At 38.0% G+C, this 117,789-nt stretch overlaps 9 protein-coding genes across 12 annotated transcripts in view; 7 read left to right on the top strand and 2 right to left on the bottom strand.

Moving 5' to 3' along the window:
- The window catches only part of LOC131320193 (tRNA (guanine(37)-N1)-methyltransferase 2), an 8,710-nt gene extending 5,068 nt beyond the window's left edge, over positions 1 to 3,642 (top strand). Inside the window, exons 6-11 of the mRNA XM_058350808.1 lie at positions 1 to 33; positions 497 to 613; positions 740 to 862; positions 2,283 to 2,389; positions 3,043 to 3,117; positions 3,264 to 3,642. The exon at positions 1 to 33 is cut by the window's left edge and continues 493 nt beyond it. Coding sequence (XP_058206791.1) covers positions 1 to 33; positions 497 to 613; positions 740 to 862; positions 2,283 to 2,389; positions 3,043 to 3,117; positions 3,264 to 3,368 — 560 coding nt within the window. The 3' untranslated portion in view covers positions 3,369 to 3,642. The remainder of the gene's footprint in view (positions 34 to 496; positions 614 to 739; positions 863 to 2,282; positions 2,390 to 3,042; positions 3,118 to 3,263) is intronic.
- A 2,103-nt stretch (positions 3,643 to 5,745) lies between these two features.
- Positions 5,746 to 12,271, top strand: LOC131320192 (glucan endo-1,3-beta-glucosidase 8-like). Its single transcript, XM_058350807.1, has 4 exons — positions 5,746 to 6,363; positions 8,692 to 9,063; positions 9,816 to 10,078; positions 11,526 to 12,271. The coding sequence occupies exons 1-4, from the start codon at positions 6,002 to 6,004 to the stop codon at positions 12,008 to 12,010; spliced, it is 1,482 nt and encodes a 493-aa protein (XP_058206790.1). The 5' UTR covers positions 5,746 to 6,001; the 3' UTR covers positions 12,011 to 12,271.
- A 742-nt stretch (positions 12,272 to 13,013) lies between these two features.
- LOC131320191 (uncharacterized) lies at positions 13,014 to 27,847 on the bottom strand. The gene is made up of 15 exons (XM_058350806.1): positions 27,597 to 27,847; positions 26,358 to 26,588; positions 25,006 to 25,320; positions 24,363 to 24,470; positions 21,981 to 22,170; positions 21,173 to 21,435; positions 20,687 to 20,816; positions 19,854 to 19,921; positions 19,117 to 19,371; positions 18,932 to 19,008; positions 16,950 to 17,041; positions 14,964 to 15,046; positions 14,438 to 14,509; positions 13,443 to 13,568; positions 13,014 to 13,233 (listed from the first exon to the last, which is right to left on the bottom strand). Exons 1-15 carry the CDS (start codon positions 27,729 to 27,731, stop codon positions 13,201 to 13,203), a joined length of 2,178 nt encoding a protein of 725 aa, XP_058206789.1. The 5' UTR covers positions 27,732 to 27,847; the 3' UTR covers positions 13,014 to 13,200.
- A 3,310-nt stretch (positions 27,848 to 31,157) lies between these two features.
- LOC131320194 (uncharacterized) lies at positions 31,158 to 36,837 on the top strand. Its single transcript, XM_058350809.1, has 3 exons — positions 31,158 to 31,956; positions 35,351 to 35,609; positions 36,178 to 36,837. Exons 1-3 carry the CDS (start codon positions 31,612 to 31,614, stop codon positions 36,564 to 36,566), a joined length of 993 nt encoding a protein of 330 aa, XP_058206792.1. The 5' UTR covers positions 31,158 to 31,611; the 3' UTR covers positions 36,567 to 36,837.
- A 541-nt stretch (positions 36,838 to 37,378) lies between these two features.
- LOC131320195 (omega-hydroxypalmitate O-feruloyl transferase) lies at positions 37,379 to 39,122 on the top strand. Its single transcript, XM_058350811.1, has one exon. It carries the CDS (start codon positions 37,755 to 37,757, stop codon positions 39,120 to 39,122), a length of 1,368 nt encoding a protein of 455 aa, XP_058206794.1. The 5' UTR covers positions 37,379 to 37,754.
- A 2,401-nt stretch (positions 39,123 to 41,523) lies between these two features.
- Positions 41,524 to 63,666, top strand: LOC131320196 (dnaJ homolog subfamily C GRV2). 2 transcript variants are annotated; one of them, XM_058350812.1, is made up of 22 exons: positions 41,524 to 42,696; positions 43,945 to 44,178; positions 44,392 to 44,479; positions 44,594 to 44,802; positions 44,978 to 45,079; positions 45,159 to 45,221; positions 45,400 to 47,637; positions 48,141 to 48,503; positions 48,996 to 49,136; positions 51,796 to 52,188; positions 52,297 to 52,791; positions 52,947 to 53,170; positions 53,296 to 53,640; positions 53,934 to 54,228; positions 55,437 to 55,889; positions 56,001 to 56,346; positions 56,441 to 56,784; positions 57,064 to 57,531; positions 58,091 to 58,215; positions 61,451 to 61,574; positions 62,386 to 62,454; positions 63,110 to 63,666. In XM_058350812.1, exons 1-22 carry the CDS (start codon positions 42,211 to 42,213, stop codon positions 63,314 to 63,316), a joined length of 7,812 nt encoding a protein of 2,603 aa, XP_058206795.1. In that variant the 5' UTR covers positions 41,524 to 42,210; the 3' UTR covers positions 63,317 to 63,666. The 2 variants fall into 2 exon arrangements, with proteins under 2 accessions (XP_058206795.1, XP_058206796.1); XM_058350813.1 differs by lacking the exons at positions 41,524 to 42,696; positions 43,945 to 44,178; positions 44,392 to 44,479; positions 44,594 to 44,802; positions 44,978 to 45,079 and having other exon boundaries at positions 45,159 to 45,225.
- A 754-nt stretch (positions 63,667 to 64,420) lies between these two features.
- Positions 64,421 to 68,886, bottom strand: LOC131320197 (E3 ubiquitin-protein ligase At1g63170-like). Of its 3 annotated transcripts, XM_058350815.1 has the most exons (6): positions 68,678 to 68,876; positions 68,268 to 68,385; positions 67,043 to 67,783; positions 66,200 to 66,325; positions 65,811 to 66,102; positions 64,421 to 64,898 (listed from the first exon to the last, which is right to left on the bottom strand). In XM_058350815.1, the coding sequence occupies exons 3-6, from the start codon at positions 67,720 to 67,722 to the stop codon at positions 64,707 to 64,709; spliced, it is 1,290 nt and encodes a 429-aa protein (XP_058206798.1). In that variant the 5' UTR covers positions 67,723 to 67,783; positions 68,268 to 68,385; positions 68,678 to 68,876; the 3' UTR covers positions 64,421 to 64,706. The 3 variants fall into 3 exon arrangements, with proteins under 3 accessions (XP_058206798.1, XP_058206797.1, XP_058206799.1); XM_058350814.1 differs by lacking the exon at positions 68,268 to 68,385 and having other exon boundaries at positions 68,678 to 68,886; XM_058350816.1 differs by lacking the exon at positions 68,268 to 68,385 and having other exon boundaries at positions 67,043 to 67,850.
- A 9,438-nt stretch (positions 68,887 to 78,324) lies between these two features.
- Positions 78,325 to 84,995, top strand: LOC131320198 (palmitoyl-acyl carrier protein thioesterase, chloroplastic). Its single transcript, XM_058350817.1, has 7 exons — positions 78,325 to 78,581; positions 79,737 to 80,240; positions 80,461 to 80,594; positions 82,338 to 82,451; positions 82,835 to 83,006; positions 83,117 to 83,185; positions 84,388 to 84,995. Exons 2-7 carry the CDS (start codon positions 79,746 to 79,748, stop codon positions 84,679 to 84,681), a joined length of 1,278 nt encoding a protein of 425 aa, XP_058206800.1. The 5' UTR covers positions 78,325 to 78,581; positions 79,737 to 79,745; the 3' UTR covers positions 84,682 to 84,995.
- A 14,625-nt stretch (positions 84,996 to 99,620) lies between these two features.
- Positions 99,621 to 110,878, top strand: LOC131320199 (ABC transporter G family member 32-like). The gene is made up of 24 exons (XM_058350818.1): positions 99,621 to 100,015; positions 101,781 to 101,901; positions 101,994 to 102,082; positions 102,163 to 102,247; positions 102,655 to 102,814; positions 102,898 to 102,974; positions 103,070 to 103,123; positions 103,258 to 103,348; positions 103,795 to 104,096; positions 104,171 to 104,452; positions 104,744 to 105,060; positions 105,140 to 105,300; positions 105,379 to 105,482; positions 105,739 to 105,898; positions 106,036 to 106,158; positions 106,247 to 106,338; positions 106,420 to 106,752; positions 106,826 to 107,116; positions 107,673 to 107,756; positions 107,886 to 108,019; positions 108,110 to 108,337; positions 108,958 to 109,129; positions 109,503 to 109,757; positions 110,309 to 110,878. The coding sequence occupies exons 1-24, from the start codon at positions 99,738 to 99,740 to the stop codon at positions 110,579 to 110,581; spliced, it is 4,266 nt and encodes a 1,421-aa protein (XP_058206801.1). The 5' UTR covers positions 99,621 to 99,737; the 3' UTR covers positions 110,582 to 110,878.
- The last annotated feature ends 6,911 nt before the right edge of the window (positions 110,879 to 117,789 follow it).

Below are 117,789 nucleotides of genomic sequence, written 5' to 3' on the forward strand. Positions count from 1 at the left end.
GAGAAACAATGTCTCAAGACATGAAGTTGGCAGGTAGTACAGTTGACTAGTAAAAATCTGTTCCTGTAAACATGACAGTGGCCACTACTTGTTGAGGGAAATGCTGCAATAGGACTAACAATCAGTAAATGGAAACAAGAGAAAATAAAGTTATATTGTATAGTTCCTTACTTCCTTGAACTTATCCCCACATCTAAATCCATGTTTACATCAACTTATTTTATACTTTGATGCAAAGGACAACGAAGTATGAACATCGCTTGTGATATTTTGGAGAGTCATGCCCCCCTTGAGAATCATTCCTTCCCTCACCACCCCCTCTTTTTATCACTTATCAGCAATCTTCCACTTGGTGGATGCTGTTTATTAGGGGCTTCTTCATCAGGATATCAATGATTTTATTGTAACCACATTGCTTAGTTTGTGCAACAACTGCTGTGACGTACTCATAGTGATTGGTACAGTGGGTCCCACATGAATTTTGGTGTCCCTTCAGGTGAACTGGAAGAAGTACGAGGTAACAAGTCGACCAACAGGGAGGGTGTAGATCGGTCATGTATGAATCAAGATGCAAGTGTTGCTGCAATTAAACGACCTTCTGGAAGTCAAGAAGGTATGGTGCGGTCACCACGAGGCATCATGTGTAATTACAATTGCCCTTGGTTGAGCTAGCTATGACCTTTGCATCTATTGTTTCTTTTTCAGAACTTTTAAGTGCTCATTGTTTGGTATTTTTCAGATGATAAGTTAAAACAATCTGCAAGTAAGCGAATGAGAGGCTCAGATTCATTCCACCCCAAGCCCTGGGAGCATGTTGACCACGTGATAATGAATTTACCTGCTTCTGCTCTACAATTTCTTGGTAAATGGTCTTCCTTCTCTATATATCTATTCTCCCTTTTATAGTTCCAGGATTGCTAATGCTTTGAGGTTGATAAGATCTTGTTGACCTATCGGGGTGAAATTTTTCCTAGAAGACCGAAGACTTGAAAATCTTGTTCTATTTGTGAGAATAGATTAACCAATTCAAATAATTCTCAGACCCTTTTTTTTAAGAGTCGTGCTAAAGCCACGGCAACATTTGTTAAAGCCACGACTGTGTCTCTTGTTTTACCCTTTTTACCCTTTCATCTTAACACACTTCCCCCTCTCTACTTCATCTTCTTCTCTTCGTTTTTTTTTAACTAATCCCAGATTCACATAGTCACACGAAATCACACCACGCCCAAACCTACTTCTCTCATCTTTTGCATTTTTCTCAAATGCTACTCGAAGTTCAGAACAATGATTTAAGTGGGAGGTCATGACGGTGGGTTGCTGTTAGTCTCTTCCAAGGTTTGGATTGCGCAGTCGGGTCCAATAGTGGCTCGACTGGTTGTTCCTCGGTTACCAAAAAAAAAAGTGTTCAGAACAATGACAGCAGTTAAAAATCATCAAAAAAAAAAAAATGGTAATCATCTGTGGAGTTCAATATCTTTGTTTTGATTTCGTAACAATGGCAGTGATCCAAATTGTAATGCAAAATTGGTACTCATCGGTGGAACTCACTGAGTCACGGTTTCTCTGTCAAATGGTATGAGACTGGGCAATTTGGGTCTACTGTTAATCTGAAGACCATAGATTGAAGTGGGGTAATCTGGAGGAGGGTTTCGGCCATTCTCCAAATGGTATAGGAAGAGGGGTTGGGTGAGTTTCCAAGTTTCCAGTTCCAGTACGAATGTATGGTAGATGTATAGTTCTAGTGAGAGAAGAAATGAGAGGAGATTGAAGGAAGGTGGTGTTTTGATTTTGCAATTGAGGGAGGAGAGAGAAAGAGGACAAGTGTGGGTTTGCAATGAAAAGGGAAAATAGGTTTTACACAACCGACTAAGAAAAATCGGGTAAGAGGGTAAATATGTGAAATGATGTGAAGTTTCGTGGCTGCAACAAAATCACTCGTGGCATTAACGCCACCCTTTTTTAATGGGTGAACTGAAGTTCCCCATTTTTTTCTTCTCTGTATGTGCATTCTATGTTTATGATAATTTGCTTTATTCATCCATTGGGGGGTCATATAGAGAACAACTCTAATTTGACTTGGAGAATCAAATCTCAGCATTTGCTGAAAGCTTGTTTTTTAGGTTGTACTCTCATTATCTAGTTTTCTGATAGCCGCTAATATCATTTCTTTGGTCTCTGTAGAAATTAGTGATTCAGCGAATCGGCATGTCTAGAGGTTTACTTTGCTTGGCCAAAAAGAATTGAAATGTAAGAAATTAAGAATTGTTTGAATTTCTCTTCAGATGCATTTCGGGGCCTTATCCATAGGAGATACTGGAAAGGATCGTTACCTTGGGTTCACTGCTATTGCTTCATGCGGTCAAATGAGACAGAAGAAGTGATAATTTCAGTGAGTATCTTCTGCAGAAATGTGGTTTTTGTTTTCCGCCATTCTTTGATATGTTATTCATGGCTATGTAATTTCTGCTGACATCTTTTCGATGCCGAACTTCTTGCGGGGTTTATGCGAGTATATCGTAGGGGCTGATAGGTGATATAGTTTTTCTAGGTGAGTTCCAGGCTAAAACTTCCGAGTCCGTACATTTATCTAAGATTAGTTTCATGAACCCAAATTTTCAGGTGTACTCATAGCATTTCGAAATCGCCTGTATAACCGAGTGACCCCCAGTTTCTGGTTAATCCTGATATTCTGTTTATTAGCTGCACCTTGTTACCTTTTTAAGCTAATGCTGTGCCATGCATAAAAGCCATACTAAAAAAAATACTTTGAAAGACTCGCTAGTTTAAAACTTAGAATTTAACAATACCAATTGCCATACTAAGACCAGTGTATGAATGCTGTATATATTGAGAACAAACTCTAACCTCAACTCCGTGTGAACTTGACTGCAATTGCCCGTGGGCATCTGGGTTCGCTTGCTCCCTGCTTTGGTAGAATTCCCATCTAAGTAGACTGCAATTTCCTCAATTATTCACTGTAAGTACTGTTTACTTGGACATTAATACATCGTAACGTCAACTCCGTTGTGAACTGTTTTGCAGGAGGCAGAGAGTGCCTTGAATGCTCGTATACGAGATCCAATATTCCATAGGGTTAGAGATGTTGCTCCAAACAAGGTACAATCTAGTATCAGGACCTTTTTTTTTACAATCTAGTATCAGGACTTTTTTTTTTCCCTCGACCTTGTAATGCTATTACATGTTTTCCATCCTACATTTACCTCTATCACTCCTGTTTTTTGAAAATCTGCTTGATCATGCAGGCAATGTTCTGTTTAAGCTTTAGGTTGCCAGAGGAAGCATGCTTCGATGAAGAAGTCACTAAAAATGTCCATTCTGTTGGCAGGGAGTCAAAAGAAGAACTATAGAATTTGAGTCCTTGGCGTCATGGTTGATCCTACGGTGGGGATTGTGTAATTCTTCTACCTAACTTAACGCCTAAGCGAGGATTGAAAAGGTAAACGGAAAAGACATAGGAGCGTAGGTTAGAAGAGAAACACTGATCTAATTTATCGTTTAAATTCTCCTTCTCTAGTATTGGACTGGAAGTGTATTCTACCCTCACCAGATGTGTAGTTTTGGACTGGAATTTTGGTTGTAGTGCTTGATATTAGAACAGTTGCTTAGTTCCGCGTTTGACGTTGCAGATTGCACCTTTAATCGTGTTTTGAAGTGGATATTTGGTTTTTATGAAGTGGAAGGTTGAAATTGATTTTTTGACAAAGTTGATGGATGACATCATTGTAATCCGTTAGGTTTCTCACGGTGGGTTAACAGATGGGGTTATATTTTAACGGAATCATAAAGCTAACGGAGCGGGTTGTAATTTCTAGGACCCTCAGGGGTCTTAGTGGCTTAGTCAAGAACCTCAGGGGACCGGGAGGTTGGTGTAATTTACCCTACCTAATAGAAAATCATGATTTATTTTTGTTGCAACTTACCTTACCTAATAGAACAAAACAAATAAACATGAAAATTCTGGTGGAGGTAGGATTTTCTGTGCCGAAAATTGATATCTCTGTACCGAGGGGTATTTTAGTCGTTGAATTTAAAACATCTAAAAAAATCACACAATCTAATGACCGAAAAACCTCTCGGTACAAGGATTTTCGGAATAAAGAAAATCGGAATGACCCCTCCTGAAATGCATATCCTTACTAGGAATTGCATTACAGCTCTAAACTAACTTTGTCTTTTCTTTGCAACCATGACACCTTTTTTTGGTTGTTGATCGGATCCACGACATTGATGACAGATATAAAAAGCTACAACTTCCACACGAAAAAGGCAAAATTAAAGAAAGAAAGAAAAAGTGCATGAGAATGAAACACGTATATTCATGCTGGAAAGTCTTGAATTCAAGAAGAATCTTATCTTATTGTCAAAAAAAAACAAGAAGAATCTTATCTATCTCCTCTCTCAAAAAGCAAATCAATGGCTGGTCTGCAATTTTTCTGGGGTCCACCCCTTTGTCCTCCCACTTACGTTTTTGGATTGGATCATCAAGTGGCAGGGGTTTTGTAAAGAGAGTGAAAAAGAAAATATATTTCACCATCAAAAAGTCTAGGAACACAATTTTCGGATATAACTTCGGGTACAATTGTGTCCAAAATCGTCCGATATGCATGGAATCAAGTGCATCGAATGACTTCAGAAGCAATTTTATTCAAAGTATTCTTTTAAAGTTGTGCTCTTAACACTGCTCGTCCGCCGTTAGTTCACATCATTTGGCAAGATTTTAAATGTCTCTTGTGAGTTTCATTTCCATCAGAATTAAGCCTAGCACTTGATTTCCTTTTCCCCCGATTATCTTACATTGTTATTCTAAGCGGAGCGGATATAATATACGTGGAAAACTAGAAATATCAAAATGGGAGACGGTTGAAATATAGAGATCACTCGTGTAATGTTGTGAAAAGCCAGATGTGACTTCTAGCCCATCTGGCATGTATCCCTTGACTTTCAAGGAGGAGGTCCGGTGTTCTATGTCTAGGTTCGAGTATATGGAGAGACATCGAATCCCATTTAACTATTAACATACTAACTTTCCACTAACCCCAAGGTCCCCAACTATCTACTCCATACAATATTGGCAGAAAAAAATGTTGTGAAATGAATCATGTAGCGATACATATAATTTTCTCCGTTTGTAATTCTAGCAAAAGATGAGTACATTGCAAGTTGCATCCAGTCCAAATGGGCTAAAAAAAATGGATAGCATTTAGGAATTACCATATACTTTATAGACTTATAGTTCAAGTACTTGTAGATATAAGGACAGACTTACAATTTTGTGGCACAAAATTACATGTTTATGATAAGGAACCGTTCTACTCACACATACTACTTTTACACATACATTGCATAGATTTTTTTGGGGCCCATTATGGGGTCCCACAAAATGATTCGAGCCGTTCATTAATTTTAAAATATTTTTTAAGGAACTTCGTAAAAAATCAGCTCAATCGGATACATGTAAATGCTTGAACCAATCTTACATGTATCCAATTGAGCTGATTTTTTACGAGATTCCTTAGAAAATATTTTAAAATTAATGAACGGCTCGAATCATTTTGTGGGACCCCATAGTGGGCCCCACAAAAAATCTGTGCAATCTATGTGTAGAAATAGTCTGTGTTGGAAGTGTTTTCCTATGATAAGTACGTAACTGAATAACTGCTGCATTAAGAAAGGAATCTTCCATTCTTTTAATTTCCCCACTATCCCCTGTCCAATCCCTTTCCACATTTTTTCACCTCCCTCCTTAGCTTTCTTTCCCTTTCTCAAAAGCCAAGCATCAAAATTCCGAGAGAGAGAGAGATCTCGTTCTTCTTTGTGTGTGTATATATACCCACTACAAACAACAAGAAAATTCCCCTTTCCTTCCTTTTCTTCCACCCCCCAACTGTCTCAAATCAATCCTTATTGATTCATTCAACAAAGATTGAATCAAGAAAGATTCAAAGTCACCCCCATTGAAATACCCAATAAAGGAAAAGAAATGGTGGACTCAAAATCCCAGTACAGCAGCTATGATCAATTGCCACTGATCTTTTGGGTCATTTTCTTGACAGAATTAGTAGGGAGTGGGTATGGAGTGGGAGTGAACTGGGGAACCATGGCAACCAACCAGCTGCCGCCGGAGAAGGTGGTGGAGATGATGAAGGCAAATGGGTTTGACAAGGTGAAATTGTTCGAGGCAGATGGGAGGATTATGCAGGCATTGATTGGGAGTGAAATTGAAGTGATGGTGGCAGTGCCTAATTACATGTTGCAGAAGATGAGTGAGGACCCTGGTTTTGCAGCTGCTTGGGTTGAAGCCAATGTCACTAGTTATTCCTACTCTGGTGGTGTCAATATCAAGTAAAAATAAGTTTTAATTTTATCCCAAATCTATATATATCTAATTTTTATTTACAACTCATTTGTTCAGGCTAGCTTACGAGCACCTCAACTAATTTTGGGAGCCCAATTCCACCACCCACTTTTTTTTAATCGGCAATTCACCGCCCACTTGCAGGGAGCCTAATTAAAGCCAGAGCTTATGGGTTGATGATTGTTTTACCCCAATCCATGTTTTTTCTGGTTCCTTAAACCCATTCTTGTCCTAAATTGACTTTGGGTGGAGTTTTGGTTTCTTTCATACAATTGTCTATCTTCTTCCTTCCTTCCTTCCTTCCTTCTTTATTTACATTCTTTGTTGTTCAGATTTTTATCTGTTGAATTCATGCTTTTCGCGCTTCGTTTGGATCTTCAACTTTCTCTTTAGGTTTCCGATTCCCGTCGATTTCTTTTCTTTCAATTCTTTCTTTGAGTTATTCCTATGTTTAATTTTCATTTTACCAACTTTATGCTTATGTAATTTTGATCATCACTTTCTTTGATATGTGCTGTCCATGTACGTACTATTAAGTTTTGATAAGTACCTGATGTATTTTCCAACTTTATGCAATTCTCATTCCATTTCTGACATATCATATGCTTATAGCTAGTTTGACTAGGTTTATCCAGTTTTCGCTACCTAATAAAGACTATAGTAGGGCAGCCGTTTTTATCAAAATCATATAACCCATTATCTGTGGTTTGAGCAGCTTGCCTTTTCCCATACCCACTAGATCGATTTTTCTATTTTTTTGAAAGTAAAAACAAATATAGGTCTAAAAGCCCTCTAAGGTTGAATGAAAACTGAAAATACCCACAGACCAATAAAATTGTTATTTCTTATCCTTTCAGATTCGACTTTTATCTCCATTTTGGTCCGGCCCGCCCTTAGTTAATTGATCAATCACAACCTCAATTTAAATTTAGAAGAGAAAAGATGGAAGAAGAAAACCTTTATATCAAGTTAAATTTTGTCTACCATCAGTCTGTTGAAAGAAAAAAAAACTCTTTATAGAGAGGGTCAAATTAATAGTGGGGCAGATACCATTTGTACTGTAGACCTACAAACAATTAATATCCATCAAAACTGTTACGGTGAAATGGAATGGAAAAAAGGCAGATGAAAAAATAAAATACTTTCCCTTATTAAAGACAAACCAGACAAGACTGTTTGAACCCAGTTTTACTCGATCAATGAGCTATGCAAGACCAAAGTGAAACTCCACAAGTTTTATAATATCTATCCAAGTTTTATATGGTTAATTTAAAATAAGTCTTATTAACCCATTTTAAGTCAAACATGAGTGAGTAAGAGCATCTCCAGCCTTGATCCAAATTTTTTCCCAATTTGGAGGTCAAAATTTGGGTAAAACCCCATTTTGAGTCAGGCTCATTCCAATGTCAAAACCCTATATTGACTCAATTCAATGGCATAGAGATAAATAAAAGAGAGGAGACAATCAGTTCGACAAATTCTGGTGAAGTTCAGCAGCTCTGACAAGGTAAAACTTCTTCTTCGTCTGTACTTTCGTATAGAACTTGGATCGCTGCACCTTCTTCTTCGCTGAACCTCGATCGCCATACCTTCTTCTTCGTCTGCAGTTTCTTCTTCTTCTCCGGCTAGGTACAACCTTCTTCTTCGTCTGCACTCTCTCTCTCTCTCTCTCTCTCTCTCAAGAACAGTTGGGAAAAAAATGGGTTTGAGCCTATCTTGTCCCAGAATTGGATAAAAAAAATAGGTAAAACCCAAATATGAGAAATGGTTTGGGGTCATGATTGGAGAGGACTGAGGAGTTTTTGAGAGTTTTGCCCAAATTTTGGATTTGGGTTTTGAAATGAGTCAAGAAGGTGAAGATGTTCTAAGCAACAATACTCGAGCGGTTAAATATGAAAATATATTATTCGAATTTAAAAAATTCAAATTTAAGTTTTTAGCTAGCGTCTTTTACACTTTGAATTGACTTATTTGATGAGATTAATAGTAAAAGAATATAATTTAATAGAATATATAATCTCATTAGACTAATACTAGTAATGAGATTAATAATATCGCATCCCTTTAACCTTTGGCATACCCTACCGATTTTAACAATTATATGTTCAAAACATATGAAATGATTACTGTATGTTTTAATAATTAACATAGTAGAACTGAGATGATTATTTGATCAAAAAAACAGATAATTTTGAATCTCCATGTAGAACTGAGATGATTATGTTTTGAATCTCTCTCTCTCTGTCTCTCTCTCTCTCTCTCTCTCTCTCTCTCTCTCTCTCTCTCTCTCTCTCTCTCATCAGTTTGTTTTGCAGGTACGTGGCCGTGGGCAACGAGCCCTTCCTCAAAACATACAACAACACCTACCTCCCCTACACCCTCCCCGCCCTAAAAAACATCCAGCAAGCCCTAACCCACTCCCACCTCTCCTCCACCGTAAAACCCACCGTCCCTCTCAACGCCGACGTCTACTTCTCCCCCGACTCCTCCCCCGTCCCCTCCTCTGGCGACTTCCGCCCCGACACCAAACCCGCCACCCTAGAAATCGTCAACTTCCTCCACTCCATCGACGCCCCATTCACCGTCAACATCTACCCCTTCCTATCCCTCTACCAGAACCCCAACTTCCCCCTCGACTTCGCCTTCTTCGACTCCCCATATAAGCGGCTGCGAGACGGGGAGAACGGGTATGATATTGTAGGACAAGAATATACTAAAGGGTTATAAATGGAAACTTTATTTTAGTATTAACTTGTAGGACAAGATATTGCGTAGGGCTGATAAACGAATCAAATTGTTCGTGTTTGCTTGTTTGAGATCTTTTTGTTATATCGACAAACCGAGTTTGAACATGTTTTTTAAGATTGTTAAGCTTTTGAACAAGGCGACTTCAGGATTTTTGTTCAGAGGTGACAAAAACATAAATTAGTTATTTGTTTAAAATACTATGTAATAAAATAAACGTATTTAGTTTGGTTGAAATTTGTTGAGCCTAGTTTTGTTTTGTTGAGGATTTAAGAATTTTAAATGAATTTTCATTTACTTTGACTGCGTATCAATAATTTTGTCTCGAAAATATTAAAAAAATAAAACTGCCTGTAAAGAATTCGAAATTATTGTGCAGCCAGTTGATTGGCTCGTTCGACTTATAATGTTTAAAAAATGTAAGTTACTCAGAGAATTCGATTAAAGTTCGTTTGAGATTAGTTCTTCTCATAATCAAACCAAGCAAGAACTCACATATATATTTTTTCTTCTCATAATCAAACCAAGCAAGAAGTCACATATATATTTTTAAAGCTCGTGAAGCTTTCAAACCAATCTTAAGCAATCAAAATCTAACTGTTCGGTTCGTTCGGTACATTCATCAGCCCTATATTATGGGTTTAGTTAATCTATTCAAACTGTAATTTTGTGCCACTTGTTTGACATCGAACAGGTACGCGAACGTGTTCGATGCGAATTTCGACACGTTGGTTTGGGCGTTGAGGAAGGCCGGGTATCCGGACATGAGGATCGTGGTGGGGGAAGTGGGGTGGCCGACTGACGGCGATGTGAATGCGAATATGGAGAACGCGAGGAGGTTTAATCAGGGGCTGGTTAGGCACGTTTTAAGCGGGAATGGGACTCCGGCCAGAAAAGGGGAGATTGAGGTTTATTTGTTCAGCTTGATTGATGAGAATGCCAAAAGCATTGCCCCAGGTATCTATATATTTCTTCTTTCCCACACCCTATATTGTTTTATTTTATTTTATTATAACTTAGAAATCCGGGCGAGTTTTTGTCGTATCAAATTTCTTGGACTAATAAGCATTAGTCTTGATGAACGGAATCTAAAAAGTATAAAAAAAACTATGATGTAAAGCCCCCGAAAACATTTTTTTAGAAAAAGACTATTTCACTGTCTTTTTGGTCGTTTTATCCTGGCTTTTTTCAATCTCAATTCATTTTTCAATCTTTTTTTTTTCATTTCTCTCATCTCGAATGATTAATCTCAGAAATTTTGGTGAAAAGCTATAAAAAAAAAAAAATCAATAGTAGTCACTGTTTTTTGAAAAAAAAAAAGTTAAGCGAAATTCAGCCTTAATGTTGTGATTAAATTATTATTTTCTTCGATCATTCTTAATTTTATAAAAGGTGTTCCCTTTAGCTTAATTAAAGTTTAAAGTACGTAGAGGTTTGATGGCTATTATTACTAGGCTCCCATAAGGTCTTAAGAATTTATGGAAAGAAGTGATCTCCAAAAAAGGGAGTGTAATTATTATGATGATAAAGGAGGGAAAAATCAGAATAAGATTCTCGCGGAATTTTATAATTTTGGAGAATTGATAAGAAAGTTAAAAGGATATGAATCTTACGAGTTTCCTACTAATTGAAAAGTTCGAGTACGTATGAAAGTTGAAATTATTGGCACTTCTATATTTCTTTTCTTTTTCTTGCCATGTGAGTGAGTCAGGGACGTTGGTCTAATTGATAACTTTAGGCGTTAAGATTTTTAGTATCATTCATTTGCATTTACACAACTTTATCCATCGCATAATGTTGGTCCTCTATTCCATCTTCAGATTCTCCAAAGTATTATTCCCTCCGTCTCAAAATGTTTGTCCGGTCCGTAAAATGGGGTGTTAAAAATAATACAATTTTTGCAAAAAAAAATCAAAAGTTTTTTAACAACTTACTAGATATCAATGAGTATTTTTAATTTGTGAAAAAAGTTTGAATTTTTTCTTGAAAAAATTGCATTATTTTTATCACTCCGTTTTGTGGACCGGACAATCATTTTGGGACGGAGGGAGTAGTTCTATTGGAAAATCAACCACAAAAGTGCGCGAATTTTCAAAATTTACACTTTATAAAGAATTAAAAACAACTTCATAAGTGGGATTCAAGGGATAGTACTGAAAATCAATGCTCATTTTGAAAGGAGACGTGAATTTTAAAATGTTAAAAATTCTCAAAAGGTAACAATATTGGGGATAGGAGGCACATATATATATTTAGTACTGTATATCAGTTGGAACTCCGGGAGACGACTTATGGTTTTATAAGACTACAATTTCCGTTAATTTTCGTGGTTTTCAAGTTCACAGTCTTCTTTGTTATGTAATTTGAACACATATATATGTGCCTAAAAACACTAACTCACCAGGCAACTTCGAAAGGCATTGGGGCATATTTGAGTACGATGGGAAGCCAAAGTATGACTTAGATTTAAAGGGTTTGGACGAGAACAAGGGGCTAGTCCCAGTGCAAGGAGTTGAATACATGTACAGGAGATGGTGTGTTCTGAACCCACATGTGAAGGATCTGGGAGAGCTGCCCAAAAGCCTCAACTACGCTTGCAGCTTGTCCGATTGCACCGCTCTGGGCTACGGCTCTTCTTGCAGCCATTTGAGCGAACAAGGAAACGCGTCTTATGCTTTCAACATGTACTACCAGTTGCAAGGCCAGAACATGTGGGACTGCGATTTCAATGGCTTGGCTACGGTGACGGAAGAGGACCCGTCCGACGACAAGTGCCGGTTCCCGGTGATGCTTGCTCGTGTTCGTCCGCTGGTCCTGCATAGGACGGTTGTTGGGATGTTGCTTGTCGTTCTTGAGGGATGTATAGTATTTTTGCTCGTCGTATCCTAGTTTAGGTGCCGGATCCTTTGTCGTTGAAATCTTCGTTCATCGATCTGCTCTACATTATTCAACATTGATGTACACCGCATTGCGCAATTGAAAGTGGTTTGTCGCAGGGAATGTTATTTTTGTGATGACACTGGATCTTAGGCATAGTTTAGCTGGAGGATGTCTAGGAGTCTATTGACTATGGGTTAGAGGCATGTGTAAATTACAATTTGGGTACTGCTAATGAGATTGTAGTGTAAATTAACTGCTTTTTTTCCCCTTTGGTTTTGAAGTCATAGAAGGTTATCCTTTCGCATTGCTTTGTGCCTTTTAATTTCCATTTTTAGTGGTTTCTTCAATCTCCTCTCCTCTGTCAATAAAGCTGAATCTTTTTTTATATAACCAGATGCCCGGGCCAACCTACGGCTTGCGCGCAATTGACTAATTCAAACTCCTAATATTTGCTAAAATAAGAATCGTACAAGATGCATATCTTGTTCGTCGAAGAAAAAAAAAAGAAGCATGTCCTTGACGTTACTTGGAATTTAATTACAATTACAGCTGTATAGCCCTTCATTTTGTTTTGTAACCATGACAAAATGCAAAAACCATAAATTCCACACAAAAAATAGGGCAGATTAAAGAAAGGAAGAAAATTTTTGCATAACTGAGATCACACGTATAATTAGCCTGTAAAGTGAAACTTTAAGTTCAAAAAGTAAGTCATTGGGTTTGCTCACGGGTCATGCTGGAAATTTCCCTTCGTTTTCCTCTCCTCCACCTCCTTGCATTTCAGCTTCATCTCTCTTGATTTGAGAAAGATTCAAAGCCAACCAGGGGCGGCTTCACCATTATACGAGGAGTTCAAGCGAACCCCTAGATCCAAAAAATGCATTGCAAAGTTCCTTTTGAGATTCTAAATTTACTATTCAATCTTAGAACATTAGCGTCTTTCCACAGGATTATATCACAATTCACAACAATGTGAATGAGAGAGAGAGAGAGAGAGAGAGAGAGAGAGAGATGCACGCACAAAAAATGGATCTCAGATTAATTTCCAAGAACTTTTAAGTCGTTTTTCCTCGGGTCACTATTTCTACACATGGACAAAACCTGCGGCCAAACATAAGCACCAAAAGAGACAGACAGACTGAATTGACAATGCCTCGGACAAAAACTCATCTATTAGTAAGATACCCATTTGCATCTTGTCAATCTTCTTCCTCAGATGCCTCATTGAGCCACTGCATGAAAAATCCATGCGCAATTTTTATAAGGTACGCGTATATGGTGAGCAGAGCTCGATTGAGAACTTTTCTTTTTGAACCTATCCTATCGGTTGAAGGAAAAGAAAACCATTCTCCCACAACATTTCAGATGGGAGTAATACGATATTGTAGTCTGTAGTGAAAATGATAAGTATTTTAGGGAATACAAAGATCGAAAGGCTTACCTTGATGAATATTTCCGACTGCTTGAGAAAAACTTTATCAGATTCATCTGCCCCTTCTTTTTCAGCGGCCCAGTTAAGAATAGCTTCTTCTTGTAAAATTTCTATATCATACAGATGGTGCAAAACCTGTGGAGTATTGATGATCCCATAAGTGCAGGAAAAGCAGAAATAGATTACTGGTCGTTTGCTTTATAACCCAAAAAGAAAATGCATGATACGAAATATCATGTCATGTCGCTGGAATTCAAAAGAATGCATCTCACATACACGAAGAATTTACTCAAAATAATATATCCATCACAAAAGGTGTCCAACAACTCCAACTACTAATGCGGCAGACCTTTATTGTACCATAATGGCCTGTTTGTTTAGTAAATTCATCTTGAATGGCATTATGAGATCTTCGTCATACAATCTCCATCAAAGCCTCCTTAACACTTGCTTGAGTTTTCTGGAGTCAGTCAGGTGCAACTCTCTCTGAAGTGCTGATACATGAATTGACTATCACTGGATACATGGCATTGGAAACCGGAGATGGTGGTCGATATCTCAGGTGACAATTCTTTGATGCCAAAGAATAGGAAAAGGAGAGGAACATGGCTGGCATGGGGCAGGAGCTTAATTACAACGTTTACTGACTTCATAATTCGCAACAAGGAAAAGATTTAGGTTTCCCACTCCATTCTATCACTGAATTCTATTCTTTCTGTAACAAACAAACCCAAACCGCAATAACCCTTGTTTCTCAATGCTTTATTTGGGTATGGTATAGCAAGAGACGATTCAGTTTCATGTACAATGGAATGGGTAAACCTAAATCTTTGTGCGCGAACAGATAAACCTATATCGTGCTTTTGAAGAAGAAAACAGTGGTAATAAAATGCTGAAGTACATTTCCATGTAAATATATAGAAGGATGCATTAACATGTTACAATTTACAAGCTGATGCTTAAGAACACAAAAAAATTACACTGATGAGTGACGACAAACATACCTTTGCAAATAATGAAGAGAATTCTTTAGCAGATTCCAAGCACATTTCTTCAAATTTCAATATCACTTCAATCTGCAATTGTCCAATACGTGAATCGCAATTGTCCAATAAGTGAATCGCTACATGAAGTCACAGAATGCAATCTAATATTTAGGACCATCTTTTTGCTTTTGAACAGCAACAAAGAGAACTAAAAATTACTCCCACAGAAAGATACAATGGAAGATGAGAAGTCCACCAGAAAGCAAGAAAATGAAGAGGAAAACAAATATTACACAACTCCAATCTCAAGACAGGAAAAAAAAATTAGGGGCTCCCCTTCAAATAAGATGAGACTTGAGCTCAAAAAGAACTTCCAGAAGTAACAAACTCTGTCCAAAAAATTCTAAGTCTTCAACTTATCCTAAGACGTTCTCCATCCAAATCACACACAAAATAGCACGAGTCATACAAATAGTGTATAAATTCGCATTAAGGAAATGACTACGAAAGTCAAAAAGAGCCAAGGCCATCAACATATACAAACCTCCTCATCTAGGCTGGGCAAGTAAGACTTTAGCACTCTTTTCCACGTGCCAATTACACTTGTAGCATTTGCAAACAATTCACCTATTGGCAAGCATCAAACAAAGGATCAGATAAATAATAGTATAATACACACATGTAGTGAGATCAAGACACAAAATAGCATCATAGTCATTATACAAACAAGCGCACATTTACTTTGAAAAAAAAACCACCCTTCCTTCTACCAAAATGACCATCTAAAGCAGCACCCCACATGTAACGCACTGGTTCTGAAAGCAAGACCAGTTTTGAAACACCTGCCAGTTTTACAAATAAATTTGGCGGCAAGGAAACAATAGTGGATATAGAGAATTTGCGGACGATAAGCAATCAACAAATTAAGTGTTGGGCAAATCAGACCAAACTTTCTAATGTATCATTACGCTATCAGCACATAAACAACAAGAAGGAAGTGCTAAATAACAACAAATAAGAAAGACAGAAAAGAGAGGTACTATGAAATCTCAAAAACAACAGCAAAAGATAAAAGTGTAAATCTATCATTCGCAGAAAAGGTAGAAGTTGGATGAAGGTGACGGTAAGTAAAAAATTAGAAGAAAGGAGGAAAATGAAAAGAGGAAATGTACTGCAAGGACGGTTCAAAGCAGAGTTTCAACTTCCAAGTCTCTTAACCAAATGAAAACACAACAGATACAGAATCAAGCTTTGTTGAACACCAAGAGGAAAAAATGAGTGGACTGGTAACATGACAGAGAATCTGGGCAGCGGATCCCAGCCTCTCAAGAATCTCACAAGGCCACAATTGAAGTAGAACCACTACCCTCGCAGCAGAAAATGGTATAGAATCTCATGAAATAAGAAAATATTACAAGGCAAGTAGTCCGTGGATATATAATGTAATATGATGGCAGTTAGGGAGTTGCACTATACTAACTATTGGCACGCCAAAATTGTGGACCCTCCCCATCTTCGTATGAAATTGAAGCCCATGGGTCAACTCTGTTGCTTAGCTACTTGAAAAGATAATGCTGATGAAAAGTGAAGTGCCCGTAGAAAGGAAGTGTCTAAGACAGAGGTGAGCAAGAAACTATTGTTGGTAGGGGCTAACATTCCATACGGAAAGATCACATGATTTGTTCAAACAAAAGGAAGTAGAACGAAAAATGAAGACCTCAAACTACTTGGATTGAGGAACCAATACTAGACAATATGCTGTCTGGTACATAAGCAGCAGAACAGGTTAACATAGTACAATTAAGAAAGTTAAGAACATCTGGCTAAAGAAAAAGAATACACTTGCAGCTTAACTACTTGTAGCATGCAAAACATATCAAGGTGTTGAAACAAAACCCACTTGGAATTGACCTTACATAAACTTCAAACAAAGTTTACACTTTACAGGCAAGCACCTTTATATAGGGGGAAATTATACAAGAAAACAAAAAGCTGCGCTACATTCTAAGCAAGACACTTCAGCCCCCCATCAAGGGAGTAAACCATTACTTATTAGCTTTAATATCATAAGTTAAAACTCTCTCTGTCCCAAATTACTTGCCCTTTTTGGAAAACCATGCATTTTGCATGCGAAAAATATTGTATAAGCAGGAATTTTTTTCAAAAATTTACACCAAATTTAAATATCTCATTGAGAAGGAAAAAATGGTGTAAATCTTTTTCAAAAAGAATTCTCATAAACATGTTATTTTTTGCATGCAAAATGCACGATCCAAAAGAGGCAAGCAATTTGGGACAAAGGGAGTATCATAAACTGCACCATTTCTTGTTGAGTTACTAAACTGTTCAATAGATGGACAGAACATAAGAAAGCAGACGGCCTACATTCATGGATGCAATCATACAATCTTCAAGTCATGCTGTTCATAGGGCAAACTGTTTTCTATGATATAATGTTCATCAGATGACAATAATCTAGCTGATAAAATATATAGAACGTGAGACAAATGGAAATGTATGAAATACTTACTAATTGAACTATGGGGAGTTTCTATTGCCAATTTCATCATAGAATAGAATAATGCCCCAGCACAATCCACTGAAGTCTTATTGTATGACAACCTGATGCATAGGAACGACAACAAATGATATGGTACAATATCTCTGAACAACAATCCCTCAAAAAATACATACGAAGTATCACATCAGTAACTAAATAGAGACTAGTTAGGCAAAAAAACTGGGAAAGAGATTGAACCCATTAAACAGTTAGATCAAAGGCAAAGTTAATGACTTCAACTACCGAAGACGAGGTAGAAAAAATGTTTCTGATGGGTCCATCAAGAACATGAAAACAGATGTCGGCGACACTGAGAAGGAATGATTCAGTGCAAGTAGGAGTGCAAAGAGGAAGGAGAAAGAAGGACAAAGATATGATATCCGTGATTGGACAAATGACAGGCCTATAAGAAATATAGGAAGACAAAGGATTCTTGACACAGTGTCGTTGCATCAAAGGCCTTGTGAGCTTATTCGGGGCAGTGATAAGTGCTCCACAGGTAGCCCCACTTAGTTTCTGGGGATAGTCATCAGTCCTTACCACAGGTAGCCTCACTTAATTTCTGAGGATAGTCCTCAGTCCTTACCAACCACCTGTTTGCAGTCAACATGTAGAAGAACGAAAGAGAGAACTCTATCCTAGCTCCTGGAGGAAGGGGAGCAAAGAACACTGCTGTGAGCTAACTAGCAAACTACAAAACCTCTCCTCAACAAAGGCCCTAGGAGGAGCTGAAAAGAGGAGTCAAGAAGGAACAGAATACCTGCAAGTATGTTACATGGACCCTTCTAAATGCATAAGTACCCAGATTGAATGCTCGACACTTTCATATGTTCGGACAGGTGCAGTTGGACATCTACCCAACAAGCATATTTAGTTATTTCAGTTTACCAGGTATCTGATATAAGTATCTACAAAACCCCGTTTAGGTACAATATGTCCTAGAGTACCTTCAAAACAGCATTTTAGAGCAAAAAATATAACAAAAAATATAAAGATTGTGTGTCCGCGTGTCATTATATATGGGAATTAGACACTAAAGGCAAAAAACCTGCACCCAATACATGTACCCGAGTCCATGAAACATAGCTTGCAAAAAAGCTTCAACTTGGGAATCTCTGTGACGAAAATTGTCCGGCCACATACAGCACTCACAATTCATTGCAATATGGGTCCTTTGTGAAAGCCTATGGCACTCAGTGCATTGCACCAGACATAATGTCAAAGAGAAGAGTGTCCTTTAACCGAAAAGTCGTCACACAGATAGGTTCCTCACCGGCTGCACAAACATTTTTAAGAAGAAAGGCTTCCCTAACTCTCTCCCTCTCTTTCTCTCTCTCCCTCCCTGCCTCCTCCTCTGGAGTGTCTTTTGATGGTTGTTAACTTCATATCGTCTATTATATTCCTAAGAATCCTAACTCCCGAGGCATAGATCACGTTGTTGCCAGTCTAGAACAAAACCTTATCAAAAGGGAAGGTCACTCAGCCAATCATTCAGTCGCTGCACAACATGGCCTGACTGAGACATTACAAGGCAACCATCTAAGGAGTGAAAAATGACCCATCCTACTGTTTGACTATCCAATGCAAAAGAAGTGATGTCAACAGTGCCTGACCCAAATAATCAAGGGTAACATGGATCTATGTGTGAGGTATCTCCACTTGCAGCTTGTGGATTTTAAGAGAGAATGAAGAAAGTGAACCTAAAACAAAATAGGTTAGTATTTCGGCTTGCATGACAATTTTAATCTATAAATCGTGGATACCACAAAATATGTGTCTTCCAAGCGATCTACCCATATGTAGTTATACTGAATGCCAAACTTGGGTTGAAGTATAAACAAGATTGAATGGACAGTACCAGGCAGTCGTAAGACACAAGTGTGTCTCAGAGTCCCTAAGCAGCTAAGTTATATATAACCCACTTAGTCCAACACAAAATATGAACAACCTACCGCAGTGAGTTCACTTCTAAAATAACATGGTCCTCTTTAACATCTTCATGAACAGCCCTCAGAAAAGTTGCTTCAACCTACAAAGAAAAACAAAGATAAATGAAAGCTGAATACCAACAAGAGGAGTGTCAATCAACAACATCATAATGCCGTGTAAGAAAAAAAAAATCATAATGCAACAATACCTCCTTTTCAAAGAAGATATAGTCATCCCTGTCCTCAATATTATCTTCAGAATTAAAACTATTAGAGTCAGGCTGCAGCTCGCCTGAAGGCGGCAAAGTATTACCATCTTGGGCAGACATCTCCATTTCATCATTAGCAACTTCGATAATCTCAGCAAGTTTATCAGCAGGAATGGGCGCAACTGAATGCCTTAATTCTTCTTCAAAGTCTCCTTCACCAACTGACCAGAGGTAACCAACTCCACCAGCACCAACCTGATTAATTAATGGTTAAAATAAACAAATTTAAAGGTTCAAATTATCAACATAATTAATTGTAGAGGGACAAAATTGAGACTTTGATGAAACTAGCAGAACGATTTTTTTTTTTAATATACCCTATAAATAATAACACATCGGGTCAAGAGTCATAAGGCAAGATCTACCTGGATTTTCCCACTACTATCAAAGAGGAAAGATTGGACTTGAAAATATGCCCAATACAATCACAATTCAGAAAGCTCGTCTAAAGGGCAAGTTTCTAAGCAGAAAAATTGCAATGGACGAACTATATCAAGCCTTGCTTAAGCACATACATGCTAGACATCTTCGGTTGATCTAATGAATCCAGTCATTTTCTATTGGCACCAATCATATTGCCACTGCGAGCATAATACTCAATACATACAAATCAATTTTTAAATGCATAAGCCAGAGGATAAGAGGTTTGGAATCGAAGAACACCAAGGAAATCTAACCTCAGATATTGCCAACCGTTGCACCTCAGATAAATCAGATGTTAGTTTTGCTGATGTACTGTTAGTTGCTGCATATAACACAGCTTACAGTCAGAGTATATGACAACTGCAAAGCCTTACATCTCGTACAAATAAATAACCTGAGGACATGCATTGACATATACACATGAAGTTTTTATCAATACCACAGCCTCGTAGCCGTATAAGTTCTCGGCCTCTCGCTTTCCATTGCCCATATAGTTTTTTGTTAAAAGTAATAGAACTCCAATGCATACAAAGGATCTCTCATTTTCGCCCCATAAAAATAATACCAGTGCCACCTCATATTATGAAGATTCCCTGATGCTTTTATTTTTCAGTACAGACTGACTAAGAATATTTAGGTTCTTGTGATTATCTCCAGAAACTTCTGCAAGCATATACACTACTCAATGACGAATATTTAAGTGGGATGTGCTATCGATTATGGTTAAATATTGTCAAGGTTATGATTCATAAGCGCCCCGGCACCTCTATGTTAAATTCCAGGATCCACCATTGTTTGAGGTTTAGGATTATTATTGCCTCTCGGTATTTCTTCCTTATCCTTTATTTACTGTACTCTCACTTATCATGGATCATCAAGTGTCATGACCCACTGTAAAGGCCAATACGGCAATTTAGTTTCTTAAAGAGCTCATGTTGGCCAAGACAGATTATCTCATTACAACTTTATTTTATATCATGCTCCTGTCTTTAAAGAGAATGAGAAGTTAGATTTACACAAGAATCAATAAAAAGGATCCGAGTAGTCTTTTTTCGTAAGTATCCAGAACCGATAGAATAGAAGTTACATGGAAATTCTGCAATCCCACTGCTGTCATCAGCATATTCCAGCTCCTCGTCACTATCTTGCTTAGTTGGCTGTTGAAGTAATGATACCTTAGAGTATGAAGGCACAACAAATTGTTGTCCAATTCGCACCTGAAGAGCAAACGATCATGAGACACCTAATTAGCCTCAGTTGAACGGGAGAGTGTTTTTTAACTGACCATCTTTGATAAACCACAACAGCGAAAGTACTAAAAACAGTAGAAAGACATGAATTTCAGCTTTAATTTCAATATCCCAAGGCAAATACAAGATTGAGCAGGCACACAAGAAGTATCTGAGGAGAAGAATACACGACCAAGTTTACACTAAATAGGTTATGCAAGTTATGTAACTTGACAGAGGAAAAGTCCTAGTTCCTATCACTACGATACCTTGAGAGACCCAAAAGAGAAAACCAATACTCCATTAGCTATTGAGAAAGGGAATAAAGGTGCATCATAACATACCTTGAAAGACACAACTGCACCAGGTTCCAAAACTGCTCCAGACTTTATTATCACACCATCACATACTATTGCATGTCTTAATGTACAGCCATCTTCAATGGTGACATTGTGCCAAATATAAGAACCCTCTACCGAAACATTTGATCCAATCTTACACCCATCTCCAACAACGGAATTTGAAATTCTTGTGTTGTCCCCTATTGTAGTGCCATTTCCAATTACCGTAAATGGACTAATTTGGGCAGAACGTGATTGGATTATCCCTGAGGGAAAATTCAAAATGTAAGAATTCCTGTAATAAAGATTTTCCAGAACTCGCAGGGTTGGTCTCTCTATAAAGACTGGATGTTGTCCCACAACGGTGTATAGTGAACATTGTTGCTTAGATGCTACTTTGCTATAGTAAGCTATCAAACACTGAATCAGGGGATGAACTATTCACAACGTAACATCAGTATACTAACAAGCTCCAAATAATAGAGAAGACCTGCTGTTATCCAAAATCCACGACAGTGTGTTGTAAAACTCTATTCCGGTTCATAGAACACTTCGTGAGAACACAAGTTAATCAGAATCAGATAAAAGGGCCTATCAGTGCAATATTCCTCTTATCTGTGTGTGTGTGTGTGTGTGTGTGAGAGAGAGAGAGAGAGAGAGAGAGAGAGAGAGAGAGAGAATATGTGTTACACAAAAATCCCGCAATATTGTTTTCCAAGACATGGCACGCACAAACGGAATAGCAGCAAAATAAGAACATCTCCATGGATGAAGTTAAGGTTGAAAGTAAATTGCTTTTTGCGATCCTTACCTGATGCTCGGTACATGCCAAGTCTTTCAAGTTTAGTTGTGCTATTCCCAGTAAATTGGACATCTGGCACGAACGGGTACGTCCATCTTTGGATAATATCCTTGCTAATAGCGTCATAGCTTCGAAAGTTATCAATTCTAGCGGCATAACTTGAGTAAATTTCATGGGTGAAAATTTTATAACCCATTATCTGAAAGCAAAAGAATGATAGTTCATGGAGGAAACATAAGAGTATCCATAACAAATCTTACTTTAGTGCAATCATTAATGAAGGATCCAGTGTAATATTACTGAAAAGACTAAGGAAAACAATTGCACGTGGCAACAAGTTATATACGACCTTACACCCAAAGCAAGACAATGAATTTGAAAGACCCAAATGGATGAAGGGAGAAGGAGAAGGAGAAGGAGAAGAAGAAAGAAGGAAGAGAAGGGGTGGTGGGTGGGCATAGTTAATGCATCTACACAATCACTGAGTTACAAATAAAAATCTTTAATGTGCAAAAATGCGAAAAACCAATGCAATTAGGTATTAAAGAAGAATTAAGGCCCCGTTTGATAAACGGATTGGAGGTTGGGATTGGATTGGTAAGGTGATGGTAGTAGTAATACTTTGTTTGGTTTCCAAAATTGGTCCGGATTGGTAGTCCCATGGGATGAACAATCCGGCCAATAGGGGGTATTAGCAATACCCCTTGGGATTTGGTATTCGTAGTCCAATTCCAATCCCTTCTCATTACCAATCCCTACTCATTACCAATTTCTTCTATCAATCCAATTTCATCATCTAATCCCATCTCAAACAAACATGATATTAATAATCCCATCATCTAATCCCATCCTAAACAAGCATACTCAATATCAATCCCTTCTCATTACCAATTCCAATCCTAATCCCATCTCCTAACGAATCCCATCCATCTATCACTGTTATCAAACGGGGCCTAAAGATTTATCATCCAGCTTTGCACACATTCTTTCTTCAACAAAATAGTCCTATAGTTCCTCATCAGAGAATTTTAATCTCCCAAAACAAAAGAACCATATTGATACAATGAAATGATGACTTTGACATTGAACTTGTTGAAGAGTTATAATGGGGAGAAAAGCTTTGGAGTCAACGTTTCGACAAGAGCTATCACCACCAGTCCTAAGACTACACACATTTAGCTTGTCAACAAACGTGCCATTCACCCCATCAAACTGGGATATCATTGGTGCATGAAACATACAAATGTTTTCAGCCAAGGGACTTCTAAACACCACCACAATTTTGAATTAGCTCTGGCGATTGGTCTCAGCCCTACCACAACCCCCACCCCACCAAAACAGGGCAGCATTAGCACTACTCAAACACCATTCTTTTCTTTTATGTTCTTTATTTTTTTCTGATAGGAATGTAATATCATTTAAGGCGCCCCTTTTGTTGTTCACAAAAACAAAACCAAATTTTTCAAAGGTCCTTAGTATCTATAGGGATGTAAAAATTGCCAAAACACCAACAAAAGAGTTGAAAACAAATGGACAATCATTTCTAAGCCAAGAGGAAAGAGAGCAAAGTGCCACTCCTTTCAAATTAGGAATGGAGCACGCAATCCCTTCAGAAGATATTTAAAAAATCTGTTATTTAATTAGTAAATATCACATGCAATTTCATTATTCATGAATGCACCGCAATATAAGGTTTTTCCGTCTCGTAGTAGCACCCATACACAAGTTTATGGTAAATAGGGGGAGACTCCAAGCACAAAATATTAGCAGGGGCCTGAAAAAAGCTACCTATAACAAAAGGCTAATGAGAAATGAACAACAGCAACGAGAACTTTGTACAACGAAAATAGATTCAAAAGTTGAGTAATGAGTAATGACTGATAATTCATTCACAGAACCATAAATCAGAAGAGAGACTTTTCTTAGTAGAACATACACACATTCGGAAAAAGTTCTTGAAGCTACAGTACGGATGTTGATCTAAGGTAATCCACAATGCATTCTCCAATGGCTAATTAAAAGCTTAACAACATAATATTTTGCCATAACTTGCAGTGAGAGGAGCACAGCATTTAACAATTGGAAAATAAAGTCCAACAAAGAAAAAAAAAGCCACTACAGCCAAAACACCAAAGTATGACGCATGTCCACGAAATCACAGGTAGATAAAAATTTACCAAGACCCTATATGGTAATGCACACACCCACATTCTTATATGCCTTCACACAGAAACAGTATTCAAATGGCAGACATTAACACGACATAGTTTTTTAAGTTCATTCGTATCCATAGAGAGAGAGAGAGAGAGAGAGAGAGAGAGAGAGAGAGAGAGAGAGAGAGATGTTTCAGTGGTATCTAAATTTGTAAGACATAAAAGGTTCAAGACATACGTCATCAACAAGCAATCCCTTGACAAAATGTCGGCGCAGATGTTGATAGTCAAAATTGTCAGTAAAAAGACTCAACACCTCTGGAGAGCAGATGTCAATATAGCAATCCTGCAAAGAGCACATTCGATTATTAGGGAAGAAGTATCTCAATGCAATAGTGTACACTGTACAGGAAGAAATAGAATGACAGCCTGTTGGTAAATAACTACCGACTACGTAGCTAGTACAGTGGTAGAGCCAAAAATTCATATCTGGGAGTCATTCAAGGATCAGCTCAATTCATACCTGGTCAATAGGCCAGGTCCACTAATTAACCACCTTGTCATAAGATCAGCTCAATTCCATCAACACTTAATGCTACCTCTTCATGAATTATACAACATTTCACTAGGCCAGGTCCACTAATTGAACTAGAAAGTGCAAATTCTAAGATGCTGAAAGTTGCCAACATTTATGAAAAAAGCCATCATGTGAACTGCATGATATCTCTCCTTTACTAGAAGTACGTGTAACTTATCAACCAATAATGAGGGGAAGTCAGCGTATGAAAAAATAAAGCACACAATCAACAACATAAAACTATGTATTAAACTATTAATAACCAAAAGACACAAAACTTGAGGGAATTATTGAATCGAAAGACCTGCTTGTCGTTGTGAACAGAAACAGAGGATTTATCAGCAAGTAACATCTTGTCAAGAGATATTGTCCCTTTTAAATGGTCAGCCTTATCCTCATAATATAAAAGCTGTTTTGTTTCAGGATCAATGGCCATAAACAACTCATCAGTACCAAGCCGAGATTGGCGAGTAAGCGGTGAAGGCTTTGACTTCCTGATAACCATGGTCATTACAGCATTACTATCTTTTTTCTTTCTCTCCTTGTGTTCTTCAAGTGCATGCGTCAGAGACATGTTACTCAATGTATCTCCACTTATAAGAACGAAATCTCCATGTATCTTCAGAAGCAAACGAAGAAAAATGAGATTCTGATATTATAAATCAAGGTAGGAATGATGATGAAGAATCTAAACAGATCAAGAACATAGCCAATAGCAGCATCCATCCACAAAATCCAGTATACATAAGCTAAGCTTGCATGTTCAAAACTATTTTTTACCTATAAGCAACAGGAATTTTAACAGGACAAAGTTCAGAATATTTTAGGACACCTAGGTGCTCTAATAATCATAAGAGTAAAACTAAATTGGTTGGCTGTTTTTTTCTTTTTTACACTACATTCCAAAGAAAATGTCAATCAATTGGAGCAATATTCTCCTTTATCAAAGAGATTGTTCTCTTATCATGGACAAGGGCTGTATTATTGATAATAAAAGGTACCAAATGGGCGAAACATTACAGACAAGATGTAGACAAACCAAATACTGACTACTCTGGTACACAAGTTCCAAAAGAATTCTCACCTCCCGCAAAAAATAATTTCCCCCAAACATGTCAAATCAAGCAAAGGCTGTTCACCAACAATGACATCCTAAATGAAGAAATACCATACCTGAACCACTTCCTCCAGATTAGCCTAAAGCCCATCATCTCCACCACATAATCATGAAATACAGTGATCGTAAGCCTTTCTAATGTACAATTTGCAAGTAACTCTGGGCACACTACTCGTTTGTCTAGAGTACACACTCTCATTCACCACCAGTCAAGCATCTAATATTTGCGCTATCCCAAGGTCCTACTAGTTGAACAAAGCTCTCACACATGAAACAGGAAACTAAATCACGGTATCCTTAGCTACTTGAATTGACAATTGGATTTTGAAAAAACAAGTGGGGTGCTTCTCCTTCCAAATATATAACACCAGCCAGTCCATCTTTCAAAGAAAGATCCTAGTACTTTTAACAATCCCCCAAAAACTAATTTACAACTACATAAAAAGCCTAAGCCGCCAAAGCAGACGCCAAGAGACTACTTTAAATATTTAAAAGGGAGAAGAATATGCGAAAAAATACAAGAAGGGATCTTAACATACCACATGCTGCTCATAAATCAAACGCAGTGCGTCTCCAGCACTAACAGAGTTGTGAGATTCTATTGTCTTGATAGAAAAGTTTGGCTGATTGAACCACTTGGAATTAGTTAAGTAATCAATCACTTGCCCAGAATGAGCACAACAAAAGACAAAAACTTCTTCAACCCCAGCTGATTCAAGCCATGCTAAGGTGTAATCAATCATAGGGATGTTGGCCAACGGTAATAGTACCTTCAACAGAAAAATGGTATGTCATCACAGAATTGCCATTATAATTACCATAAGAATGAAATTAAACAATTCCATAAGAATGCACATAATAACACTTGACAATCTGATCAGCGTGATGTGTGTCCGTAGTTGCTAATTTCCAGAATGTGCCTAATAACACATCGAATCGATCCGATCGTTGTTGTGGGTGTTGTTGCTAATGTACCTTGATCACCAAATAACATGTCAGCGAAAACGCTTATAAGAAGAATCCATTCAGGTACTATTATTTCTCATTATAGATACAAGATGATCTCACGCCCCAATTGACTATAGCTGAATATCACCCCCCAAGGATGCGGTATAGCCATAGGAATGTCAGTTAGGAAAACCAGCCAAATTGGCCCCTTATCATTACTTGTACGAGCTATTAGATAGCTTGATATAACATTGTTGGGCCCACTTCCTAATGGCTTAAGCTTTTGGGACAACTAGCAACTTAACATGGTATTAGAGCTCTGGTTGAGCGATATCTTGGGTTCAAGTCCCTCTGTTTGCATTTGGTCCTCGTTTGCATTCTTTTTCTCCCCTTCGTATTCTGTTTTGCTCTATCTATAAAAATTTGCATCTCCACGTGTGAGACAGGGTTGCGCGTGAGGGAGGGTATTAGATAGCTTGATATACACTGTTGGCCCATTTCCTAACAGCTTTGGGACAACTGGCGACTTAACAAGAGCATTCAAATAGATACCGAAAACGATTGCCGCTATCTAACTTCAATAAGTTTCACAATCCAAGTGATGATACTTGTTTGAACATTCTGTGAACAACCAACTTGTACTAGTCTCAAATAAATTAAAACGAAGAAAATTCGCCATCAGAGCTCCACTGCGCCATCCAAAGATAAAATCATGACAGTAATTACCTCTTTGTTCAAAAATTGACTGCAAAAACATGATACATACGCATAGAGAATACACTATTAGCAATTACATGTAACCGTAGAGAGAGACATAGAGAGAGGAATACTTTGGGACGCTCGAGTGTGATGGGGCGGAACCTCTGAGCGAAGCTATCAGCCAATAGGATGGCTTGCAAAGGTACACGAGCCAATTCCTCTACTGTATCTTCCGAAACCCTAGTCGTTCCCTTCTTCACTCCCATTGCTGCTTCTCTCTCCTCTCTCTCTATGAAGCCAGGTGATGCGAATCGACCCACTTTTGAAGACGACTGATAATCCTGTTGCCGGACAAAGGTTTGGAGGAAGACGCGCTGGGGTTCTGTAGGCGGCCTTTTTTTTTTAATTAAGAATGGAAATTAAAACTCGCGTATTGAGGACGCAAGGTTTTTTAAGGTCCGTGAAATGCAACAACGTTTTTTATCTTCAGAGAATAAATTCTTTACATTGCAATACGTATCAAAATAGTGATCCCAATTAATAAAACAACGTGGCGAACATGTCAAAATAGTGGTTCAAAATAGTGGTCCCAATTAATAAAATAACGTAGCGACGTGACGCAATTCAATTGATTTGAAAGAAACAAATATTAACGCCAGCTATGTAAAAAATTTATTATTCTCTTCTCGTAAACCTAAGACTGCAAAAGGGTCCCACTATTTACAATTGCGAATTTATTGTACGTAGCCTGTTTTAAATAAACCACTTTCGAACGAAAATACCCTTCAAAAAATAGACAAAAATACCCTTAAAATTACTCCCTCCGTCCCACTTTGTTCTGCCTGTTTCCTTTTTTGGACATTCTAAAAAATTATATATATTTCACAATCTATAATATTTTATATATTCAATATGGATCTTGTTTGCTAGATCTCAATTTATTTTATTAAACAAAGTTTTTGAAATCATAAAAAACATTATAGATTGTGAGATATAGACAATTTTTTGAGATGTTCCAAAAAGGAAACAGGCGGAACAAAATGGGATGGAGGGAGTACTTAACACAATCCTCCCATCTTCCTCCCTCCTTCCTACCGGTTCCATCATAGCCACCCATGTTCCTCCATCTCACCCATCTTCCTTCGACGAAAGAAAAGGAAAACAATTTTGAACAAATTTACCCAAAAAATGGAAACGTTTTTGAACAAGTTTTTCCTCAAAAAAGGGAAACGATTTTGAACAAATTTTCCCAAAAAAATGCACTCAAATATTTGTAGAACTCTCGTTTTCTTCGCCATTAACAAGAGCAAAACACCTATTTGACCGTAGAATATTGTTGTTATTTGAAAATTTTTAGATCGAATAATATCAAACATTAATTTCAGAAAACAGCCACTAATTCGGTCATTACCTTCCGACAAGAATTCGGAAGTTAGAGTTCATCATGCATGCATGAAATGCATTTACGGGTATTGGATTGTGTTAAAACGCATTTTGTGAATGCGCGATGAACTCTAACTTTCGAATTCTATGAATAATTTCAGAAATTAACTTCCGATTTTTGTAGATATTTTCGGGACCGGATATCCGATTGGAAGTTCTAAAGAAAAAAATTATCAACCTCGTTGAACTCTGTTTGCCACGATCGGCTTTTCGTTGACCATGTAACTTCCTCTTTCAACAGAGAGTGTAAATTTTCGTCGACCACAATTTAGGGAAAGTTTATAAGTTTTGGTGTTGGGTGATGGTGTGAGTGTGTGGTGGTGGTGGTGTTAAAAGGAGAAGAGAGAATGGGGGGAGAGAAGGGGAAGGGGAGGAGAAGGAGGAAGATGACCGGTGGTGGTGGTGTGTTAAGAGAAGAGAAGACAGAACAGGGAGAGAGACAAGGGGAGGATGAGGAAGATGACTGGTGGGGTGGGAAGGGTATTTTGGAAAGTTTTTGGATATTTGTTAGGGTTTTTTTTTTTTTTTATCCGCTATTTGTTAGGTTGTATATAACAAATTGTTATAAGATTTGGATGATTTATTTAGTACAAGCTACATACAGTAAATTTTGTAGTTGCAAATGGTCTGACTCTGAAAATCGCTGGGTCAAAGAAACTTCATTGACTTAAATCAATAGATGCCTCCGGTACTTATGTGACCATCGATATAATTAAAAAGATTTGCATAATATGCAGTAAGACAAAGTTTAAACCACACCAAGTTGTCGTGTACTCGAGCTATTGTTATGAGAATTTCCAAAGTAGAAAAACAAACAAAACTATGTTTATGAATCATTGAGTTTAACTTGAGAATTTATTGCTACAAAAACAGACGCATTCGATTATTGTGTAAAATAGAGAGAAAAAAAAAGGAAAGTAAAAGCAAGGGAGTTAAGTTGGATTTAAACGGTATATATAATAAATTTATTTTTCGTTATTAGTGTTTTCTCTTGTATCTTTGATCATATATTTGACTTTTCAAAATTGTCTTAATAGGGGGAAAAAAATTATGGATGAGTTAAAAAAGGAAAATAATTTTAAAATCTGCCATTTATAGACTATTTTAAATTAGTTATTAATTAGTATTTAGCCAAAAATTTATTACTCCAATCTTCCCATCGAGATAAATATATAATTAACAAAATTAGCCCGTTTTTTCAAAGTACTTTTTATAATAATAGAAGCCTATGAAGTTTTGGCATCTATTAACGAAATGCACTTATCTCCACATTTTTGGGCTCTCACTTTTTTTTGGCCTTTGCATGTTGTAACCCCCCCAAAAAAAAAAAAAAGTGTGAAACAATTATTCTATTTCTACTCACAAACCAATCTTGAAAACACAAAGAGAAGAAAATGCAAAAAATTCACACAACTACAATTTTAATTACCTATTCGATATGTGCACGCTGTATAGTAAAGAAAGGGAAAATTACCCCCGAGATTTCTAAAAATTACAGATCACCCATGGTCAGACAAATCGTCGAATTTCCTAGCAGCTACTGTACATTACAACAAGGGAGTAAGTAGTTATGTGACATGAGGTATTTTATACACGTGAGGGGCAATCTATTATTTTAAAAAACCTTAGGTATTATTTTGGTAATTTGCCTTTAAAAATAGTAATTTCTACACAATTACAATGGGTTTAGCTCGTAGGGACATGTTCTATAATAAAGCAAGGTTTTATGAATCTCTTAGTCCGAGCATGAATGCATGCTTTATAATTAAACCAAAGACAAAATTAGTAGAGATGCGCGTGAGTTAACTCAAACATCCTGACTGCCATAAAAGAAAAACGTTTTCGAATCCTTAACCTCGTCTTTGCACAATTTGTTCTTGATATCCTTACCGACTTTATCTTTAATTTCCCAAGACAATTGTCTAATTTTTTTCTGACAAAATTCATTCTCCATTCATATCGTTACAACAATATAATTAAAAAAATTCCACATACTTTCATCGTATCTCAATTGCTGTCTACGATGTATTTTTGCTTAATCTATTCAGTTATACATAGCTACTGAAATTGAATTAGCAAAACATATTGTTGTTCTTTCTAATCAATATAGACAAGAAAAGGAATTTTTATGTTTTTAGTATAATTTTTTTGGTGCGAAGAAAAAAGGGGAATTTTCACTCAACCTATCTAAACCCTAAAATTACGTATCCCACACACGCACGCTACCTAGTATAAATAGCCGTTTCTGGCTCCTTCGTCTCCTGTTTGCACAATCTGCTCTTGATCCTCCTGCGACGTTATCTTCAGTTTTCCTTAGAAAATTCTATCATTTTCCCGAGAAAATTCAACCCCCATTCCTCCCGTCACAATCCGATTAAAAAATCCCTCTCTACTCCTATCCGAATCCACAATCTCCTCTCCTTCGTACTATCATCACTTTCACCAGTCCAATCTGTTCGATTGCCCAATAAACTCCATCTTAACCTCACTTAGCCTCGTGCCAATTTTATCTTTCACATCAGTGTATCTATTTATTTTTCATTTGATTGCCGTGCGTTTTGAATTGCTCGAACTTCGATCTTCGCTTGAGATATCCATAACGATTCGTTCTTTGCGGTTTTGTATATATAAGAAGGTATATATTTATATAACTGTATTTGGAATCGGAACGAAGTTTCGTTTGATCAGATTTGAGTGGAGAGAATGGTGGGAGGAGGAAACAGGAAGGACGACTCGTTGGTTCTGAACAGCTCGAACGTGTTTGCGGCTCTCGGAACCCTAAGGAAGAAGAAGAAGTCCGACAAAGAGCAACAAGGCTCGTCGAAGAGCAAGAGCGGTTTGAAGAAGAAGCAGGAGGAGGAGGAGGAGGAAGAGCGCAAAAAGCAGCAGGTTTTCTGGGCTCCGACGCCGCTCACGGTGAAGTCCTGGGCCGATGTTGATGACGAGGATGATGACGATTACTATGCCACCACGGCTCCGCCTCAGGCCGTTTGGGCCGGTGCCGCGGATCTGGAGCCTAAGGCCAAGGATAGCTCCACCCCGGTAGAGGTGCGGAATCTTTGGATACTATATGCAAATGTGTTGAGACTCTACTGGGTTTCTATCTGTTTAAGGATTGCAACTGTTTGTGGGACTGAATTACACCATGCATTTTAAAAGAAATTGGTGTTAGAGGGCTTCAGTCTTGAGTAATATTTCACATTGCACCCGCATAAGTGGATATAGGAACTAGGAAGGTCATTGAGTACACAACCGTCCCTCCCGCCCTAACGAAAGATTAATAAATGCTCAGGGGCCTTTCTCCACCACCAAGCGCGTGGATGCCACATTAATGTGTGGTGGAAAAAGCCCCTGTAGCACATGTGGCAGTGCTTCGGAGCACTGGATAATCACTCCTCGCTCAGGCTCCCCCATGAAATCCGGCTCTGATACTATCAGACATGAGTTTCACCATCCCTCACGAAACCATTTGGTGTTATGAGGTGCTTCACCACAGCCTTTATGGCATGGGAATTGCGCCTGACATTGTGTACCCAACAACTCTTCCCGGTTTTCATACCCACAACTGTCCTTGTTAACACCTGTTTTTCACCATCCCTCCTAAGATAAATTTGTGTTAGGAAGGAGACGTTGTATAGGCATCAGATGTTGCACCATTCACCATGAATGTTACCCAACAGTATTGAAGACATGTAACATGTCCTGCCCATGGTTGTATATGACTGTTTTTTGAGAACTAAAATTGGGGTAGGACAGTTTGTTTGTTCGTTTTCCATATCCATTCCAATGTGAAATGATTGCGTTTTGATTGGGCACGTGCATTGACTTTCACTGGCTCTTTGTCAATGCTAACAGAATGACAAATGCTTTCCTGGAATTTGAGAACATCAATTCCTTGCTGGCACAATTTCCTTAACATATCATTAAATATGACAGTTATAACAAAGAATCAATTAGGAGTTGTTCCTATTTTTCGTTATGTGTTTCTAGGATTATTCTTATCGGTTATGTTTTGTTTTGTCTTTTTGTTGCGGGTTCGAAAACTTTAGTTTGTCTGACAAGTGGGTCCTAACAAGTCGACACGTGATTAGTGACCAAGTGATGGTAAGTTAAACTTCATGCGGTTATGAGGATAGTTATCTGCTTGCTGTGGCGGATCCTCATTTTATGTTTTAAATGGCCTGTTTTGCTTCTCCCGTAGCAATTAGTTAGTTTTGCTCAGCAGTGGTGGACGCAGGATGTATACTCAGGAGGGGCCCGAATCATATGTATTTTTACATTTAATGACCAAAAATGTAGTCTATAATATAAATACTGCCACTTACTAGTTTTGAGAAGAAGATGAGATTTTCTACATATTCATGAGCGCATTTAATTTCATTGCCATGACCGAAAATAGTCGATAACTTGAAATTTTAGGGGGGTTCACACACACAGAAACTTTATCAACTTTTTTTTCCACTCAAAAGACTTGCAAAGACCGATACTATAGAACTTTTCCAAATTATCCTGAAAATATAGTATAACTAGTGGGATAATTGGGAGGTGTGCCAGGCCCGGGCCCCCGTTGCAACCCCCTACGTCCGTCCCTATTGCTCAGAGTTGCAAAAAACAATAAGGGAAAATGACGGCCCAGGGTGTGTTTTGATTATTAATACCCGCCAAGGACATGTTGAGAACATTTGACCGTCATACCCATCATTTTTGGAATGTGGGATTCAAGACATGTTTTCAAAACCATAAACCCTGCAAGACAGCAGCCCAAAGCGCCTAAACTCTCCTCCCCCCCAACCAACCAAAAGAAAAGGAAAAAAGGCCTCTATCTTACAAGGAAAAGATATGGTATACGACTAAAATAGAGAGATCTTGGTGTTGCGATTGAAATTGTGAAAACGAAAAAGATCTGTAATGCTTCTAAAAACGTGCTATTTGATTATTGTGAATAGTAATAACCTATTTTACTGGATTTAGCTGGTAAAATACGAGATTAATAATATGTAAAAGAAAGACTTACCCCAGCCATACCCAACATATTGCCTTACTGGTAATGAAAATTAACCGTGCCCATACAGGTGCTTATAAAATTGTCCGATCATAAGTTTAGAAAGATTGCATTTAAGCACGGAGCACTAGTTTCTTATATCTTTTGGTTTAAAATATGAGCAAAAGCAGAGAGTCAATATTTTACTCAGCAGAAATGGTAAGTTCTTTAATAAGAACTAGAAACAATAAAAGAAAGAAATGAGAGCATTGACATTAATGAAGCTTACTAGGTCACGAAATATCGGATGAGAATCCAGCCATATTAGGCAAGGCATTCTGCGTTTCCATACCATCCACAATGTCAGTCTTCTGTGTATTGTATGGATTCCATGTTGAATCACAATGTTGCTATATTGGCTTTGACAAAATGATGCACAATAGTTTGCGGACTAACATAGAAGGTGTGCTTTTGTTTGTTGTATGTCTGTATTGTCAATTAGGTTCTGAGCTTGTTATTACGTTACCGTAGTTGGCAGCCTGGAATGTTTAGCTATATGCCTAAGTTTGCACAATTGCTTATGTAGATGATAATGGAAAGGATGTGTTTTGCTAGCTTGTATATGTATTCAATTTCTGGTGATTTCAATTTTTTTAAGAAATATCATTTCGAAAATCTGCCAAGTTATGATCGTACCTTCCTTTGGTATCTTAATCTACGGAGAGAGAGCTGAGTTTTTTGGGGCAGTCTGCTGGATAAATGCTCTAAACTTTAAAGGCTTTGTCAAAGTTGAGAAACTTGAAATACTGGATTATCCTCTTTGCTATTTTTAGATGCTCGAGATGGGAAAGTGTAATCTTGGACCAATGGCATCCGTTGAAAGTGGCCATCCATGGCAGGGTTATTTTCCGACATCTCTTTGGTCTTCTATTAAATCCGTTGTAATGAATATGCATCTTGAGTTTTGTGGCAGTTCGCACTTGATGAGATATCTCTTGTAGTCCATTGTTGTGATGTTCCTGGTTGAAAGGTCATGTCATTCATTTCCTTCCTGCATCTCCTTTTTTACTCTCTTTTGTCTTTCTGTGATTTCCTATTAAGAAATGGAAGAACCATATTTTCCTGAATAAATCATATTATTGTCAGAGGCATCCATTCCCGTTTGTTAACTGGGTAAATTACTTCCTCCCACCCCTCCAAGATAAAAGAGAAGAAAGAAAAAAGAAAAGAAAAAAAAGAGGCAATAGAAAGATAAATTGACTAACTCTTAGTTTAGTCAAGTGTGAGGACTAGACTTTGGAGTGTGAGCTTATCTTTATAGCTTGTACGGTGATTCATTTGTTTGAAATCTCACTGTACCGATGAGCTTGGTTCAGTGATGTGATGTAATTTGCCAAAATATTAGGAAATGTGGAGAATACATCCTAGATTGATAAACACTTGGTAACTTGTGGATTCCAGCAAAGTGAGAGTGAAGAAGAAGGTCTTGATGATGTTGATGATGATAACGAGGAAGAAGAACATGACCATGAACCCGAAGCGTCAGTAGAAAGGGAGACGGTTGTTAAGAAGCTTGCTGAAGTTTCTTTGGTGCCCAAAGATCCGGAAAGGCAGCTTTCAAAGAAGGAATTGAAGAAGAAGGAGCTTGCAGAACTTGATGCCATGCTTGCTGAACTGGGATGTCCCAAGCCTGAGGCCAGTGGCAATGATGACTCCCATGGTAATATAGTAATCTACTACTATTTTCTTTCGTTAGCATTCCATGTTTAGTCTGATTCTTTCTGCTATAATGTGTCAGTGCACGGTCATCAAAGGAAACCGACGAATCATATCATTTAAATTTCTCCTCTCGTTCTTATCCCACTATAATGTGCCACTTTATGGTCATCAAACGAAAACAACAAATCATAGCATTTAAAGGTTTTCCTTAGCTATTTAAATTTAATTCATTAATTAATCAGTACTTGTGATGATAAATATAAGTAATTATTTTGGGACATTGGTCGTTATCGTACTGAAATCCCTTTCCTGCATATTTCTTGTTTTCTTCCCTTCTTGCTTTTGCAAATTACAAATCTGCTTGTGTCGCTGAATTTGCCCCTAAGAAAGTGACACGAGAAAAGTTCATCTGCCCTTATTTTTTCGAGTGACGGTTTTGTTTGTCGTTATCTAGACTGTTGGTTCAAATGGGTTGGCCTATGGTTTGGATAAGTAGTATTTGATTAGTCAACTATGTATCTTTAATTCGTATAACGTGAAGATCATTGTCCTATCACTGTTACCTGCAGGTGATGTACGAGAGAAGAAGCTAGATAATCCCACTGGAGAGGTGGAGAAGAAGGAGAATGCTCCTGGGGAGAGCAAAAGCGCAAAGAAGAAGAAGAAGAAGGATAAGTCCTCAAAGGAGGCTAAAGAACAGCAGGATCAGCCCAATGGCACTGACCCCACAAATGAAACTGATGAAGCTGCTGTGACTGAGAAGGCAGAAGTAGATACACCTGTTGTTGATGTGAAAGAGAAGATAAAGAAAGTGGCATCAATGAAGAAGAAGAAATCGAGCAAGGAGATGGACGCTGCTGCAAAAGCTGCTGCCAGCGAGGCTGCTGCTAGGAATGCAAAGCTTGCTGCTGCAAAGAAAAAGGAGAAGAACCACTACAACCAGCAGCCAGTGCGGTAAGGAAGTTTCTTACTTGGGTATGGACATGTACTTTTCGGTCATTTGGATAACGCAAAATAAACATCTGAGTCTGGGTTCTCTGGGATATGACCTTCAAAATAGAACTTTTTTGGTTTTTCTTTATCACAGAAAAAACGAGTTGTGGACTTATAAATTTTAGGATTTCTTAGATCTCTTTGATATTTTTCGTTATCTTTTTCTCTGTATTTGCCAGATTGTTCTGCTAATGTAGGATTTTTTGTGAATGTTTACTCATCTCTGTCTTATGGTCCTTTGGATTGTTATTAATTCTTTCATCTTGCTTACTTCTGTGGTGCTGTCTGACAAACTTGGTGTATCATGCTGTTGGAAAATAGCTGCGCAGTTGAAAATGGCATGTGCACTTCTGTTTTGTGTTTATGCATACAATGTCAAATGATTAAAGTGCTTTGTGTATTCTTGTTTGAATATTGCCTGGTTGGCCTCCTTTACGAGCTGCAAACTGTAGAAATTGCAGTTTTTGGCCCTACTACGGTCCGGTTGTCATGGTGAGCGAGGAGTCAGATTATTTATATACTCACACGCCAGCGTGCACACACAGTAGATATTAAGAGGAGGCAGAAGTAGAGCACTGGAGCGTGGGTCGAGTTCCGGAATTTAAACTCTGCACAAAGTAGTCGTGTCTAGAGGAAAACAATGGGACTTGTTAAGTTTTTACAGTATTGGGTAGCAATATGATGATAAATCTAAGACATTGGTTAAAAAAATACCCGTACCGGTACTTATGTACCATTTAGGACCTTGGTATGTATAGTAACATTTTCTGATCCGGGATTGTCTAGGCTGCTGCAACTATCAACTAGCGAGGAAAGGGGACTTATTCCCCTTCTTTATGCCATTAATAAGAAAATACTATAAATATTTATAGGTGAGCCAGATAAATATTTGGATTTGCCCTTAAACAACCCTCTTACATGCATTTATCATACACTTTCTTCCTTCAATTATCAGTGAAAGGTATTAGAAAATTCGATGAAAAGATCATGTCCAAGTGAAGAGAAATAGCCTCAACTGCTCAACACCAGAAAGCCTTGTGGAATACCCCCTTTGTCTGGCCCATTGTCTTTGCATGCCAACTGTTTGAGAACATTTCTCTTGAATGTTCTACAAATTCCACCGCTTGACATAGACTTCCTCTCATCATACACCATGGCTCCATGGGTTCAAGAGCTTCATTTCCCTCACCTCGATACCATCCCCATAACTATAGATCGTACCTTTCCTGTCATGCCGGCCGGTCCAATTCCGGTCTCCCCCGGCGAAACCCTCTACCTCTCAAACCTAGACGACATGATCGGATCACGTGTTTTAACCCCAACAGTATATTTCTACAAGTCGAATGAACATAATTCCCACCCACCTGTTATGAAAACGTTACTTGACGCTCTTGCTAGAGTTTTAGTCCCATACTACCCTTTCTCAGGCAGGCTCAGAGAGGTGGAAAATGGGAAACTGGAGGTGTTTTTTGGACCAGACCAGGGGGTACTAATGATAGAAGCCCACTCAGATATTGCCTTAGCTAATCTAGGTGACCTTACAGTCCCAAACCCTTCATGGGCACCATTAGTGTACAAGTTTCCCAATGAAGGACCATTCAATGTTATTGACACTCCATTACTAATAGCACAAGTGACTTTTTTTAGCTGTGGTGGCTTTAGCCTTGGCTTGAGAACTTGTCATTGCCTTTCTGATGGGCTTGGTGCGATGCAATTCCTTGCTGCTTGGTCTTCAACTGCGAAAGCTGGGGTTTCTGTAACAAACCCTAATCCATGCTGGGAGAGAGAAATTTTTCGGCCGCGTGAACCCCCTCTTGTTGAATACCCACATTTTGAGTTTATGAGAATTGAAGATATGTCTAGCCTATCAACGACTCTTTGGAATAACAAGATGGTTCAAAAGTGTTACCGGATTAGCAGGGAATGCCAAACCCATCTAAAGAACCTTACCAGATCAGCCAAGGGTTCTGCATTCACCACCTTTGATGCCATGGCTGCTCATGTCTGGAGATCTTGGGTTAAATCACTTGATGTAAAGCCTCTAGATTCGAATCTACGTCTAACATTTTCAGTTAATGCTAGGCAAAAGGTCAAAAACCCAAATTTGATTGACGGGTTTTATGGTAATGTCGTGTGCTTGGCATGTGCCATGAGCACGGCTAAGCTTGTCAAGGGTTGTCTCTCAGAGGTGACCAAGTTGGTTCATGGGGCTCGGATAGGCATTTCGGAAGAGTATTTAAGGTCAACAATAGATTATCTTGAGGTGGAGAGGCCAAGGAGGATGGAATTTGATGGGAAATTGTCAATAACCCAATGGACTAGGTTTTCAATCTACGAATCAGCGGATTTTGGATGGGGAAAGCCTGTATATGCCGGTCCAATTGACCTGACTCCAACACCACAAGTTTGTGTCTTTCTCCCCGAGGGGGAGGCTGATTCCAGCGGGGCAATGTTGGTTTGCATTTGCTTGCCGGAGCCGGTTACCGATAAATTCCAAGAGTTTTTGAGTCTTATGGATTGAGATGATAAAATTGGGATTCCAAATAATGTATCGAACTCCCTTTTCAAAAAATCAAATAAACTAAGATATCAAACTGCTGAGTGGTGTATCCCATGTTTTGATCTTCAAATCAACTGTGCTTGAGTTTATTGCACATTATTTCGAAGTGTGATTTTCTTTCCAATGTGTTTTCCAGAAATGTTTGTGTAGTTGGCAATAGTTGTTTCGCTCACCTTATTGAAGCTCAGTGCTCTAAGTGCGTAAGCGAGGGAGAAACATGTACTGTATAAACATCTTTTGCAAATCCAATTTGAGTTTGTCCAATCAGAATTTGGCTTTTCAAGTTTCAACTTCTATATCAGTACTTGACGACACAGTCTTTGGCCGGGCGTCGGAGTTGAGTTTTGTTCATCCTCCACTTAAGAGGGTGAACATTGCCCTTCTTCTTATTGGTTGAAATGTTGTGGATTCTACCACAAAATGTGTGGATCCCACTATAAAGTGATGTCATACTTATCAAAAAGTGTATTTCAAGGGTGATACCTACACCATTTCAACCAATAAGAGAGAGAGTAATATTCACTTTTTTTTAAGGAAGGTGAACAAAATTGCACTCCGAGCGTCATGTTCTAGATAGGGTTACGTTCCGGCTAATTTACCAAGCAGCTAGTGGTAGCGATTATGTACACAATAATAAATAACAATGGAAAAATGAACTACAATATACTAACAATTATTGACTTAAAAATTGAAACGCAATATCTGTAATAAACAATGTTTGTCATGTCCACGTAAAGTACCAACAAAAGGGTAATTCTTTAGGTCTTCTTCGGTGAAAAATAAAAGAATTGAAGGAATAGAGAGCTAGTTATAATTTGAAAAATATTTAAAAATTCTATTTGGTGGCGTAATTATAGAGTTTAGTCCGGAACATCAAAAATTTCTACTATCATAACATTTTTTTGAATTGTTGCAGTAGTGGCCGCACTCACTAGTCACCTATTCATGATTTCTCTCATTGAACCAAATAAATTTTTTTTTTTTTACTTGAAAAAATGTCTAGGGTCTGTTTGATTAGCAAGAAAAATAAAATAGAAAGTGAAGTAAAAGAAAAGAAAGGAAAGGAAAAAATATTTTTTTCTCACGTCTGTTTGATTAGAATGAAAATTTTGCAAGAAAATAGTACAAAAAATAAGTCAATATTCTTGTTTGGAGGGAATAAAATTGCCAAAATTAGAAGAGAAAAAGTGGAGGGAAAATAAAAATTTCCTGCATATTTGCGAGAAAAAGTAAATCAAGCTTTCATGCTTTAGAGGGTTGTATGGGAAAGTTTACCTTTTACTACCACTTTATAGGATATTTTTGCTACGTGAACACAAAAAAAGTATATATTTTTTTCTTTCTTGCATTTGCTACCATTATCTCGTTAATCAAACGGACCCCTAAAAGTATGGAGTATAGATTCGCTCTCTCCCTCTCTCTCAACCCTAGCCGACCCTGTCTCTCTCTCCCTCTCCCTCAACCCTAGCAACCATAACTCCTCTTCTCCCCCTGTGGGTTCCATACGTGTGTGTGGCGGCGGGAGGAGAATGCCATGGTACTATTCTAACTCCCTTTCTTTGTGTTTTTTTTTCTTTTTTTCTTATGTCTCTCCAGATCAACGACTTGTCGTTTGATTTGAGAGAGTTTTGTCACAAGAGTTGTTAGTTTTGTCTTTGGACGAATTTGTCTACAAATAAGCTTCTCTCAATCAAGGTCTTTCACAGCAATATTTATGCTTTAGCGTTTTATCCTTACACAATGTCTTTACTGGGACAACTCGTGGTGGCTATCTTGGGAGTTCATTGGTTCGATCATACTTGGTTAGAGTGCATCTAATCGTCTGGATATTTGGTGTCTTTTGTCCTTAATTTTGCACTTTTTCTCGTTTGAGACTCCTAATTAGATGTTAGATATTTTAAAAGTGTCGCTATTGCTTCAAGCTATGCCTAGGTTAGGATGAAAAACATCGATTGCCTTGTGATTTACTTGTTTGGTATTTGTTAGACAATTAGTTTAGTTTTATCTAAGTTCTTTGTAATAATTTCTGTTTTATATGTGTCGTTGGATATTTATCAATACAATCTTCTCACTTTTGATTAAAAAAAAAACCTCTAAAGATTATGAATAATTAATAGTACTACTTACCAAACAATACTAATATAGTGGGCTGGTCGTGGCCGAATGACAACCCACAACTGATAATCCTGCTGTGGGCCGGAGTAGCGAATCAATTTGACAACGGTCCTGTGATCGTAGCTGATCCCCTCACAGCTGGCCTACCGCGTGTGCTCTATGGATCCACCTTCCGGCCCAAGTAACCCATCTCTTGCCGTACCCGAAACTCAGCTCCCCCCATGTAGCTGGATCCGATTCACCTCTCTCTCTGTCTCTCTCTCCTCTCTCTCTCTCTCTTCCCCACCCTCATATACACAGGAAGCACCCCCCCAAAAAACCTTCCACATCAGTCGATCAAACCGCCATTCCATTCCATTCCATACCCGTCCCACTCACTTTCAATCCCAATTCAATTTTCCCAACTCCCATTAATTCCTTCGATCTCAATTACTATTATCATCATCCTCCTCATCTCCTATACCAACCGGCCTACAAGCCTCAGACATACGCGCTGTGCACATACGCTATATATTTATAAATATACTATAATTTATAAATATATATTCTCGCTCGATAGGTCAACATTGATCCTGCTCTCCCTTCTCAATCACCTTCATAATTCGCTTCACACAATTGAAATTCCAATCGATCGAATCGCTGGCCAGTGATTAGGTTTGGTTGTTTGGGAAAAAAAAAAAAGAGGTTCTGCTTTGGTGTTTTTGTTGAATTTAGTTGGGGTTTTTTTTTCCTTTCAATTTCGCAGTCGCCGATGAAAGATTGGGGTTTCTGGAAGCTAGGGTTTGGTCCTGACCAATAAGTGGCAATTTTTCGTGATAATTGGTAAGCACTGGGGGCGAATCAGTCGAGGCAGAGCCCGTCGGCGGGTTCAGGACCATGGTTTTTCCTTCGCCCTAGCCCGCCCCGGACCCACACGCTCGAGTACCTACCCCACATGGACTTTGTAAGCCGCCACGCCGCCACACCCGATCACAACCACCACCACCAGCCGGAATCCTCCACCTCAGCACCATCCTCGTCCACCACTCCGAACCCTACTTCACTCGAAGAACAAGAGTACTTGGCCCGTTACTCCGTCGTAAAACACTCGTGGCGGGGCCGGTACAAGAGAATCCTGTGCCTGTCCCATGTTTCCATCGTCACCTTGGACCCTTCCACGCTATCCGTGACGAATTCGTACGACGTGGGGAGTGACTTCGAGGCGGCGAGTCCTGTTTTAGGGAGGGATGAGAATTCGCAGGAGTTAAGTATTAGTGTTAGGACAGATGGTAAGGGGAAGTACAAGGGTATGAAGTTTTCATCAAAGTACAGGGCTAGTATTTTGACTGAGCTGCATAGGATCAGGTGGAATAGAATTGGGCCTGTCGCGGAGTTTCCGGTACTTCATCTCCGGAGAAGGACCAGGGAATGGGTTCCTTTTGTAAGTTAATTTTCTTTTTTGTGGGCGTCAATATGTCTTCAATTATCTCTTTTTGAGAATATGTTATTTATTTCCTTGATGGCTATCAATTGGGCTTAGTATGATTAGAAGTTTATGTCCTGTTTGTTGTAATTTAGATACTGGTATTCAAATAACTACTTATAAAAAAAAATTTCTTCAATGTTGTTTTGACGGTAGAAGCTAGTTTGGCTTCTTTATAAGTGACAGGACTCCGTTATTTTGCTGAAGCTGTGCTAAGTTATCCTGCTAAGTTAGTTCGCTTTCGCTTGATGACATCATACAAAATGGCTGTATGGGCAATATGCCAATGTTATTTCGTTTAGAATTCTCAATTTAGACATTCAGCAACACCCGAAGGTAACTGGAAAATGGGGATGCAACAATGAATTTTAAGGGTTGGGAAACACGAAACGACTTTTTGCGGATAAAATTTGTAAAGAGAGAGGTTTTTGATAAAGTGGGTTGTCCATGATCAATGTTATTCTCGTCATTACTAAATTGTTTTTTTGTTTGTGATTATAGGAATTGGCCAAAAATTATATTAAATCGGTAAAGAGAAGTATTAACATATAGCTGCAAAAGTTTCAAAAACTTGAAGCATATTGGTTTATGGTCACATATTATAGAGGGTGTAATCAAACATTAAGACTTGATCCATATTTGGTATTCAAGCCTAAGATATGTGCATTCATGAAATATTAGGTTTAGAAGTTATTTTGCTGACTAGGTACCTAATTAGATGTCAGGCGGCATGAATTTAAACGGCATCGACATTCCATCATAGTCCAAGCGCCTTACTTTCTATTCCGTAGATGGGAAAACTCATTCTATTAATCATAGATTCATGAGAGTGCCTTGATAATAGTTTTTGAGAAGTCATAAAGTCCAGAGGTTAAAATGGCATTTGTTATTTAGGCTGAAAGATTTTTAAATCCATATATTTAGTTTACATTCCTTGGACTTTTCGAGCTTAAGTTGTTTGCTTACATCTCAGTTTTCTTGGATGCTATGGTACGAGAAACTATTGAATAAAAGTGTCATACATTATTTGCATAACCAATCTCATGAAATTCGCCAAATAACTGTTTTTCAGTTCAATTATCTAATCCGTGCATGTGCTCAATAGCTGAATTATGTTCTTTAAACTAAATGATGTACAGTCATTTTCTTTTATATGCCACTCTTAACTGTTTTGCATCAGTAGTTCTTATCAAATGTTTTGTACAGAAAATGAAAGTAACTTATGTTGGGGTTGAACTTGTTGAATTGAAATCTGGAGATCTTCGTTGGTGCTTGGATTTTAGAGATATGGATTCCCCTGCAATTATACTTCTCTCTCAACCTTATGGGACAAAAAATCATGAGCATGGAGGTTTTGTTCTTTGTCCTTTATATGGAAGAAAATCTAAAGCGTTTCAAGCTGCTTCGGGGACTTCCAATGCTGCTATAATATCGAATTTGGTATGGTGCTCTCTGATTTTTGTCAGTTCATTTTGCCTGATTTTTTCGATCTCGGATTATAAAGGCATCATGTTCTACCATAGCTCTGGGGTAGCAACCCAGCCACCCCTCAAAGTGGATGCACCCTGCATGATTGTTTAAGTTCACCTTGTTGAATTATGTTTTGTACTATGAATTATGCTCATCGATTTGATACTAAACGTATTTGTACAGACAAAAACTGCAAAGTCCATGGTTGGGTTGTCACTTTCAGTGGACAGTTCTCAATTACTCTCTGCTGCCGAGTATAGAGAGAGGAGGGGTATACACTTACTAAATCTTCGTGCACTTTTGATTCAGTCTTCTTTTTTTTAACCCTCAATATTCTTTCCTTGCACATGGTATTTATATGTTGGACAATTAATGTGAATTGAAGCCAAGGAGGCTGTTCGAGCAGAAGAAACTCCTTGTGGGGCTTGGTCTGTGACAAGGTTGCGTACTGCGGCTCATGGAACTTTGAATATTTCGGGTTTGGGTTTAGGAGTTGGGCCAAAAGGAGGACTTGGGGAGCAAGGTGATGCAGTATCTCGTCAACTCATTCTTACAAGGGCCTCACTTGTGGAAAGGCGACCAGCCAACTATGAGGTAAGCAAATAATGTCATTTATTATAGGCTTCAAACACGTGCCACAATTTAAGCATGGTTCTCTTGTATTCATGTCAATATCTTTGAATTGCTCAATCTTTGTTTCCATCAATGGAATGACGGTTTTTGGTGGTTGCACTTGCATCATTTGACGAGTTCTGTTGCACATATGTAGGCTGTTATTGTCCGTCCTTTATCTGCAGTAAGCTCTCTTGTTCGATTTGCTGAGGAGCCCCAAATGTTTGCAATTGAATTTAATGATGGATGCCCCGTACATGTGAGGAATCATAAATCATCCCTTTTCTTCTTCTTCTTTGTTTTTTCCTATAAACTCTACGATATGGTTTGGTTTTCAGGTTTATGCTAGCACGTCTCGCGATAGCTTGCTTGCTGCAGTTCGGGATGTGTTGCAAACAGAAGTAGGTAGATTTACCCTCTCCTAGATGGTGTTTGTTTTTTCACTTGTGATATAGCTCGTTGGATGAAATATTTATCGTTGTGATTATCACTTGCCATGCCTTCTGAAATTCTTTTGCTGAAGGATGGCAGTTGTACTGTTTCATAAAATCTGATCTGAATATCAACGCAATTTTGCAGGGTCAATGTCCTGTACCAATTCTACCAAGGTTAACAATGCCTGGTCATCGTATTGATCCACCATGTGGGAGAGTTAATTCGCTCCGCAAGCAACTTTCTGCTAGACAACGCCCTGCTGTTGACACAGAAAGTGCAACCACGTACTTAAAACATTTAGCGGCTGCTGCCAAGGATGCTGTGGCTGAAGGAGGTTCCATTCCTGGATCAAGAGCTAAGTTATGGCGCAGAATAAGAGAGTTTAATGCATGTATACCCTACAGTGGTGTGCCTGCTAACATTGAAGTACCTGAAGTGACTTTGATGGCCTTGATTACAATGCTCCCTGCTGCGCCAAACCAACCCCCAGAGTTGCCTCCCTTACCTCCCCCTTCACCTAAAGCAGCTGCAACAGTGATGGGCTTTATTGCGTGTTTGCGCAGATTACTGGCATCAAGAAGTGCTGCCTCACATGTGATGTCTTTTCCTGCTGCTGTTGGAAGAATAATGGGTTTACTTAGAAATGGTTCTGAGGGAGTTGCTGCCGAAGCTGCTGGACTTATTGCAGTGCTGATTGGTGGTGGTCCTGGGGAGATGAATATACTAACAGATACAAAAGGAGAGTGGCACGCTACAATTATGCACACAAAGTCGGTATTGTTCGCCAGCAATAGCAATGTTGTTATCCTTATCAACAGGCTAAAACCCATGTCTGTTTCACCGTTGTTATCTATGTCTGTTGTGGAAGTTCTCGAGGCAATGATCTGTGAACCGCATGGTGAAACTACTCAGTATGCTGTTTTTGTTGAATTATTACGCCAAGTAGCTGGCCTGCGGCGTCGGTTGTTTGCATTGTTTGGACATCCTGCTGAAAGTGTTAGAGAGACAGTTGCTGTGATCATGCGTACAATTGCGGAAGAAGATGCAATTGCGGCAGAGTCCATGCGTGACGCTGCTTTGCGTGATGGTGCTTTGTTACGGCATTTCTATCATGCTTTTTTTCTTCCTGCTGATGAACGTCGTGAAGTTAGCCGACAGCTTGTTGCTCTTTGGGCGGATTCTTATCAACCTGCTCTTGATTTGTTATCTAGAGTGCTTCCTCCGGGGCTTGTTGCTTATCTGCACACTAGGTCTGATGGGGTTTCACCTGATGACGCACAAAACATATCCAGTCAAGATGGATCATCATTGAGTAGGAGACAGAGACGATTACTTCAGCAGAGGAGAGGTCGTGCAGGCAAAGGAATAACATCCCAGGAGACTCCCCTGCCCTCTGTTAATAATTACGAAGTTGATCCAGGACGGCAGACGAGTCCTGGTGCTTTTAAAGGGTCAGATAGTTACCAGAAATATGTAGTAGATCCAACTTCTGTACAGGTTGTAGGCACAAACACTTATGCAATTCATAAAGGTGAAAACTTGCGCAGAGAGTTGCCTTCTACTGGTGCTACACAAGCAGATTATTTAGAATCAGTTAGTTCAGCAGATGGTCAGCAGATGAATGCAACCGATCTTGTCGAATCAAATGGTTCAACTTCAGTTGATTCTGATCCAAATGTGGTTGCTCCAGCTCAGATTGTTGTGGAAAACACACCTGTTGGATCAGGTAGGCTACTTTGTAACTGGCCTGAATTTTGGCGGGCTTTTAGCCTTGATCACAACCGTGCAGACTTAATCTGGAATGAGCGGACCAGGCAGGAGTTGAAACAGGCATTGGTGGCAGAGATTCATAATCTAGATGTTGAGAAGGAACGTACTGAGGATATTGTGCCTGGAGGGGCAACCGTGGAGATTATGAGTGGGAAAGATAGTGTTCCTCAGATATCGTGGAATTACTCCGAGTTTTTTGTTAGCTATCGTAGCTTATCCAAAGAAGTTTGTGTGGGCCAATATTATCTGCGTTTGCTGCTTGAGAGTGGTAGTAGTGGTCGGGCACAAGATTTTCCATTGCGTGACCCAGTTGCTTTTTTTAGAGCACTGTATCATCGCTTCCTATGTGATGCGGACATTGGACTTACTGTAGATGGTGCTGTTCCTGATGAAATGGGTGCTTCTGATGATTGGTGTGATATGGGAAGATTAGATGGTTTTGGAGGAGGTGGCGGTTCATCAGTCAGAGAACTTTGTGCGAGGGCAATGGCAATTGTATACGAGCAGCATTATAGTGTAATTGGCCCCTTCGAAGGCACTGCTCATATTACAGTTCTTTTGGATAGGACTGATGATAGAGCATTGAGGCACCGTCTTCTTGTTCTTATGAAGGTACATCAAAATTTAGTTTCTTGCTGCTTTTTCTCCCTTTCCACTACCTGGTTGATAAATGAGTTCCCTGCTTCATCTCTCGCTTGTTCAGTAGGGGCATGAGAGCAAAACTGCCACGAAGGGTCCATGACAAAAAGAGAGAGGGAAAGAGGAAGAAATCAACAACTTTAAGGACGTAAATATAACAACATTAGAAGTCGGAAAAGACTGGGATTCCATTTTCTAACGAAAAAAAGCAGAAAAAAGAATCAATTGACTAATAACGGAAAATTCACTGATTGAAATCAGGTTTTGGAAACGAGAGAGCAAAAGAAATTTGGGGGATTAAACCAGATTGGTTTACAGTTTCGTGGTTATAAAATGAAAGCCATAGGGCCAATCTCCATTCTCGTCTGAACTTCTGCGTTGATAAGCTGGACATTTATACTCGGTGATGTTATCGATACCTCCTTAACCTATTTATGTCATTGTCGGCATACTAAGTGAATATGCTTTGTATGCAGGTTTTAATGAAGGTTCTATCGAATGTAGTGTCATGTGTCTTGGTTGGAGGATGTGTTCTGGCTGTTGATCTGCTGACAGCAGTTCATGAAGCTTCAGAAAGAACTGCTATTCCTCTACAATCTAATTTAATAGCTGCTTCTGCTTTCATGGAACCGCTAAAGGAATGGATGTTTATTGACAAGGAAGGTACACAAGTTGGACCCGTAGAGAAGGATGCTGTCAGAAGGTTCTGGTCAAAGAAAGCTATTGATTGGACAACACGGTGCTGGGCTTCTGGAATGCCTGATTGGAAGAGGTTAAGAGATATACGTGAACTTCGTTGGGCTCTGGCTATTCGGGTTCCGGTTCTAACTTCAATCCAGGTATTGTTATCTTGCTGGCGTATTTGATTATAATAAATTTACCTCCAACCAGGCTGAGGTTGTGCTAAACTGCACTCTGTATGTGGTTTTGATTTGTCCTCGTTGTAGTAGCAGCTTCTCCTATTTGAGATATTCTGTAGATGTTTGGTAATAGAGTTTCATGTTTAATCAGTTCATAATAACTAGTATTATTATGTGCTCTAAGGTTGTGTTATATTATTGACAAGCAAATATTGAATTATGCTTGTGGCTGTATCGAATATTGAACTATGTTTGTGGTTATATCTCTGAGTTTCTTACATTTTTCCCGTTCTTGCTTCTGTGTGGGGATTTGTTTAATGCAACTTCACTTCATTTTACTTTGTAGAGGTCATCGTTCCTGTGTTTTGTCATCAACTTATCGTATTCATTATAGCAGTAGATAATATCTACTTTTGTTTCCTTTGTGTACTATCCTCCTGAATTGTACTAAGATGTGGATTCTGCACCTAGGTAGGGGAGGCTTCTCTGTCCATATTACACAGCATGGTTTCTGCACATTCAGATTTAGATGATGCAGGAGAGCTCGTTACACCAACGCCTAGAGTAAAGCGAATCTTGTCAAGTCCTCGTTGCCTTCCGCATATTGCACAGGTGATTTTTTTGCTTTTCCATGCCCATCACGTGTTTGCTACTGTTGATCTGTTATTAGAGAATTGGGTGTAGGTTTTTTGCATCTAACAAATATCCGAGTCTAGTATTTGGTGATTGGTACTGATGCAGGTACTCATTTAGAAGCTGTTGATGGCAGCTTTTAAAATTTCCTCTTTGTGTGTTCTCTTTGAAGATCTCAAAGTTCGTTTTAGTATTGTATGATATTGCCTTGAGTGTTAGAGCTTGGAGGTATTGTTTTGTTCTTAAGTAATAAAGTTGCAAGTATCGAGTGATTTGTCAATGCAATGCATTGTATATCCGACCATGATGGTTCTATGAATTCATATGTTTCGATTGATCTAGGGCTTTGAATGCTTTAGCCCCGGACTTTACGGTTATTTGTTTCAAATTTATGCCTTAGGACATTCGGGTTCAGTGGAAGGTGAAATGTTCCAGGTATGAGCTATTGTTAGATCAAGTGCATTACAATATAAGGTTTTCGTATATGGTGGTGGAGCGAAAATTGTTATACAGCAAATATGTGTACAGATGTGGAAATTGTGTTCAATATGAATTCTATACGGTGAGATATACTATATGCAGTGAGGGATTCGGGAAGCTGCGACGAGCGTAAAGGTTTGATTGATTGCTTAGAGACTTTGCATGGACAAGAGTAGCGTGCAGTATTGCAGAGTTGAATTGACGTGAAGCAAGCAAATGGACCTTGGAATTACTGTGGCAGACATAGGCTAGTTTTCACTTTTTCTCCCATATCCAACAATGTCGATGGCTCTAGAGGAAAAAAATAGCATGGAAAAACAAAGTGTTGCAGACTGAAATACTTTTTTTCTTTTTTTTTGGTAAGTAAAAACTTTATTGAAGCAAGCAAACCATAATCCAGGAGAGAACCAGCTCTCACTTTTTTTTTGATCCACAACCAGCTCTCACTTACAAAACAGAAACAAACCTAGCAAGCTAGGAAAGTAAAGCAACAAGAAGCAACAATTAGAATGCAGATCCTAGAACTAATATTCCAGGATTCAACAAAGAGCCTATTTGCATCACTACACTTGACGTTTCTCCACGAACATAGACATGCTCTGACCTCCTCCATGCTCTGAGCAGGCAGAGACACACTTTGGAACTGCCTTCGATTATGTTCCCTCCAAATCCAGTAAATTGTGGCAGCCATGGAAAGTTTATACACTTGATTAGGACAGGAATCAGAAGATTTATGAGCATAGATCCCCTCCAGCTCTCTCGTTAAGCCATAACAGGAATGGTGAACATTGTTCCTAAGGAGAAGCAACTTCCAAACAGCTTGGGAATATGAACATTCAAAAAATAAATGCTCATGGGTCTCCTCTTTATCCTGACAAAGCAGACACACATTGTCACTTGCTATTCTCCATCTATGGAGCCTATCCTTCGTTGATAGCCTCTCCAATATGGCCAGCCATTCTATAAAAGCCCAATGGGGTATGTGATGAGTGAACCAAACACAGTTTGCCTATGGAACCATTGGAAATTCAGTCCTCAAAACCTGCCATGCCGACTCAGCTGTGTAGATCCCAGTTTTGTGGGGCAACCATTTCACAGAATCAGGGACAGAAGGGTTAGGAATCAGAGAGGGGTCAGTACCAGCAACAGTCTCCCTTGTAATAGCACATCTTGGGTTAGACTTTGATACTTATATGTAAAAGAAGCTTGTTGTGTCCATGGAACTTTGGGGCTTGCCTTTCTCCTCTTGAATATTTCTCATCTTTCAGTCATACTTCATGCTCATCTTTTGTCTCATTAATGGTGTTTCTGACACATCTGTATTTGGTGTTGTAAAGCCTTCTTCCCCTTTAGGTAGTTATTTCATGTTGGATGTCATTCTAGAAAATTTTCTCATTTCAGTTGAGCATAACCTGTTTAAGGGAAAGAGAGAAATTGGATATGCTTGGTTATCACTTTGTTATGGTGCATTTCTGTATCCTAAATATCTACGATTGCATTTCCCATAGTTTTCTCTTTAGTAGTTGTGTTTTTGAGCATCCATTGATTTTTAGGTTAGATTATCAGCCTGAAATTTTGGTTTAGAATAATCCTAGTGGAGTAGCTTTAGGTAAGAACTAGCTTTGCTTTGAACAAGTATATAAGCTTGTGAATTTTCTCATTACTTTTTGGAGTTGTTAAAGCCTATATTCTGTTGACTGAAAATCAAAGGGATGATCCCTGAGCATCCACAGTTTCTGTAAGATTAGATTAGACTATCTAATTTCTATGAAGCTTTTACTGAGGTAGGCTATATTTCTTCTCATTTGGACATTTATTCGTAAACTCCGATTAAGAATATTGAAGCAAGACCCACATCAGTTGCTAGGTTGGAGGCCCTTGTTGTATGATAATAAATACTGTTATGACTTACGTAAACAGAGGTAGCTTGTTGTTCTTCCCTTTCTTCATCACTATGCTTCACTTGACTTGAGGTGGGAAGAATCGAACTTTCATCATCAATTGGAGCCTTATTTCCATACCATTCCATTTGACACATACAATTTCATGCCTGCATGTCACAAGTGTATGTGCCTTGCTGCTTCCATAAAACTATTGAAACTGTATGGTAGAATCCTAATCTCGCTCATCTCTTCTTTTTCCTTGTTTTGGAACGTAGGCCATGCTTACAGGGGAACCGAGTGTTGTAGATGGTGCTGCTGCTTTACTGAAAGCTGTTGTCACCAGAAATCCGAAGGCAATGATAAAGCTATATAGTACAGGTGTATTTTATTTTGCTCTGGCATACCCTGGATCAAATCTCCTCTCAACTGGCCAATTATTCTCGCTGACACATCTCCATCAAGCATTTCATGGTGGTGAAGAGGCTTCAGTTTCCTCTTCATTGCCATTGGCAAAACGTAGCGTGCTGGGTGGGCTTCTCCCTGAGTCCTTGTTGTATGTATTGGAAAGAAGTGGTCCTTCTGCGTTTGCAGCGGCAATGGTTTCTGATTCTGACACTCCAGAGATCATATGGACTCACAAGATGAGAGCGGAAAATCTGATCCGCCAGGTAATTTGATATGTAGGATAAGGTGCACAAGTGTGGGTTTTTTCATTCGTACTTCTTTTGCACAATTATGTAGAACTGAAAATTTTAGTTTGTGTTTCTTTATTTTAGGTCTTGCAGCATCTGGGTGACTTTCCCCAGAAACTCTCACAGCATTGCCATTGCTTATATGATTATGCTCCTATGCCACCAGTGACATATCCTGAACTACGGGATGAAATGTGGTGTCACCGTTATTACCTCCGAAACTTGTGTGATGAAATTCGATTTCCAAATTGGCCAATAGTTGAACATGTGGAGTTCCTACAGTCATTGCTGGTAATGTGGCGTGAAGAGTTGACCCGGAGACCTATGGATCTTTCTGAAGAAGAAGCTTGCAAAATTTTGGAGATATCTTTGGATGATGTGTCTAGAGATGATGCCATTAAGAAAAGTTCTTTAGAGACGGCTGAGGAGATACCTAACATATCAAAACAAATTGAGAATATTGATGAAGAAAAACTAAAACGACAATACAGAAAACTTGCAATGAAATATCATCCAGACAAAAATCCTGAAGGGAGGGAGAAGTTTCTTGCTGTGCAGAAAGCTTATGAACGTCTGCAGGTAGACATCGAACCATTATACAAAATTTATGACATTGTCTTTTTTATCAGTATCTGGTTTTGGTTGTTTAAGTGATCAAACGTCTGATGTTATAGTTGTTCTTGGTAAAAGATTCCTCAATTTCTGGAATCCGTTTCTGACATGATTACTTTTAGGCTACCATGCAAGGGTTGCAAGGACCCCAACCTTGGAGGTTGCTGCTTTTATTGAAGGGGCAATGCATTCTGTACAGACGGTATGGGGAGCTATTGGAGCCATTTAAATATGCTGGATATCCCATGCTATTGAATGCAGTCACAGTGGACAAGGATGACAACAATTTTCTTTCTCCTGATAGAGCACCTCTTCTTGTTGCAGCTTCGGAGCTCATTTGGCTGACGTCAGTATTTTTGCTATGTCGATTTTTCTTATTTGGTTCTCGATTATTTTTCATTCACTCATTTTTGAGCTTCGACTGAGATTTTGGACACCCTTTCTTATTTACCTGTTTACTCCCATGTTTAGGTGTGCATCTTCTTCATTGAATGGTGAAGAGCTTGTGAGAGACGGTGGAATACACCTACTTGCAACTCTTCTCTCCCGTTGCATGTGTGTTGTTCAGCCAACTACCTCTGCCAGTGAACCGTCTGCCATTATTGTTACTAATGTGATGCGGACATTTTCTGTTTTAAGTCAGTTTGAAAGTGCCAGAGCTGAGATTCTTGAATTTTCTGGACTAGTCGATGACATTGTTCACTGCACTGAACTTGACCTCGTACCTGCTGCTGTTGATGCTGCCCTTGAGGCTATTGCACATGTTTCTGTTTCTTCTGAATTACAAGCAGCCTTTTTAAAGGCTGGTGTGTTGTGGTAAGTTGGTTCATTTGGATTCTATGGTATGTGAATGTATCCTCAGAGCATTTGTGACAACTCTATAGGTTTAACAAAAGAGGCTACTCTTGCTCCCCCGTCTCTTGGGGAATTTTCACTAAACAAAATATAACTTATTTGCTCGGGTTTTTTTTGTTGGTTGTGATGATACATGACCTATGAATTGTTAAAGACAAGTATTTGAATGGTTGTTATCATATACATGGAAAACGTTTGTAATCCTACGTTATTATACAAACTGTGTTTCTGATATTAAGCTTGGTATATTTTAGGTACCTTTTGCCGTTGTTGCTTCAATTTGATTCGACTGCTGAGGAATCTGATGTAACAGAGGCACATGGTGTTGGTGCTAGTGTTCAAGTCGCCAAAAATGTGCACGCTGTACGAGCTTTTCAGGCCCTGTCAAGGATAAGTGGTTGGGGTAGAGATGAGAGTTCAACACCTTATAATCAGGCTGCAGCTGATGCCCTCAGAGCTCTGCTAACTCCTAAACTTGCCAGTATGCTTAGAGATTCATTACCAAAAGAGTTATTGTCAAAATTGAACACCAATTTGGAGTCACCAGAGGTAAGTTCTGTCATGTAATGGATGCTATAATACCTGACATCTGTAAATTTCTTCTTGTTTCTTTTCTATATTTTAGGTGTGTTGGGAATGACTCTGGTCTTATTTGTTTGCTCATATACATACATTAGTTTTGTGTAATTAACTTGTTTAAAAACCCCACTAGAGAAGTTTCTAGGTGTTTTTTGGTTTTGCAAGACAATGGTAGCTGCCACCAGCCCTTGCAGGTTTCGAAAGCATATCTGAAGTTTCAAGGAAAGTTACTAATGTATATATGTCCTTAAGGTCTTGCATGTGCCAACTATTTCCTGTTTTATTGTTTTAGAGATTTTTTTTTTACTTGGTTTACTGGATTTTGAGCTGTACTTCTCTTCCTAATGGTGCTAAAATGTAAATGTCCCTTACAGTGGTATGGTTTTTGAGTAGTACTTGTCTTCTTAATGTTATTATATTCATCATCATTGTTCCATGAGAGCTGCCATTTGAAAGATGAGCTTAATGATGCATTAGATTGTATCTACAATTGGTCTATTTGGTCAGTGTTGGTTCTCAATTCTCATTATGTTGTACATTTTAATCTCGTAGTAAGTTAGGGCTTGTTCGTTTTTGGGTTTTTGGATTTGTAATGATTCGGGTAGGGAGATAGGGGTAATGATCGGAGAGAGATAGAGATAAAAAGAAAAATAATGATCGGAGATAGGGGTAATGAGTGGATTTTGGAGTAGGGTAATAATTTAGAGTCCAAATCCTAAAAACCCAACCGAACAAGCCCTTAGTTTCTTACGGTCAATAATATCTCAATTCTCATGGAACTCAATACTGTTGTCACCATTTTCTTCGAGAAGTATGAATGGTTATAGGTTTTAACCCATGAAATGATTGTGAATGTTCTTTGAAACACATCCAAGGGCCACAAGTTTGGTTGATGATAAAGTGTGAAAACACATATATTGAACAATAAATGTCACTTCGCCGTTCAAAAAAAAAAATGCCACTTCTTTCACTTGAGGCTTAAGCCAGTATCTTTTCATTAACTGCTAATTACGTTTAGATGAGATTATCTTGATTGATGTGTTTGAAGTTCAAACAATTGATTCCGAATACTGGTATCTGTTTCAATTGCATATAGCTATCATATGAGAAACATATCTTTTTTAGGCATGACGTATATGCATATTCAGTAGGCATTTTACTGATCCTTCTGGTTGCAGATCATTTGGAACTCTTCAACTCGAGCAGAGTTGTTAAAGTTTGTAGACCAGCAGCGTGCAAGTCAAGGTCCAGATGGTTCATATGACCTGAAAGAGACACATGCCTTTGTGTACGACGCGCTATCAAAAGAACTATTTGTTGGCAATGTGTATTTGAGGGTCTATAATGATCAGCCAGATTTTGAGATTAGCGAACCAGAAACCTTCTGCTTTGCTCTTGTTGATTTTATCTCAAGTCTAGTGCGTAGTACGAAATCTACGGATCCGGATGTTGAGACGATTGGTTCAGACACAGAGGCAACTGAATTTCATACCAATGTTTCCAATGGATCCACAAATGGACAACATTTTGCTGATGCTTCTAATTCTACTGCAGTCTCTGATGAAAAAGTTAATGGGAAGGAGGATTTTAAAGTTGTTAAGAAACTTCAATATGGATTGTCTTCTCTTCAGGTTCATAACGCCTTGATTTATATTGAGCTAGAAAGTGACCTTTTTTGGGTGTGTGTGTGTGAACATAGGATTCATCTTGTTTCTGAGAAATTTCATTTTATGTAACTGCAGAATTTACTGACAAGCGACCCCAAATTGGCATCTGTATTTTCTGCTAAAGAGAAGCTATTACCTCTTTTCGAATGCTTTTCTGTCCCTGTTGCTTCAGAAAGCAACATTCCTCAACTTACTTTGACTGTATTGTCGCTCTTGACCGCACATGCTCCTTGTTTGGAGGCCATGGTTGCAGATGGATCTAGTCTTCTGCTTTTACTTCAAATGCTTCACTCTTCCTCAGATTGTCGTGAAGGGGTGCTGCATGTTCTTTATGCCTTGGCAAGCACACCAGAACTTGCATGGGCAGCTGCCAAGCATGGTGGGGTGGTGTACATTCTTGAACTTCTTCTGCCTTTGCAAGGTGAGTATTTTTTTTTTCTTTTTCATTCTGTTAAAAATAAAATTTAAAAATAATCGTGTGAAAAGTTATTGGGAATGTATTTAATGTTTTGCAGAAGAAATTCCCCTACAGCAAAGAGCAGCAGCTGCCTCTTTATTGGGCAAGCTTGTTGGGCAGCCAATGCATGGGCCCAGAGTGGCTATAACACTGACAAGGTTTCTTCCCGACGGGCTAGTATCCATTATTAGGGATGGACCTGGTGAAGCTGTCGTGTGTGCACTTGAACAAACAACAGAGACTCCTGAGCTTGTTTGGACACCAGCAATGGCTGCTTCTTTGTCTGCACAAATTGCAACTATGGCATCAGATTTATATCGGGAACAAATGAAAGGACGTGTTGTAGATTGGGACGTACCTGAGCAGGCATCTGGCCAACAAGAGATGAGAGATGAGCCACAGGTATCCTCTATTGCATGCTGCTTTTGCTTCATAGAGGAATTTTTGCACAATAAACCACCAAACCAAACTTAGCCTTGTGTCCAAATCAATTGAGGTCGGCTAGATGAATTCCTTTCACCACGCACACTCATATTTAGATTCATGTCATAAGGATCTGATGAGGTTTTCTACCTGTTGGCTATCAGCTGTCTAACACACAACCCTCTCTCCAAGCTAAGCATGATGCAGGCGGGGTTTTGTTCATGCTCTTTGCTTATCAGAATTTTGTGTTTGATGTAGGTTGGTGGAATCTATGTCAGGCTATTTTTGAAAGATCCCAAATTCCCTCTTAGGAATCCAAAGAGATTCTTGGAAGGACTATTAGATCAGTATCTTTCGTCCATTGCCGCCACACATTATGACCAGGCTGTTGATCCTGAGCTTCCTCTGCTTCTGTCGGCTGCATTGGTGTCATTATTGCGTGTACACCCTGCCCTCGCGGATCATGTTGGATATCTGGGATATGTGCCAAAGCTTGTGTCCGCAGTGGCCTATGAAGGAAGAAGAGAAACAATGGCCTCAGGGGAGATGAAAAATGGAAGCTATACTGATGGAAGATTTGAAACTGAGGACTACAGTTCGATGCAGCCAAGTCCACCAACTCCACAAGAACTTGTACGCCTGAGTTGTTTACGAGTTCTGCATCAACTTGCAGCCAGTACAACTTGTGCTGAAGCTATGGCAGCAACTAGTGTAGGAACACCTCAGGTATGTGTGTATTGCGATGTCTCTCATTTCGTTTTCATTATTAATGTTGTGGTCTTGTGGTCAGCGCAACTGATGTGATTATGGTGCTATGTTAAATAGTGCTTAATGATGTGTTTTTTTGCACGCTAACTTTGTCCTTTTAATTTGTTTAAGTATTTCTCATAAAGTGTGCTAAGAAATCCTTAGTGTGCTGTTCTATTCACCTAAAAAGGATTGATAACTGGTTCAAGTCTTTGGCCCTATGATCATTTCAAGATATTATATCTTCTGTCCCGTTGGATGGTTTCATGTTAGAATTATGTTCTTACTAGAGGCCTCCTCCGATGTTGCTGTCACCCGAGTCTGTACTACCATTTTGGTTGTATGTAACTAGTAGCCTTTCAATCTAAAAACCTAAAATAATAAATGTATTGTGTTTGTGTTTCTTTGTGTGCCGAAGCCTGGGTTTTATAGGTTTGTGGATAAATGTTCTCTGCAGAATAATATTTTTGGTCCTGTAATGCTCTGAATGTGCTATGTTTTGCATCCATTCATTTGGTTCTTTTTCTCGTGCTTTCAGGTTGTTCCACTTCTAATGAAAGCTATCGGATGGCAAGGTGGAAGCATACTAGCTCTGGAGACTCTAAAACGTGTTGTGGTTGCTGGAAATCGAGCTAGGGATGCACTTGTTGCCCAAGGACTTAAGTGAGTATTGCACAAAATTCATACTGAACCAGCTATATGCCAATGTTATTTCATTTAGATTTCTCAATTTGAAAGTAACTGGAAACTCTAGATAAAAGACACAATTAACTAATCTTTGCACAAAAGCAAAATGAACAAAGACAACATAAAATGGGGATGCAGCAATGAGTTTTTGAGAAGTCATACAGTCCAAAGGTTAAAATGCCATTTGTTATTTAGGCTGAAAGATGATTAAATCCGTCTATTTAGTTCACATTCCTTGCACTTTTCGAACTTAAGTTGCTTGCTTACCTCCCAGTTTTCTTGGATGCTATGGTATGAGGAACTACTGAATAAAAGTGTCATACATGATTTGCATAACAAATCTCATGAAATTCGGCAAATAACTGTTTTTCAATTCAAGTATCTGCTCCGTGCATTTGCTCAATAGCTGAATTTTGTTGCTTTAAACTGAATGATTTACATGATTTTCTTTTATATGTCACTTAGTTATTTTGCATCAGTAACTCTTATAAAATGTTTCGTACAAAAAATGAAAGTAAGTTATGTTGGGGTTGAACTTGTTGAATTAAAGTCTGGAGATCTTAGTTGGTTCTTGGATTGATATGGATTCCCCTGCAATTATACTTCTCTTTGAGCCTTATGGGACAAAATTAATGGATCATGAGTATAGAGGTTTTGTTCTTTGTCATCTATAGGAAAGAAAATCTAAAGCTTTTCAAGGTGCTTTGGGGACTTCCAATGCTGCTATAATATCGAATTTGGTATGGTGCACCGATTTTTTCCTTCTCGAAATATAAGGGCATTATATTCTACCATAGCTATGGTGTAGCCTCAAAGTGGATGCATTGCGTGATTGTTTAAGTTCACCTTGTTGAATTATGTTGTTGTACAGTGAATTATGCTTTTGATACCATTTGTATTTGTACAAACGAAAACTGCAAAGTTCATGGTTGGGTTGTCACTTCTCAATTACTCTCTGCTGCTGAGTATAGAGGGAGAAGGGGTAGACACTTACTAAATCTTTTTGCACTTATGATTCACTCTTCTTTTTTCAACCTTCAATATTCTTTCCTTGCACATGGTATTTATAATATTGGGTAATTAATGTGAATTGAAGCTAAAGAGGTTGTTCAAGCGAAAGAAACTCCTTGTGGGGCTTGGTCTGTGACAAGGTTGCGCACTGTTGCTCATGAAACTTTGAATATTTCGTGTTTGGGAGTTGGGCCAAAAGGAGGACTTGGGGAGCAAGGTGATGTAATCTCGGTAAGCAAATAATGCCATTTGATATAGCCTATATCAAATGGCATTACTTGCTTACCTGGTCGCTTTTCCACAAGTGAGGCCCTTGTAAGAATGAGTTGACGAGATATTGCATCACCTTGCTCCCCAAGTACTCCTCTTGGCCCAACTCCCAAACCCAAAACCGAAATATTCAAAGTTCCATGAGCAGCAATGCGCAACCTTGTCACAGACCAAGCCCCACAAGGAGTTTCTTCTGCTCGAACAGCCTCCTTGGCTTCAATTCACATTAATTACCCAATGTTATAAATACCATGTGCACTGAAAAAATATTGAAGGTTGTAAAAAAGAAAGAGTGAATCGTAAGTGCACAAAGATTTAGTAAGTGTCTACTCCTCCTCTCTCTCTATACAAGGCAGCAAAGAGTAAATGAGAATTGTCCGCAAAAAGTGACAACCCAACCATGGACTTTGCAGTTTTCTTCTGTACAAATACGAATGGTTTCAAATCAATGGGCATAATTCATAGTACAACATATTTCAACAAGGTGAACTTAAACAATGATGCATGGTGCATCCACTTTGAGGGGTGATTGTGTTGCTACACTAGAGTTGTGGCAGAATACGATGCCCTTATATTTCGAGAAGGGAAAAATCTGGCAAAATAAACTAACAAAAATAAGAGATGAGCATCATACCAAATTCGATATTATAGCAGCATTCGATATTACATGCACGAAGCAGATAATTGAACTGAAAAACAGTTATTTGGCGAATTTCATGAGATTGGTCATGCAAATCCTGTATGACACACTTTTATTCAATAGTTTTCATACCATAGCATCCCAGACAACTTAAGCTCAAAAAATGCAAGGAATGTAAACTAAATAGATGGATTTAATCATCTTTCAGCCTGAATAACAAATGGCATTTTAACCTTTTGGACTGTATGACTTCTCAAAAACTATCAACAAGGCACTTTTATGAATCTATGATCAATAGAATAAGTTTTTCCATCTACGAAAGTAAGGCACTTGGGCTGTTATAGAATGTTGATGCCGTTTGAATCCATGCTGCCTGACATCTAATTAGGTACCTAGTCAGCAAAATAACTTCTACAGCATGAATGTTTCATGTATGCACGTATCTTAGGTGTGAATACCATATATACTCCATGTTTGGATTGAGTTTTAATGTTTGATTACACCCTCTATAATATGTGACCATATACCAATATGCTTCAAGTTTTTTAAGACTTATTGCAGTGATATGTTAATACTTCTCTTTAGTGATTTAATATAATTTTTGGCCAATTCCTGTAATCGCAAACAAAAAAAACAATTTAGTAATGACAAGAATAACATTGAACATGAACAACCCACTTTCTCACAAACCTCTTTTTGCAAATTTTATCCCCAAAAGGTTGTTTCGTGTTTACCAACCATTAAATTCATTGTTGCATCCCCATTTTATGTTGTCTTGGTTCATTTTGCTTTTGTGCAAAGATTAGTTAATTGTGTCTCTTATCTAGGGTTGTCTAAATTGAGAAGTCTAAACGAAATAACATTGGCATATGTGTCTCTCTAGCCTTTATGAGTCCCAGACCTAAAACTTTTGGTCGAATCTTCGTGAATATATTAATCAAAGCAGATCCTTGGGCGCTTACATATCAAGCTCATGCACGTTTAACTTTATTTGCATCTCTTCTATACCTGTGCTTGATTTTATTTTCTGTCCCAGCCCAATAATAACTTACTTGCAGTACTCCTATTTTAACTTATAATTAATGTTCAAATATGCTGGCAGTATGATAAATGGAAGGAAAGTAACTTTCTGCTGGAAGAACATGAGGTTCATTTGGCCCCTAGGATAACTTTGATTAGAGAAGATAATTTCTGATACCTTTATTGTTTGTAGTTGCATCCTCATCTTCCGATAAGAAAATGGTCCTTTTGTCCTTATTCTTTTGGAACTTTTTTGGGTGAATCATGTAGGGTTGGTCTTGTTGAGGTGCTTCTCGGCCTTCTTGATTGGAGGGCTGGTGGAAGGAATGCATTTTGCTCTCAGATGAAGTGGAATGAGTCTGAAGCATCAATTGGACGAGTGCTTGCTATTGAGGTTGGTGTGTTATTTTGTTATAAAAATGTGATTTTTACATGTTACCTTTCTTTTAATATTCTTGTCAAGCTTACTAGCTTTTGTTTACTCTGGAAGAATTAAAGTTGGGTTGCATTTCTACTAACTGAAAAAAGAAGAAGGTCCTCTATAATTCTCGTCGGTAACTCACTATGAGGGGGTGTTCGTTTTAGTTTCTATCATGTGAAATAATTGTACTTTCTCAATTCTGGATGAAGTTATTCTTAATAGGAGGGAAACGCCATTTATTCCAGCAACTGCCTGCCTTATCCATTGCCTACGATGTGACAATGAAGTCCAACTACATAAATCAATTTGTCATACATGGAGTTTATAACTCGAAATGATGTTTTTGACTCTTGAAATAGCAGTCTTTGTTCTTTTTGTCCTCCTTGTGATGAGCAACGAGAAGGAATTTCATTAGAAGATGAATTATAGGAAAGAGAAAGAGAGAGGAGGACAAGAAGCCCACCAGTGAATAAATAAAAAGCTAATCCACCAAAGGCTAGTTAGACTTTTTTTTTTTTGTAGACATTGAATTACACTATCTTTCGTCATATGAGTCTATCTCAAGCTGGATTTAAGTTCTTTTTAAACTGTATCTGTAGAATATGTTCAACTGTTTACATAGCATCTATAGTTACTTCCCCAAATTATGATATTTCATAGTTTATACCCTGTATGCCTTACATTTGTTCCAAAAAATTATCAACAGAATGAATAATCATTTTGAGTAGGGGAATTTCTGAATACGTGATTTTTGTGACCTTACAGTCTAAATATCTTTATCCAGGTTTTGCATGCGTTTGCAACAGAGGGGGCCCATTGTACTAAAGTGCGGGAGATTTTAAATGCCTCTAATGTAAGTCTCAGCTCTCAATTGCATGCGTGTTTCTTTCTGATTGTTCATGATAGCTTTTGCCTCCTACTGTTATCTACTAGTATTTTTGAGAATGTCATGCATGTTTCTTTCTGATTATGGTATAAGATCTTCATAGCTTGTGCTTCCTGTTGTTATCTACTGGCATGTTTGGAACGTCATTGCTCAGCTGTTCTTCCTTTTGGTAAATTGGGAAAGGAAAGGATGGACTGAGCTCTATGCAAACATAAGCAGCACACGAGTTTTGTTTTGTTTTTTGGGGGGTGGGAGAAAGAGATGAGTAGATAAATTTTGGCATGCCTGAGTGCATCCTGCTCTTCAATAAGTTTGATTTAAAGTTACTGAAATAATAGGACTTGGTGGCCCAACAGGCAATCAAATCGTAGTCTAATGCAATCTTGTTATGATCTTGGTGAGAATTCCACCCTTCTTTCTTATAGTCGGGTGGTGGTTACCATTTTAATTGCAGAAGGCCCGATGGTATGTAATTATCAATGAATATTAATTATCGCCCACCTGTTTTACTATTGTGTCCCTTCAATTGTTAGAGATAGTCAATTCAAGAGAGGCCAAAGATTGCCCTCAATTGTTTCCAGTTTTTTTGTCCGTTAACAAGTTGGAAACTTGTGATTGTCAGATTTGGAGTGCCTATAAAGACCAAAAGCATGATCTATTCCTCCCTTCAAATGCTCAGTCATCAGCGGCTGGAGTAGCTGGTCTAATCGAAAGTTCCTCATCTAGGCTTACTTATGCCCTTACAGCTCCCCCACCGCAACCAAATATGGTGAAACCTCCGGCCTCAGTCCCATCTGAAATTAATGGAAGGCCGGATCAGCTTTCATAACTAAAAACAAGGGAAGCGAAAAAGAGAACTACACTGTGATCGTCCGGTATTACACATTTACTGATCCAGTGCTTCGGCATGGCATGACAAAAAGCTGGATGTGCTTTCATTGAAGAAGGAATGCAGAAGTTATAAATGTGATAATAGTAGATGTTCAGTCATTTTACAAATTTGTACAGCACACTGTACAGCTCTCTCTCTCTCTCTCTCCAGTTGGGGAGACTTTCTTAAGAAGAAACCCCAACTGAAAATATGCTGTGTTTTTTGATGTAAAGTGGACGCAACATTTTGTAAATCTGCGTGTTGCCCGGTTTTCATATATAAAGTTGAGTTGATTTTGGTGGATTCAACTTTGCAACTAAATTTCGTCCTTTTCTTTTCTTTTTTGTGTTAGAACGTGAATGAGTCGGTGAATTTTTCTTTTCTTTTTTGTGTTAGAACGTGAATGAGTCCATGATAACCTCGTGAGACCATATTGAAGGTAGATTTATTCATTTGGTTTTTGTTTTTTATCTTATATTCACGACTCTAGAAACCTTGGGAAGCGATAGCTTTCTATGGGTAAATAACAATGTCCGATTGGGCACAACTTTAAAACATAAATTGCGTCCATTAGTTCACCGTCGTTTCTACAAGTTAGTTCTCTTATTTATCTTTCATCAGTTAGTTATTTCCATGCACACACTGTCTTGGCCAACATGTCGTTTCTACAAGTTAGTTCTCTTATTTATCTTTCATCAGTTAGTTATTTCCATGCACACACTGTCTTGGCCGATGGCATGTTGGCTCGCATGCCTCGCGTTACCCGTTGACATGCCACGTCGTGTTTGCTACTTGACAGCATTAGCCTAAGTTGTGCTTTAGTTTTTGGCCCTTCACATTGACCCCACCAGAATAACGAGACAAAAATGAGAAGTAAATAAACCAAAAAGATAAAGGAAAAGAAAATTCAACAGCATCAGAGACCCCGCTTTCAGGGCCATTTTCTGAGCTTCTCTTTGCTCATCAACTGGGCCACCGACACCAGTGGCACCAACAATCCATATTAAACTGAGAAGATTACAATGCAGGACAAACAAGTTTGAAGGACTAGCAAAAATCAAATTCCAGTTCAATCATGCATCCATTCAAGATAACATTTTCCAGTATCTATTTACAGCCTTATATCTTGAAATCGATCCGGATCTCTTAAATATGACATTCCATTATACACTCTCGAGAAAGATTCTTGGTTTGACTCTCAACTGTACAACCTGGATTCAATGGCCAGAAAAGGGGAAAGATTCGGAAGAATCAGCTGAAGAGAATGAACGGTTTCCATTAAAAGAGCAAGTCAATCCCACAAACTGACCACATTCGTGTACCATGTAATTCAAATCCTTTGGCACCTTCACACTTGCTGAGTGGAGTCTGCTGGAGGAGGTGAATTCTCGTTGGTGTCAACAATCTCAAATTTACAGAGGGGACAAGAAGCATTGATCTTCAGCCATTTATCTACGCACTCTGTGTGGAAGAAATGTGAGCAAGGCAACTCCCTCAACTCATCATTATCTGCATATCTTGCTAAACAAATGCAACACACCTGAAAGTTTTGAAGAACTCAATATGGATTAAAAGATGGAAAGCGAAAAAGAGAGGACAACAGTCACAATATAAATGAAAAACTAGTAATGGTGGTTGCTTATTTGCTGCAGGAAAGAAAAGAAGCCCCAACCAGTTCCACTACCTCACCCGAAAATGAACTAGTGATGAGTCTGATGACTAAATGCAAAGGGGAGTGGGACGTAACTCACATGACCTAAGTTGGAACCTTAGAGGCACCTTAAAACATAGTACATGCATAAAAAGGGACAGGAAAGAAAAGAAGCCTCAACCAGTTCCACTACCTCACCCAAAAATGTACTAGGGATGACTAATGCAAAGGGGAGTGGGGCGTAACTCACATGACCTAATTTGGAGCCTTGGAGGCACCTTATAATATTGTACATACATAAAAAGGAACAGGCAGTCATGATCAAGCTCATAAGGGAGAGACTTATAAACTGGAATATAACCGCATATCCTTTCTTTTTTAGGTAACTTGAATTGTGCAGAAACTTTGGTGCGAATGTATTCCCAGTCATTGGGGTGTCCCTAGCATTTAAGGCTTGGTTCATATTGTAAAAGACGCACGCATGTTTAAGCCAAAGCTTCGCGTTGTTCGGTTTGAGTAAGCTCACGAACAACTCGCAGCAAGGTGACTAGGTATCGGTTCATTGGTTGGAGACTCAACCATAGGCCATAGATGTTTATACAGGAACGGATGGTTGATGAACCTATACTTTTCATGATGTGGAATTATCATGAAAAGGAGGGTGCAACCTTAAAAATGAAAGGGCATTGTTTTTTGCATCATTAAGTTTCCCCACAGTCTGTTCAGCACACTGAATCAATACAACATGAATATTAACAATCAAACAATATAAATCTCATGAATATGAATTCTAGAACTTACAGCATCTTCCCCTGAGATAACACGCTCTTTTTCTGTTCCTGCTGCCAAAAATCCACCTTCCTCAACTCCTGAATTACTGTCTCTGCTGCTGTGACTTTCTTTTTCCTTCGACTTGAATTTGTGCGTTGGCAGAGCATTAATAATTTCTTCAGTAGCTCCTCTCATTCCATTCACATCGTCACGGACACCAAGAATTGAAATGATGCAAGGCAAACAGCAGCAAATCATCGAGCATAAAATGAAGGGCATAGCATACCCGATGCAGCTAAATGTAAGAAACACAATACATAACCTGCAAAGGGGAAGACAAAAAAAAAAGGTGAGCATGGCAGATATAAAAATAGGGTGAGACCAAAAGAAAAATGTTTTTACAGGTCATCAATAGGTACCGGTATAAATTGGGGGCATCAGAAGAAGATGAATGCCCTCCAAAGATCCACACATTGCCAACTACAAACCATACTGCAAAGAAGCAATCCAGAGCCATCTTTGATTGGTCCATCACCACACTGAGCCTGATCAGAGAAATCATTTGATTGGGTAAGCCATTTAGTTAACACATCTAATTGTCATAGCTGTAACCACTCTTAAACATACAATTGTTCAAAGCCTATGTAAAAACAAGAATTTCTACGTCACATGAGGTCATATCAGAATGTCAGCCAGCAGCGTTTGGTTTGTGGGTGGGTGTTTTGGGGTTTGAAAGAGGGAGGAGGGTGGGTTAGTTTTGTTTTAGTCTGTCTACATTTGTACGAGGTTCAACTTGAGATAAGAGGTTAAGGTTCTCATTTCCATCCAAGGTCCATATGAGATTTTTCAAGCTGAGTTAATGCATTTTTTTGTTGATTCAGACTCACACACAAACCACAGAATGAACCCAATGTTGCACAAGAAGAAATATTGGATAAAAGTGAAGGAAGCAGCTGAGAACCACATAATGTTGCCCACTACCAGTATTTTAGTTTTCCGTTAACCGTCAGAACAACATATTAGTAATAGTGCAAGGAAACATCATTTCTCAGATAGAGGCATTATTTGCTAATTGCAAATTTGCAATGGACAGAACACCACAAGCCACGTGTGAAAAATAGAATTAAATAAAATACATGTTCCAAACAAAAAACTTGTAACCAAGTATAGAGTTTCGTCTCTGTTTGTACCTCTTTTTTGAATTTTTTGTACCAAATTGGAATACTTAAGTTTTGTGAGCAAAGTGAAGGCAAAAGTTTTACCTAGCATTTGGAGCTCCCCCTCTTTGACCATTCCAAATTCCTGAAGATGTGTTCTGACCAGCTTCCTCTTCTGCATTCCGAGCTAATGAGATAGTTATGTAAGAGTTAGGTTCTGGTGTGGTATTGCCTTGGGAAGAACCCTGACGTAATCGAGCTGACCCTTGTTCTGCACCCTGATTGCAGTGAAGATAACGCCAATAAATGATAGGCAGGCTTGCTGCACACCCAACTGCATAACCCACAATCCAAGCAAACAGTGGAGTTTGTGGGTTCTCGTGTCCTGAGATGGCCAAAACAACGATGGCAGCTATTATTTGACCTAGAGTGAACACTAGCTCAATGGATAGCCATAAGACGGTATTAAAAGGACTCCAATGACGACGGCCAGACCCTTCCCCTCTTCTTGTGGTTGGAGAGCTTCTGGAGTTTGAGCTATTCGATGCCAATGAAGGTAATTGAGTTATGGGGATCGGAATGCTACTTGAGGGTCTATCTTCACGATGGGAAAGAGTTGATCCCCTAGGAGAACCATTTTGAGATGAACCTGAAGAGGAAGCATCACTACCCCTTTCTATGTCGATTAAGTGTTCCTGATTTTCATTGTTTTCCTGCGGCTCCATGAGCAAAGGGTAGCTGTCAGTTGTGTTCTCTTGCCTTGGTTCTTGCATGGAAACAGCCATTTATTCCTCCAACATTGACGGGGGAAAAATCATATGTTCACAGATATCAAGATGGTCCCCTCTGCATAAAAACCACCAATAAGTCTCAACAATGTAGCTAACCTTTATCTCTTTAAGATGAAGCTGACCTAATAACAGCGAAACAGATGCTCTACTTAGTTCAGCTAATAGAAAAGGCAATATATTCAACAAACTAAAATGGAGTGCTAAAACATTGACAAATTTCGAATTTGTCGAACACTCAATGCTCTTATGCACGATTTTATTGACCTAGAAAAGTCTGAAACCTCAAAAACTCACATCATTGCATGGAACAGTAAATGCAACAAAATACCCGCACGTTAACACATATTTAAGCTTGAAAAAGATTGAACGCTGAAATTCTGAAATTACAGAATATTCCCAAATTTTGAAGCTACCAATGAGCGAAAATGAACGACCTAACTAAAATACTATAAGAACTTCGCAAGAATTGCTTAATCATGAAGCGACAGATAGGATAACAGAGTTAAAAAGGGATAACAACAAAGCTCATGAAGCAATACCTTAATTTTGACTGAATCCCAAGTCTAGAACAATGTCAATACCGACCAAGAAGGAACATTCATCTTATGCCCCTTTTTTTTTGTGGGGGGTAAATAAGTTTTGACAATCTTGTCATTCCTAGAAACAAAATCATTAAAGGATATAAAATAATCCCTGACTGAGCTAAATCAGTATAAAAATGTTTAACTTCGATTTCGATTCAACGAAGAAACTAAAACCCTAATTCCAGAATAATTGTAATCTGTCGTACCCCTAAATTGACAGTTTCCAATTAATCAATAGATTCGAACAATACTAAGATTGAACGAGACGAATTCATATGAAACTTGAATAATTCCATAAACATCTGATAAAGTGTAAAAATTAAAAATGGATACAGAAGAATTGGTGGGAAAGGTTGAAAATTTACCAGTAATTAACGTCGAGAGATGGCAGGGTTAGAGTAATTGAATCTTGTAACTTTTCTGTGCTTTTCGGTTTTTCCTCGTGAAAAATAACGTCATTCCAATGATAATTCCTTCGACCGAATCGTTCCCGTCATTTAGAGAGAGAGAGAGAGAGAGAGAGAGATCCAAAAGAGGAAGAGGAGAGAGAGAGACCATAAAATAGTTTATGCGTGACCCGTCATTTCTGGAATCTAGCCCTGTAATAAACGCATGGGTCGTTTATGCGTGACCCATGCGTTAATGACTGGACTAGATTCCAAAAATAGTTACGACCGGGTGTAAAAGTGCAAGAAAATCCAAGAAATTAGGCTGTGTTTGCGTGTTTGAGAAGATTTTCAGTGCAGAGCGGTATCATGTAGTGTCCGCCAGTCGCATGGGTTGTCTATTTTGATTTTGAACGGCTCGAATTTAGAGAAAGAAAAAAGAAAGAGAAAGAAAAGAGAGAGTATTGGGATGAAACGAGAGAAAGTGTTTTAATCTAAACTGTCTGGTATACTTTTGGACGATCCCGATGTGTTGCTCAGGCACCACGTCGGCCAGGTGACGTGGTACCCATCCGGCACCCAAAATTTTGTCGTGTTTGGGATATCTGTAAAAAGTCAATTTCAAATTTGTTTATGGAATTTTTACACTATTTAGAAGTAGGGCTAAATAGTAATCCAAACATAAAAAGGAGGCTAATTTTAGACATTCCAAACATAAATCTGTCTTGAAAAATGAAAATGCTACGGTTGGAGGGGTTCTGAAAAAATGTACATATCACAAATTAATTTCCTATCGCTTGAGGCGAGTATTTTTAATAAATAATTTTTGCACACCACGTTTTAATAAGTATGCTCCAAAATTAATTTCCTATTGCTTTAAATTGCACCATAACAAAAAATTTAAAAAAAAAAATAGAAGACAAAGTTAAAGCATAGATATGGAAAATGCCTTTTTACCTAGTTTGGTGAGTCAATGCCAAAAAAAAAAGTAGGGAAACGGCACATGACGTGTTTTGATAATTAATACCTTCCAATGACATACTAAGAACAATTATTAATGCTGAAAATGTTATTGACGGATATTAATTATTAAAACATATCCTTAGCCGTCATTGCCCAAAAAAAGTATGGTTTTCAATGTAACCCCTTAGCCGATAAAAAAAAACAAAAACTTTCATAAGTTGTAACTTGGGCCTACATGGGATGGGCTACATAAAGAGGGGGTAAACTACTAAGCCCAGCCCTGGATGAATAAGCACCTCAAGCCCAAGATGGTCTTTAAGTGGGCCGGAGTCCGAGAAAGCAAGCTAATGAAAGCCCATATCAATATATATAGTCATTCAATTTCCATGAAACTACAAATTAGGAATTCGTTCCTTTTTTTTTCACATTCTATACATCCGCGGGAATTAACGGGGTGTTAGTATGTTAGTCAACGGGGAGTTTAGAGACTGTCCATAACCTAGAACCTCAAACCCGCCCCTCGTGGGGCTCGAACTCAGGCCTCCACTGGGGGTTCCTTTATCCTTTTGTTTATATTTATGGAGTTTCTAGCCTAAGTTTCTTACATTTACCAAAATCCACAAACTATTTTTTTTTAATTTAGTGCAATTAAAACTTGTAAACAATATGCATCAAATACAAAATTAGCTTTCCGGTTTTCCTAACTTTAATATCTTCACGTTATTTCAATGGATCTCATTTGTTCATTTTATTGATCTAGTGCGCAAAAATCCTCCGTGAAAAAAGTTGGATAAGGTACTCATGGAGACGTGGTTTTCATCACCTATGGAAAATATATGAATGGTCTCGTTTTATCTCTCTATTTAAAAAGCACATACAATTAACGGTTTGGTTCATCAAAACGAAACTTGTGGTGCAACTTCCGTCTTGGGCATGGCAGTGTTCATGAGAGGCCAAGTCGACATCGCTGCTTCTTGTTCAACAATCTCGCGTTTAATTACCCACAAGTCCCAAGCCTATTTAAGACTCAAATGTTCAAATCACGTTTCACCGGCCTCTCCGTAGTAGTACAAGATGGTGATGGTCCCGTACCTACTCCACTACAAAAATGTACAATAACTATCCTTTAACGTTCAAACATTAATTCCACCGACTATATAGATGGTAAGCCTAACATGAGTGCACATTAAATTACCCAATAATAGGCAAGTTAGGCAAACTCCGAAAATAGAGTCCAAATATTTTGTAGATCCGTTTGAATTAGATTAATATTCTCCAAATGAAGAATTTAATACCCCATTTAATTTCCTCCAATAAATTATGAGAGGTTTAGCTGTGCATGAGTTGCAAAACTAGCTAGCAGAAAAGACAAAAGAGATGAGATTAAAGGTAGAAAAGATTTATTTCCTTCGGATAGTTATGATGCATTTTCACAATGAGGAATTTCAAATTGCTCACATTAAACAGTTATTTGTTGGCGCGAAGATTGTCGGGCGGCGCTGGTTGGGATATGGAGGGTGGGCTGCTTTTGATGGGCTTTTTGGTTGTCATTTTTTGCGTGTTGTTACAGAGTGTTTTGTTTCTGGAATGGCTCGCAGGGTAGTTACCACTTAGCAGCATAGGATTAGCGGGCGAGTTGGGTGTCGATTGGAATGCATTTCGTTCTTTACGATGCTTTGTACTTTCTATCCTTTTAACCTCTGGTTAAAGAAACTTTCTTCGCTGTTAAAAAAAGAAATGTGGAAATTCAGATCTACAATATGAGATCTAAAATAATCTATTCTCAAGGCATAATAATAAAATCCACACAATTTTCCGTTCTCAATTTCTTTCCACAATGGAGTATTATACTCCTATCTTTTAAAATATAATAGGCTTGATGCATTGATCCACCTCTTTAAATTTTCAACGTGCCCGACTCTGATTCTTATGTTATGGTACATTTTACAGCCGGCCTAGCTCTCGCCTATTAGGGTTGTCTGATTTGAGTACTCATGCCCACAACGTAAGTTACGTAACAACTGAGCTTTCGGGCAAAAATTGAGATTGCAGATTTATCGTAACTAGCAGGCGACGAACTCGATTCGACTTTATTAGATTTGAAACAATTTTATTGAGCTAATTTTGGCTACAGATCCATATATAGCAATTAAAAGCTCCACCACTACCAGCCAGTCAGCCACCAGTATTGAAAGGGTTGTTAGTCAGCCTAGCTCTCGCCAATAAGGGTTGTCTTGATCAGGGCGGAGGTATGTAGGGGCCCGGCTCCCCGAGTTTCCGAGTTTTAAAATTTTTATTTTATATATACTTGATTTTAAATATTATTGATAATTATTTGTGTATAGTTACTTATAATCTTAATAATTTTGCTTCGATTTGATAAAAAAACTGGTTATTTTACATTCTTATTTTTCAATTTCTTTGGTAAATAAAAAATAAGCACGTGACATTGAAATAGCCTAAATAATCAATTCAATGTACAAATGTAATGAAATGAAAAGCAAAAACCTTATGATAGTAGGCAACGAATTCAATTCGACTTTGTACTACATTATTTTATTTAGATTTTAAGCAATTTAATTAAATGAACTAATTTTGGCTACAGATCCATAGCAATTAAAAGCTCCACCATTACCAGTCACCGTTATTGAAAGGTGCTTCTCTGGCTCAAAATGTGCTATGTTTGCAGGATATATATATAGCTAAAAATGAAGAAAAAAACAAGGCAGAATGGACCACTTTGGTCACCAAAACCCTACATACATACTAATGCATGTATCATGATCATAATAATAAAGCAGAGAGGAATGCATATATAATGTTTTTTGTTGGTCAGCTAACTGTAAACTACCCACATTAAACGCTTAATTTATGTTCATAAGACTTGTTTTTTTTGTGGTGGAATTCGGAAATGGATATGAAAGAGATTGAATGAGAAGCCAATTAAGTTGGTTGCATGTGTACTTCCAAGGGGTTCGGCCAAGCGGAGATGTGAAAGTACTAAGTGCTCATCCTCTATGAGCCGATGGAGGCCAGGTCCCGATCGTTAACCTCGGTGCCTCGAATTCATCGACGTGCATGTACGCGCGAGCTGGCCCGAGCTTCCGGTCATAAAAGAAGAAGGATTAAGTTGGTTGTGTTTCAGTTGTCAAGTGCGTATCCCCATCCGTATCACATGACATGGATTATTACGTAACCGTTTGAATTAATGCATGATATGTATGTTGTACTTGATGATGGGATGGACCAATGGGAATGAATTGTTTATTTTTTTTATTTTGAAAAAAAAAAATCAAATCTTCCCTAATTAATTGTATTTTTATGATTTGATGGGGGACGAGAATTACGTTCCACGAATTATAAAGATTCTCCATTGATCCTGTGGCGCCCTTAATAAAAATATCAAGCTCAATACAAAACAACCCCATAAAAAATTACATAGGGAGGGGGAAAACAAAACAAAATAAAGCTTCTAACAGGAGATGTCAAAGCCGAGGTGAACAAGTTAACAGTAACTTTTGGCATCAATTTACAATCCAACCCATCTACCTCCAATCATGCCAAAGGTGACGTAGCTTTGACAGCTCTTACCCGCATGCCAATTATCTTGACCGCTCCTACTCCGTATGCCAGGTTTCAAAAACTTACCATTAGAAGTTTGAAGCCATGTGTTGAAGATGCTCATGTCTTGTACATATCAAGTTATTACTAACCATAGGCCTGAAGAGTAAAGAACAAAAAATGCAACATAAATCGAGTTCTTGAAATTTTAACTTGCACTCTTTGGAAACTACAATTGTTTATTTACTTAATTTATTGAATATTGGATGAATAAGAAAAGAAATAAACAATAAGCAACAAGGGATAGACCCAATGAGAGTCAAATGCAATATGCGAGAATCAAGAGATTCTAAGCTTAACAATATTATACGACAATCTTTTAGCATTAGTTTTGTTTGTTTTGTTTCCTTTTTTTAGAACGAAAACATCCATACGCTTACACGCTAAATAATGTCGTTGGATATAACGTAGTGTAGATGAAACTCAAACCAAGTTAATCAATAGAGGAAGACAACTAAACCGGCCCCGAAAACGGTTAGTTTTCAATGAAAAGGTCAACTTATAATTATTACTAAAATAGAAAATCGTAAATGGTTGAACTAACCTCATAATAATCCAATTGTTTGACCATAAAGATCCGCCGTCGCTTCTGGTTAATAATTGACTACACAACCGGCCCATAATTTAAGCAAGCAACCTATGTTTCTTTCTACACTTTTCTCAGGTACGTAAAAAAGAAGATTTGTACTCTCTTCTATCCCGTTATCTTTGTCTACTTCGGATCTACCTCGCGTCAGTCGCATGGTAATTTTAAGATATTGAAATTACGCTTAACTTGGCTTCATTTCGATTTACATGTTCACGGGCTTCATTTCGATTTACATGTTCACGGCGTAACTTTTTGATGACTTTTAACCCTTTTATCAATGTCTTTTGAACTACCGATCAATTAATTTATGATTTCTTTCTACACTTTTGTTGTGAAATAGAATAAGATTTGTACTCTAGATCGATCTCTCTTCTATCTCGTTACATTTGTCCACACCGGATCCACCTCGCGTGGTAATTCTAAGATACTGAAATTGCGCTCAACTTGACTTCGTTTCGATTAACATGTTCACGGCGTAATTTTTTTTGATGACTTTGAACCCTTTTATCAATGTTTCTTTTGAACTACCAATCAATTATTTAATTTCAAACAATATTGTTGCATACTTAATCGTACTTTTTTTTAATGACCCAACGTATATCTGGGATGTAGAATAATTGTTGTAGATATTTTAAGGGAATTGATTTCTACACTCCCCTTTTAGTCATCCACACTTCTTCTTTTGTCTTTATCTATTTAAATTTACTATTTTGTCTTTTTTTCAATACACTTCTTCACACATTCAATGATAATATTGTAAATTCATGTGGACAAAAACAAAACAAGGAGTGTGAATAGCTAAAAGGGAAGTAGTGTAGAAATCATTTTCCTACTTTAAATTTTAGTATCTGTGACTTAATTACCGATGATTAATTGTTTTAATTCACGGACTAATTTCATTGTAAGGTTTTTTTGTACACGTTCAAAGGTGGTCGGTCTGAGAAGAAAGAGAATACTCCAAAATCCCCACCAGTATCATCGCAATATTATTGCCCAATTGACCAGAATATTTCATTCAACCATTTTTGTTAGCAATTATTGCTTCCAAAATAGAAATAGAAAACAAATGTGGGCATATATATGAAAGGGATTTTAGGTAAATAGGGACAGTGAGATGGAAATATTGGAAATTTGATGATCGTTTTGGGTTTTGAGGAAATCTTTTAGGGTAATAAATGGAGAGAGATAGATAGAGAAATGTGAGTAATAAATGGAGAGATGGTCGTGTAAGGTCAGAAAATTTAAAAAAAGTCGTGTCCAGCATCAACCCCAACAATATGTTAAAATCAAATTCAAAGTTTGTGAATTGAGTGGACGAAATTCAGTTCAATCTAGAATTTTGAACATATTCATGTTTGCGGACCTTAAATGCTGAAAAAATTTAAACCGTCCGTAAGGCAATCGTCGAATGCAATCAGTTTCTCTTATTGGTCGATAAAATCCCGTTCAGTCATCAACTCTTAATAATTTGATTTCGTTTGGTCAGAAAGGATCGAAATTCACCAATCGTAGGGATTTTATTGCCCAATTGATCGACCAGAATATTTCCTTCAACCATTTTTGTTAGCAATTAGTACTTCCAAAATATAGAAATAGAAACAAATGTGGGCATATGAAAGGGAAATACTGGAAATTTGAGACGGCCATGTTCGTTTTGGGTTTTGAGGAAGTTTTTTAGGGTAATGAGCGGAGATAGATAGATAGAGAAATGACACTAATAGTCGGAGAGATAATTTATTAATGACTGTGCGCAGAGGAAAAAAAGAAAAGGTCTAGAGAACCAAAACGAACATGATCGACCCAGTACTCCTCAGGTTTGTTTGTCTCGTTCTTCGGCTTTCACACACTTCTCTCAACCTTACCAGAAAATTCTTGTGGTCGGTGCCATTCTGAGCTACTTCTCTTATAGTCTTCTTGAGGCCTGAGGGTCGTGTACGTAAGGTCTGAAAAAATTCACAACTGAGATCCCTTGTCCGACTCGTCTGTTCCATCCCTCTTGGCCGTTGAACTCGCAAATCAACAGCTGAGATGAGCCGAGCATGTTTTGCTCCAAACTGACGTCGTTTTGAGAAAAAAGTGTTCGGCCCATCTCAACCGTTGATTTGCGAGATCAACGGCCGAGAGGGATGGGACATGCGGGTCGGACAGGGGATCCGAACTTAAAATTTCATTCTATCTCTCAAGGTATTTAATCATTTTTTCTCCAAACTTTCAAGCGGAATAACATCATCTTAATAATGAATTTAGAGGAAATAAGAACGCGTGTTTTTTTATTTTTTTTGAGAGAATTGAGCGGACGAAATTCCGTTCAATCGACATTTTTTGAACATATTCATGTTTGCAAACGTTAAATGCTGAAAAAATTTAAACGTTCGTAAGGCAATCGTCGAATGCAATCAGTTTGTTTCTTATTGGACGATAAAGTCCCGTTCAGTCATCAACTCTTAATAACTTGATTTTGTTCGGTCAGAAAAAGATCGAAATTCACCAATCGTAGGGGATTTTGTCAACCAATAAAACAATGAATCCATTCGTACAACTGTTTTAATTTCCGTGCCACTAAAGATTTAACTTGGTGGGATACGGGATTTCGGTTCAATTTTGAAACGTTGATACGGATTCATGTTCTTTCCTTTAGTTGTTAAGATAAAATTTTTGATTTTTCGATAGCTGGAAATATATCGAGACAGGGAGGTGAAGGGTGAGGTGATGGCCGACGGTGGGTTATCGGCGATGATAGGGTTGGGTGGTGGCCTGGTGGATGTGGTTGAGTAGGATTAGCTGGAGAAGCTGGATTAATTGTGGGCTACTCAAAATAACATACATAGTAAAATCATAAATAATAATTAGTGTAGATAGTAAAAATTAATGGTGTATAGATAGTAAAAACATGATCCTAGGTGTGAAAATACATTAATGCTAGGTACCCAAAAAACTTATCCATAAAGTATTCCGAAAAGAAAAAGCAAGGGTTCAGATCATCTTTTGAGTGAATCTGGACCATTGATTTCCCTTTTCGGAATATTTTCTAAGTAAGTTGTTTGGGTACCTAACTTTTGCTCAAGAAAATAAGGGGTGCCGAAAGCATTTCCCAACATTTAAGCGGAAAACTTATTGGATGGTCCTCAGGCACTGCCACGTGGCTAGGCCAGCGCACTTTTTCATCCCAAATTCATGTGGGCCCCGAGACTTATTGTATGAAGCCAACATGAATTTGTAGTGAAAAAAGATGTTAAGACACCACGCGGCGGTGCCCCAGTATCACTCAATAGGAAAATGTTAATATCCGTCATAAGTTATCGGCGATGATAGGGTTGGGTGGTGGCCTGGTGGATGTGGTTGAGTAGGATTAGCTGGAGAAGCTGGATTAATTGTGGGCTACTCAAAATAACATACATAGTAAAATCATAAATAATAATTAGTGTAGATAGTAAAAATTAATGGTGTATAGATAGTAAAAACATGACCCTAGGTGTGAAAATACATAAATGCTAGGTACCCAAAAAATTTATCCATAAAGTATTCCGAAGAGAAAAAGCAAGGGTTCAGATCATCTTTTGAGTGAATTTGGACCATTGATTTTCCTTTTCGGGATATTTTCTAAGTAAGTTGTTTGGGTACCTAACTTTTGCTCGAGAAAATAAGGGGTGCCGAAAGAATTTCCCAACATTTAAGCGGAAAACTTATTGGATGGTCCTCAGGCACTGCCACGTGGCTAGGCCAGCGCACTTTTTCATCCCAAATTCATGTGGGCCCCGAGACTTATTGTATGAAGCCAACATGAATTTGTGGTGAAAAAAGATGTTAAGACACCACGCGGCGGTGCCCCAGTATCACTCAATAGGAAAATGTTAACATCCGTCGTAAGAACGAAGAATAATACGTAAAAGATGCATTGATATTCGAAAAAATTATATTAATATTTGTGAAAGTGGATTAATATCCGTAAAATATGTGTTGATATCCAAATTGCCCCATTCACACTTATGAACCACATTTTTTTGGTTTTGTCCTCATTTAATTTTTTTTTGCGTTTGTTAATTTTGAGGAATTAGAAAAGTAAAAAATTTTGACTTTTAAACAAGTACTCCATATTTTGGAAAATAGGAGTATTCAAGAAAAAGTCCAAAAACTGACTTTTTGAGTTTTTCTTTATATATTTTTCAAATTACTTGTGTAAAAGTTAAATATTTTACTTTTTCGAATCGTCTCATTTTTACTCATTCATATCATATAAAAATTTGACGTAAAACTAGAAAATAAAAAAATTAAATAAAAACAAAACCAAAAAATTATTTTATATAAGTTAATCATTAATCACTAACGTAAATACCTTCCACAGTAATTTAGAATTGTCCCACTAACTAGGATAAGGTCAGCAAGAAGACCGAACTCAATAATTACTCGTTTAGGTCAGGTGTTAATTAGTATAAAAAGCCACGCTGGACGACAAATCACTACCGCTCAAAACCCGCTGTCCCCAAAATTCACTCTCTCTCTCTCTCTCTCTCTCCAAAATTTTCAGCTTTGGAAACTTGCACGAAACTCGGAAACTGGGAAGCCCAAAAAAGGCCAAAATTGCAGAGGGAAACGATCGCAAACCCTAGCAGTTAAGAGAGAGAAAGCAGGGTTTGCCGATCAGAAAATGTCGGCCCTCTGATTCGCATACATTTTTACTGATCCTCTCTGGAATCTTCTGAGCTTGGAAAGGTACGGAGTAATTTTGCTTTAATTTGTACTTATTTTGGCGTGATCTGAGTTATATGGTTCGAAAGTTTGTGTTTTTCTCTTGTGGGTTGGATTTCGTGTGATTGTTCTGTAAGGGAGGGGCATAATGGGGATCAGTTTATTGTGCGATTGTGTTCAGATCTATTTCTGAATCTGTTGCATGTCGTAATTTTGTAGATGAGAGATGCATTTCTCATTTTTTTCGTTCTTTGTTTCTATTTTCTGTACAATCTCAAGATAAAGGGACACCGAAGATGTGCTCGTTTGTCCTTCCTTTTTGTTGGTGTCATTTACCTGATTTCCAGGCTCGTTTATATTTTTGGCAATTAAAGTGGTCCAATTGTTATCTATATTTGTCAAGTTCTCGACTTTAGGCGTTTTTAATAGATTTCTGGCGACCATTTCTTTTGCTGAAAAAAACAAACAAAACGGAAAAAGATACCTTTTTGTTATATAATTGTGTTAGGCTGGTTGAAAAGGGATTTTTCAGAAGTTATTCATTTAGTTACTAGAATACTAAATTTTCTCACCAATCAAGCTGGTATTACTTTTACGAAGCGAGAGACAACCCTTTTTTTTGTTGCAGTTTTCCTTTTGAAGAACAATTAGATTTGGCTCTAAAAGTTTTAGTTGGTGAAAGGAAGCAATATTTTGGGGGGGCTTTTGTTGATAACCTAATTGCTTGAAGGAAATGGACGTATATACGCTGCATGTGCAATAGTTGTTCTGTTGCTTGATTTTTAAGTTTCTAGCTTTCCAATTGGGCGTTTGCTGCAGCTTGTAAGGCCAACTTTTGCCTGTTGTCCTTTTGGAGTATGCGCCAGTTTGTTTGCCGCCTTTGAGGCAAAATAACTTGAATAAGCTGAAAAGATTAGTACTCCTCTAGAAGCTTGATTTTGATGGGGTTTTTTGTTCCCCTTTTGACAGAATCAGTTTTTACTGTTATCTCTAATCCGCAATAAACATCCACTGATCTGGTAAATGGTAATTAGCATGCTATGCTGAAGAGCATGTCGGTGTGTAGTGCATTTTGGTGAATAGACCACAATTTGTGCTTTTCGATTGCACGTCTCAATTTGTATGAGATAACATCTGCCTTCTTCAGCCTCTTATACTTGTTGAGTGGCTTTGTTATAGTTTTTCATCATGGTTGCTACCATTGCCGGATCTGCATTCTTTCCGGTTGCTTCTGAATCTGGTGCGAATGCATCCAACAAGCTTGGAGCAGCGCCAACAACGGTAGACGCACTTGGGATTAAGTCCAAGTCTGGTTCTAATGGGCGTTTGAAGGTGAAGGCCAGTGCACAGGCGCCTTCCAAGGTTAACGGAACCAAAGTTGGTATTATGGAAGGCCTAAGGGGTGAAACTGAGACACCATCGCATGCCCCAAGGACTTTTATCAACACATTGCCGGATTGGAGTATGCTTCTTGCTGCTATCACGACGATGTTTTTGGCTGCGGAGAAGCAATGGATGATGCTTGATTGGAAGCCGAGGCGCCCTGACATGCTTGTGGACCCATTTGGTTTGGGAAAAATTGTTCAGGATGGTCTTGTTTTCCGTCAAAACTTCTCTATCAGATCCTATGAAATAGGGGCTGATCGGACTGCATCTATAGAGACATTAATGAATCATTTGCAGGTACGGGTAAATCGTTGTATCCGTTATGCTGTATATCTAAATTTGTCTTACTCATGCAGGCTAGAAAGGCAGAAACTGAATTTCCGTTTGACCCAAAAAAAGAAAAGAAAAGCAGAAACTAGAATATTTTATAAGTTATGCACTGTATGTACATTCGTGCCACTTTTTGGTTGACATGTTTAAATTGTTCACTTCTCCCTAACTTTAGCTGTTTTCGCAGGAAACAGCCCTTAACCACGTGAAGACTGCAGGTCTTCTAGGTGATGGGTTTGGTTCAACGCCAGAGATGTGCAAAAAGAACCTCATTTGGGTGGTGACCAAGATGCAGGTTTTGGTAGATCGCTATCCTACCTGGTGAGTCAGCTTCATGTGTGTTGTGGTTTTGCCTTCTTGCTACCTCAACTATAATCATGCCTTTGTTGTTGTAGTGCTTCAATCGACCCTAGGAACTTGATTTCGTGTTCGGCTGCCACTGGCTTTGTTAAATTCTATGACATTGTTCACTACTACTTTTGTCATATAGCTGCAGGCGCAACAGAATCATTAGCTTGGACATACTTGCAGGATAACTTTATGTGAAGTCACTTTTGTTGTTAATGTGAAGCTTACTTGATTGGACTATTACAAGCTTTTCTTCTTCTTCTTCTTCTTCTTCTTCTTCTTCTTTTTTTCCTTTTGCTGTTACAATTAGAAGCTTTTGGAGTCTTATTTGTTTTGATCAGTTGGCCATGTGTTTGGCACGTACTTATTATGTCAGCAATCAAGGCCTAAGGGCCAAACATGCATTGTATTTCTTGATGCCTAACATGAACCTAAATTTGGGTGGAGTATGTAGAAGGGGGTGGACTAGCGGAGGTTTGGTCTATTCTGTAACTCCGAAGTTAGTTTTCTTTTCAGATACTTCTTTAAGAAATCTGCTAGCACCAGATCTTAGACTTGAAGTTGTCATTATAGGTCTCAAAGACAGGAGTAATTAGGTAGCTTTTAGGAACAAAATGCATCAGCCATCAAATATGTTCACTGACTGCTGTTACAGTCAGTTGTACGGAATGGACTGTGTGCCGTGGAAGTTGAGGATGGAAATAATGTTGGTGATTATGTAAGATGTGGTTCATGTAAGAACCACTTGTTTACAGTTTACCTGTCTATGGACTTCCAGATATGACATTCCCAATTGGCTTGCTCAAAGATCTTTTGCTTTTGTTTTCATACCGACCAATAAACACCTGCACTTCTGTTGGGTGGGAAGACGAAGTTGTCATCACAGCACATCCTACATAGGTCTCAAAGACAGCACCAGATCTTAGACTAGAAGTTGTCATCATAGGTCTCAAAGACAGGAGTAATTAGGTAGCTTTTGGGAACAAAATGCATCAGCCATCAAATATGTTCGCTGACTGCTGTTACCGTCAGTTGTACGGAATGGACTGTGTGCTGTGGAAGTTGAGGATAGAAATAATGTTGGTGGTTATGTAGGATGTGGTTCATGTAAGAGCCACTTGTTTACAGTTTACCTGTCTATGGACTTCTAGATATGACATTCCCGATTGGCTTGCTCAAATATCTTTTGCTTTTGTTTTCATACTGACCAATAAACACCTGCACTTCTGTTGCGTGGGAAGACGAAGGGCCGAATGAGGTATGCCTCTTTATGCTTGGAATAGCGTGGCACTCTCCACTTCAGCATTTTTGCTGTTAGTGACTGAAGGCTTGAGATGAAAGATTCCTCTTTTTATTTAATAATCAACCTTGTTTCCTTTCCTGCGATGCTGCAACTGTTTTTAAGGATTCTAATGAAATCTTGATTTTTGAATGGGAATGAGTTGGTCTGAGTGATTTTACTTATGTCGCAACCCTTGGTACATCTAACTTCTGCAACTCTTTGGTACTCCATTGATGACAATCACATTTACTTCTGTGTAGTCTTTTCTTTTCAATCATATTCAGTATGAGTATTTTACTACCATTTTGTAGCTGATGAGGGCATGTATCTATGATTTGGACATGATGTGAAGTTATTGAGTTACTACTACTGAAAGCTCATGACATTCAAAATTGGTTAGAGAGGTTTCTAAGTTTAACTGTTTATTCTTTCAGGGGTGATGTTGTACAAGTAGACACTTGGGTTGATGCATCTGGAAAGAATGGTATGCGGCGTGATTGGCTTGTCCGTGACTTTAAAACAGGGGATATTCTGACAAGAGCTTCCAGGTAGGAACTTATACAATCAGTTTCACGACATTTACATTACATTATGTCATAACTCAGAAGTTATTGGTATATTCAAAAATACTTTTTTGAAAGTTAAGTGGAGCCCAATATCTTTCCACAAACTAGTATAAGCATGTTTACTGTATTAGAAAAGGGTGGCATATTTTTTTGTTATATCTGAGAAAAAATATTACAAGATGTGGTTGAATTTGTCAGTCATGCACTATTTTGAACCAGGGTAAGATTAATACTAACAGGAAAATGGTAGCCCCTGCCCACTGACATTGAGTATGTGTAGAGCAACTTACAATGAAGATCGATGCTAACTACTTATTTGTACTAAAACTGACTTCTGCGGTGTCTTTTGGTTGGACATGTGGCAGTGTCTGGGTTATGATGAATAAAAAGACACGGAGGTTATCAAAAATTCCAGATGAAGTTCGACAGGAGATAGGTCCTTATTTTGTTGATTCACCTCCTGTTTTGGATGATGACAGCAGAAAATTACCAAAACTCGATGAACACACAGCAGATTATGTCCGTTCTGGTTTAACTGTAAGTACCAGGCTGTGTGATTATGAAGGGTATTTTCTTTTGTAAGTACCACAAGTGTTCTATTGCTCAGATATTGATTTGTTTGTAACTGTTATTTTTGAATTGACCAGCCAAAATGGAGTGATTTAGATGTCAACCAGCATGTTAACAATGTGAAATACATTGGCTGGATTCTTGAGGTAAATCTCATATTCTTTCTTTTGATGCTTTATGTACTTGATTCGCTTTTTAAGGCCTACCAGAATGCTATGCTCAATGTGATTCCATTCCCCTCCAATATAAGTTCATTGAAGAGACTACACAAACCAAAGAATTGATGGTCATCTTTGAGTCATTGCTATGTAGGTTGTTGTTTTGTAAAAACTTAAAAACAAGCTCACTTGATAGAAAAGCTATAGAAATTACCAAATGTAACAATAATGGTGGGTGGCACATGTCAAGGTCTGTTAGCCGTTTATGTTATTTCTGTGCGTATCCTAGCCTTGTTTTCAATGTTTTTGGAGGTTTTAAGCTAAATGTGGCATTGACACAACAACGTAAAATCGTGAATAATCAATAATACTCCCTCCGTCCCACTTTAAATGTCTCATACGGAATCCGTGCATTTTCAAATCCACGGTTTCCCGTAGGGGACATTCAAAGTGAGACGGAGGGAGTACCAGTTAAGGTATATCTTCAATGTTCAGTTCTGGTCTCTGTAGGATGAGAAACCATTCTGGTTGTTATAATATCAATCGTTGCTGGAGTGGTGCTTGCTAGTTTGCTTTTAACCTCTTTCCTTGGAACTAACGTCTGAATATTAAGTTGGTGCCAATTGTTGTTTGATTCCCGTTTATGCTTGTTATATAATATTACTAGTGTTTGCCCGTGCTTATGGCACTACCCACCCCGATTAGAATTGGAATTACCCTTTGAATTTTGATAGTGACTCAAATTGATGGCTTTTTTGTAATATATTTGAAGAGTGTGGGTGCTTTCTTAAGAGAGTTGGAGAGCGCACATCAATCATTGGATCAAATGAATCTCAACCCTTCCAACAACTTGTGTTTGTATGGGGCCCACACCCTTGTTTTTTATTATATAGATTGCTAAGTATTGACAAGAGTCTTATTCTTCTTCTAACCTTTCCAGAATTCACTTGCTGATTATGGTATATTTTAATCTGAGATTTGTCAAGAAGAAACAAGAAAGGGGTGCAAAATTACCAGCCCATTGTTTTTATTGATTACTATTTAAGAAAAGATTGTTTTTAGTAATAAACACGTTTTCTTCTCATTGGAATTATCCAACTGAAACAGAAAAAATAAATCGGAGATCCAAACTTAACCTTAGTTCTGAATTTTCGTGCGGTCTCATTAGAACAAGATGCTGGCATTTGCAGAGTGCACCACAGCCAATCGTGGAGAGTCATGAGCTTTGTGGGATGACTCTGGAGTACAGGAGGGAGTGTGGGAGGGACAGCGTGCTGCAGTCCCTCACTGCTGCATCAGGTGGTGGTGTTACTGGATTGGCAGATTCCGGCTATATGGAGTGCCGGCATTTGCTTCGACTCGAGGGTGGGGCTGAGATTGTGAAGGGAAGAACCGAATGGCGGCCCAAGCATGCCGGAAGCCTTGGGAGCCTTAGTCAGCTTCCGGCAGAAAGCCTTAGTCAGCTTCCGGCAGAAAGCGTTTAATTGTCTGAAGTAATTCATTGATGGAGTGGATTATGTTGTCTGTCTCATGCTATTCGTCGCAAATGCCTGTATAAAATCCTACTTGAGTTCCCGGATTGATGTGGTTTTTTGTTCCGCAATATATTCTTTCTGATCTGTATTCTTATTTGGAGAATAGAGGAAATTTGTAAGCCCGATTGTAAGTAGACCCCGGTGTACTCTCTCTCTCTGTCTCTCTGAGCTGTGTCTGAAGTTAAAAGCTTGATTGTCTTCTCGGATAGTGAACTCATGCAGTTTATCTATTTTTGATGGCTATTCTTTATTATTTATTTATACTTGGAAGTGTGTCGGTGGAACATGTGGACAGTGGTGTTGCTGTAGTTGGTCTACTTGTGATTGCAAAGTCTTGTTTGGAGGACAGTTACAGTTTTATCAACATTTACAACTTTTGTCTGTGTAGACTGACTTCCTGATTTGAGTGGGAGGTGAAACCAGAGCTGCTAAGCCAACTTCCAAATGTTGCAACAGACCATGCAGCCCACTTAAGCCTGCAATAATAATGATCTAAACAGTTCGTCTTGTTGATCTCATGGAGGATTTATATTTCCGGAAAAAAAAGTAAATTCAATCAGACATCAATAAGGAACGGACAAAACAATATATAATTTGGAACTTAAATTATGAACTTTAAATGATTTGTTCATGTTTGGTTGAACTTTTTTTGTACACATGATTTTTAACGAGGTCTACGAGATAAACAATTCATATAATTTTTGTGGGCAGGGCAAAAAATAAGAGTTTAGAGGGGTAGGAGTAGGAAGGGTTAAGGTGTGGAGGGGAAGGGTTGGCCCTGTTCCGCTTTCTCAAATATATATTTAAAAAATAAGAATTTATTTTCAAACTTAAAAATAATGGACTTACAAAAATAATTTTTTAATTTTTTTTGCAGAGTTTGATAGATCTCATCGAAATCTATCAAATAAGATCTATATTGCATATTTTTTTTTATTTCAGTAAGCTTACTATTTTTAAGCTTGAAAAGTGTGATTTCAGTAAGCATATGTTTAGCTTTATTCAACGGCTACTATTTTCAGTAAGCCTACTATTTTTAATCTATCGAAATCTATCAAACAAGATCTATATTTTTTCATTTCAGTAAGCATATGTTTTTTTTTCTTTAGCTTTATTCAACGGCTCGAATGTGCTTTTTGAGGTAACTTGCGGATCGTGATACTAAAACTCTCACTTTCTATTGGTCCATAAGCATGCATTTGGATTTCTCTCTTCTTTATTATCTTAATTAAAATACCATAGATCGCTCCTAATTTATAAAGTGACCTGAGTAAATTGTACAGTCAGCAATTGTTTTCGATGTGCTTTCTGAAGCTTGATTTAACGGTTTAGATGTGTTTTCCGAGAACAATTATGGATGATGAGTCTAAAACACTCATTATTTATTGGTCCAAAAGACTCGTACAAAACTCAGAGGCCAAAATAATCAAGTATTTGGATATAGCACTCACTAACATCCGGAGCAATAGTATGCTCCAAAGTACTAGTTTATTAGTATGTGTTTTATGACTTTATCCAACTTGATGTTTTGACGACCTAGATGTCCTTTCTGAAGTTACTCAATGATAGCAGGTACCAAAAGTATACGATCCCATTGGTCCATGTTCGCTCTCTTTCTTCTTCTTCAAGACACAGAATTTTTTTTTTTACTTACTTTCACATTTTAAAAACTTTTTCAGGTCGTTTAATATTTTTTTTAAATTTTTCTCCATGAGACGAATTGAAAAGGTTAAATATTTTGATGTAAAGCTAGAAAAATACAAACAAAAGTAATAAAACACAAAGTTAGCAAAAAAGTGAATGTTTCTGATCACAATTTTTAATATAAGCAAGATTACGTTGAAAATCCTGTTAGGTACTCCCGAAATACAAATCAAGAACCTGTCTTGATTACTTCAATTATTGTTATTGCAAGACAACCCATTGTGGGTTGCGGGGGGCACACAAAGGAGAACAAAGCACCCCCTTTCTCATACTAAAGGAATTGAATCATTTATTCATTCACTTTAATGCCCCGTTTGGTTACAAGCCCGCACTACTGAGCTCGGCACTTCTCAAGGATGGTGCTGATTATAATATTTGCTTGAATTGTGTTATGGCTAGCCCATGTGGGATTCACAAGTTTGTTTTGATTTATTCATTTATTTAGGAGAAAACAAACACTACAAGGTTTATTCGCGAGTCAAAGCACAAAGATTATTCACTTGCCTTATTCTGCCAGTAACTTGTTTTGGGAAAATTATTCTCTACTCGAGAATCCTCTAGATTGCCCGACAACCATTAGAGTCCTTTAATGAAAGCAAATTAGCTATCTACAAGAAATTAAGCAGATTATATGCAGTTACTAAGCCTCTGTTTGGTAAAGTTACCAGTTTTTTGTTCATGAAAAATAAGAAATGAAATTTTTTTTTACTTATTAAGAAACAGAAAACATGTTTGGTGACCATAATAGTTTTTGTTTATTTGTTTTTTGGGTTGCTGAAAGTATTTTCAAAACAAATGAAAAACCCAATTTTTGTGTTTCTAGAATTTTCGTAAACTAGTGAAATTGATTATGTATTTTGTAAACAGAAACAGTAACACAAACATATTTATGGTGTTTGTTTCAAAAAAGATCGAAAACAAAAACAAAAAACAACATATTCTTAAATTTTTGTGTTTTGCTTTGATTGGCAATCATTGATTTATGATTTTAACTTGTGCAAGACTATTTTATGTTGGGATGTTTTTGCTTTATAACTGGTATTCTATTGGCCCACGTAGGCTATTCTATTGGCCCATAACTGGATTTCATACCCACATGCATCACAGAGCTGAGCTAGTGATGGGAAAGAGATAATGTGACCAAGTTGTTTATTTTTGCAATAAATACAAAAGCTATAGATAAATGCATAAGTTGTTGAAATGTGCATGGTATTAATGTACAGTTTCCACATAGTTTGTGTGTACGTGCGTGAGTGGGAACGTAAGTGTGAAAGTGTCTTTGAAACACGTCACAAACTACTAAAACTTGCAAGAGCGAAGATTGAGATCGACGTGACTCGTGAGGGCGGTAAGAGAATTGAAAGATTATATGACTAAAGCCACTAACCACTGGCCTGAACCAAAACGAGTTTTTTTTTTTTTACCAAACTCATCGTCCAATGATCAGTGCTTATAACTTCTTAACCAAACCCACCAATTATGTCATGCCTTAAATTAGAAGAGCCCACACAAAAGGGGTGTGTGTTTGAATGCATTATGCATGTGTTCATTTGACGTGAAAAATCGGTGATTATAAACTTTATTATTTGTCAAAGGTAGTGCAAATTCAAATTTTAATAGGCAATACGGTAACAAACTAACAACCATGCATGGTGTGGGAAAACTTCGATTTTAATTGAACTCTTCGCGAGTGAGCTGTTAATCGGGTGCGCGAAAATTGACCTGAACACTTCGTAAATTGAACTATAAAAAAACAACCATGTTCGTTGGGAAAATGTAGCATAAAATTGGTGGTGGTCTCTAGTAGCTAGTAATGATGGAAATCGGCTTCCAAGTCATTGGTGGTGGACTCTAGTAGCTAGTATAATGTCTATCACTACTTTGTTTTTTATTTTTACAATTTTGGTGTTCGGGCCAGTTTGCGCGCACCTACACTAACCTTCGGGAAACAATTCCACCGTCCACTTGCGGGGGTCCTAATCAAAGGCAAAGCAAAATTCTGTATAGTCTGACCCCAAAGAATTTAATGGAACCTGAGAGGTTTGGAACCTTAGACCTTAAGAGGGAGCAAAATCCAAAGTCCTAGGCCTTGACCACAAGGCCAACCCTTTGCGATTCACTACGCATTTTGTTTTTGTTTTTTTCACTCTTTGATGAGGCAAATATTTCACAATTTTAGATACTTCCTGTTAATGCTTCATGTTAGTATTTTTTTGTGGACCCTTTGGGATGTTTCTTTATCTAGCTATGTTTCTTTTCATCACACCGGGTGTATGGCTTTTTTGATGCAGATCTTGCTTCTGTATATGTCGAAATAATTTGAGAAAGAACATTGCAAAAAATTGATAATCAAGAGTTAGGGTTATTGTCTAAACGGGCCAAAGCCAACAAAAACACGGGTTTCAAGACATGTCTATTCTCTTCAAAGGCTATCCATATAGCTTGAATTCCAAACGCCCACAACAGAGCTTGAACATTGGCCTCTCACACGAATGCTTTTACTAACGCAATAACGCTTTTTAAACGAACACGTCGATGATGTCCTAAGTCGAGTCATATCCACTTAATTCATGAAGTTGATTGATTGGCATAGTTGCTGCATTTAATTAAGGCACAAAATAACGGTTAGATGATATAAGAAAATGGTACACTAGTATTGAATGGTGATGAAGGTATGCCATATGCCTGATTCAACTACCACAAATACACATTCAAAACTATGAAATTCAAGGGAGGCCACCAATTGCAGGGCTGTGACTATCTAATTAAATTATCTCTCTCACACATATATACATCCTAAGTCACATATAATAATTTGTCGGTGCGTGTGTGAGTCTAAAAGACTGAGACGTCAAAGCGTCTTTGAAACACATTACAAACTAATAAAATTTGCGAGTGCAAGAAATTGAAAGCGTGAGCGCAGAAATATAAGCCGGTGGAATATTTTTCTTCTGAAAAATCTTGAATCATGAAATATTTTTCTCTCCGAAATATTAATTTCACGTACTCTATCTTACATGTTACTTGCATATATTTAACCATTTAATGACGTGGCACCAATAGCGAAGCCATTTTTGGGCTTCTTTCGTTTTTACACCGCCGGACTTGTTCTAACATTCCGAATCCCATGTTCATATTAGCCCCCCAGCCCCCAACCAAATACTGTTTTAATGAAGATGCGATCTTTAGCCCATCTGACCGTTAGTGCCTCGTGGCTTTCAACGGGGTAGATTTTAGAACCCTTTTTGATTGTTAACCAACCAGTTCACCCTCTAATTAATGAGGAAAAAGACAGCACTGCTTTAATGAGGAAATGATGTTGATTAAATCTAGAATTTTGAGACCACGCAATAAAAAAAGTCTCTTACCGTCACATGGATCACCAATGGAGGTCAATATATACAGTTAACCCTATTAATGAACATGAGAATTTATGTATATGTTGAAACTTGAAAGCCTTAATTTTCAACTTGAAATTGAAAAAGGAGATGGATTAATGTCGCCACTTGTGGTCAGCATTTTTTTTCGCCCTTTCCGGCACCTAATTCAACAATATATCGGTTCCGTTCATATTTTAAATAAGTATTGTTAAAATATCTACTTATGATATTCGAATTCATGTCAATTTGACTCCAAATTGTATGGAATCTAAATAAAATAAAATATAAAGATAAATCAAAATTAGGTTCTGCACACACTAGATTAGAACAAAATATAAAGATAAATCAAAATATCTACGTGTGTTAATTTATCTTTGTATTAAGCCGACATATGATTTGTATCAGCTTAACATGATTTTAAACCACACGTACTTATGCATTTAGACTTGATCTGAAATAAATCTGGACCGTCCAAAGTACTTTTGAATGGTGAGATTGAGCGCTGCTGAATGCTGACAGCAACCCCAAGTCCATGTGAGTAGTACTCCTCTTTTATTGAAAAATGATAGGCAGCACAAAAAACCATAATCGACTACTAGGATGTTTATTAGTTTGGATTGGCTAATGATGGCGTGATGACATTAACGAGATAATAGATAAGAGACGCATCAGAAAAATAAATAAAATCAACTTGGGTGGAGTCTTGGGCCATATTTTCAACAACAATTTTGGACTGCAACGTAACTTATTGCGTTTTGACAAGTCGTTCACACTAAGCAACAAGTTTTGCATCTCATCTACGACTTATTGGTCGGTGGAAATAACTCGACATTTATTTTCAACAACTTATTAGTTGGTGGGAACAACTTGACATTTTTTAACAAGAAGAAGTGAATCTCAAGGTATTGCCTACTGGAAACACCTCTTAATCTAAAAAATTACTGTGGTGACATCCAACTCAAAATCAATTGATGAAATGTAGTAGCTCTAGATTTATAAGGCCAATTTGGGTGGCTAGCTGTGTTTGGATGAGTTTTTGAGAAATTTTTTGAGGTTACAAGTGGAGAGAGAAATGTGAGTAATGATTGGAAGTAGGGGCAATGAGTGGAGAGAGATAGAGCGAGAAATGAGAATAATATAATAATTGAAGATATGGGTAGTAATTGGAGAGTAATAATTGAAAGTATGAGTAATAAATATTTTCTAGAAAATTTCCTTTCGTATCCATTTTTCAATTAACTTTCATCAATGATGAAATAGTGGAATGCCATTTGGAATTGGATACAGTCTGATGATGTGGCACCAATAGCGAAGCCATTTTTGGGTTTCTTTTGTTTTGCACCGCTGGACTTGCTCTAACATTCCGAATCTCATGTTCATATTAGCCCCAGCCCCCAACCAAATACTGCTTTAATGAAGATGCGGTCTTTAGCCCATCTGATGGTGCAACGTGGCTTTCAAGGGGTAGATTTTCAAACCCTTTTGATTGTTAACCCACCAGTTCACCCTCTAATGAGGAAAAAGAAATTAAGCACTGCTTTAATGAGGAAAAATGATGTTGATTGTTGTGTGCCAATTTTAGGTTGCTTGATAATCTAGAATTTTGAGACCACGCAATCAAAAAGTCTGTTACCGTCACATGGATCATCAATGGAGGAGGCCAATTTATACCGTTAACCCTATTAATGAACATGAGTATTTATGTATATGTTGAAACTTGAAAGCCTTAATTTTCAACTTGAAATACTTTCGGCTTATTCAACAGACGAGATTTGGATCATTCAACAGACACATCTCTTTTCCACTTAATAATGTTTCACGACACCAGCGAGGTGATAGATAAACAGGTGGAATTCGGTGGCAATCTTTGTGAAGAAATATACTTAGAGTTAATGTGAACGGCAAAGGATGCTCCAAAATTCAAAGTGCTTGCATGTACAGGTGGCCTTCTCACCATCCCACAAGACCTTGTGCTTTTGACTACACTTGTCCTTGTAATATTGCAACACATTGAATTGTGGATGCATGTTAAAAGTCCATGGAATGTGAAAAGGCAAAAAAAAATGGAAGGATCCAAATGAATTGTGGAGGGAAAAAAGAAAAACTATTTGAATACACAAACCTTTACCCGACCAGTTGTCTACTGGAGGTTTATTTGATTGGGAAAAAGGAACCAATTAATATTGGGAGGGGATCGATGAGCCGAAAGGTTTTGGGAGGGAAGGGGTGTATATTTGGTGGGGGTATTTCAGTCCAAAACAAAAAAGTTGATCCTTTCAAAAACAATAAATGAAGAGTTTATGACTAGTATTTGGAACTTAGATTTTCCATACAAAAGAAATAAATGAAGAAGAATATATACTAGTGTTTATCATATGCCTATGGGGCATACGTAAACGAAACCTCCGTTCATATTTTAAATAAGTATTGTTAAAATATCTACTTATGATATTCGAATTCATGTCAATTTGACTCCAAATTGTATGGAATCTGAATAAATAAATAATAAAAAAGATAAATCAAAACTAGGTTATGCACGCACTAGATTAGAACTCGGCAAAAGATCTAGTTTCAATTTATCTTTGTATTAAGCCGACATACAATTTGTATCAGCTTAACATGATTTTAAACCACACTTATGCTTTTAGACGTGATCTGAAATAAATCCGGACCGCCCAAAGTACTTTTGAATGGTGAAATTGAGCACCATTGAATGCTGACAGAAACCCCAAATCCATGCGAGTAGTACTCCTCTTTTATTGAAAAATGAAAGGCAACACAAAAAACCATAATCGACTACTAGGATGTCTATTAGTTTGGATTGGCTAATGATGGCGTGATGACATTAACGAGATAATAGATAAGAGACGCATCAGAAAAATAAATTAAATCAACTTGGGTGGAGTCTTAGAGCAAGTTTACCGGTGGATATGCATATTACATTGTGAACAGTTCACAATTCTATTTTAACTATTAATTTTTTTTTTTACAACTTCATCAATACTATCTATTTTACCTACCACTAGTTAAATTATATATTTCTCACTCTTTCCCTATCATCTTTATCATTTTTTTTTATTTCCGCAACTGGCCGGTTGCAGAAAAATGAGGGAGGAGAGAGCAGAAAATAATATTTTTATCCTTACCTGGTGAATAGTTGTTAGGTAGAAATAGCTATCAACTGTTCAAAAAGGAAAAACAGAGTCATGTTTGCAGAACCTGCTGCAAGGTTGTTTTAGTGCCTTAATGAAGTAAAATAGTTACAAATGTTGGTTTTGCTAAGCTGATAAACTTGCTCTTGGGCCATATTTTCAATAACAATTTTGGACTACAACGTAAATTATTGCGTTTTGACAAGTCGTTCACACTAAGCAACAAGTTTTGCATCTCATCTGCAACTTATTGGTTGGTGAAAACCACTCGATATTAATTTTCAACAACTTATTGATTAGTGGGAACAACTTAACAATTTGGACTACAACGTAAATTATTGCGTTTTGACAAGTCGTTCACACTAAGCAACAAGTTTTGCATCTCATCTGCAACTTATTGGTTGGTGAAAATAACTCGACATTAATTTTCAACAACTTATTGATTAGTGGGAACAACTTAACATTTTGGACTACAATGTAAATTATTGCGTTTTGACAAGTCGTTCACACTAAGCAACAAGTTTTGCATCTCATCTGCAACTTATTGGTGGTGAAAACAACTCGACATTAATTTTCAACAACTTATTGATTAGTGGAAATAACTTAACATTTTTAAACAACAAGAAGTGATTCTTAAGGATTTGCCCACCGGAAACACCCCTTAATCTAAAAAATGCAAGAACATGGGGTTTGTAGTGCTGATTTTGCTCTCTTTTTCTCTGCATCTATCTTTGATCGATTTCCTCCAAAAGGTGGGGGGGGGGGGGGGGGGGGGGGAAACCTGACGATTTCTGAAATTTATCGTCAACTTTTGGGAGCTGTTAATAAGTCGAAGGGGAAGGGTCGGTGGTGGTCAAATTACGAGATTTCAGAAATTCTAAGAAATGTGTTGTGTTCATAAATATTTACTATTTACACTCTATTAGCTCTAGAAACTACAACCGTGTGTGTACATGTATATATACAAAAAAATTGGCCTAACCGAAATGGTAACGATATTTTATTTGCAAAGAGTGCCACATGATACTTCAGAAACACCCAATAATTGGCCTAACCGAAATGATGGAGTAGACCTTCGGGCTTAGCCCAGTTGGTCATGTGCCTTTGCGTGTGAGAGGTCTCGGATTCGATTTATGGAGAAGAGATCAACTCCTTGGTGGTTTTTATTAACTAGTAGTAACTAGTACAAAAAGTCGTTGGGGACTCATCAGTGAACAGGTCCCAACTATGCATTAAATGATTGGTGGAAAAACATGACACAAGTCAAACCCTAACCTTGGTCCTTATACTAGTTTATGGACTAAAATGCTTAGCAGCATAAGGAGATGGTCCGGCGCTATTGTCGGTAGATCGTCTGTATGATATTGATTGGTACCAATATTATTTCTGAATGCTTAGCGTAGGGTCAATGCTCAGCGGGGTCAATTCCTAGTGAAGTTGATTGTTGTGAAAATTTTAGGTTTGCTCTCAATGCTAAGTGAAGGGTCAATAAATGTTGAAATTTGAAACTTCGCAATCAAAAGCACTCCCCGTTCCTGTTTACCTTCTTTTTTTCAATTTTTAAATATAATGAAAATGAAAAATATTTTTTTAATTTTTTTTTGCAACGTATAAAAGATCTCAATGAAATCTATCAAATAAGATCCATATTGATAGAAAAATTATTTGCATAAACACATAATTTTTTAACTTGAAATTACCTTCTTTTTCGAAAAATACTTTTTCCAAAAACCGGAACACCCATCACATGGATCATCAATTAATGGGGAAGGCCAACAGTACTTAGGCCCCTTTCCACATTTCAAAATAAATACTTAAAAAATAAAAATTTATTTTCAAATTTAAAAATAATGAGTCTACGAATACAATTTTTCAATTTTTTTTGCAGGGTTTGATAGATCAAACAAGATCCATATTACATTTTTTTTTCCAGTAAATTTATTATTTTTAAACTTGAAAATTACAAATAAATACTTTTTTTTAAGGGGCTAAACCAAAACACCACCTTAACCCTATAAATGAACAAGTACATCTATGTATGTTGAATTAATGACTTGTTTTCAACTTGAAATTGGAAAACGATTACGGTAGAGTTGCTCACCAATCGCCAGTAATGTCGTCGTGCCAGTGTGTTTAGCAAGTAATTATTTTTTACCCAATAAGAACCATAGTTCTGAATACCGTTTCGGATAGAGTATCGATTTTCCTACTGGTACGGTATGTATCGGTACCGGTCAGGTACCGGGTACCGTTTCAGATTTACCGCAACTACAATATATATAATAATTATATATAATTATAATTCAAAAAAATCCCCCATATCATACAATTCATGATAAAATATCTCTAGTCCCACATTGCTTAGTTACAAAACTCTTTTTCACTTTAAATGACTTTACACACTAGTGAACTTGTGAATGAGGACCCAATGAGAGGTCTCGCGTGCTCGGAAAAATGTGCCGTGGCCGAAAGCAATTTGGAAAAAATGATTCGGAACCCAATTAACCAGGTGCGCGTCACGGGTTATTCGTGCGCGGGGGGGGGGTGCAAATCCGGGATCTGAGCCTCACGCACGTACTATGGTTAAGCCCATGTTTTGCTAAAATTTTGAAAAACGTTTTTTTATTTTTTTGGGAAAAAAATCCTGAAACGTTTTTTTTGGGGACCAGAAAAGAATAACGTAACGTAAAAAAAAATACACTTGGCAAAATTTCGGCCGGTATCGGTATTTTCCGAAAAGTCCGGTACCGACTGGTAAGAACCGGTATTGGGACTGGAACAAAATTGGGGGTTTAGGGTACCGGTTCTTCGTAAAAACGGTACGTACCGGCCGGTACGGAACGGTATCAATAACTATGATAAGAACCCGTATTCCACTAACTTTTTACCTTTTTATTTCTACCTCCAAAATCTGTTCCATTTTTTTGATTGTTTATATCTTTCAATTTATAATGAATTTCATGATTTTGCGAACTTCGTATAATAAAACTAATTGGAATTCTATCAAATAAGATTCATATTGCATATTTTTTGAGATTCATATTGAAAGATTTAAACAATAAAAAATGACACACCGAATAAGTACTTGTTTCTTAAGAACCCTTAGTGGAACAAATAAATTCTTATTTCCCCTTCCAAAAACTCAAAATAAGTACTTAATTTTTAAGGGGTCTTAGGCCCCGTTTCAGAAACCTTCTTAAAAAATAAGTAATTATTTTGGAATTTCTCAAAGAAAAATAAGAAGGGTTGTTCCACAAAATCCAAATAAACAGTTTATTTCACATTTTCAAACTCAAAAATAATGTAAATGAAAAATAATTTTTCAATTTGTTTTGCACCCTATTAAAGATCTCGATGAGATTTATCAAACAAGATCCATATTGACAGGAAAATTATTTGCGTAAGTATATGATTTTTGAGCTTGAAATTGTCTTCTTAAAAATTAAGTATTTATTCACTCTTTTGATGAACATACCTTATTGTTAGACAAAAAATAAGTTCTTAAACCCGTTCTAGAACGGGGAACGAGGTTAGATATGTGTGCAACTTGTATGTAAAACAGTGTAAGCAGGACCGCGGCTCAAAAATTTGAATCTTAAAGCGACAGTTTGAAGTTGGGCCTATGATCACTTTTCTTACGTAGCACTGTGGTGTGAATTTTTTTTATTATTTAAAATTGATTTCCCTAACGTTTTGAGATTCAATCGTTTTTAATTGAAATCTGTTTACTTGAATTCTGTTAATAATTCCTTTTGAATTGATGGTATAGCCTGTCCCCTTAATAATTTCTTTTTACCATTGTAAAAATTGCGTAATTATTTGCGTAAACACATGATTTTTGAGCTTGAAATTACATTTTTTTTTAAAAGTTCTTTTTTCAGAAACCGGAACGGCGCCTATCATATTTTTTAAAATCTTGTTTTCGCAAATGCGAAAATTACGTGAAATAATCATCCTTTTGTTGTGTGAGTATGTTTAGATTAATTATTTTTCAGTCTGGAAAAATTAAAAGTAACAATTTTGACGTAAAGGCCTTTAGAAAATGGGGCCTAAAGTAAAGGTTTGGTGAAGCCGGCCCTGTGAGTGAGTTAATACAGACAATTAGGATGTTTAGCGTGGATTGGCGCATGACGGTGTGACAACATTTACCTATTGTAGTCGAATGCATTAACACTAGTTGTTGACTTTGGTGGTCAATCTATAGGAGACCAGCTCTAAGTGGATCTCTCATTAGTGGACGGTACCCATAAAAATTTGGTGAAAAACTTACAAATGCGAAAAAAAATTTTAAATAAGGACAAAATTTTCAGATTTAAGTTAAATTCAAAAGAATGGGGCCAAACAAATATCATACTCAATGTGTGCATGCCTTTAAATTCAAATTCCAGGGGCTTTCACACGACAGACATATGATCAGTCAAAGGAGACTGTGAGAAAGATTCTAGGAATTAATTTGGGGATACTTAAAGAATCATCCTAGAACTCACTCTCTTTAAGATCTCATCCTGCTCAATTTTGGAATTTATGTTTTTATCCTCACTCTTTTTCAATTCCGGAAGTGCCCTTATATATATATATAAAATGCCTCTCGTCCCGCGAAAGAACTAGCGATCAGTGGTCATTCAATTCCTAAAATTTCGACAAATTTTTAAGATTTCCTTATCTGGTGCAACCGTTCCCATAAGGGATGAAAACCCCTTCCCATTATCACCAAATTCAAAACAAATCTGTCTCGCAAACCGTCTCCCATCCCTCCGATGACTATCCCCGTTGCAAATCCGTCCCCCATCCCCATCGTGCATCCCCATCGACGTCCTCCACATCCCCGTCCTCGTCGTTTTCATCCCTGTCCCTGTACGCTGCATCCATGTTGGCGGAGTAGCGGTGTTGGCAGCAACAACAGCAGGAGGAAGACGGAGATGCCGACTGGAAAGCCACCATCGATTCTGTCGCCTTCGCCGCCACTACTAATCGCACGTCTACTGATGACCGACAGCAATAACCAGGTGTTTCGAGAGGATTCGCGAAATGAGAATGAAAAAGTTTTGGTCTTTGAAATGAACCATGGCAGGCTATTTCCAACCAAAACGATACCTTGTTTGCTGTTTTTTTTTCTTCCTAAATTTATTGAACCGTAATGATCAATTTGGTTCGTGGTTTAAATTATGTAATGGCATGTGTAATGGTTACGTAGTAAAGTAGAAATTGGAATTTTTTTGGTTGTTTTGTCAGATTCCATGAATTCTTATGTTTTCATGGATAAGAATTGTATTACGTGCTTCTGTGTTGGTGATAAAGTGGTCATGTTTTATGAAAATAACAAAATAAGTTGACAACATTTTTTGTGAATTACAGGTATTGGCCAACTAGACATGATAAAATAGTCATGTTTTATGAAATTAACATGATAAGTTGACTACATTTTTGCATGTATTGATAATGTTAAAATGCTCATATATTAACCCAAAAAGCTTGTATTTTTAATTGATTTTATTCCATGAAATATGGTTAATTTTCCATCAAAACAAGTGTTATCGTTATCAGCGTTTCATGGTTAAATTACCATGTCGATTTCAACGTTTCATGACCACTCGTAATCTAGCTTGAAACCGATTTAATAAACATGACATAACCAATCATATTAAAATTACCAAAAAATCATGATATATATGATTGTTTCGATGCTATTTAATTTGAAATATAAAAGTAATAGCATAAAAAATAAAAGTAATAAATCATATTTAAATTTACCAAATCCCACTGAATTAGGAAAACAATCCAATCCAATTCTACTAAATTGGAAAAATAATCCAATACAATCCTACTAAAAAATTAGGAAAGCAATAAACATATTATATTTATATCATAGTGAAAATGGTAAGAAAGGTAATTCACACACTAAGACAATGAAAACATAAACATGAAAAAAAAGCGGGATGAATTCTTACATGGTATGGATAAAGAGAATGGATATTTAGATATTCCATTAATACTCGTACGCATACTAACCATGTATTATCTCCAAAGAAAAAAAAGATTGAAAAGAAAAAGATACCAAATGAACTATCGAAGTCCTGTGAACCATTGGGTCTTTGATCACAAGTTGCGCTTGAAGCTATTTGGTTAAAGACACGTCTGTATGAACGTCACGCATCGCGTCGCCCACTAAAAAAAAGGGAAATCAAATGAGAATGCAGTTGGCGTTGGTTACTCCTTTTTCCTTTGGCTTGGAAAATATCTTCCCGAATTATACAAATCTCAACTCTGTTTCCAATACTGTTTCCAAACCGTTACAAAATTAAAAATCTCCACAAAATCATAATCCCACTCGCCTGTGGACAGAACCGCATTCCGAAATGACCATAACGCCCTCTGCTTTCACAGGTGTTGGACAGGAAGCGCGAGTTTGATTCCATTCTCATACTCGCGAGTATGGACAAATAAAAAAGCACGAGGACCCTCTCGCTTTTTGCCCCGCCATTTCTGTCTTCCCCGGTACAATTAATGCGCGCCCCCCCCCCCCCCCCACACGAAATGCAGAGAAAGACAGACGATCTACAGGGATAAGACAGCTATACAGAGAGAGAGAGAGAGAGAGAGGGAGGGTGGGAGGGGCCGGGCCATAAATGCAGAGCTGAACCACCATTATTAACACATGCGAAGGAAGTTGTAGTATAAAGTAAAAACAAAACTTGAATGAACTTCCAACCACACTCCTTCGAACTCTACCAGAATTCCTGTCCGTTCCGGACCTAGGGTTTTTCTTCCGATGTGGTACCCGGCGGAGAACCTGTCGAGATCGGCGTCGCTCCGGGAGGAGAGCTGCGGCGAGGAGGAGGATGAGCTGCGGTGGGCGGCGCTGGAGCGGCTGCCGACGTACAGGAGGGTGCGGAAGGGGATTTTTAGGAACATTGCGGGGGATTCGAGGGAGATCGATGTGGAGAAGCTTGAGGTGCAGGAGCGGAAGGTGGTGTTGGATCGGCTGGTGAGTTCCGTTGACGATGACTGCGAGTCGTTCTTCGATCGGATGCGGCGCCGTTTCGACGCGTGAGTAAATTGGATTAACTTGATCACGAACTACACCTGGGCTGTAATTGGTTGAGATGAGAATGCAATACTTTCCATTAAAAAAAGACGTGCAATTTTTTTTTTATACAAAAATAAAGTGTTTTGTTCATATTTTTTTTTTAAAATTCCGCACCACATTAAAGGACTAATTGAGATCTATCTTTAATTTGGTGCATAGAAATTTGAAAAATCATGTATGCAAGTGCTTTATTTTTTAATCCGAAAATTGCACTTCGTAGGCAACTATCGAAATGGGACGGAAAGTAGGTGTCATAGTGTTGTGTGCGTTGACGCGTGAGTAATTGGATTTCCCTGTTTCGTTGGGTTTTGAAGGGGATTTTTGAGCTTAATAGGTTGAGAGAGATAGAGAAATTTTATTAGAGACTGTGCCAAATTAAAGAACTAATCGAGATCTATCATTAATTTATTGCGAATCATTAATTTATTGTGAAGAAACTTGAAGAATCATGTACGCAAGTGCTTTATTTTTTGACCCGAAAATTGCACGTCTCTTCATAGGCGACTATGAAATTGGGACGGAGAGTGTTGATGTGTGTGTTGATTCTGTACACTAAGTAAATTATCAGACTTTTACTGTAGGATATATATATATATATATATATATATATATATATATATATATATATATATATATATATATATATATGACAATCACTGGTATTTGGGCCAATTTACGAACGAGCACATTGCCTAATTTTGGATTAATCACACCGTCCACTAGCGGGTCTCAATTAAATCCGGAGCATGTTTTGAACTTGAAATCCTAGGAGGGAGTAAGCTGTCCCATGGCTTGAGCACCAAACCAACCCTTAGTTACCTGCAGGAGCATATTACTTGATAGTTGATACAGGCATATGCAACGAGATCTATGGAATCAGATACATATTTTCAAAATTATGACATTATGGCTCTAAAAACCCTTTCAGAAGTTTTTCGCGATATTAGAAGATTCTCAGTTTCTGAAACTTTCATGGTTGTCAAATTTCAGCTCAATGATAGTGCAATAGGGAAAATTTCGGGTTTGTTGACGTGTTTGGATATGATTCGTATGCGTAGACCTATGACGAGGGCATTTTAGGAATATAAAAGGAGAAAAAAGGACTTTGTTACCTAAGATTCAATGGATGGCTGCCAAAGGACTTACGTTCGAATTCCAAACTAATGGAGCAACATTGGCAGCTGTTCACACCGCTGGTCGACTCTTACTTTGTTTTTTGGTTTATGATTTCCTTATTTGGTACCTGGGACAGTTTGTTAATTGAATTGGTTATTAAGAAGTAAGAAGTTGAAGAAACTCGCTTCAACTAAGTTAGTAAATTAATTTGGGTCCAGCTCAGTTCCGTGGCTAATTATGTTCAAGAAAGGAACAAAGACATTTCACATAATTACTTGCCAAAAAAAATACAATTCATGATCATTCTTTACACCAGTTCAATTTATAGTCAACATGGTGCGAGTAAGCTGGCTCGGACACCTGGTTATAAATAAGAAAAAAAAAACCCGGTGGAACACTTTTGGTCTATTGCCGTTCCAGTTAGTTGTGACCGGTCTGAGCGTCGTTTGATTTCAATGAAACATTCATTTTGATACACTTTAACGTTGATGATCTCATTTGCTTACTATGTTCTCGAGAGTTTAGAATATTTGGATTCTGAATTTGTCAATTTGATTATAATCGGGAATTCAAAAAGGTCAGTTTAGCTTACTCTGTTTGGCATTGCAGAGTTGATCTCGATTTTCCAAAGATTGAGGTTCGATTTCAGCATTTGACAGTGGATTCCTTTGTCCATGTTGGAAGCAGAGCACTGCCGACTATTCCGAATTTCATTTTCAATATGACCGAGGTAATATTTTATGAAACTACTCATCGACATAAGTTATTGTCCTTCACAGTTGTCTCACACTTTATTTGCTTTTTTGGTAATCTATCATCTAGGCTTTGTTAAGGCAGTTGCGCATATACCCGGGCAGGAGAAAAAAGCTGGTGATCTTAGATGATGTTAGTGGGATTATTCGGCCTTCAAGGTGCATATAGAATTTTAGTTTCATCTGCTTTTTGGCGAGTAATTGGTCTCGAGTTGATTAGGTAAATTTGCTTTTACCAGATTAACGCTGCTTTTGGGTCCTCCAAGCTCGGGAAAGACAACACTGCTTTTGGCTCTTGCTGGCCGTCTTGGACCCGATTTGCAGGTATGAAAATTCTGTCTTGGATGGAATTTGACAACTTGTACTTTTATTCTCATGCCACACTTAATCCACTAACATAGAAAAATTCCCCATGAATAAATAATCTGAACCGTTTGCCAGGATGTGATGATGCTCATAAACAAAGTATCGTGTATTCTGAGACAGTTGATGACTGCATCGCTGACTGCTAATAAATTACTAGAAGAGGGGAATTTAAGTCTTTAGAAAACTTTTTATGCATCTCGGCATAAGTTTTTTTTTGGCATAAGTAGACTTGAATCTTCTCCACATTATCTAAGTGAACATTTCCTCAGTTTTGTATGTATGCATCTAGTTTTCTAACTCTGAATGCATGCCTTATGAGGTATATTTTCTGCTAATGGCTGTTTAATACCTTGATTACTTTGAAGATTTCAGGGAAAATTACATACAACGGGCATAGTTTGAATGAGTTTGTTCCTCAAAGAACATCTGCTTATGTCAGTCAACAAGATATGCATGTGGCAGAGATGACAGTTAGAGAGACTCTTGATTTCTCTGCTCGATGTCAGGGTGTTGGATGTAAATATGGTATACCCTGGAAGTTTTCTTCTTCTTTGTGTCTGTGTACATGTGGACGTCACCTGTATGCTGAGCCTTAATGTGTCCAACAGATATGCTTGTGGAACTTTCACGAAGAGAGAAGATAGCTGAAATAAAACCAGATGAAGATCTGGATATACTTATGAAGGTACATTTGTTTCCTATGCAGGCTATACTTCTTGCAGTGCAAATTATTGTATTTGACTTCATACTGCGATAAATTTGTTCCTTCTTTTTCCAAAGGCATTAGCTTTGGGAGGTGTAGACCCTGGCCTTGCTGTGGAGTACATTTTAAAGGTATGTCTAGATTTTCATTTCTTAGGTGTACATCGTATTTTGATTCAAACAGTCTTGGTTTAAGTTTCTCTGAACCTGCACAATTTACCGATTTACTAGGAAATTATCCTACAATACTAAAATTTATGTGACAGATTTTAGGGTTGGACATTTGTGCTGACACGCTGGTGGGAGATGAAATGCTGAAAGGAATTTCAGGGGGACAGAAGAAACGACTTACAACAGGTGTGCTTGTATTTTTATGTTCCTTGCATTCTCGGATATAGCAAAACTACACGGGCACGTTTGACTGTCAGGGATTATTTTTAGGAAGGATTGGATAAGATGGGATTAAGGATTGGGATAGAGGGGACAAGTGGAGTTGACGGGATAATAGATGGGATTCTATGGATACCTCGATTAGTTGTACTGTATTTTGTTAGAGTGGGATAAAGATGATAGTAGTTTATTTTTGACCATTGGATGTGAAGGGTATCTAATCTGGATGGGCGGGACCAGGTGATACCACCCTGAGGGTGGTATTAATTAGTTGTGACAAATACCGGACTATAAATAAAGAGGGAACATGTGGGTTCCCATATTCCCCCTAATTAAAATCCCGCCTTCTAGTCTAGGGAATCACACGTGCCCCGTGTGTTTACTTTTGCTGACATGGAAGAGCTGGTTTGCAGGTGAATTATTAGTTGGTCCATCTAGAGTGTTGTTCATGGATGAAATTTCCACTGGGCTTGATAGTTCAACTACTCACCAAATCATCAAGTACCTCCGGCATTCAACTTGTGCACTTGATGGCACCACTGTTATTTCGCTGCTTCAACCTGCTCCCGAGACATATGAGTTGTTTGATGATATCATACTCTTGTGCGAGGGCCAAATTGTTTATCAAGGGCCTCGTCATGCTGCACTGAACTTTTTTGCATTCATGGGTTTCAATTGTCCTGAGCGGAAGAACGTGGCTGACTTTCTTCAGGAAGTAAGTATTAGATCTGGGTACATGATTTTTTGCTCTTTTATGGTATGTAACTTTGTTTAATTCCTGTTACACAGGTGGTGTCAAAGAAGGACCAAGAGCAGTATTGGGCTGTTCCTGAAAGCCCTTATCGGTACATACCTGTGGTAAAGTTTGCTGAAGCTTTTCGTTCATTTCATGCTGGGAAGAATTTATCGGAGGAACTGAATGTTCCATTTGATAGACGTTATAATCATCCAGCAGCCTTGTCCACTTCTTCTTATGGTGTGAGGAGGCGAGAACTTCTCACTACCAGCTTTAACTGGCAGTTGCTACTGATGAAAAGAAATTCATTCATCTATGTTTTCAAATTTGTTCAGGTAAGGTTGGCGTATCCCTTTTGGTTAAATTCATTAAGCTCACATCCACACCACTGTCCTCCGTACTCTACGTGGGTGACCCGGGTGGGAAATTCGAGAGAGCAATATCTTTATGAAAATCAGTTTGTTTGGAAATCAATAGAAACATGGACAAACTGTATTTTATTTCTACCTTACGAAAGTTTGGTAGGGTATGTTGGATAGGGTTGGAGGTGAGGTAAACACTAAATTAGCTTTTACAATCCCCGCCATGTATTTTTATTTTCATGATTAATATTTACTGTTTTCCAGCTTCTTTTTGTTGCTACGGTCACTATGACTGTTTTTTTCCGCACAACGCTGCATCATAACACGGTTGATGATGGGGGCCTGTATCTTGGGGCACTGTACTTTGCTATGGTTATGATGCTTTTTAATGGATTTACGGAGGTCTCAATGTTGGTAGCAAGGCTTCCAGTTCTTTACAAGCATAGGGACTTGCACTTCTACCCATGCTGGGCTTATACACTTCCTTCTTGGATCTTGAGTATCCCAACTTCACTTATAGAGTCTGGTCTCTGGGTGGCTCTGACATATTATGTGATTGGATTTGATCCTAACATCATTCGGTAAGGCTTATGCTGAGATGCAATTTTGCATGTGTTGACTTGGATACTACGCATTCAATTCTAATATTCCAATCTGCAGGTTCTTGCGCCAGTTCCTTTTATACTTCTTTCTGCACCAAGCGTCTTTAGCTCTTTTTAGAGTGATGGGCTCCCTTGGTCGAACAATGATAGTTGCTAACACATTTGGATCTTTCGCCATGATGGTTGTCATGGGTCTTGGTGGATATATTATTTCAAGGGGTAAGTGGATAGCTGTTATGTTCTTAATTTCTTTCATCTGTGTAACCGAATGCTTATTCATTTTTCTCATTAAGACAGACAGTATCTCACGTTGGTGGATCTGGGGCTTTTGGATTTCGCCCTTAATGTATGCTCAAAATGCAGCTTCTGTGAATGAATTACTTGGGCATTCTTGGAATAAGGTGATATTTTTCAGAACAGCTGTTCAGTTTTCTCCAACAATCATTGGGAATGTAGTTGAATTTCTCTTAATTTGTCTCATAGTATTGACCTAGGTGACAGATACTATTAACTGTATACAAGATTTAAGGAGGTTGAAATGCAAATGTCGTTTAGTGTGCCTGTAACAATATTTATGCCTGCGTCTCCGTTGCTCGGATTTGTTAGATCTTTCCTCTGTTTATTAATTTTTCTTTCTTGACCGATATGTTCATGCAGAGATCTGGAAACCAGGATAACCTGTCTTTAGGTGAGGCGGTGCTCAAAGTACGAAGTCTGTTTCCGCAGAGTTACTGGTATTGGATCGGTGTTGGTGCATTGCTTGGATACACTGTTCTATTCAACATCCTTTTCACAATTTTCCTGACTTACCTCAATCGTAAGACATGTCATTTTTCTGAGTCCAATATTTTTTGGTCACACAAAAGAGCCAAAGAAGTAGTCATCAAAGGTGGTAACATAGTGAAAAAGGAAATGATCGTGTCTCGTATTTCTTTGTAAAACATATTTGTATAGCTTTGGGGAAGCGTCAAGCTGTTGTTTCCGAGGAAGAACTCCAGGAGAGAGAGCGGAGAAAAAAAGGCGAACCTGTCATTATTCAGCTAAGACAGTTCTTGCAGCATTCAGGCTCGCTAACAGGTATATATGCACATTTGAAATCTCTCTCCCCCCATATCAATTTGTGACAGAGAATTTACTTTTCTCTTTGTCTTAAATTACTTCTCAGCAAAAAGTTTTAACCAGAGGGGCATGGTTCTACCATTTCAACCACTTTCCATGTCTTTCAGCAATATCAATTATTACGTGGACGTGCCTGTGGTGTGTATCTTCCCCCTTTCTCCACACATTTGTTTGATAGTCAATTAGAGCAAAACAGTTATTGTCAAGTTATCATTCCAGGAACTGAAGCAGCAGGGCATAGTGGAAGACAGATTGCAATTGCTGGTTAATATTACTGGAGCATTCAGGCCTGGCGTGCTTACTGCTTTGGTTGGAGTAAGTGGTGCTGGGAAAACCACCCTCATGGATGTGCTAGCTGGTAGAAAAACTGGTGGAATCATCGAAGGGGGCATAAGTATATCTGGCTATCCTAAAAAGCAAGAAACTTTTGCGAGAATATCTGGTTACTGTGAGCAGAATGACATTCACTCCCCTTGCTTGACTGTTCGTGAATCACTTCTATTCTCTGCCTGGCTCCGATTACCACTTGATGTTGACTTAGACACACAGAAGGTAATCTTTGTTTCTTTAGGTAAATAACAAATGGAATGAATATGTGATAAGTGGCGTGGTGCTAAATTCTCAGGCTTTTGTTGAGGAGGTGATGGAGCTTGTGGAGCTCGCTCCATTAAGTGGGGCATTAGTTGGTCTTCCTGGAGTTGATGGTTTGTCAACGGAGCAAAGAAAGCGATTGACTATAGCAGTTGAACTGGTTGCAAACCCTTCGATAGTTTTCATGGATGAACCTACATCAGGCTTAGATGCGAGGGCTGCAGCCATTGTGATGAGGACTGTGAGGAATATTGTTAACACTGGTCGAACAATTGTGTGCACAATTCACCAGCCCAGCATCGACATATTTGAATCATTTGATGAGGTCCTTGTCTCTAAATTTGATAAACAGCTTCTTTCATTTCTTGAGAATTACCTATCTGCTTTGTTTGTATACATAATACAAGGATACCACACACTGTACTAATGGTCCACACTAAGTTATTCCCAGTGGCATGAATATGGACCCTCAGCTCATAAATGAGGTAGGATAATTTTCTGACCTATCCACATAGGAAGATAGGATATGTACATGCCAGAAAATTTTCGAAAAATAGGACATGAACATAAGACCCTGCCAGTGGAACTTGCATTTTTCGTCATACCAAAAACCTCTTTGTATCTGCTTCTTTATGTCAATTTTTAAGTTGATAATTTGCTAAACTTCCCATATAGTGCCTCTTTTTAATGTTGTTCTATCACTTTTGTTTTTCATGTTTATCATTGCTCTTTAAAGTTGTAAAGCAGAACATGGTTGAGCTCTGTCATTACTGTTTAGACTTAATTTTGTTATTCTGCAGTATAATTTCCCGACATAATGCACCAAAATTTGTTTATGGTGATGCAAACTGATTCTCGCCCATTCTCATCTGACTTTGCAGCTCTTATTTATGAAGCGCGGGGGAGAGGTTATTTATGCAGGTCCACTTGGCCCCAAATCTTGCAAGCTTATTGACTATTTTCAGGTTAAAAAGTTGTTCCCCAGTCTAGACCACTTCCAATATGAGTTGTTTTACATCTGTTAGGTGTTAAACTGGTTTCGAGTCCATCCTTAGTCCAATAGTACTATAGTAGTATGTAAATTTGTTTTGTAGGCAGTTGAAGGAGTACCTAAGATCAGACCTGGATATAATCCCGCTGCATGGATGTTAGATGTTACTTCATCAGGAGAAGAAAACCGTCTTGGTGTGGATTTTGCGGAAGTTTACAGACGATCAAATTTATTCCAGTATGTGCAGTTTCCATGAGCTTCGAGTTGAATATTTTTTTTTACAGTTTTATTTTCTTAATCCATCTATGTGACTTCTTTCTTTTTCAGACATAATAGAGAGCTGGTTGACAACTTGAGCAAACCAAATAGAGAGTCAAAGGATTTGAACTTTCCAACAATGTATTCTAAGTCATTCTATGATCAATTTCTGGCTTGTATTTGGAAGCAAAATCTGTCTTACTGGCGAAACCCACAGTACACTGCAGTTCGCTTCTTCTATACTGTCATCATCTCACTGATGCTTGGAACTATCTGTTGGAGATTTGGTTCTAAAAGGTGTACTGCTGATGTATCTCTGAAATTCATCTTGCTGATATATCTCTGAAATTCATCTTGCTGATATATCTCTGAAATTCATCTTTTCTGCTTATGCATATGCACATTTTGTATTATCTGTTTCTCTTTTTTACTCATATTCCTCTGAGAAATCTCATTGACTCAACCAATTGAGAGTCCTATAAATCTTATGAAAAGATTACTTAGTACAATGGGGGGTAGGGCTAAAATAGTCCATAAGTCAAGGCTGTGAAATTGAGTACTATTAGTTGACTTCAATGAGTTGGACAAGGCAATGTTTGATTTCACCTTGAATTTGGATCGTCCTATTGATACTGTTGCCCTTTATGTTCCATTTTCTAAACGAAGAACAATAGGTGCTTCATCAAATTTCTGAGCAAAGAACGATAGGTGCTTCACCAGCCTATCTTTGATAAATATAGATTGAAAGATTCTACCTTCTTTCTTTCCCACAAATTATTTTCTATAGTTGATTTTTTCTTTTTTCTCCCTCCTTAAGTAAGTTCCTTTCCTTGTGTTCTCAAGGGTTTTTTTTTGGGTAAATGTGTTCTCGAAGTTAGTCTTTTTACTTGCTTTAGACTTTTCTTCTGGTTCTTTAGGGACACACAGCAGGAGATATTCAACGCAATGGGGTCCATGTATGCAGCAGTTCTGTTTATTGGAGTCACCAATGGCACTTCTGTCCAACCTGTTGTATCAATTGAAAGATTTGTTTCGTATAGAGAAAGAGCAGCAGGAATGTATTCAGCTCTTCCATTTGCATTTGCTCAGGTCTCCTTTGTCTTTTCGTTATTTTTTGGTTCAACTCTTTTGGTTGACATTCTTCAAAACATTTTTGATCCTCTTTGAAAGAATCCATTTTTATGAAATCACCAGAAGAACGTTTTCACCAAAATAACTCCATGTGAAAGCCATGAGAGTTTGTGTTTTTAGAACCAAAATTTTGAAATATCATATAAAACTTATTCTGAATCATATCTTGCATAGAAGGCAGGATTTGTGGAGGAAGAATAAGAGGAAAGGGATTCAAATGAAACTAATTTCCCCCCCTATTTTGCCTTGGTTTTCTTTTTCCTCTAATCCAAGATCCAAAAGCAAGGCCCTCAGCCTACTTACCAATTCTGTATCTACCTTCTGCATGCAGGTTGCGATTGAGTTCCCTTATGTGCTTGTTCAGACACTTACTTACTGCATAATATTCTACTCCCTGGCCTCATTTGAGTGGACACTTGAGAGATTTAGTTGGTACACATTCTTTATGTATTTCAGCGTTCTATACTTCACCTTTTTTGGAATGATGACTACGGCTATCACACCCAATCATAACGTGGCTGCCATCATCGGTGCTCCATTTTATATGCTCTGGAACCTATTCAGTGGGTTGATGATTCCTCACAAGGTAATGGATTTATTCTCATTCCCTCCTTTTGTTTCATTATTGTAGGGATTGTTTTGTTGAAACAGTTAGCAATCTCTCACCGGTTTAATTAGGGTCATGCACTAGTTAGTGGCTTTAATAGGTTGCTAATCTTTCAATGGTGAGGCCTTGTTTCGTTCAGTTTTCATTGAAAACCTGTTTGGTTGACGGTTTTCAAAATAGACATTTGGAGTTTTTGGGGAGAAAACAACCTTTTTTTGTGAAAATATTAAATAGTCGTCTTTTGAAAATAGTTTCTGCCAAGAAATGAGATTATGGGAAAGTAATCAGTACTTTTGTAAACCGCTTCTGAGAACTGTTCAGCCAAGTGCAGAAAATTGCAGCCAAATAATGTAGAAATACTTGTTTACAATGAGTATAGTCGTGGAATGGTTCTGATTATCATTTAGTTTATGTTTGGAGTCATTCAGTTGAATCCGGCTCTCTCTCTCGGCCACACAAGCTTAGGGATTTTTCTTTGTTCCTCTCTTCTTGTTTCTGAAAGTAATAAACAGTTTTCTACTTTTCTTCAGATTATACCGATATGGTGGCGATGGTATTACTGGGCGAACCCGGTAGCCTGGAGCCTCTATGGCCTTCTAGTTTCTCAATATGGGGACAGGAATGAACTTGTGAAGCTATCCAATGGAGGGCAATTGGTTCCCATAAGGGTATTAGTAAAGGAAGTGTTTGGATTCAGGCATGACTTCCTCGGCATTACTGCCTTTATGGTGTTTGCTTTTTGCCTGATGTTTGCATTGATTTTCTCTTACGCAATAAAATCCTTTAACTTCCAAAAGAGATGAAGTGGCATACGAGCAATGATGCTGAGACTATGGTGTATAAATATGTTTTCTTGTCGTGTCCATAGCAGGTTATAGAGTGAAATTGATAGCCCAAAACCTTTTGTTTTTTTTCCCTGTTTAAGGATATAATAATTGTGCCTGATTAAAAAAAGGACATGATATTTGTGTTTAAGGCATCAATCTTGTCTTGATTTGGAGGATTATTCGGTAATATACATATTGTAAAGTCACTGCCTCCTGCATACTGCGGAGAAGATGTACTTGGATGTAGTGAAGCAATTTTGATCTTTTCTTGTATCCATTTCTTCAAAATCTTGTCATCTCAGTAATTCATATCTTCAAAATCTTCATATTTTGAAAGAGAGAGAGCGTGGGGATACCGAGGCTTGAACCCCAAAAGTGGCATATAACACCACAGGGGTGCCACTACCAGGGAAATCCTGTTCAATGTTTGTCACGGACGCTGCTATATTTTTGGCAAATGAATTATAGGCATGGACCAATGTAAGATTACACTGCGTAGACCGTAGTGATGATGGGAAAGGATGCCCGGTACCCAATCGAGCTATTTGCGTTTTGCACTTACTTGGTTCAGTGTCCGGTAGAACTTTATTGCTTGATGAAGAACATCCGTAGCTTTTGCAAGCCATTTGATCAATTGAGTTTGCCTGAAAGTTTAATGAACAATCTTGCAGCTAAAATTGAATGGAAACAAAGACCAACTATAAATGAGGACAAGTGACCTGTTGCCTTCTCATCGATATTCTCATGTACATCCTCTGTCTGCAATTTTATTGTCATTTTTTGGAGATTCGTGTCAATTTCGATCTCATATATTTTATTTTAGAAAGTGAAATTTATGAATGTGCGTTGATACTTGTGAACGAGTAAGAGCTTGTTCCACTTCTGGATTCCAATATATATATTGTTGAAGAATCAAAATATTATTACTCACATGTTTTGTGCCTTTTAAAATTGTGACTATGCTATTAATGGAGGAAACTCTCCTGGTCTCTCCCTACAAGTATAATAGCTTTTTCTCTCAAAGAATATGAAGTTCTAAGTTTCTAACCCTAAAAGTCTGTTTTAGGGCTTAAATACGCATCTGTCTCGCGTATGAGCCGCCCGGGCAGAAATTACTGAGACCTCAGAATTTCTTCGCAGGAAAATTGCCCGGGCGGCTTTCAATCCTGCTCAAGCGAATTCCCATTTTCGCCCGGGCCAATTTAAATCCCGCCCGGGCCAAATTTTCAGCAAACTTGAAAAAAACTCAGTTCTTCACACTGCCCAACACAAACACCCCCTAAACTAGGGTGACTAAGCTTTTGATGCCAAAGAGTATTATTGGAGACTCAACTTACCGAAGCAAGAGAGCTGGTGTTGGAGTGATTAGAGTTAGTTTGAAGTGGATAGAGTTTCTGAAGCCGAGGCCCCCTGTGAAAATTGTGATGGCTGTGTGTCCTAATCCTAAACAGCATTGCCAGTGCAATCAAAGGTTATAGAACAATTGTTATCTTTAGCAAAACGATAACCTGAAAGGAGTTTCTAAATAAGGCTACTTTCCGCGTGCTTGCCGCCTAGGCTAGGTTGACGTGCTAGTTTGAAATATGTTGTATTGTATTTTGGCTAGTGCGAAATAAAGGCGATTAGGTGAACAAACAATTATATTTTTCATCGCTCGATAAGAACAGATAATTTATGGACAATGATTTTCACATTCTATTTTTTGATTATGGACAATTATTATTTTCTTGTCTTTTAATAGAAAAAATACACAAAAAAGCTTCACTAACAAACTGTTAAATATGTGAGAAGAAATATTGAATTTGATTATTGAAACCATACAATGAGACCTCTATTTATACAAGAGGAGAGAGCCTAACTATGGAAAGAAAATTGTACTGATTAACTTTGGAATAAAATCATCCTAATTACAATCAAATCACAATCTCAAGATCACGATTTGATCGCGATATTATTTTGTATATGCATTTATTCTAACATCCCCCCACAAACTCAAGTAGGTTGAAAAAGCCAAGAGAAATTAGGAACATCCAAGCAAAAAGAAACCAGGAGCCACCACGCCACGCCAAGCCAAGCCAAACTCAAGTAGGTCTACCAACTTGAGTTTGAAAGAAAAAAAACGAAGAAGCATGAATCGAAAAGCCACGAGCGCTGGTTGTGAAGAGGCACGCTGCAAAAGCAACCGGAAAGCGTGGAGGAGATTGATAAAGTTACTAAGTGCCCGGCGGACGACAGCGAGGCTTAGGCCGCCAACCAAGAGCGAACACCACAGTGCCTAGATCTTATAGCTCTGATACCATGTTAAATATGAGAGAAGAAATATTGAATTTGATTATTGAAACCATACAATGAGACCTCTATTTATACAAGAGGAGATAGCCTAACTATGGAAAGAAAATTGTACTGATTAACTTTGGAATAAAATCATCCTAATTACAATCAAATCACAATCTAATCGCGATATTATTTTGTATATGCATTTATTCTAAAAAAACAAAAAACAGATTGCCGATTCGTGTGTTCCTGAGGTTGCTCCAATATTCACCATCCATAGCCTTTGGGGCTTCGACGCACGGGCCAGTCTATCGGCCGTCGGTTTTCAGCCGGGGGCATCGGAATTGATTTGGAAGTGAAATTACGGAAATATTGGCGAGGGCTGGAGCGGATGAAATGTGGCTTTGGGACTATGAGTGTTTAGACCACGGTAGTAGCCTCTTCGTTGCGCCGGTCGACTACTTGGAGGAGATAGTTAATCTCTTCGAGAAGGTTGAAGGCGGATCTCCGCGGAATGGACATTCATGATGTACCCCGAGTTCACAATTTAGTTCCCGGACCTACAACTCGTTACCCTCCTTAGAGATTTGCCGATGTATTGTCGCAAGCAACAATTCAAAAGTGAAGGTGAAATTGAATTGTAATCACGACAAGCAATCTAGGCTACAATTGTACGAGGTCACATTTTATGCAAAGTGTGCCGAACTTCACAATTGCACCTCCCATAACAACGGCAATTGCAGCAATTGCAATCAAGAGCGCCGCATGTACTTCCCGGCACCTTTGGTCTATAGTTCTCTTCCATTTTTGCCTAGTAGGAATTGTGTGTGAAGGTAGTTGAATCGTGGATTACTAGAGAGAGTACTTACAACTGTAAGCAATGTTTTTATGTATAGATCGTATTGGAATACGTATCACATATCAAGATACGTTTATTAGAAGAGTAGGAGTTTTGTTTAGTTGGACAAAATTTGGAAGAATACTAAAGACAAGAATGGGAAAGAGACAGTTGAACTCAAAACTTTTTTTTCGCTTGGTATAAAATGATTAGAACCTATCCTTATTTATACTACTCCAGGAAGAGATAGTTGAACTCAAACTTTTTTTGGCTTGGTATAAAATGATTAGAACCCATCCTTAGTTATACTACTCCATTGAAGACTCTAGTACAAAAGATATTTTCATACAAGATAAACTTTGAGGTAATTCTAGAATCACACCTGTGACTAATTTTCACAAAAAAAAAAAAAAAAAAACTCTATGATATTTCACAAGAATATTCTAGAGCTTCTAGAATTAGATATTTTAGAGTTTCTAAAATCTAGATATTTATATATTCTTCAATAATATCTTTCATATATTTGGGTTTTGTCAATTGAACTTTTTTGGACTTAACTTTCTTGCGCGAAAATACTAAATTTATTTTATTCTTCAACAACGTTAATCATAATTAATATACAAATAAAAGTACATACACCTAATAATACCAACAAAGTATGCTTACATTTTTTTAAAAAAAGTTTGTAAGATGCAAAATTTCAAGTCTCTCAACTCAGGCCTATTACATTAAAGTTTTATGTTCCCTAACAAAGACAAAACACAATCGAAGTATGATTTTTTCTTCTATGCAAGCCCTACGTTGAATTTTCATCAAATGGTTTGAAAGATGCCATAATTCGATCAAATGACTTAGATTAATGCATTTGGGATTTCGCTTCTTAAAATAAGGTCTGACTTTTTCCCAATAAGTAATTGTAGGATACATATCGAATTAGGATACATGTATAAATCGTAAGATACACAATCGTATCGTACACAACTATGACGGTAAGTATCTTAGAATTTGAGGATACGGTGTATGTCAGGTCAATACTTTGAAGTTTGAAGGTAGATCATGTATGTTTGTGCTCATCGAACCAATGGAAATTGTGTTTCTATAATTCTTCGCCGTTGTTTTGTTCTCTGCTGATATGACCACTGTAAATTGTGTTTCTATAAATAGTGTTTGGAAATATTTGCATATTTTCCGTCGCATACTCTGTTGGATTAATGAACATGCGGTATCGCGCTGTGTTTGCACCATTGTCTCCCCTGTTAGCTTTGATCTACACAATTACATTTGATTTATCTTCTACGAATTTTAGAATTGTCCCTCTTGAAATTGAGAGTCAGATGCAAGCAATACAGCAGCACGATCTTGTGGCTAATTCGTCACGATAGTTTCCTTCCTTGCTTATTAAAGAGTTGTTACCGTACTGTAGTCAGAACTTCATAATGATAGCTTAGGCCCTTCACTAATAATAGAAATGGGGAAAGGTCACTCCAAGCCGTAGATGCAAAATGTTTCGGGAATAGTTTTGAAGTTTCACCAAGGGCCAGAACAAGAGTAACGAACTAGATAATAAAGAAAATATTCCCTATAAATTCCCAGCTCAAACTAGAAAGAATATGCACTCCACAAACAGGTCTACAAAGCCCACATAGCACAGATTGCACTTAGAATTCATCTCCTTGGAATTGTCTAGGCACAAACTACTGTAAAAAAAGGACATCGGGCACTATACTGACAGCAGAATTCAAGCAACCTTTCTTGTGATCACACCACTGAATTATACTAGAGTTAATGTGTTACAGTGGTCAAATCAGGGCTCACACTGCAGTTTGCTTCTTCTATGTTGGATATTTTGTTCTAAAAGGTGTACTGCTGATACATCTCTGAATTCATCTTTTCTGCTTATGCATATGCACATACATTTTTGTATTATTTGTTTCTCTTTTTTACTGATCTTCCTCTCAGAAATCTCATTGACTCCACCAACTAAGAGTCCTATATATCTTATGAAAAGATTACTTAGGACAATGGGGGGTAGGGCTAAAATAGTCCATAAGTCAAGGCTGTGAAATTGAGTGCTATTAGTTGACTTCAATGATACTGTTGATACTGTTTGAGTTCACCTTGAATTTGGATCGTTCTATTGATACTGTTGCCCTTTATGTTCCATTTTCTGAGCGAAGAACAATAGGTGCTACTACTTCATCAACTTTCTGAGCAAAGAAGGAACGTTCTTTCTTTCCCACAAATTATTTTCTATGGTTGATTTTCTCTTTTTCTCCCTCCTCCTAAGTAAGTTCCTTATCTTGTGTTCTCAAGGTTAGTCTCTTTACTTTCTTTAGACTTATTCTCCTGGTTCTTTAGGGACACACAGCAGGAGATATTCAACGCAATGGGATCCATGTACGCGGCAGTTCTGTTTATTGGAGTCACCAAGGGCACTTCTGTCCAACCTGTTTTATCGGGTTGAAAGATTTGTTTCGTATAAAGGAAGAGCAGCAGGAATGTATTCAGCTCTATCATTTGCAGTTGCTCAGGTCTCCTTTGTCTTTTCATTGTTTTTTGGGTTACATTCTTCAAAACATTTTTGATCTTCTTTGAAAGAATCCATTTCTATGAAATCACCAGAAGAACGTTTTTCACCTAAATAACTCCATGTGAAAGCCAGGAGAATTTGTGTTTTCAGAACCAAAATTTTGAAATGTTATATAAAACTGATTCTGAATTATATCTAGCGTAGACGGCAGGATATGTGGAGGAAGAATAAAAGGAAAGGGATTCAAATGAAACCCGCCCCCCCCCCCCCCCCCCCCCTCCTCCCTTTTCCTCTAATCCAAGATCCAAATGCAAGGCCCTCAGCTTACTTACCAATTCTGTTTCTACCTTCCTGCATGCCGGTTGCATTTGAGTTTTATGTGCTTGCTCAGACACTTATTTACTGCATAATATTCTACTCTATGGCCTCGTTTAGTGGACATTCGAGAGATTTACTTGCTGCACATTCTTTATGTATTTCACCGTTTTACACTTCGCCTTTTATGGAAGGATGTGCACATTCCATGGCCTCATTGGTGCTCCTTTTTATGTGCTCTGGATCCTATTCAGTGGATTGATGATTCCTCACAAGGTAGTGGATTTATTCTCATGCCCTCCTTTTGTTTCATAATTTCACCACATTGTAGGGATTGTTTTGTTGAAACAGTTAGCAATTTTTTTTGTGCTCAGCCAGTTAGCAATCTCTTACCGGTTTAATTAGGGTCGTGCACTAGTTAGTGGCTTTTATAGGTTGCTAATCTTTCAATGGAGAGGCCTTGTTTAGTTCAGTCGTCATATTGTTGAAAATAGTTTCGATCACGAATCTAGAAGTTACAAGGTGGTTAAAATTCTAGGTTTATGGGTGAGAGGCACATATCATTGGGTTAAGTGCGCTGAAGTGTACACCTTCGGTTTTGGTTATTGGAGAGTTATTTGCGCGGATGTGGTCCAAAATTTGAAAATGGATGACGGCAAAATAAGCGCTTGCACCAATAATGATGACGTTTTTCATTGGCGTTGCAGGACTACGATAGAAACAGTGTGTTATTTTTGACATGAGTACGGAGGTGTTTTGTGTGACACCGCTGCCAAAGATGTACAACACCTCGCCGAGGGTAAATGGACATAGCCTTAGAGGAGGGTAATGGTGTGACCTTACAAGTTTAAGGGACAGGCTTGCGGTTGTTTTTTATTTCTATTTTTTTTTCGTGATTTTGATGGAATAACTTGAATATAACAAGGCCTCTACGCGGGTGCCAATAGGTGTGTTGATTGCGTTTGCAATTTTATACTTGTGTAAAAATAAAGTTAAGGGTAATAAACAACTCTTGAGATCCATCGTAGCACTATCCCTTCTCCATTAAATTTGTGTTCGAATCTAAACCCGTGGTACATTTTATTTTCCCTTGAAATCACGGATTAGGGTAGACAAATAACTAATCAAAGATGGACGCTAGCGAGATTACTCGATGAAAAAAACCGGAAAACCAAATTCATTCACGATTTTGTAAGCACCGAAAGATCGTCAAAATTTGCATTTGCC

The sequence above is a fragment of the Rhododendron vialii genome, chromosome 3a, assembly GCF_030253575.1.
Source record: "Rhododendron vialii isolate Sample 1 chromosome 3a, ASM3025357v1".
NCBI classification, from domain to species: domain Eukaryota; kingdom Viridiplantae; phylum Streptophyta; class Magnoliopsida; order Ericales; family Ericaceae; genus Rhododendron; species Rhododendron vialii.

Bases quoted from the DNA above. Each gene is read 5' to 3' on its own strand.
- LOC131320192 (XM_058350807.1), top strand. From the start codon at position 6,002: ATGGTGGACTCAAAATCCCAGTACAGCAGCTATGATCAATTGCCACTG. The intron at 6,364-8,691 runs GTAAAAATAAGT...TTTGTTTTGCAG, and splicing joins TCTGGTGGTGTCAATATCAA to GTACGTGGCCGTGGGCAACG. The intron at 10,079-11,525 runs GTATCTATATAT...CTAACTCACCAG, and splicing joins TGCCAAAAGCATTGCCCCAG to GCAACTTCGAAAGGCATTGG.
- LOC131320191 (XM_058350806.1), bottom strand. From the start codon at position 27,731: ATGGGAGTGAAGAAGGGAACGACTAGGGTTTCGGAAGATACAGTAGAG. The intron at 20,817-21,172 runs GTATGTTATGAT...TTTGCTCTTCAG, and splicing joins GTGCAGTTGTGTCTTTCAAG to GTGCGAATTGGACAACAATT. The intron at 19,372-19,853 runs GTTAGATTTCCT...TTAATTAATCAG, and splicing joins AACGGTTGGCAATATCTGAG to GTTGGTGCTGGTGGAGTTGG.
- LOC131320194 (XM_058350809.1), top strand. From the start codon at position 31,612: ATGGTGGGAGGAGGAAACAGGAAGGACGACTCGTTGGTTCTGAACAGC. The intron at 31,957-35,350 runs GTGCGGAATCTT...TGTGGATTCCAG, and splicing joins ATAGCTCCACCCCGGTAGAG to CAAAGTGAGAGTGAAGAAGA. The intron at 35,610-36,177 runs GTAATATAGTAA...TGTTACCTGCAG, and splicing joins TGGCAATGATGACTCCCATG to GTGATGTACGAGAGAAGAAG.
- LOC131320195 (XM_058350811.1), top strand. From the start codon at position 37,755: ATGGCTCCATGGGTTCAAGAGCTTCATTTCCCTCACCTCGATACCATC.
- LOC131320196 (XM_058350812.1), top strand. From the start codon at position 42,211: ATGGACTTTGTAAGCCGCCACGCCGCCACACCCGATCACAACCACCAC. The intron at 53,641-53,933 runs GTAAGTTGGTTC...GGTATATTTTAG, and splicing joins TTAAAGGCTGGTGTGTTGTG to GTACCTTTTGCCGTTGTTGC. The intron at 56,785-57,063 runs GTATCCTCTATT...TGTTTGATGTAG, and splicing joins AGATGAGAGATGAGCCACAG to GTTGGTGGAATCTATGTCAG.
- LOC131320197 (XM_058350814.1), bottom strand. From the start codon at position 67,722: ATGGCTGTTTCCATGCAAGAACCAAGGCAAGAGAACACAACTGACAGC. The intron at 66,326-67,042 runs GTAAAACTTTTG...TTCTCTGATCAG, and splicing joins GGGGGAGCTCCAAATGCTAG to GCTCAGTGTGGTGATGGACC. The intron at 66,103-66,199 runs GTACCTATTGAT...TCCCCTTTGCAG, and splicing joins GATGCCCCCAATTTATACCG to GTTATGTATTGTGTTTCTTA.
- LOC131320198 (XM_058350817.1), top strand. From the start codon at position 79,746: ATGGTTGCTACCATTGCCGGATCTGCATTCTTTCCGGTTGCTTCTGAA. The intron at 80,595-82,337 runs GTGAGTCAGCTT...TTATTCTTTCAG, and splicing joins GTAGATCGCTATCCTACCTG to GGGTGATGTTGTACAAGTAG. The intron at 83,186-84,387 runs GTAAATCTCATA...TGGCATTTGCAG, and splicing joins ACATTGGCTGGATTCTTGAG to AGTGCACCACAGCCAATCGT.
- LOC131320199 (XM_058350818.1), top strand. From the start codon at position 99,738: ATGTGGTACCCGGCGGAGAACCTGTCGAGATCGGCGTCGCTCCGGGAG. The intron at 100,016-101,780 runs GTGAGTAAATTG...TTGGCATTGCAG, and splicing joins ATGCGGCGCCGTTTCGACGC to AGTTGATCTCGATTTTCCAA. The intron at 101,902-101,993 runs GTAATATTTTAT...TCTATCATCTAG, and splicing joins TCATTTTCAATATGACCGAG to GCTTTGTTAAGGCAGTTGCG.